The following is a 144,179-nucleotide window of genomic DNA, read 5'->3' as shown; positions in this document are numbered from 1 at the left end:
CTCGAAGCATGAGGTGAAAGAGCGTGTTTGATCAAGGGTGAAGCAGTGTGAGTTTTCCTAGATTTCAAGTGATTTGAGAAACATATTCCGCGTTTTTCCACATTGTCTATAAACAGCAGGAGGCTTGCAAGAGATTGAAACAATGCATCCCAAAACATATTCCACCAGTGAAAACACACATTTCTACAAACACCTTGAAAGAGCAGGCAAAAGAATAGTGGCTGAGTGTTCTTTCAGAGAGAAACATGCATTTCATTCTTCTAGAGTGAGTTTTCAGCCTGGAATTCATATGCATTTTGAACTCTGCAGAATGTAGCTACCTGCTCAGGGGTTCTGTCATAGAAGCACCTTTCCTGCAGGAGCTTATTGCAACATTCATTGTTTGGCTAATTTCTTTAAGGTTGGTTTTGGAAGGTCTTTCAACTTTGGCCAAATACCGCTTCGTAGGAAATTTTTTCACACTGCTGTTTCCAAGTGTCCACAAAGAACTGCTGCTGGAAACGGTACACATGCACATCTCCCATACTGGTCTGCTCATTTCACTACCTGGATTTCGGTTTCCTCCTCCTTCTTTGAAATGACAAGCCTTCATTCAGCATGCTACACACGCCTTGTAGCAGTTTCCGTTTTAAACATGTTGGTGCTCTCAAAACGCTGTGTAACCTGAGTAGAGTGTGTCACTCTCCAGCACTGAATACACAACTTAGAGCTCCTTTCGCCACAGACACGCAAACACATCTTTTTGGGACAGTCCTAATTCAGGTCACTTGGAAATGTAAGGGTTTCATTGAGAACAAGAAGTGAATCATGCTTTTCCACTCTGCAACAGATAGAAATGAGTTTTCCTACATGCCCGTCTGAAATTCACTGCAAAATGGACCTCTTTCCTGCTTTCTTGAATGTTCTCAACGCATTAGGTGAAAGAGCGTGTTTGAGCAAGAGTGATGCAGTGTGCTTCTTCCTGGATTTCAAGTGATTTGGGAAACCTCATCCGCGTTTTTCCACATTGTCTACGAAACAACATGAGGCTTGCAAGAGATTGAAACAATTCATCCCAAAACATATTCCACCAGTGAAAACACACGTTTCTACAAAGGCCTTGAAGAAGCAAGCAAAAGAATAGTGGCTGAGTGATCTTTGCGAGAGAAACATGCATTTCATCCTTCTGGAGTAAATTTTCAGCCTGGAATTCATATGCATTTTGTACTGTGCAGAATGTATCTACCTGCTCGGGGGTTGTGTCATAGAAGCACCTTTCCTGCAGGAGCTTATTGCAACAGTCATCGTTTGGCTAAGTTCTTTAGGGTTGGTTTTGGAAGGTCTTTCAACTTTGGCCCAATCCCGCTTCGTACGAAATTTTTTCACAGCGCTGTTTCCAAGTGTCCACAAAGAGCTGCTGCTGGAAACTGTGCACATGCACATCTCCCATACTGGTGTGCTCGTTTCACTACCTGGATTTTGGTTTCCTCTTCCTTCTTTGAAATGACAAGCCTTCATTCAACATGTACACACACCTTGTAGCAGTTTCAGCTTTAAGCATGTTGGTGTTCTCAAAAGGCTGTGTAACCTGTGTAGAGTGTGTCACTCTCCAGTACTGAATACACAACTTAGAGTTCCTTTCATCACAGACATGCAAAGACATCTTTTTGGGGGAGTCCTATTTAAGATCAGGTGGAAATGTAAGGGTTTCATCGAGAAGATGAAGTCAATCATGCTTTTGCACTCTGCAACCGATAGAAATGACTTTTTGTAGAAGCACGTCTGAATTTCACTGCAAAATGCCCTTCTTTTCTGCTTTCTTGAATGTTCTCGAAGCATTAGGTGAAAGAGCGTGTTTGATCAAGGGTGAAGCAGTGTGAGTTTTCCTAGATTTCAAGTGATTTGAGAAACATATTCCGCGTTTTTCCACATTGTCTATAAACAGCAGGAGGCTTGCAAGAGATTGAAACAATGCATCCCAAAACATATTCCACCAGTGAAAACACACTTTTCTACAAAGACCTTGAAAGAGCAGGCAAAAGAATAGTGCCTGAGTGTTCTTTCAGAGAGAAACATGCATTTCTTTCTTCTAGGGTGAGTTTTCAGCCTGTAATTCATATGCATTTTGAACTCTGCAGAATGTAGCTACCTGCTCGGGGGTTCTGTCATAGAAGCACCTTTCCTGCAGGAGCTTATTGCAACATTCATTGTTTGGCTAATTTCTTTAGGGTTGGTTTTGGAAGGTCTTTCAACTTTGGCCAAATACCGCTTCGTACGAAATTTTTTCACACTGCTGTTTCCAAGTGTCCACAAAGAACTGCTGCTGGAAACGGTACACATGCACATCTCCCATACTGGTCTGCTCGTTTCACTACCTGGATTTCGGTTTCCTCCTCCTTCTTTGAAATGACAAGCCTTCATTCAGCATGCTACACACGCCTTGTAGCAGTTTCCGTTTGAAACATGTTGGTGCTCTCAAAACGCTGTGTAACCTGAGTAGAGTGTGTCACTCTCCAGCACTGAATACACAACTTAGAGCTCCTTTCGCCACAGACACGCAAACACATCTTTTTGGGAAAGTCCTAAATCAGGTCCCTTGGAAATGTAAGGGTTTCATCGAGAACATGAAGTGAATCATGCTTTTCCACTCTGCAACAGATAGAAATGACTTTTCCTACATGCCCGTCTGAAATTCACTGCAAAATGGACCTCCTTCCTGCTTTCTTGAATGTTCTCAACGCATTAGGTGAAAGAGCGTGTTTGAGCAAGAGTGATGCAGTGTGCTTCTTCCTGGATTTCAAGTGATTTGGGAAACCTCATCCGCGTTTTTCCACATTGTCTAAGAAACAACATGAGGCTTGCAAGAGATTGAAACAATGCATCCCAAAACATATTCCACCAGTGAAAACACACGTTTCTACAAAGGCCTTGAAGAAGCAAGCAAAAGAATAGTGGCTGAGTGATCTTTGTGAGAGAAACATGCATTTCATCCTTCTGGAGTAAATTTTCAGCCTGGAATTCATATGCATTTTGTACTGTGCAGAATGTATCTACCTGCTCGGGGGTTGTGTCATAGAAGCACCTTTCCTGCAGGAGCTTATTGCAACAGTCATCGATTGGCTAATTTCTTTAGGGTTGGTTTTGGAAGGTCTTTCAACTTTGGCCAAATTCCGCTTCGTACGAAATTTTTTCACAGCGCTGTTTCCAAGTGTCCACAAAGAGCTGCTGCTGGAAACTGTACACATGCACATCTCCCATACTGGTGTGCTCGTTTCACTACCTGGGTTTAGGTTTCCTCTTCCTTCTTTGAAATGACAAGCCTTCATTCAACATGTTCACACACCTTGTAGCAGTTTCAGCTTTAAGCATGTTTGTGTTCTCAAAAGGCTGTGTAACCTGTGTAGAGTGTGTCACTCTCCAGTACTGAATACACAACTTAGAGTTCCTTTCATCACAGACATGCAAACACATCTTTTTGGGGGAGTCCTATTTAAGATCAGGTGGAAATGTAAGGGTTTCATCGAGAAGATGAAGTCAATCATGCTTTTGCACTCTGCAACCGATAGAAATGACTTTTTGTAGAAGCACGTCTGGATTTCACTGCAAAATGCCCTTCTTTTCTGCTTTCTTGAATGTTCTCGAAGCATTAGGTGAAAGAGCGTGTTTGATCAAGGGTGAAGCAGTGTGAGTTTTCCTAGATTTCAAGTGATTTGAGAAACATATTCCGCGTTTTTCCACATTGTCTATAAACAGCAGGAGGCTTGCAAGAGATTGAAACAATGCATCCCAAAACATATTCCACCAGTGAAAACACACATTTCTACAAAGACCTTGAAAGAGCAGGCAAAAGAATAGTGGCTGAGTTTCTTTCAGAGAGAAACATGCATTTCATTCTTCTAGAGTGAGTTTTCAGCCTGGAATTCATATGCATTTTGAACTCTGCAGAATGTAGCTACCTGCTCGGGGGTTCTGTCAGAGAAGCACCTTTCCTGCAGGAGCTTATTGCAACATTCATTGTTTGGCTAATTTCTTTAGGGTGGGTTTTGGAAGGTCTTTCAACTTTGGCCAAATCCCGCTTCGTACGAAATTTTTTCACACTGCTGTTTCCAAGTGTCCACAAAGAACTGCTGCTGGAAACGGTACACATGCACATCTCCCATACTGGTGTGCTCGTTTCACTACCTGGATTTCGGTTTCCTCCTCCTTCTTTGAAATGACAAGCCTTCATTCAGCATGCTACACACGCCTTGTAGCAGTTTCAGTTTTAAACATGTTGGTGCTCTCAAAACGCTCTGTAACCTGAGTAGAGTGAGTCACTCTCCAGCACTGAATACACAACTTAGAGCTCCTTTCGCCACAGACACGCAAACACATCTTTTTGGGAAAGTCCTAATTCAGGTCACTTGGAAATGTAAGGGTTTCATTGAGAACAAGAAGTGAATCATGCTTTTCCACTCTGCAACAGATAGAAATGAGTTTTCCTACATGCCCGTCTGAAATTCACTGCAAAATGGACCTCTTTCCTGCTTTCTTGAATGTTCTCAACGCATTAGGTGAAAGAGCGTGTTTGAGCAAGAGTGATGCAGTGTGCTTCTTCCTGGATTTCAAGTGATTTGGGAAACCTCATCCGCGTTTTTCCACATTGTCTACGAAACAACATGAGGCTTGCAAGAGATTGAAACAATTCATCCCAAAACATATTCCACCAGTGAAAACACACGTTTCTACAAAGGCCTTGAAGAAGCAAGCAAAAGAATAGTGGCTGAGTGATCTTTGCGAGAGAAACATGCATTTCATCCTTCTGGAGTAAATTTTCAGCCTGGAATTCATATGCATTTTGTACTGTGCAGAATGTATCTACCTGCTCGGGGGTTGTGTCATAGAAGCACCTTTCCTGCAGGAGCTTATTGCAACAGTCATCGTTTGGCTAAGTTCTTTAGGGTTGGTTTTGGAAGGTCTTTCAACTTTGGCCCAATCCCGCTTCGTACGAAATTTTTTCACAGCGCTGTTTCCAAGTGTCCACAAAGAGCTGCTGCTGGAAACTGTGCACATGCACATCTCCCATACTGGTGTGCTCGTTTCACTACCTGGATTTTGGTTTCCTCTTCCTTCTTTGAAATGACAAGCCTTCATTCAACATGTACACACACCTTGTAGCAGTTTCAGCTTTAAGCATGTTGGTGTTCTCAAAAGGCTGTGTAACCTGTGTAGAGTGTGTCACTCTCCAGTACTGAATACACAACTTAGAGTTCCTTTCATCACAGACATGCAAAGACATCTTTTTGGGGGAGTCCTATTTAAGATCAGGTGGAAATGTAAGGGTTTCATCGAGAAGATGAAGTCAATCATGCTTTTGCACTCTGCAACCGATAGAAATGACTTTTTGTAGAAGCACGTCTGAATTTCACTGCAAAATGCCCTTCTTTTCTGCTTTCTTGAATGTTCTCGAAGCATTAGGTGAAAGAGCGTGTTTGATCAAGGGTGAAGCAGTGTGAGTTTTCCTAGATTTCAAGTGATTTGAGAAACATATTCCGCGTTTTTCCACATTGTCTATAAACAGCAGGAGGCTTGCAAGAGATTGAAACAATGCATCCCAAAACATATTCCACCAGTGAAAACACACTTTTCTACAAAGACCTTGAAAGAGCAGGCAAAAGAATAGTGGCTGAGTGTTCTTTCAGAGAGAAACATGCATTTCTTTCTTCTAGGGTGAGTTTTCAGCCTGTAATTCATATGCATTTTGAACTCTGCAGAATGTAGCTACCTGCTCGGGGGTTCTGTCATAGAAGCACCTTTCCTGCAGGAGCTTATTGCAACATTCATTGTTTGGCTAATTTCTTTAGGGTTGGTTTTGGAAGGTCTTTCAACTTTGGCCAAATACCGCTTCGTACGAAATTTTTTCACACTGCTGTTTCCAAGTGTCCACAAAGAACTGCTGCTGGAAACGGTACACATGCACATCTCCCATACTGGTCTGCTCGTTTCACTACCTGGATTTCGGTTTCCTCCTCCTTCTTTGAAATGACAAGCCTTCATTCAGCATGCTACACACGCCTTGTAGCAGTTTCCGTTTGAAACATGTTGGTGCTCTCAAAACGCTGTGTAACCTGAGTAGAGTGTGTCACTCTCCAAAACTGAATACACAACTTAGAGCTCCTTTCGCCACAGACACGCAAACACATCTTTTTGGGAAAGTCCTAATTCAGGTCCCTTGGAAATGTAAGGGTTTCATCGAGAACATGAAGTGAATCATGCTTTTCCACTCTGCAACAGATAGAAATGACTTTTCCTACATGCCCGTCTGAAATTCACTGCAAAATGGACCTCCTTCCTGCTTTCTTGAATGTTCTCAACGCATTAGGTGAAAGAGCGTGTTTGAGCAAGAGTGATGCAGTGTGCTTCTTCCTGGATTTCAAGTGATTTGGGAAACCTCATCCGCGTTTTTCCACATTGTCTAAGAAACAACATGAGGCTTGCAAGAGATTGAAACAATGCATCCCAAAACATATTCCACCAGTGAAAACACACGTTTCTACAAAGGCCTTGAAGAAGCAAGCAAAAGAATAGTGGCTGAGTGATCTTTGTGAGAGAAACATGCATTTCATCCTTCTGGAGTAAATTTTCAGCCTGGAATTCATATGCATTTTGTACTGTGCAGAATGTATCTACCTGCTCGGGGGTTGTGTCATAGAAGCACCTTTCCTGCAGGAGCTTATTGCAACAGTCATCGATTGGCTAATTTCTTTAGGGTTGGTTTTGGAAGGTCTTTCAACTTTGGCCAAATTCCGCTTCGTACGAAATTTTTTCACAGCGCTGTTTCCAAGTGTCCACAAAGAGCTGCTGCTGGAAACTGTACACATGCACATCTCCCATACTGGTGTGCTCGTTTCACTACCTGGGTTTAGGTTTCCTCTTCCTTCTTTGAAATGACAAGCCTTCATTCAACATGTTCACACACCTTGTAGCAGTTTCAGCTTTAAGCATGTTTGTGTTCTCAAAAGGCTGTGTAACCTGTGTAGAGTGTGTCACTCTCCAGTACTGAATACACAACTTAGAGTTCCTTTCATCACAGACATGCAAACACATCTTTTTGGGGGAGTCCTATTTAAGATCAGGTGGAAATGTAAGGGTTTCATCGAGAAGATGAAGTCAATCATGCTTTTGCACTCTGCAACCGATAGAAATGACTTTTTGTAGAAGCACGTCTGGATTTCACTGCAAAATGCCCTTCTTTTCTGCTTTCTTGAATGTTCTCGAAGCATTAGGTGAAAGAGCGTGTTTGATCAAGGGTGAAGCAGTGTGAGTTTTCCTAGATTTCAAGTGATTTGAGAAACATATTCCGCGTTTTTCCACATTGTCTATAAACAGCAGGAGGCTTGCAAGAGATTGAAACAATGCATCCCAAAACATATTCCACCAGTGAAAACACACATTTCTACAAAGACCTTGAAAGAGCAGGCAAAAGAATAGTGCCTGAGTTTCTTTCAGAGAGAAACATGCATTTCATTCTTCTAGAGTGAGTTTTCAGCCTGGAATTCATATGCATTTTGAACTCTGCAGAATGTAGCTACCTGCTCGGGGGTTCTGTCATAGAAGCACCTTTCCTGCAGGAGCTTATTGCAACATTCATTGTTTGGCTAATTTCTTTAGGGTTGGTTTTGGAAGGTCTTTCAACTTTGGCCAAATCCCGCTTCGTACGAAATTTTTTCACACTGCTGTTTCCAAGTGTCCACAAAGAACTGCTGCTGGAAACGGTACAGATGCACATCTCCCATACTGGTCTGCTCGTTTCACTACCTGGATTTCGGTTTCCTCCTCCTTCTTTGAAATGACAAGACTTCATTCAGCATGCTACACACACCTTGTAGCAGTTTCCGTTTTAAACATGTTGGTGCTCTCAAAACGCTGTGTAACCTGAGTAGAGTGTGTCACTCTCCAGCACTGAATACACAACTTAGAGCTCCTTTCGCCACAGACACGCAAACACATCTTTTTGGGAAAGTCCTAATTCAGGTCCCTTGGAAATGTAAGGGTTTCATCGAGAACATGAAGTGAATCATGCTTTTCCACTCTGCAATAGATAGAAATGACTTTTCCTAGATGCCCGTCTGAAATTCACTGCAAAATGGACCTCTTTCCTGCTTTCTTGAATGTTCTCAACGCATTAGGTGAAAGAGCGAGTTTGAGCAAGAGTGATGCAGTGTGCTTCTTCCCGGATTTCAAGTGATTTGGGAAACCTCATCCGCGTTTTTCCACATTGTCTAAGAAACAACATGAGGCTTGCAAGAGATTGAAACAATGCATCCCAAAACATATTCCACCAGTGAAAACACACGTTTCTACAAAGGCCTTGAAGAAGCAAGCAAAAGAATAGTGGCTGAGTGATCTTTGCGAGAGAAACATGCATTTCATCCTTCTGGAGTAAATTTTCAGCCTGGAATTCATATGCATTTTGTGCTGTGCAGAATGTATCTACCTGCTCGGGGGTTGTGTCATAGAAGCACCTTTCCTGCAGGAGCTTATTGCAACAGTCATCGTTTGGCTAAGTTCTTTAGGGTTGGTTTTGGAAGGTCTTTCAACTTTGGCCCAATCCCGCTTCGTACGAAATTTTTTCACACCGCTGTTTCCAAGTGTCCACAAAGAGCTGCTGCTGGAAACTGTACACATGCACATCTCCCATACTGGTGTGCTCGTTTCACTACCTGGATTTTGCTTTCCTCTTCCTTCTTTGAAATGACAAGCCTTCATTCAACATGTACACACACCTTGTAGCAGTTTCAGCTTTAAGCATGTTGGTGTTCTCAAAAGGCTGTGTAACCTGTGTATAGTGTGTCACTCTCCAGTACTGAATACACAACTTAGAGTTCCTTTCATCACAGACATGCAAACACATCTTTTTGGGGAGTCGTATTTAAGATCAGGTGGAAATGTAAGGGTTTCATCGAGAAGATGAAGTCAATCATGCTTTTGCACTCTTCAACCGATAGAAATGACTTTTTGTTGTAGCACGTCTGAATTTCACTGCAAAATGCCCTTCTTTTCTGCTTTCTTGAATGTTCTCGAAGCATTAGGTGAAAGAGCGTGTTTGATCAAGGGTGAAGCAGTGTGAGTTTTCCTAGATTTCAAGTGATTTGAGAAACATATTCCGCGTTTTTCCACATTGTCTATAAACAGCAGGAGGCTTGCAAGAGATTGAAACAATGCATCCCAAAACATATTCCACCAGTGAAAACACACATTTCTACAAAGACCTTGAAAGAGCAGGCAAAAGAATAGTGGCTGAGTGTTCTTTCAGAGAGAAACATGCATTTCATTCTTCTAGAGTGAGTTTTCAGCCTTAATTCATATGCATTTTGAACTCTGCAGAATGTAGCTACCTGCTCGGGGGTTCTGTCATAGAAGCACCTTTCCTGCAGGAGGTTATTGCAACATTCATTGTTTGGCTAATTTCTTTAGGGTTGGTTTTGGAAGGTCTTTCAACTTTGGCCAAATCCCGCTTCGTACGAAATTTTTTCACACTGCTGTTTCCAAGTGTCCACAAAGAACTGCTGCTGGAAACGGTACAGATGCACATCTCCCATACTGGTCTGCTCGTTTCACTACCTGGATTTCGGATTCCTCCTCCTTCTTTGAAATGACAAGCCTTCATTCAGCATGCTACACACGCCTTGTAGCAGTTTCCCTTTGAAACATGTTGGTTCTCTCAAAACGCTGTGTAACCTGAGTAGAGTGTGTCACTCTCCAGCACTGAATACACAACTTAGAGCACCTTTCACCACAGACACGCAAACACATCTTTTTGGGAAAGTCCTAATTCAGGTCACTTGGAAATGTAAGGGTTTCATCGAGAACATGAAGTGAATCATGCTTTTCCACTCTGCAACAGATAGAAATGACTTTTCCTACATGCCCGTCTGAAATTCACTGCAAAATGGACCTCTTTCCTGCTTTCTTGAATGTTCTCAACGCATTAGGTGAAAGAGCGTGTTTGAGCAAGAGTGATGCAGTGTGCTTCTTCCTGGATTTCAAGTGATTTGGGAAACATAATCCGCGTTTTTCCACATTGTCTACGAAACAACATGAGGCTTGCAAGAGATTGAAACAATTCATCCCAAAACATATTCCACCAGTGAAAACACACGTTTCTACAAAGGCCTTGAAGAAGCAAGCAAAAGAATAGTGGCTGTGTGATCTTTGCGAGAGAAACATGCATTTCATCCTTCTGGAGTAAATTTTCAGCCTGGAATTCATATGCATTTTGTACTGTGCAGAATGTATCTACCTGCTCAGGGGTTGTGTCATAGAAGCACCTTTCCTGCAGGAGCTTATTGCAACAGTCATCGTTTGGCTAAGTTCTTTAGGGTTGGTTTTGGAAGGTCTTTCAACTTTGGCCCAATCCTGCTTCGTACGAAATTTTTTCACAGCGCTGTTTCCAAGTGTCCACAAAGAGCTGCTGCTGGAAACTGTGCACATGCACATCTCCCATACTGGTGTGCTCGTTTCACTACCTGGATTTTGGTTTCCTCTTCCTTCTTTGAAATGACAAGCCTTCATTCAACATGTACACACACCTTGTAGCAGTTTCAGCTTTAAGCATGTTGGTGTTCTCAAAAGGCTGTGTAACATGTGTAGAGTGTGTCACTCTCCAGTACTGAATACACAACTTAGAGTTCCTTTCCCCACAGATATGCAAACACATCTTTTTGGGGGAGTCCTATTTAAGATCAGGTGGAAATGTAAGGGTTTCATCGTGAAGATGAAGTCAATCATGCTTTTGCACTCTGCAACCGATAGAAATGAATTTTGTAGAATCACCTCTGAATTTCACTGCAAAATGCCCTTCTTTTCTGCTTTCTTGAATGTTCTCGAAGCATTAGGTGAAAGATCGTGTTTAATCAAGGGTGAAGCAGTGTGAGTTTTCCTAGATTTCAAGTGATTTGAGAAACATATTCCGCGTTTTTCCACATTGTCTATAAACAGCAGGAGGCTTGCAAGAGATTGAAACAATGCATCCCAAAACATATTCCACCAGTGAAAACACACATTTCTACAAAGACCTTGAAAGAGCAGGCAAAAGAATAGTGGCTGAGTGTTCTTTCAGAGAGAAACATGCATTTCATTCTTCTAGAGTGAGTTTTCAGCCTGGAATTCATATGCATTTTGAACTCTGCAGAATGTAGCTACCTGCTCGGGGGTTCTGTCATAGAAGCACATTTCCTGCAGGAGCTTATTGCAACATTCATTGTTTGGCTAATTTCTTTAGGGTTGGTTTTGGAAGGTCTTTCAACTTTGGCCAAATTCCGCTTCGTACGATTTTCTTTCACACTGCTGTTTCCAAGTGTCCACAAAGAGCTGCTGCTGGAAACGGTACACATGCACATCTCCCATACTGGTGTGCTCGTTTCACTACCTGGATTTCGGTTTCCTCCTCCTTCTTTGAAATGACAAGCCTTCATTCAGCATGCTACACACGCCTTGTAGCAGTTTCCGGTTTAAACATGTTGGTGCTCTCAAAACGCTGTGTAACCTGAGTAGAGTGTGTCACTCTCCAGCACTGAATACACAACTTAGAGCTCCTTTCGCCACAGACACGCAAACACATCTTTTTGGGAAAGTCCTAATTCAGGTCACTTGGAAATGTAAGGGTTTCATCGAGAACATGAAGTGAATCATGCTTTTCCACTCTGCAACAGATAGAAATGATTTTTCCTACATGCCCGCCTGAAATTCACTGCAAAATGGACCTCTTTCCTGCTTTCTTGAATGTTCTCAACGCATTAGGTGAAAGACCGTGTTTGAGCAAGAGTGATGCAGTGTGCTTCTTCCTGGATTTCAAGTGATTTGGGAAACCCCATCCGCGTTTCTCCACATTGTCTTAAAAACAACATGAGGCTTGCAAGAGATTGAAACAATGCATCTCAAAACATATTCCACCAGTGAAAACACACGTTTCTACAAAGGCCTTGAAGAAGCAAGCAAAAGAATAGTGGCTGAGTGATCTTTGCGAGGAAACATGCATTTCATCCTTCTGGAGTAAATTTGCAGCCTGGAATTCATCTGCATTTTGTACTGTGCAGAATGTATCTACCTGCTCGGGGGTTGTGTCATAGAAGCACCTTTCCTGCAGGAGCTTATTGCAACAGTCATCGTTTGGCTAAGTTCTTTAGGGTTGGTTTTGGAAGGTCTTTCAACTTTGGCCCAATCCCGCTTCTTACGAAATTTTTTCACAGCGCTGTTTCCAAGTGTCCACAAAGAGCTGCTGCTGGAAACTGTACACATGCACATCTCCCATACTGGTGTGCTCGTTTCACTACCTGGAATTTGGTTTCCTCTTCCTTCTTTGAAATGACAAGCCTTCATTCAACATGTACACACACCTTGTAGCAGTTTCAGCTTTAAGCATGTTGGTGTTCTCAAAAGGCTGTGTAACCTGTGTAGAGTGTGTCACTCTCCAGTACTGAATACACAACTTAGAGTTCCTTTCATCACAGTCATGCAAACACATCTTTTTGGGGGAGTCCTATTTAAGATCAGGTGGAAATGTAAGGGTTTCATCGACAAGATGAAGTCAATCATGCTTTTCACTCTGCAACGGATAGAAATGACTTTTTGTAGAAGCCCTTCTGAATTTCACTGCAAAATGCCCTTCTTTTCTTCTTTCTTGACTGTTCTCGAAGCATTAGGTGAAAGAGCGTGTTTGAATAAGGGTGAAGCAGTGTGAATTTTCCTAGATTTCAAGTGATTTGAGAAACATATTCCGCGTTTTTCCACATTGTCTATAAACAGCAGGAGGCTTGCAAGAGATTGAAACAATGCATCCCAAAACATATTCCACCAGTGAAAACACACATTTCTACAAAGACCTTGAAAGAGCAGGCAAAAGAATAGTGGCTGAGTGTTCTTTCAGAGAGAAACATGCATTTCATTCTTCTAGAGTGAGTTTTCAGCCTGGAATTCATATGCATTTTGAACTCTGCAGAATGTAGCTACCTGCTCGGGGGTTCTGTCAGAGAAGCACCTTTCCTGCAGGAGCTTATTGCAACATTCATTGTTTGGCTAATTTCTTTAGGGTGGGTTTTGGAAGGTCTTTCAACTTTGGCCAAATCCCGCTTCGTACGAAATTTTTTCACACTGCTGTTTCCAAGTGTCCACAAAGAACTGCTGCTGGAAACGGTACACATGCACATCTCCCATACTGGTGTGCTCGTTTCACTACCTGGATTTCGGTTTCCTCCTCCTTCTTTGAAATGACAAGCCTTCATTCAGCATGCTACACACGCCTTGTAGCAGTTTCAGTTTTAAACATGTTGGTGCTCTCAAAACGCTGTGTAACCTGAGTAGAGTGAGTCACTCTCCAGCACTGAATACACAACTTAGAGCTCCTTTCGCCACAGACACGCAAACACATCTTTTTGGGAAAGTCCTAATTCAGGTCACTTGGAAATGTAAGGGTTTCATCGAGAACATGAAGTGAATCATGCTTTTCCACTCTGCAACAGATAGAAATGACTTTTCCTACATGCCCGTCTGAAATTCACTGCAAAATGGACCTCTTATCTGCTTTCTTGAATGTTCTCAACGCATTAGGAGAAAGAGCGTGTTTGAGCAAGAGTGATGCAGTGTGCTTCTTCCTGGGTTTCAAGTGATTTGGGAAACCTCATCCGCGTTTTTCCACATTGTCTAAGAAACAGCATGAGGCTTGCAAGAGATTGAAACAATGCACCCCTAAACATATTCCACCAGTGAAAACACACGTTTCTATAAAGGCCTTGAAGAAGCAAGCAAAAGAATAGTGGCTGAGTGATCTTTGCGAGAGAAACATGCATTTCATCCTTGTGGAGTAAATTTTCAGCCTGGAATTCATATGCATTTTGTATGTGCAGAATGTATCTACCTGCTCGGGGGTTGTGTCATAGAAGCACCTTTCCTGCAGGAGCTTATTGCAACACTCATCGTTTGGCTAAGTTCTTAAGGGTTGGTTTTGGAAGGTCTTTCAACTTTGGCCCAATCCCGCTTCGTACGAAATTTTTTCACAGCGCTGTTTCCAAGAGTCCACAAAGAGCTGCTGCTGGAAACTGTGCACATGCACATCTCCCATACTGGTGTGCTCGTTTCACTACCTGGATTTTGGTTTCCTCTTCCTTCTTTGAAATGACAAGCCTTCATTCAACATGCTGCAAACACCTTGTAGCAGTTTCAGCTTTAAGCATGTTGGTGTTCTCAAAAGGCTGTGTAACCTGTGTAGAGTGTGTCACTCTCCAGTACTGAATACACAACTTAGAGTTCCTTTCATCACAGACATGCAGACACATCTTTTTGGGTAGTCCTATTTAAGATCAGGTGGAAATGTAAGGGTTTCATCGAGAAGATGAAGTCAATCATGCTTTTGCACTTTGCAACCGATAGAAATGACTTTTTGTAGAAGCCCTTCTGAATTTCACTGCAAAATGCCCTTCTTTTCTGCTTTCTTGAATGTTCTCGAAGCATTAGGTGAAAGAGCGTGTTTGTGCAAGGGTGAAGCAGTGTGAGTTTTCCTGGATTTCAAGTGATTTGAGAAACATATTCCGCGTTTTTCCACAGTGTCTATAAAGAGCAGGAGGCTTGCAAGAGATTGAAACAATGCATCCCAAAACATATTCCACCAGTGAAAACACACGTTTCTACAAAGACCTTGAAAGAGCAGGCAAAAGAATAGTGGCTGAGTGTTCTTTCAGAGAGAAACATGCATTTCATTCTTCTAGAGTGAGTTTTCAGCCTGGAATTCATATGCATTTTGAACTCTGCAGAATATAGCTACCTGCTCGGGGGTTCTGTCATAGAAGCACCTTTCCTGCAGGAGCTTATTGCAACATTTATTGTTTGGCTAAGTTCTTTAGGGTTGGTTTTGGAAGGTCTTTCAACTTTGGCCAAATCCCGCTTCGTACGAAATTTTTTCACAGCGCTGTTTCCAAGAGTCCACAAAGAGCTGCTGCTGGAAACTGTACACATGCACATCTCCCATACTGGTGTGCTCGTTTCACTACCTGGATTTTGGTTTCCTCTTCTTTCTTTGAAATGACAAGCCTTCATTCAGCATGTACACACACCTTGTAGCAGTTTCAGCTTTAAGCATGTTGGTGTTCTCAAAACGCTGTGTAACCTGTGTAGAGTGTGTCACTCTCCAGTACTGAATACACAACTTAGAGCTCCTTTCCACACAGACATGCAGACACGTCTCTTTGGGAAAGTCCTATTTAAGATCACTTGGAAATGTAAGGGATTCATCGAGAACATGAAGTCAATCATGCTTTTCCACTCTGTAAAAGATAGAAGTGACTTTTTGTACATGCCCGTCTGAAATTCACTGCAAAATGGACTTCTTATCTGCTTTCTTGAAAGTTCTCAACGCATTAGGAGAAAGAGCATGTTTGTGCAAGGGTGAAGCAGTGTGAGTTTTCCTGGATTTCAAGTTATTTGGGAACATAATACGCGTTTTTCCACATTGTCTAAGAAACAGCAGGAGGCTTGCAAGAGATTGAAACAATGCATCCCATAACATGATCCACCAGTGAAAACACACGTTTCTACAAAGACCTTGAGGGCGCAAGCAAAAGAATAGTGGCTGAGTATTCTTTCAGAGAGAAACATGCATTTCATTCTTCTGGAGTGAGTTTTCAGCCTGGAATTCATATGCATTTTGTACTGTGCAGAATGTAGCTACCTGCTCGGGGGTTCTATCATAGAAGCACCTTTCGTGCAGGAGCTTATTGCAACATTCATTGTTTGGCTAAGTTCTTTAGGGTTGGTTTTGGAAGGTCTTTCAACTTTGGCCAAACCCCGCTTCGTACGATATTTTTTCACACTGCTGCTTCCAAGTGTCCACAAAGAGCTGCTGCTGGAAACTGTACACATGTACATAACCCATACTGGTGTGCTCGTTTCACTACCTGGATTTTGGTTTCCTCTTCCTTCTTTGAAACGACAAGCCTTCATTCAGCATGCTGCACACAACTTGTAGCAGTTACAGTTTTAAGCATGTTGGTGTTCTCAAAATGCTGTGTAACATCTGTAGAGTGTGTCACTCTCCAGCACTGAATACCCAACTTAGAGATCCTTTCGCCATAGACACGCAAACACGTGTTTTTGGGAAAGTACTAATTCAGGTCACTTGGAAATGTAAGGGTTTCATTGAGAACATGAAGTGAATCATGCTTTTCCACTCTGCAACAGATAGAAATGACTTTTCTACATGCCCGTCTGAAATTCACTGCAAAATGGACTTCTTTTCTGCTTTCTTGAATCTTCTCAACGCATCAGGTGAAAGAGCGTTTTGAGCAAGAGTGATGCAGTGTGCTTCCTCCTGGATTTCAAGTGATTTGGGAAACATAATCCGCGTTTTTCCACATTGTCTAAGAAACAAAGTGGGGATTGAAGGGATTGAAACAATGCATCCCAAAACATATTCCACCAGTGAAAACACACGTCTCTAAACAGACCTTGAAGGAGCAAGCAAAAGAATAGTGGCTGAATGATCTTTCAGAGAGAAACATGCATTTCATCCTTCTGGAGTAAATTTTCTGCCAGGAATTCATATGCATTTCGTACTGTGCAGAATGTAGCTACCTGCTCGGGGGTTGTGTCATAGAAGCACCTTTCCTGCAGGAGCTATTACAACATTCATTGTTTGGCTAAGTTCTTTAGGGTTGGTTTTGGAAGGTCTTTCAACTTTGGCCAAATCCCGCTTCGTACGAAATTTTTTCACAGCGCTGTTTCCAAGAGTCCACAAAGAGCTGCTGCTGGAAACTGTACACATGCACATCTCCCATACTGGTGTGCTCGTTTCACTACCTGGATTTTGGTTTCCTCTTCTTTCTTTGAAATGACAAGCCTTCATTCAACATGTACACACACCTTGTAGCAGTTTCAGCTTTAAGCATGTTGGTGTTCTCAAAACGCTGTGTAACCTGTGTAGAGTGTGTCACTCTCCAGTACTGAATACACAACTTAGAGCTCCTTTCCACACAGACATGCAGACACATCTCTTTTTGAAAGTCCTATTTAAGATCACTTGGAAATGTAAGGGTTTCATCGAGAACATGAAGTCAATGATGCTTTTCCACTCTGTAAAAGATAGAAGTGACTTTTTGTACATGCCCGTCTGAAATTCACTGCAAAATGGACTTCTTATCTGCTTTCTTGAATGTTCTCAATGCATTAGGAGAAAGAGCGTGTTTGTGCAAGGGTGAAGCAGTGTGAGTTTTCCTGGGTTTCAAGTTATTTGGGAAACATAATACGCGTTTTTCCACAGTGTCTAAGAAACAGCAGGAGGCTTGCAAGAGATTGAAACAATGCATCCCATAACATGATCCACCAGTGAAAACACACGTTTCTACAAAGACCTTGAGGGCGCAAGCAAAAGAATAGTGGCTGAGTGTTCTTTCAGAGAGAAACATGCATTTCATCCTTCTGGAGTAAATTTGCAGCCTGGAATTCATCTGCATTTTGTACTGTGCAGAATGTATCTACCTGCTCGGGGGTTGTGTCATAGAAGCACCTTTCCTGCAGGAGCTTATTGCAACAGTCATCATTTGGCTAAGTTCTTTAGGGTTGGTTTTGGAAGGTCTTTCAACTTTGGCTCAATCCCGCTTCGTACGAAATTTTTTCACAGCGCTGTTTCCAAGTGTCCACAAAGAGCTGCTGCTGGAAACTGTACACATGCACATCTCCCATACTGGTGTGCTCGTTTCACTACCTGGAATTTGGTTTCCTCTTCCTTCTTTGAAATGACAAGCCTTCATTCAACATGTACACACACCTTGTAGCAGTTTCAGCTTTAAGCATGTTGGTGTTCTCAAAAGGCTGTGTAACCTGTGTAGAGTGTGTCACTCTCCAGTACTGAATACACAACTTAGAGTTCCTTTCATCACAGTCATGCAAACACATCTTTTTGGGGGTGTCCTATTTAAGATCAGGTGGAAATGTAAGGGTTTCATCGACAAGATGAAGTCAATCATGCTTTTCACTCTGCAACGGATAGAAATGACTTTTTGTAGAAGCCCTTCTGAATTTCACTGCAAAATGCCCTTCTTTTCTTCTTTCTTGACTGTTCTCGAAGCATTAGGTGAAAGAGCGTGTTTGAATAAGGGTGAAGCAGTGTGAATTTTCCTAGATTTCAAGTGATTTGAGAAACATATTCCGCGTTTTTCCACATTGTCTATAAACAGCAGGAGGCTTGCAAGAGATTGAAACAATGCATCCCAAAACATATTCCACCAGTGAAAACACACATTTCTACAAAGACCTTGAAAGAGCAGGCAAAAGAATAGTGGCTGAGTGTTCTTTCAGAGAGAAACATGCATTTCATTCTTCTAGAGTGAGTTTTCAGCCTGGAATTCATATGCATTTTGAACTCTGCAGAATGTAGCTACCTGCTCGGGGGTTCTGTCAGAGAAGCACCTTTCCTGCAGGAGCTTATTGCAACATTCATTGTTTGGCTAATTTCTTTAGGGTGGGTTTTGGAAGGTCTTTCAACTTTGGCCAAATCCCGCTTCGTACGAAATTTTTTCACACTGCAGTTTCCAAGTGTCCACAAAGAACTGCTGCTGGAAACGGTACACATGCACATCTCCCATACTGGTGTGCTCGTTTCACTACCTGGATTTCGGTTTCCTCCTCCTTCTTTGAAATGACAAGCCTTCATTCAGCATGCTACACACGCCTTGTAGCAGTTTCAGTTTTAAACATGTTGGTGCTCTCAAAACGCTCTGTAACCTGAGTAGAGTGAGTCACTCTCCAGCACTGAATACACAACTTAGAGCTCCTTTCGCCACAGACACGCAAACACATCTTTTTGGGAAAGTCCTAATTCAGGTCACTTGGAAATGTAAGGGTTTCATCGAGAACATGAAGTGAATCATGCTTTTCCACTCTGCAACAGATAGAAATGACTTTTCCTACATGCCCGCCTGAAATTCCCTGCAAAATGGACCTCTTTCCTGCTTTCTTGAATGTTCTCAACGCATTAGGTGAAAGAGCGTGTTTGAGCAAGAGTGATGCAGTGTGCTTCTTCCTGGATTTCAAGTGATTTGGGAAACCTCATCCGCGTTTTTACACATTGTCTAAGAAACAACATGAGGCTTGCAAGAGATTGAAACAATGCACCCCTAAACATATTCCACCAGTGAAAACACACGTTTCTATAAAGGCCTTGAAGAAGCAAGCAAAAGAATAGTGGCTGAGTGATCTTTGCCAGAGAAACATGCACTTCATCCTTCTGGAGTAAATTTTCAGCCTGGAATTCATATGCATTTTGTACTGTGCAGAATGTATCTACCTGCTCGGGGGTTGTGTAATAGAAGCACCTTTCCTGCAGGAGCTTATTGCAACAGTCATCGTTTGGCTAAGTTCTTTATTGTTGGTATTGGAAGGTCTTTCAACTTTGGCCCAATCCCGCTTCGTACGAAATTTTTTCACAGCGCTGTTTCCAAGTGTCCACAAAGAGCTGATGCTGGAAACTGTGCACATGCACATCTCCCATACTGGTTTGCTCGTTTCACTACCTGGATTTTGGTTTCCTCTTCCTTCTTTGAAATGACAAGCTTTCATTCAACATGTACAAACACCTTGTAGCAGTTTCAGCTTTAAGCATGTTGGTGTTCTCAAAAGGCTGTGTAACCTGTGTAGAGTGTGTCACTCTCCAGTACTGAATACACAACTTAGAGTTCCTTTCATCACAGACATGCAAACCCATCTTTTTGGGGAGTAGTATTTAAGATCAGTTGGAAATGTAAGGGTTTCATCGAGAAGATGAAGTCAATCATGCTTTTGCACTCTGCAACCGATAGAAATGACTTTTTGTAGAAGCACGTCTGAATTTCACTGGAAAATGCCCTTCTTTTCTGCTTTCTTGAATGTTCTCGAAGCATGAGGTGAAAGAGCGTGTTTGATCAAGGGTGAAGCAGTGTGAGTTTTCCTAGATTTCAAGTGATTTGAGAAACATATTCCGCGTTTTTCCACATTGTCTATAAACAGCAGGAGGCTTGCAAGAGATTGAAACAATGCATCCCAAAACATATTCCACCAGTGAAAACACACATTTCTACAAACACCTTGAAAGAGCAGGCAAAAGAATAGTGGCTGAGTGTTCTTTCAGAGAGAAACATGCATTTCATTCTTCTAGAGTGAGTTTTCAGCCTGGAATTCATATGCATTTTGAACTCTGCAGAATGTAGCTACCTGCTCAGGGGTTCTGTCATAGAAGCACCTTTCCTGCAGGAGCTTATTGCAACATTCATTGTTTGGCTAATTTCTTTAAGGTTGGTTTTGGAAGGTCTTTCAACTTTGGCCAAATACCGCTTCGTACGAAATTTTTTCACACTGCTGTTTCCAAGTGTCCACAAAGAACTGCTGCTGGAAACGGTACACATGCACATCTCCCATACTGGTCTGCTCATTTCACTACCTGGATTTCGGTTTCCTCCTCCTTCTTTGAAATGACAAGCCTTCATTCAGCATGCTACACACGCCTTGTAGCAGTTTCCGTTTTAAACATGTTGGTGCTCTCAAAACGCTGTGTAACCTGAGTAGAGTGTGTCACTCTCCAGCACTGAATACACAACTTAGAGCTCCTTTCGCCACAGACACGCAAACACATCTTTTTGGGACAGTCCTAATTCAGGTCACTTGGAAATGTAAGGGTTTCATTGAGAACAAGAAGTGAATCATGCTTTTCCACTCTGCAACAGATAGAAATGAGTTTTCCTACATGCCCGTCTGAAATTCACTGCAAAATGGACCTCTTTCCTGCTTTCTTGAATGTTCTCAACGCATTAGGTGAAAGAGCGTGTTTGAGCAAGAGTGATGCAGTGTGCTTCTTCCTGGATTTCAAGTGATTTGGGAAACCTCATCCGCGTTTTTCCACATTGTCTACGAAACAACATGAGGCTTGCAAGAGATTGAAACAATTCATCCCAAAACATATTCCACCAGTGAAAACACACGTTTCTACAAAGGCCTTGAAGAAGCAAGCAAAAGAATAGTGGCTGAGTGATCTTTGCGAGAGAAACATGCATTTCATCCTTCTGGAGTAAATTTTCAGCCTGGAATTCATATGCATTTTGTACTGTGCAGAATGTATCTACCTGCTCGGGGGTTGTGTCATAGAAGCACCTTTCCTGCAGGAGCTTATTGCAACAGTCATCGTTTGGCTAAGTTCTTTAGGGTTGGTTTTGGAAGGTCTTTCAACTTTGGCCCAATCCCGCTTCGTACGAAATTTTTTCACAGCGCTGTTTCCAAGTGTCCACAAAGAGCTGCTGCTGGAAACTGTGCACATGCACATCTCCCATACTGGTGTGCTCGTTTCACTACCTGGATTTTGGTTTCCTCTTCCTTCTTTGAAATGACAAGCCTTCATTCAACATGTACACACACCTTGTAGCAGTTTCAGCTTTAAGCATGTTGGTGTTCTCAAAAGGCTGTGTAACCTGTGTAGAGTGTGTCACTCTCCAGTACTGAATACACAACTTAGAGTTCCTTTCATCACAGACATGCAAAGACATCTTTTTGGGGGAGTCCTATTTAAGATCAGGTGGAAATGTAAGGGTTTCATCGAGAAGATGAAGTCAATCATGCTTTTGCACTCTGCAACCGATAGAAATGACTTTTTGTAGAAGCACGTCTGAATTTCACTGCAAAATGCCCTTCTTTTCTGCTTTCTTGAATGTTCTCGAAGCATTAGGTGAAAGAGCGTGTTTGATCAAGGGTGAAGCAGTGTGAGTTTTCCTAGATTTCAAGTGATTTGAGAAACATATTCCGCGTTTTTCCACATTGTCTCTAAACAGCAGGAGGCTTGCAAGAGATTGAAACAATGCATCCCAAAACATATTCCACCAGTGAAAACACACTTTTCTACAAAGACCTTGAAAGAGCAGGCAAAAGAATAGTGGCTGAGTGTTCTTTCAGAGAGAAACATGCATTTCTTTCTTCTAGGGTGAGTTTTCAGCCTGTAATTCATATGCATTTTGAACTCTGCAGAATGTAGCTACCTGCTCGGGGGTTCTGTCATAGAAGCACCTTTCCTGCAGGAGCTTATTGCAACATTCATTGTTTGGCTAATTTCTTTAGGGTTGGTTTTGGAAGGTCTTTCAACTTTGGCCAAATACCGCTTCGTACGAAATTTTTTCACACTGCTGTTTCCAAGTGTCCACAAAGAACTGCTGCTGGAAACGGTACACATGCACATCTCCCATACTGGTCTGCTCGTTTCACTACCTGGATTTCGGTTTCCTCCTCCTTCTTTGAAATGACAAGCCTTCATTCAGCATGCTACACACGCCTTGTAGCAGTTTCCGTTTGAAACATGTTGGTGCTCTCAAAACGCTGTGTAACCTGAGTAGAGTGTGTCACTCTCCAGCACTGAATACACAACTTAGAGCTCCTTTCGCCACAGACACGCAAACACATCTTTTTGGGAAAGTCCTAATTCAGGTCCCTTGGAAATGTAAGGGTTTCATCGAGAACATGAAGTGAATCATGCTTTTCCACTCTGCAACAGATAGAAATGACTTTTCCTACATGCCCGTCTGAAATTCACTGCAAAATGGACCTCCTTCCTGCTTTCTTGAATGTTCTCAACGCATTAGGTGAAAGAGCGTGTTTGAGCAAGAGTGATGCAGTGTGCTTCTTCCTGGATTTCAAGTGATTTGGGAAACCTCATCCGCGTTTTTCCACATTGTCTAAGAAACAACATGAGGCTTGCAAGAGATTGAAACAATGCATCCCAAAACATATTCCACCAGTGAAAACACACGTTTCTACAAAGGCCTTGAAGAAGCAAGCAAAAGAATAGTGGCTGAGTGATCTTTGTGAGAGAAACATGCATTTCATCCTTCTGGAGTAAATTTTCAGCCTGGAATTCATATGCATTTTGTACTGTGCAGAATGTATCTACCTGCTCGGGGGTTGTGTCATAGAAGCACCTTTCCTGCAGGAGCTTATTGCAACAGTCATCGATTGGCTAATTTCTTTAGGGTTGGTTTTGGAAGGTCTTTCAACTTTGGCCAAATTCCGCTTCGTACGAAATTTTTTCACAGCGCTGTTTCCAAGTGTCCACAAAGAGCTGCTGCTGGAAACTGTACACATGCACATCTCCCATACTGGTGTGCTCGTTTCACTACCTGGGTTTAGGTTTCCTCTTCCTTCTTTGAAATGACAAGCCTTCATTCAACATGTTCACACACCTTGTAGCAGTTTCAGCTTTAAGCATTTTTGTGTTCTCAAAAGGCTGTGTAACCTGTGTAGAGTGTGTCACTCTCCAGTACTGAATACACAACTTAGAGTTCCTTTCATCACAGACATGCAAACACATCTTTTTGGGGGAGTCCTATTTAAGATCAGATGGAAATGTAAGGGTTTCATCGAGAAGATGAAGTCAATCATGCTTTTGCACTCTGCAACCGATAGAAATGACTTTTTGTAGAAGCACGTCTGGATTTCACTGCAAAATGCCCTTCTTTTCTGCTTTCTTGAATGTTCTCGAAGCATTAGGTGAAAGAGCGTGTTTGATCAAGGGTGAAGCAGTGTGAGTTTTCCTAGATTTCAAGTGATTTGAGAAACATATTCCGCGTTTTTCCACATTGTCTATAAACAGCAGGAGGCTTGCAAGAGATTGAAACAATGCATCCCAAAACATATTCCACCAGTGAAAACACACATTTCTACAAAGACCTTGAAAGAGCAGGCAAAAGAATAGTGCCTGAGTTTCTTTCAGAGAGAAACATGCATTTCATTCTTCTAGAGTGAGTTTTCAGCCTGGAATTCATATGCATTTTGAACTCTGCAGAATGTAGCTACCTGCTCGGGGGTTCTGTCATAGAAGCACCTTTCCTGCAGGAGCTTATTGCAACATTCATTGTTTGGCTAATTTCTTTAGGGTTGGTTTTGGAAGGTCTTTCAACTTTGGCCAAATCCCGCTTCGTACGAAATTTTTTCACACTGCTGTTTCCAAGTGTCCACAAAGAACTGCTGCTGGAAACGGTACAGATGCACATCTCCCATACTGGTCTGCTCGTTTCACTACCTGGATTTCGGTTTCCTCCTCCTTCTTTGAAATGACAAGACTTCATTCAGCATGCTACACACACCTTGTAGCAGTTTCCGTTTTAAACATGTTGGTGCTCTCAAAACGCTGTGTAACCTGAGTAGAGTGTGTCACTCTCCAGCACTGAATACACAACTTAGAGCTCCTTTCGCCACAGACACGCAAACACATCTTTTTGGGAAAGTCCTAATTCAGGTCCCTTGGAAATGTAAGGGTTTCATCGAGAACATGAAGTGAATCATGCTTTTCCACTCTGCAATAGATAGAAATGACTTTTCCTAGATGCCCGTCTGAAATTCACTGCAAAATGGACCTCTTTCCTGCTTTCTTGAATGTTCTCAACGCATTAGGTGAAAGAGCGAGTTTGAGCAAGAGTGATGCAGTGTGCTTCTTCCCGGATTTCAAGTGATTTGGGAAACCTCATCCGCGTTTTTCCACATTGTCTAAGAAACAACATGAGGCTTGCAAGAGATTGAAACAATGCATCCCAAAACATATTCCACCAGTGAAAACACACGTTTCTACAAAGGCCTTGAAGAAGCAAGCAAAAGAATAGTGGCTGAGTGATCTTTGCGAGAGAAACATGCATTTCATCCTTCTGGAGTAAATTTTCAGCCTGGAATTCATATGCATTTTGTGCTGTGCAGAATGTATCTACCTGCTCGGGGGTTGTGTCATAGAAGCACCTTTCCTGCAGGAGCTTATTGCAACAGTCATCGTTTGGCTAAGTTCTTTAGGGTTGGTTTTGGAAGGTCTTTCAACTTTGGCCCAATCCCGCTTCGTACGAAATTTTTTCACACCGCTGTTTCCAAGTGTCCACAAAGAGCTGCTGCTGGAAACTGTACACATGCACATCTCCCATACTGGTGTGCTCGTTTCACTACCTGGATTTTGCTTTCCTCTTCCTTCTTTGAAATGACAAGCCTTCATTCAACATGTACACACACCTTGTAGCAGTTTCAGCTTTAAGCATGTTGGTGTTCTCAAAAGGCTGTGTAACCTGTGTATAGTGTGTCACTCTCCAGTACTGAATACACAACTTAGAGTTCCTTTCATCACAGACATGCAAACACATCTTTTTGGGGAGTCGTATTTAAGATCAGGTGGAAATGTAAGGGTTTCATCGAGAAGATGAAGTCAATCATGCTTTTGCACTCTTCAACCGATAGAAATGACTTTTTGTTGTAGCACGTCTGAATTTCACTGCAAAATGCCCTTCTTTTCTGCTTTCTTGAATGTTCTCGAAGCATTAGGTGAAAGAGCGTGTTTGATCAAGGGTGAAGCAGTGTGAGTTTTCCTAGATTTCAAGTGATTTGAGAAACATATTCCGCGTTTTTCCACATTGTCTATAAACAGCAGGAGGCTTGCAAGAGATTGAAACAATGCATCCCAAAACATATTCCACCAGTGAAAACACACATTTCTACAAAGACCTTGAAAGAGCAGGCAAAAGAATAGTGGCTGAGTGTTCTTTCAGAGAGAAACATGCATTTCATTCTTCTAGAGTGAGTTTTCAGCCTTAATTCATATGCATTTTGAACTCTGCAGAATGTAGCTACCTGCTCGGGGGTTCTGTCATAGAAGCACCTTTCCTGCAGGAGGTTATTGCAACATTCATTGTTTGGCTAATTTCTTTAGGGTTGGTTTTGGAAGGTCTTTCAACTTTGGCCAAATCCCGCTTCGTACGAAATTTTTTCACACTGCTGTTTCCAAGTGTCCACAAAGAACTGCTGCTGGAAACGGTACAGATGCACATCTCCCATACTGGTCTGCTCGTTTCACTACCTGGATTTCGGTTTCCTCCTCCTTCTTTGAAATGACAAGCCTTCATTCAGCATGCTACACACGCCTTGTAGCAGTTTCCCTTTGAAACATGTTGGTTCTCTCAAAACGCTGTGTAACCTGAGTAGAGTGTGTCACTCTCCAGCACTGAATACACAACTTAGAGCACCTTTCACCACAGACACGCAAACACATCTTTTTGGGAAAGTCCTAATTCAGGTCACTTGGAAATGTAAGGGTTTCATCGAGAACATGAAGTGAATCATGCTTTTCCACTCTGCAACAGATAGAAATGACTTTTCCTACATGCCCGTCTGAAATTCACTGCAAAATGGACCTCTTTCCTGCTTTCTTGAATGTTCTCAACGCATTAGGTGAAAGAGCGTGTTTGAGCAAGAGTGATGCAGTGTGCTTCTTCCTGGATTTCAAGTGATTTGGGAAACATAATCCGCGTTTTTCCACATTGTCTACGAAACAACATGAGGCTTGCAAGAGATTGAAACAATTCATCCCAAAACATATTCCACCAGTGAAAACACACGTTTCTACAAAGGCCTTGAAGAAGCAAGCAAAAGAATAGTGGCTGTGTGATCTTTGCGAGAGAAACATGCATTTCATCCTTCTGGAGTAAATTTTCAGCCTGGAATTCATATGCATTTTGTACTGTGCAGAATGTATCTACCTGCTCAGGGGTTGTGTCATAGAAGCACCTTTCCTGCAGGAGCTTATTGCAACAGTCATCGTTTGGCTAAGTTCTTTAGGGTTGGTTTTGGAAGGTCTTTCAACTTTGGCCCAATCCTGCTTCGTACGAAATTTTTTCACAGCGCTGTTTCCAAGTGTCCACAAAGAGCTGCTGCTGGAAACTGTGCACATGCACATCTCCCATACTGGTGTGCTCGTTTCACTACCTGGATTTTGGTTTCCTCTTCCTTCTTTGAAATGACAAGCCTTCATTCAACATGTACACACACCTTGTAGCAGTTTCAGCTTTAAGCATGTTGGTGTTCTCAAAAGGCTGTGTAACATGTGTAGAGTGTGTCACTCTCCAGTACTGAATACACAACTTAGAGTTCCTTTCCCCACAGATATGCAAACACATCTTTTTGGGGGAGTCCTATTTAAGATCAGGTGGAAATGTAAGGGTTTCATCGTGAAGATGAAGTCAATCATGCTTTTGCACTCTGCAACCGATAGAAATGAATTTTGTAGAATCACCTCTGAATTTCACTGCAAAATGCCCTTCTTTTCTGCTTTCTTGAATGTTCTCGAAGCATTAGGTGAAAGATCGTGTTTAATCAAGGGTGAAGCAGTGTGAGTTTTCCTAGATTTCAAGTGATTTGAGAAACATATTCCGCGTTTTTCCACATTGTCTATAAACAGCAGGAGGCTTGCAAGAGATTGAAACAATGCATCCCAAAACATATTCCACCAGTGAAAACACACATTTCTACAAAGACCTTGAAAGAGCAGGCAAAAGAATAGTGGCTGAGTGTTCTTTCAGAGAGAAACATGCATTTCATTCTTCTAGAGTGAGTTTTCAGCCTGGAATTCATATGCATTTTGAACTCTGCAGAATGTAGCTACCTGCTCGGGGGTTCTGTCATAGAAGCACATTTCCTGCAGGAGCTTATTGCAACATTCATTGTTTGGCTAATTTCTTTAGGGTTGGTTTTGGAAGGTCTTTCAACTTTGGCCAAATTCCGCTTCGTACGATTTTCTTTCACACTGCTGTTTCCAAGTGTCCACAAAGAGCTGCTGCTGGAAACGGTACACATGCACATCTCCCATACTGGTGTGCTCGTTTCACTACCTGGATTTCGGTTTCCTCCTCCTTCTTTGAAATGACAAGCCTTCATTCAGCATGCTACACACGCCTTGTAGCAGTTTCCGGTTTAAACATGTTGGTGCTCTCAAAACGCTGTGTAACCTGAGTAGAGTGTGTCACTCTCCAGCACTGAATACACAACTTAGAGCTCCTTTCGCCACAGACACGCAAACACATCTTTTTGGGAAAGTCCTAATTCAGGTCACTTGGAAATGTAAGGGTTTCATCGAGAACATGAAGTGAATCATGCTTTTCCACTCTGCAACAGATAGAAATGATTTTTCCTACATGCCCGCCTGAAATTCACTGCAAAATGGACCTCTTTCCTGCTTTCTTGAATGTTCTCAACGCATTAGGTGAAAGACCGTGTTTGAGCAAGAGTGATGCAGTGTGCTTCTTCCTGGATTTCAAGTGATTTGGGAAACCCCATCCGCGTTTCTCCACATTGTCTTAAAAACAACATGAGGCTTGCAAGAGATTGAAACAATGCATCTCAAAACATATTCCACCAGTGAAAACACACGTTTCTACAAAGGCCTTGAAGAAGCAAGCAAAAGAATAGTGGCTGAGTGATCTTTGCGAGGAAACATGCATTTCATCCTTCTGGAGTAAATTTGCAGCCTGGAATTCATCTGCATTTTGTACTGTGCAGAATGTATCTACCTGCTCGGGGGTTGTGTCATAGAAGCACCTTTCCTGCAGGAGCTTATTGCAACAGTCATCGTTTGGCTAAGTTCTTTAGGGTTGGTTTTGGAAGGTCTTTCAACTTTGGCCCAATCGCGCTTCGTACGAAATTTTTTCCAGGGCTGTTTCCAAGTGTCCACAAAGAGCTGCTGCTGGAAACTGTACACATGCACATCTCCCATACTGGTGTGCTCGTTTCACTACCTGGAATTTGGTTTCCTCTTCCTTCTTTGAAATGACAAGCCTTCATTCAACATGTACACACACCTTGTAGCAGTTTCAGCTTTAAGCATGTTGGTGTTCTCAAAAGGCTGTGTAACCTGTGTAGAGTGTGTCACTCTCCAGTACTGAATACACAACTTAGAGTTCCTTTCATCACAGTCATGCAAACACATCTTTTTGGGGGAGTCCTATTTAAGATCAGGTGGAAATGTAAGGGTTTCATCGACAAGATGAAGTCAATCATGCTTTTCACTCTGCAACGGATAGAAATGACTTTTTGTAGAAGCCCTTCTGAATTTCACTGCAAAATGCCCTTCTTTTCTTCTTTCTTGACTGTTCTCGAAGCATTAGGTGAAAGAGCGTGTTTGAATAAGGGTGAAGCAGTGTGAATTTTCCTAGATTTCAAGTGATTTGAGAAACATATTCCGCGTTTTTCCACATTGTCTATAAACAGCAGGAGGCTTGCAAGAGATTGAAACAATGCATCCCAAAACATATTCCACCAGTGAAAACACACATTTCTACAAAGACCTTGAAAGAGCAGGCAAAAGAATAGTGGCTGAGTGTTCTTTCAGAGAGAAACATGCATTTCATTCTTCTAGAGTGAGTTTTCAGCCTGGAATTCATATGCATTTTGAACTCTGCAGAATGTAGCTACCTGCTCGGGGGTTCTGTCAGAGAAGCACCTTTCCTGCAGGAGCTTATTGCAACATTCATTGTTTGGCTAATTTCTTTAGGGTGGGTTTTGGAAGGTCTTTCAACTTTGGCCAAATCCCGCTTCGTACGAAATTTTTTCACACTGCTGTTTCCAAGTGTCCACAAAGAACTGCTGCTGGAAACGGTACACATGCACATCTCCCATACTGGTGTGCTCGTTTCACTACCTGGATTTCGGTTTCCTCCTCCTTCTTTGAAATGACAAGCCTTCATTCAGCATGCTACACACGCCTTGTAGCAGTTTCAGTTTTAAACATGTTGGTGCTCTCAAAACGCTGTGTAACCTGAGTAGAGTGAGTCACTCTCCAGCACTGAATACACAACTTAGAGCTCCTTTCGCCACAGACACGCAAACACATCTTTTTGGGAAAGTCCTAATTCAGGTCACTTGGAAATGTAAGGGTTTCATCGAGAACATGAAGTGAATCATGCTTTTCCACTCTGCAACAGATAGAAATGACTTTTCCTACATGCCCGTCTGAAATTCACTGCAAAATGGACCTCTTATCTGCTTTCTTGAATGTTCTCAACGCATTAGGAGAAAGAGCGTGTTTGAGCAAGAGTGATGCAGTGTGCTTCTTCCTGGGTTTCAAGTGATTTGGGAAACCTCATCCGCGTTTTTCCACATTGTCTAAGAAACAGCATGAGGCTTGCAAGAGATTGAAACAATGCACCCCTAAACATATTCCACCAGTGAAAACACACGTTTCTATAAAGGCCTTGAAGAAGCAAGCAAAAGAATAGTGGCTGAGTGATCTTTGCGAGAGAAACATGCATTTCATCCTTGTGGAGTAAATTTTCAGCCTGGAATTCATATGCATTTTGTATGTGCAGAATGTATCTACCTGCTCGGGGGTTGTGTCATAGAAGCACCTTTCCTGCAGGAGCTTATTGCAACACTCATCGTTTGGCTAAGTTCTTAAGGGTTGGTTTTGGAAGGTCTTTCAACTTTGGCCCAATCCCGCTTCGTACGAAATTTTTTCACAGCGCTGTTTCCAAGAGTCCACAAAGAGCTGCTGCTGGAAACTGTGCACATGCACATCTCCCATACTGGTGTGCTCGTTTCACTACCTGGATTTTGGTTTCCTCTTCCTTCTTTGAAATGACAAGCCTTCATTCAACATGCTGCAAACACCTTGTAGCAGTTTCAGCTTTAAGCATGTTGGTGTTCTCAAAAGGCTGTGTAACCTGTGTAGAGTGTGTCACTCTCCAGTACTGAATACACAACTTAGAGTTCCTTTCATCACAGACATGCAGACACATCTTTTTGGGTAGTCCTATTTAAGATCAGGTGGAAATGTAAGGGTTTCATCGAGAAGATGAAGTCAATCATGCTTTTGCACTTTGCAACCGATAGAAATGACTTTTTGTAGAAGCCCTTCTGAATTTCACTGCAAAATGCCCTTCTTTTCTGCTTTCTTGAATGTTCTCGAAGCATTAGGTGAAAGAGCGTGTTTGTGCAAGGGTGAAGCAGTGTGAGTTTTCCTGGATTTCAAGTGATTTGAGAAACATATTCCGCGTTTTTCCACAGTGTCTATAAAGAGCAGGAGGCTTGCAAGAGATTGAAACAATGCATCCCAAAACATATTCCACCAGTGAAAACACACGTTTCTACAAAGACCTTGAAAGAGCAGGCAAAAGAATAGTGGCTGAGTGTTCTTTCAGAGAGAAACATGCATTTCATTCTTCTAGAGTGAGTTTTCAGCCTGGAATTCATATGCATTTTGAACTCTGCAGAATATAGCTACCTGCTCGGGGGTTCTGTCATAGAAGCACCTTTCCTGCAGGAGCTTATTGCAACATTTATTGTTTGGCTAAGTTCTTTAGGGTTGGTTTTGGAAGGTCTTTCAACTTTGGCCAAATCCCGCTTCGTACGAAATTTTTTCACAGCGCTGTTTCCAAGAGTCCACAAAGAGCTGCTGCTGGAAACTGTACACATGCACATCTCCCATACTGGTGTGCTCGTTTCACTACCTGGATTTTGGTTTCCTCTTCTTTCTTTGAAATGACAAGCCTTCATTCAGCATGTACACACACCTTGTAGCAGTTTCAGCTTTAAGCATGTTGGTGTTCTCAAAACGCTGTGTAACCTGTGTAGAGTGTGTCACTCTCCAGTACTGAATACACAACTTAGAGCTCCTTTCCACACAGACATGCAGACACGTCTCTTTGGGAAAGTCCTATTTAAGATCACTTGGAAATGTAAGGGATTCATCGAGAACATGAAGTCAATCATGCTTTTCCACTCTGTAAAAGATAGAAGTGACTTTTTGTACATGCCCGTCTGAAATTCACTGCAAAATGGACTTCTTATCTGCTTTCTTGAAAGTTCTCAACGCATTAGGAGAAAGAGCATGTTTGTGCAAGGGTGAAGCAGTGTGAGTTTTCCTGGATTTCAAGTTATTTGGGAACATAATACGCGTTTTTCCACATTGTCTAAGAAACAGCAGGAGGCTTGCAAGAGATTGAAACAATGCATCCCATAACATGATCCACCAGTGAAAACACACGTTTCTACAAAGACCTTGAGGGCGCAAGCAAAAGAATAGTGGCTGAGTATTCTTTCAGAGAGAAACATGCATTTCATTCTTCTGGAGTGAGTTTTCAGCCTGGAATTCATATGCATTTTGTACTGTGCAGAATGTAGCTACCTGCTCGGGGGTTCTATCATAGAAGCACCTTTCGTGCAGGAGCTTATTGCAACATTCATTGTTTGGCTAAGTTCTTTAGGGTTGGTTTTGGAAGGTCTTTCAACTTTGGCCAAACCCCGCTTCGTACGATATTTTTTCACACTGCTGCTTCCAAGTGTCCACAAAGAGCTGCTGCTGGAAACTGTACACATGCACATAACCCATACTGGTGTGCTCGTTTCACTACCTGGATTTTGGTTTCCTCTTCCTTCTTTGAAACGACAAGCCTTCATTCAGCATGCTGCACACAACTTGTAGCAGTTACAGTTTTAAGCATGTTGGTGTTCTCAAAATGCTGTGTAACATCTGTAGAGTGTGTCACTCTCCAGCACTGAATACCCAACTTAGAGATCCTTTCGCCATAGACACGCAAACACGTGTTTTTGGGAAAGTACTAATTCAGGTCACTTGGAAATGTAAGGGTTTCATTGAGAACATGAAGTGAATCATGCTTTTCCACTCTGCAACAGATAGAAATGACTTTTCCTGCATGCCCGTCTGAAATTCACTGCAAAATGGACTTCTTTTCTGCTTTCTTGAATCTTCTCAACGCATCAGGTGAAAGAGCGTTTTGAGCAAGAGTGATGCAGTGTGCTTCCTCCTGGATTTCAAGTGATTTGGGAAACATAATCCGCGTTTTTCCACATTGTCTAAGAAACAAAGTGGGGATTGAAGGGATTGAAACAATGCATCCCAAAACATATTCCACCAGTGAAAACACACGTCTCTAAACAGACCTTGAAGGAGCAAGCAAAAGAATAGTGGCTGAATGATCTTTCAGAGAGAAACATGCATTTCATCCTTCTGGAGTAAATTTTCTGCCAGGAATTCATATGCATTTCGTACTGTGCAGAATGTAGCTACCTGCTCGGGGGTTGTGTCATAGAAGCACCTTTCCTGCAGGAGCTATTACAACATTCATTGTTTGGCTAAGTTCTTTAGGGTTGGTTTTGGAAGGTCTTTCAACTTTGGCCAAATCCCGCTTCGTACGAAATTTTTTCACAGCGCTGTTTCCAAGAGTCCACAAAGAGCTGCTGCTGGAAACTGTACACATGCACATCTCCCATACTGGTGTGCTCGTTTCACTACCTGGATTTTGGTTTCCTCTTCTTTCTTTGAAATGACAAGCCTTCATTCAACATGTACACACACCTTGTAGCAGTTTCAGCTTTAAGCATGTTGGTGTTCTCAAAACGCTGTGTAACCTGTGTAGAGTGTGTCACTCTCCAGTACTGAATACACAACTTAGAGCTCCTTTCCACACAGACATGCAGACACATCTCTTTTTGAAAGTCCTATTTAAGATCACTTGGAAATGTAAGGGTTTCATCGAGAACATGAAGTCAATGATGCTTTTCCACTCTGTAAAAGATAGAAGTGACTTTTTGTACATGCCCGTCTGAAATTCACTGCAAAATGGACTTCTTATCTGCTTTCTTGAATGTTCTCAATGCATTAGGAGAAAGAGCGTGTTTGTGCAAGGGTGAAGCAGTGTGAGTTTTCCTGGGTTTCAAGTTATTTGGGAAACATAATACGCGTTTTTCCACAGTGTCTAAGAAACAGCAGGAGGCTTGCAAGAGATTGAAACAATGCATCCCATAACATGATCCACCAGTGAAAACACACGTTTCTACAAAGACCTTGAGGGCGCAAGCAAAAGAATAGTGGCTGAGTGTTCTTTCAGAGAGAAACATGCATTTCATTCTTCTGGAGTGAGTTTTCAGCCTGGAATTCATATGCATTTTGTACTGTGCAGAATGTAGCTACCTGCTCGGGGGTTCTGTCTAGAAGCACCTTTCGTGCAGGAGCTTATTGCAACATTCATTGTTTGGCTAAGTTCTTTAGGGTTGGTTTTGGAAGGTCTTTCAACTTTGGCCAAACCCCGCTTCGTACGATATTTTTTCACACTGCTGTTTCCAAGTGTACACAAAGAGCTGCTGCTGGAAACTGTACACATGCACATAACCCATACTGGTGTGCTCGTTTCACTACCTGGATTTTGGTTTCCTCTTCCTTCTTTGAAATGACAAGCCTTCATTCAGCATGCTGCACTCAACTTGTAGCAGTTACAGTTTTAAGCATGTGGGTGTTCTCAAAACGCTGTGTAACCTGTGTAGAGTGTGTCACTCTCCAGTACTGAATACACAACTTAGAGCTCCTTTCCACACAGACATGCAGACACATCTCTTTGGGAAAGTCCTATTTAAGATCACTTGGAAATGTAAGGGTTTCATCGAGAACATGAAGTCAATCATGCTTTTCCACTCTGTAAAAGATAGAAGTGACTTTTTGTACATGCCCGTCTGAAATTCACTGCAAAATGGACTTCTTATCTGCTTTCTTGAAAGATCTCAACGCATTAGGAGAAAGAGCATATTTGTGCAAGGGTGAAGCAGTGTGAGTTTTCCTGGATTTCAAGTTATTTGGGAACATAATACGCGTTTTTCCACATTGTCTAAGAAACAGCAGGAGGCTTGCAAGAGATTGAAACAATGCATCCCATAACATGATCCACCAGTGAAAACACACGTTTCTACAAAGACCTTGAGGGCGCAAGCAAAAGAATAGTGGCTGAGTGTTCTTTCAGAGAGAAACATGCATTTCATTCTTCTGGAGTGAGTTTTCAGCCTGGAATTCATATGCATTTTGTACTGTGCAGAATGTAGCTACCTGCTCGGGGGTTCTATCATAGAAGCACCTTTCGTGCAGGAGCTTATTGCAACATTCATTGTTTGGCTAAGTTCTTTAGGGTTGGTTTTGGAAGGTCTTTCAACTTTGGCCAAACCCCGCTTCGTACGATATTTTTTCACACTGCTGCTTCCAAGTGTCCACAAAGAGCTGCTGCTGGAAACTGTACACATGCACATAACCCATACTGGTGTGCTCGTTTCACTACCTGGATTTTGGTTTCCTCTTCCTTCTTTGAAACGACAAGCCTTCATTCAGCATGCTGCACACAACTTGTAGCAGTTACAGTTTTAAGCATGTTGGTGTTCTCAAAATGCTGTGTAACATCTGTAGAGTGTGTCACTCTCCAGCACTGAATACCCAACTTAGAGATCCTTTCGCCATAGACACGCAAACACGTGTTTTTGGGAAAGTACTAATTCAGGTCACTTGGAAATGTAAGGGTTTCATTGAGAACATGAAGTGAATCATGCTTTTCCACTCTGCAACAGATAGAAATGACTTTTCTACATGCCCGTCTGAAATTCACTGCAAAATGGACTTCTTTTCTGCTTTCTTGAATCTTCTCCACGCATCAGGTGAAAGAGCGTTTTGAGCAAGAGTGATGCAGTGTGCTTCCTCCTGGATTTCAAGTGATTTGGGAAACATAATCCGCGTTTTTCCACATTGTCTAAGAAACAAAGTGGGGATTGAAGGGATTGAAACAATGCATCCCAAAACATATTCCACCAGTGAAAACACACGTCTCTAAACAGACCTTGAAGGAGCAAGCATAAGAATAGTGGCTGAATGATCTTTCAGAGAGAAACATGCATTTCATCCTTCTGGAGTAAATTTTCTGCCAGGAATTCATATGCATTTCGTACTGTGCAGAATGTAGCTACCTGCTCGGGGGTTGTGTCATAGAAGCACCTTTCCTGCAGGAGCTATTACAACATTCATTGTTTGCCTAAGTTCTTTAGGGTTGGTTTTGGAAGGTCTTTCAACTTTGGCCAAATCCCGCTTCGTACGAAATTTTTTCACAGCGCTGTTTCCAAGAGTCCACAAAGAGCTGCTGCTGGAAACTGTACACATGCACATCTCCCATACTGGTGTGCTCGTTTCACTACCTGGATTTCGGTTTCCTCCTCCTTCTTTGAAATGACAAGCCTTCATTCAGCATGCTACACACACCTTGTAGCAGTTTCAGTTTTAAACATGTTGGTGCTCTCAAAACGCTGTGTAACCTGAGTAGAGTGTGTCACTCTCCAGCACTGAATACACAACGTAGAGCTCCTTTCGCCACAGACACGCAAACACATCTTTTTGGGAAAGTCCTAATTCAGGTCACTTGGAAATGTAAGGGTTTCTTCGAGAACATGAAGTGAACCATGCGTTTCCACTCTGCAACAGATAGAAATGACTTTTCCTACAAGCCCGTCTGAAATTCACTGCAAAATGGAACTCTTTCCGCTTTCTTGAATGTTCTCAACGCATTAGGTGAAAGAGCGTGTTTGAGCAAGAGTGATGCAGTGTGCTTCTTCCTGGATTTCAAGTGATTTGGGAAACCTCATACGCGTTTTTCCACATTGTCCAAGAAACAACATGAGGCTTGCAAGAGATTGAAACAATGAATCCCAAAACATATTCCACCAGTGAAACCACACGTTTCTACAAAGGCCTTGAAGAAGCAAGCAAAAGAATAGTGGCTGAGTGATCTTTCCGAGAGAAACATGCATTTCATCCTTCTGGAGTAAATTTTCAGCCTGGAATTCATATGCATTTTGTACTGTGCAGAATGTATCTACCTGCTCGGGGGTTGTGTCATAGAAGCAGCTTTCCTGCAGGAGCTTATTGCAACAGTCATCGTTTGGCTAAGTTCTTTAGGGTTGGTTTTGGAAGGTCTTTCAACTTTGGCCAAATCCCGCTTCGTACGAAATTTTTTCACACTGCTGTTTCCAAGTGTCCACAAAGAGCTGCTGCTGGAAACGGTACACATGCACATCTCCCATACGGGTGTGCTCGTTTCACTACCTGGATTTCGGTTTCCTCCTCCTTCTTTGAAATGAGAAGCCTTCATTTAGCATGCTACAGACGCCTTGTAGCAGTTTCAGTTTTAAACATGTTGGTGCTCTCAAAACGCTGTGTAACCTGAGTAGAGTGTGTCACTCTCCAGCACTGAATACAGAACTTAGAGCTCCTTTCGCCACAGACACGCAAACACATCTTTTTGGGAAAGTCCTAATTCAGGTCACTTGGAAATATAAGGGTTTCATCGAGAACATGAAGTGAATCATGCTTTTCCACTCTGCAACAGATAGAAATGACTTTTCCTACATGCCCGTCTGAAATTCACTACAAAATGGACCTCTTTTCTGCTTTCTTGAATGTTCTCAATGCATTAGGTGAAAGAGCGTGTTTGAGCAAGAGTGATGCAGTGTGCTTCTTCCTGGATTTCAAGTGATTTGGGTAACCTCATTCGCGTTTTTGCACATTGTCTAAGAAACAACATGAGGCTGTCAAGAGATTGAAACAATGCATCCCAAAACATATTCCACCATTGAAAACACACGTTTCTACAAAGGCCTTGAAGAAGCATGCAAAAGAATAGTGGCTGAGTGATCTTTCTGAGAGAAACATGCATTTCATCTTTCTGGAGTAAATTTTCAGCCTGGAATTCATATGCATTTTGTACTGTGCAGAATGTATCTACCTGCTCGGGGGTTGTGTCATAGAAGCACCTTTCCTGCAGGAGCTTATTGCAACGGTCATCGTTTGGCTAAGTTCTTTAGGGTTGGTTTTGGAAGGTCTTTCAACTTTGGCCCATTCCTGCTTCGTATGAAATTTTTTCACAGCGTTGTTTCCAAGATTCCACAAAGAGCTACTGCTGAAAACTGTGCACATGCACATCTCCCATACTGGTGTGCTCGTTTCACTACCTGGATTTTGGTTTCCTCTTCCTTCTTTGAAATGACAAGCCTTCATTCAACATGTACACACACCTTGTAGCAGTTCCAGCTTTAAGCATGTTGGTGTTCTCAAAAGGCTGTGTAACCTGTGTAGAGTGTGTCACTCTCCAGTACTGAATACACAACTTAGAGTTCCTTTCACCACAGACATGCAAACACATCTTTTTGGGGGAGTCCTCCTTAAGATCAGGTGGAAATGTAAGGGATTCATCGAGAAGATGAAGTCAATCATGCTTTTGCACTTTGCAACCGATAGAAATGACTTTTTGTAGAAGCCCGTCTGAATTTCACTGCAAAATGCCCTTCTTTTCTGCTTTCTTGAATGTTCTCGAAGCATTAGGTGAAAGAGCGTGTTTGAACAAGGGTGAAGCAGTGTGAGTTTTCCTAGATTTCAAGTGATTTGAGAAACATATTCCGCGTTTTTCCACATTGTCTATAAACAGCAGGAGGCTTGCAAGAGATTGAAACAATGCATCCCAAAACATATTCCACCAGTGAAAACACACATTTCTACAAAGACCTTGAAAGAGCAGGCAAAAGAATAGTGGCTGAGTGTTCTTTCAGAGAGAAACATGCATTTCATTCTTCTAGAGTGAGTTTTCAGCCGGGAATTCATATGCATTTTGAACTGTGCAGAATGTAGCTACCTGCTCAGGGGTTCTGTCATAGAAGCACCTTTCCTGCAGGAGCTTATTGCAACACTCATTGTTTGGCTAATTTCTTTAGGGTTGGTTTTGGAAGGTCTTTCAACTTTGGCCAAATCCCGCTTCGTACGAAATTTTTTCACACTGCTGTTTCCAAGTGTCCACAAAGAGCTGCTGCTGGAAACGGTACACATGCACATCTCCCATACTGGTGTGCTCGTTTCACTACCTGGAAATCGGTTTCCTCCTCCTTCTTTGAAATGACAAGCCTTCATTCAGCATGCTACACACACTTTGTAGCAGTTTCAGTTTTAAACATGTTGGTGCTCTCAAAACGCTGTGTAACCTGAGTAGAGTGTGTCACTCTCCAGCACTGAATACACAACATAGAGCTCCTTTCGCCACAGACACGCAAACACAACTTTTTGGGAAAGTCCTAATTCAGGTCACTTGGAAATGTAAGGGTTTCATCGAGAACATGAAGTGAATCATGCTTTTCCACTCTGCAACAGATAGAAATGACTTTTCCTACATGTCCGTCTGAAATTCACTGCAAAATGGACCTCTTTTCTGCTTTCTTGAATGTTCTCAACGCATTAGGTGAAAGAGCGTGTTTGAGCAAGAGTGATGCAGTGTGCTTCTTCCTGGAGTTCCAGTGATTTGGGAAACCTCATCCGCGTTTTTCCACATTGTCTAAGAAACAACATGAGGCTTGCAAGAGATTGAAACAATGCATCCCAAAACATATTCCACCAGTGAAAACACACATTTCTACAAAGACCTTGAAAGAGCAGGGAAAAGAATAGTGGCTGAGTTTTCTTTCAGAGAGAAACATGCATTACATTCTTCTAGAGTGAGTTTTCAGCCTGTAATTCATATGCATTTTGAACTCTGCAGAATGTAGCTACCTGCTCGGGGGTTGTGTCATAGAAGCACCTTTTCTGCAGGAGCTTATTGCAACATTCATTGTTTGGCTAATTTCTTTAGGCTTGGTTTTGGAAGGTCTTTCAACTTTGGACAAATCCCGCTTCGTACGAAATTTTTTCACACTGCTGTTTCCAAGTGTCCAAAAATTACTGCTGCTGGAAACGGTACACATGCACATCTCCCATACTGGTCTGCTCGTTTCACTACCTGGATTTCGGTTTCCTCCTCCTTCCTTGAAATGACAAGCCTTCATTCAGCATGCTACACACGCCTTGTAGCAGTGTCAGTTTTAAACATGTTGGTGCTCTCAAAACGCTGTGTAACCTGAGTAGAGTGTGTCGCTCTCCAGCACTGAATACACAACTTAGAGCTCCTTTCGCCACAGACACGCAAACACATCTTTTTGGGAAAGTCCTAATTCAGGTCACTTGGAAATGTAAGGGTTTCATCGAGAACATGAAGTGAATCATGCTTTTCCACTCTGCAACAGATAGAAATGACTTTTCTTACATGCCCGTCTGAAATTCACTGCAAAATGGACCTCTTTCCTGCTTTCTTGAATGTTCTCAACGCATTAGGTGAAAGAGCGTGTTTGAGCAAGAGTGAGGCAGTGTGCTTCTTCCTGGATTACAAGTGATTTGGGAAACCTCATCCGCGTTTTTCCACATTGTCTAAGAAACAACATGAGGCTTGCAAGAGATTGAAACAATGCATCCCAAAACATATTCCACCAGTGAAAACACACGTTTCTACAAAGGCCTTGGAGAAGCAAGCAAAAGAATAGTGGCTGAGTGATCTTTGCGAGAGAAACATGCATTTCATCCTTCTGGAGTAAATTTTCAGCCTGGAATTCATATGCATTTTGTACTGTGCAGAATGTATCTACCTGCTCGGGGGTTGTGTCATAGAAGCACCTTTCCTGCAGGAGCTTATTGCAACAGTCATCATTTGGCTAAGTTCTTTAGGGTTGGTTTTGGAAGGTCTTTCAACTTTGGCCAAATCCCGCTTCGTACGAAATTTTTTCACAGCGCTGTTTCCAAGTGTCCACAAAGAGCTGCTGCTGGAAACTGTACACATGCACATCTCCCATACTGGTGTGCTCGTTTCACTACCTGGATTTTGGTTTCCTCTTCCTTCTTTGAAATGACAAGCCTTCATTCAACATGTACAAACACCTTGTAGCAGTTTCAGCTTTAACCATGTTGGTGTTCTCAAAGGGCTGTGTAACCTGTCTAGGGTGTGTCACTCTGCAGTACTGAATACACAACTTAGAGTTCCTTTCATCACAGACATGCAAACACATCTTTTTGGGGGAGTCCTATTTAAGATCAGGTGGAAATGTAAGGGTTTCATCGAGAAGATGAAGTCAATCATGCTTTTGCACTCTGCAACAGATAGAAATGACTTTTTGTAGTAGCACGTCTGAATTTCACTGCAAAATGCCCTTCTTTTCTGCTTTCTTGAATGTTCTCGAAGCATTAGGTGAAAGAGCGTGTTTGATCAAGGGTGAAGCAGTGTGAGTTTTCCTAGATTTCAAGTGATTTGAGAAACATATTCCGCGTTTTTCCACATTGTCTATAAACAGCAGGAGGCTTGCAAGAGATTGAAACAATGCATCCCAAAACATATTCCACCAGTGAAAACACACATTTCTACAAAGACCTTGAAAGAGCAGGCAAAAGAATAGTGGCTAAGTGTTCTTTCAGAGAGAAACATGCATTTCATTCTTCTAGAGTGAGTTTTCAGCCTGGAATTCATATGCATTTTGAACTCTGCAGAATGTAGCTACCTGCTCGGGGGTTCTGTCAGAGAAGCACCTTTCCTGCAGGAGCTTATTGCAACATTCATTGTTTGGCTAATTTCTTTAAGGTTGGTTTTGGAAGGTCTTTCAACTTTGGCCAAATCCCGCTTCTTACGAAATTTTTTCACACTGCTGTTTCCAAGTGTCCACAAAGAACTGCTGCTGAAACGGTACACATGCACATCTCCCATACTGGTCTGCTCGTTTCACTACCTGGATTTCGGTTTCATCCTCCTACTTTGAAATGACAAGCCTTCATTCAGCATGCTACACACGCCTTGTAGCAGTTTCAGTTTTAAACATGTTGGTGCTCTCAAAACTCTGTGTAACCTGAGTAGAGTGTGTCACTCTCCAGCACTGAATACACAACTTAGAGCTCCTTTCGCCACAGACACGCAAACACATCTTTTTGGGAAAGTCCTAATTCAGGTCACTTGGAAATGTAAGGGTTTCATCGAGAACATGAAGTGAATCATGCTTTTCCACTCTGCAAAAGATAGAAATGACTTTTCCTACATGCCCGTCTGAAATTCACTGCAAAATGGACCTCTTTCCTGCTTTCTTGAATGTTCTCAACGCATTAGGTGAAAGAGCGTGTTTGAGCAAGAGTGAGGCAGTGTGCTTCTTCCTGGATTTCAAGTGATTTGGGAAACCTCATCCGCGTTTTTCCACATTGTCTAAGAAACAACATGAGGCTTGCAAGAGATTGAAACAATGCATCCCAAAACATATTCCACCAGTGAAAACACACGTTTCTACAAAGGCCTTGGAGAAGCAAGCAAAAGAATAGTGGCTGAGTGATCTTTCCGAGAGAAACATGCATTTCATCCTTCTGGAGTAAATTTTCAGCCTGGAATTCATATGCATTTTGTACTGTGCAGAATGTATCTACCTGCTCGGGGGTTGTGTCATAGATGCACCTTTCCTGCAGGAGCTTATTGCAACAGTCATCGTTTGGCTAAGTTCTTTAGGGTTGGTTTTGGAAGGTCTTTCAACTTTGGCCCAATCCCGCTTCGTACGAAATTTTTTCACAGCGCTGTTTCCAACTGTCCACAAAGAGCTGCTGCTGGAAACTGTACACATGCACATCTCCCATACTGGTGTGCTCGTTTCACTACCTGGATTTTGGTTTCCTCTTCCTTCTTTGAAATGACAAGCCTTCATTCAACATGTACATACACCTTATAGCAGTGTCAGCTTTAAGCATGTTGGTGTTCTCAAAATGCTGTGTAACATGTGTAGAGTGTGTCACTCTCCAGTACTGAATACACAACTTAGAGTTCCTTTCACCACAGACATGCAAACACATCTTTTTGGGGGAGTCCTCTTTAAGATCAGGTGGAAATGTAAGGGTTTCATCGAGAAGATGAAGTCAATCATGCTTTTGCGCTCTGCAACCGATAGAAATGACTTTTTGTAGAAGCCCGTCTGAATTTCACTGCAAAATGCCCTTCTTTTCTGCTTTCTTGAATGTTCTCGAAGCATTAGGTGAAAGAGCGTGTTTAAAACAAGGGTGAAGCAGTGTGAGATTTCCTAGATTTCAAGTGATTTGAGAAACATATTCCGCGTTTTTCCACATTGTCTATAAACAGCAGGAGGCTTGCAAGAGATTGAAACAATGCATCCCAAAACATATTCCACCAGTGAAAACACACATTTCTACAAAGACCTTGAAAGAGCAGGCAAAAGAATAGTGGCTGAGTGTTCTTTCAGAGAGAAACATGCATTTCATTCTTCTAGAGTGAGTTTTCAGCCTGGAATTCATATGCATTTTGAACTGTGCAGAATGTAGCTACCTGCTCGGGGGTTGTGTCATAGAACCACCTTTCCTGCAGGAGCTTTTTGCAACATTCATTGTTTGGCTAATTTCTTTAGGGTTGCTTCTGGAAGGTCTTTCAACTTTGGCCAAATCCCGCTTCGTACAAAATTTTTTCACACTGCTGTTTCCACGTGTCCAAAAAGAGCTGCTGCTGGAAACTGTACACATGCACATCTCCCATACTGGTGTGCTCGTTTCACTACCTGGATTTCGGTTTCCTCCTCCTTCTTTGAAATGACAAGCCTTGATTCAGCATGCTACACACGGCTTGTAGCAGTTTCCGTTTTAAACATGTTGGTGCTCTCAAAACGCTGTGTAACCTGAGTAGAGTGTGTCACTCTCCAGCACTGAATACACAACTTAGAGCTCCTTTCGCCACAGACACGCAAACACATCTTTTTGGGAAAGTCCTAATTCAGGTCACTTGGAAATGTAAGGGTTTCATCGAGAACATGAAGTGAATCATGCTTTTCCACTCTGCAACAGATAGAAATGACTTTTCCTACATGCCCGCCTGAAATTCACTGCAAAATGGACCTCTTTCCTGCTTTCTTGAATGTTCTCAACGCATTAGGTGAAAGAGCGTGTTTGAGCAAGAGTGATGCAGTGTGCTTCTTCCTGGATTTCAAGTGATTTGGGAAACCCCATCCGCGTTTCTCCACATTGTCTTAAAAACAACATGAGGCTTGCAAGAGATTGAAACAATGCATCCCAAAACATATTCCACCAGTGAAAACACACGTTTCTACAAAGTCCTTGAAGAAGCAAGCAAAAGAATAGTGGCTGAGTGATATTTGCGAGAGAAACATGCATTTCATCCCTCTGGAGTAAATTTTCAGCCTGGAATTCATATGCATTTTGTACTGTGCAGAATGTATCTACCTGCTCAGGGGTTGTGTCATAGAAGCACCTTTCCTGCAGGAGCTTATTGCAACAGTCATCGTTTGGCTAAGTTCTTTAGGGTTGGTTTTGGAAGGTCTTTCAACTTTGGCCCAATCCCGCTTCGTACGAAATTTTTTCACAGCGCTGTTTCCAAGAGTCCACAAAGAGCTGCTGCTGGAAACTGTGCACATGCACATCTCCCATACTGGTGTGCTCGTTTCACTACCTGGATTTTGGTTTCCTCTTCCTTCTTTGAAATGACAAGCCTTCATTCAACATGTACACACACCTTGTAGCAGTTTCAGCTTTAAGCATGTTGGTGTTCTCAAAAGGCTGTGTAACCTGTGTAGAGTGTGTCACTCTCCAGTACTGAATACACAACTTAGAGTTCCTTTCATCACAGACATGCAAACACATCTTTTTGGGTAGTCCTATTTAAGATCAGGTGGAAATGTAAGGGTTTCATCGAGAAGATGAAGTCAATCATGCTTTTGCACTTTGCAACCGAGAGAAATGACTTTTTGTAGAAGCCCTTCTGAATTTCACTGCAAAATGCCCTTCTTTTCTGCTTTCTTGACTGTTCTCGAAGCATTAGGTGAAAGAGCGTGTTTGAACAAGGGTGAAGCAGTGTGAGTTTTCCTAGATTTCAAGTGATTTGAGAAACATATTTCGCGTTTTTCCACATTGTCTATAAAGAGCAGGAGGCTTGCAAGAGATTGAAACAATGCATCCCAAAACATATTCCACCAGTGAAAACACACATTTCTACAAAGACCTTGAAAGAGCAGGCAAAAGAATAGTGGCTGAGTGTTCTTTCAGAGAGAAACATGCATTTCATTCTTCTAGAGTGAGTTTTCAACCTGGAATTCATATGCATTTTGTACTGTGCCTAATGTATCTACCTGCTCGGGGGTTGTGTCATAGAAGCACCTTTCCTGCAGGAGCTTATTGCAACAGTCATCGTTTGGCTAAGTTCTTTAGGGTTGGTTTTGGAAGGTCTTTCAACTTTGGCCCATTCCCGCTTCGTACGAAATTTTTTCACAGCGCTGTTTCCAAGTGTCCACAAAGAGCTGCTGCTGGAAACTGTGCACATGCACATCTCCCATACTGGTGTGCTCGTTTCACTACCTGGATTTTGGTTTCCTCTTCCTTCTTTGAAATGACAAGCCTTCATTCAACATGTACACACACCTTGTAGCAGTTTCAGCTTTAAGCATGTTGGTGTTCTCAAAAGTCTGTGTAACATGTGTAGAGTGTGTCACTCTCCAGTACTGAATACACAACTTAGAGTTCCTTTCCCCACAGACATGCAAACACATCTTTTTGGGGGAGTCCTATTTAAGATCAGGTGGAAATGTAAGGGTTTCATCGAGAAGATGAAGTCAATCATGCTTTTGCACTCTGCAACCGATAGAAATGAATTTTGTAGAATCACCTCTGAATTTCACTGCAAAATGCCCTTCTTTTCTGCTTTCTTGAATGTTCTCGAAGCATTAGGTGAAAGAGCGTGTTTCATCAAGGGTGAAGCAGTGTGAGTTTTCCTAGATTTCAAGTGATTTGAGAAACATATTCCGCGTTTTTCCACATTGTCTATAAACAGCAGGAGGCTTGCAAGAGATTGAAACAATGCATCCCAAAACATATTCCACCAGTGAAAACACACATTTCTACAAAGACCTTGAAAGAGCAGGCAAAAGAATAGTGGCTGAGTGTTCTTTCAGAGCGAAACATGCATTTCATTCTTCTAGAGTGAGTTTTCAGCCTGGAATTCATATGCATTTTGAACTCTGCAGAATGTAGCTACCTGCTCGGGGGTTCTGTGATAGAAGCACCTTTCCTGCAGGAGCTTATTGCAACATTCATTGTTTGGCTAATTTCTTTAGGGTTGGTTTTGGAAGGTCTTTCAACTTTGGCCAAATCCCGCTTCGTACGATTTTTTTTCACACTGCTGTTTCCAAGTGTCCACAAAGAGCTGCTGCTGGAAACGGTACACATGCACATCTCCCATACTGGTGTGCTCGTTTCACTACCTGGATTTCGGTTTCCTCCTCCTTCTTTGAAATGACAAGCCTTCATTCAGCATGCTACACACGCCTTGTAGCAGTTTCCGTTTTAAACATGTTGGTGCTCTCAAAACGCTGTGTAACCTGAGTAGAGTGTGTCACTCTCCAGCACTGAATACACAACTTAGAGCTCCTTTCGCCACAGACACGCAAACACATCTTTTTGGGAAAGTCCTAATTCAGGTCACTTGGAAATGTAAGGGTTTCATCGAGAACATGAAGTGAATCATGCTTTTCCACTCTGCAACAGATAGAAATGACTTTTCCTACATGCCCGCCTGAAATTCACTGCAAAATGGACCTCTTTCCTGCTTTCTTGAATGTTCTCAACGCATTAGGTGAAAGAGCGTGTTTGAGCAAGAGTGATGCAGTGTGCTTCTTCCTGGATTTCAAGTGATTTGGGAAACCCCATCCGCGTTTCTCCATATTGTCTTAAAAACAACATGAGGCTTGCAAGAGATTGAAACAATGCATCCCAAAACATATTCCACCAGTGAAAACACACGTTTCTACAAAGTCCTTGAAGAAGCAAGCAAAAGAATAGTGGCTGAGTGATATTTGCGAGAGAAACATGCATTTCATCCCTCTGGAGTAAATTTTCAGCCTGGAATTCATCTGCATTTTGTACTGTGCAGAATGTATCTACCTGCTCGGGGGTTGTGTCATAGAAGCACCTTTCCTGCAGGAGCTTATTGCAACAGTCATCGTTTGGCTAAGTTCTTTAGGGTTGGTTTTGGAAGGTCTTTCAACTTTGGCCCAATCCCGCTTCGTACGAAATTTTTTCACAGCGCTGTTTCCAAGTGTCCACAAAGAGCTGCTGCTGGAAACTGTACACATGCACATCTCCCATACTGGTGTGCTCGTTTCACTACCTGGATTTTGGTTTCCTCTTCCTTCTTTGAAATGACAAGCCTTCATTCAACATGTACAAACACCTTGTAGCAGTTTCAGCTTTAACCATGTTGGTGTTCTCAAAGGACTGTGTAACCTGTCTAGGGTGTGTCACTCTCCAGTACTGAATACACAACTTAGAGTTCCTTTCATCACAGACATGCAAACACATCTTTTTGAGGGAGTCCTATTTAAGATCAGGTGGAAATGTAAGGGTTTCATCGAGAAGATGAAGTCAATCATGCTTTTGCACTCTGCAACAGATAGAAATGACTTTTTGTAGTAGCACGTCTGAATTTCACTGCAAAATGCCCTTCTTTTCTGCTTTCTTGAATGTTCTCGAAGCATTAGGTAAAAGAGCGTGTTTGATCAAGGGTGAAGCAGTGTGAGTTTTCCTAGATTTCAAGTGATTTGAGAAACATATTCCGCGTTTTTCCACATTGTCTATAAACAGCAGGAGGCTTGCAAGAGATTGAAACAATGCATCCCAAAACCTATTCCACCAGTGAAAACACACATTTCTACAAAGACCTTGAAAGAGCAGGCAAAAGAATAGTGGCTGAGTGTTCTTTCAGAGAGAAACATGCATTTCATTCTTCTAGAGTGAGGTTTCAGCCTGGAATTCATATGCATTTTGAACTCTGCAGAATGTAGCTACCTGCTCGGGGGTTCTGTCAGAGAAGCACCTTTCCTGCAGGAGCTTATTGCAACATTCATTGTTTGGCTAATTTCTTTAGGGTTGGTTTTGGAAGGTCTTTCAACTTTGGCCAAATCCCGCTTCGTACGAAATTTTTTCACACTGCTGTTTCCAAGTGTCCACAAAGAACTGCTGTTGGAAACGGTACACATGCACATCTCCCATACTGGTGTGCTCGTTTCACTACCTGGATTTCGGTTTCCTCCTCCTACTTTGAAATGACAAGCCTTCATTCAGCATGCTACACACGCCTTGTAGCAGTTTCAGTTTTAAACATGTTGGTGCTCTCAAAACGCTGTGTAACCTGAGTAGAGTGAGTCACTCTCCAGCACTGAATACACAACTTAGAGCTCCTTTCGCCACCGACACGCAAACACATCTTTTTGGGAAAGTCCTAATTCAGGTCACTTGGAAATGTAAGGGTTTCATCGAGAACATGAAGTGAATCATGCTTTTCCACTCTGCAAAAGATAGAAATGACTTTTCCTACATGCCCGTCTGAAATTCACTGCAAAATGGACCTCTTTCCTGCTTTCTTGAATGTTCTCAACGCATTAGGTGAAAGAGCGTGTTTGAGCAAGAGTGAGGCAGTGTGCTTCTTCCTGGATTTCAAGTGATTTGGGAAACCTCATCCGCGTTTTTCCACATTGTCTAAGAAACAACATGAGGCTTGCAAGAGATTGAAACAATGCATCCCAAAACATATTCCACCAGTGAAAACACACGTTTCTACAAAGGCCTTGGAGAAGCAAGCAAAAGAATAGTGGCTGAGTGATCTTTCCGAGAGAAACATGCATTTCATCCTTCTGGAGTAAATTTTCAGCCTGGAATTCATATGCATTTTGTACTGTGCAGAATGTATCTACCTGCTCGGGGGTTGTGTCATAGATGCACCTTTCCTGCAGGAGCTTATTGCAACAGTCATCGTTTGGCTAAGTTCTTTAGGGTTGGTTTTGGAAGGTCTTTCAACTTTGGCCCAATCCCGCTTCGTACGAAATTTTTTCACAGCGCTGTTTCCAACTGTCCACAAAGAGCTGCTGCTGGAAACTGTACACATGCACATCTCCCATACTGGTGTGCTCGTTTCACTACCTGGATTTTGGTTTCCTCTTCCTTCTTTGAAATGACAAGCCTTCATTCAACATGTACACACACCTTATAGCAGTGTCAGCTTTAAGCATGTTGGTGTTCTCAAAATGCTGTGTAACATGTGTAGAGTGTGTCACTCTCCAGTACTGAATACACAACTTAGAGTTCCTTTCACCACAGACATGCAAACACATCTTTTTGGGGGAGTCCTCTTTAAGATCAGGTGGAAATGTAAGGGTTTCATCGAGAAGATGAAGTCAATCATGCTTTTGCGCTCTGCAACCGATAGAAATGACTTTTTGTAGAAGCCCGTCTGAATTTCACTGCAAAATGCCCTTCTTTTCTGCTTTCTTGAATGTTCTCGAAGCATTAGGTGAAAGAGCGTGTTTAAAACAAGGGTGAAGCAGTGTGAGATTTCCTAGATTTCAAGTGATTTGAGAAACATATTCCGCGTTTTTCCACATTGTCTATAAACAGCAGGAGGCTTGCAAGAGATTGAAACAATGCATCCCAAAACATATTCCACCAGTGAAAACACACATTTCTACAAAGACCTTGAAAGAGCAGGCAAAAGAATAGTGGCTGAGTGTTCTTTCAGAGAGAAACATGCATTTCATTCTTCTAGAGTGAGTTTTCAGCCTGGAATTCATATGCATTTTGAACTGTGCAGAATGTAGCTACCTGCTCGGGGGTTGTGTCATAGAACCACCTTTCCTGCAGGAGCTTTTTGCAACATTCATTGTTTGGCTAATTTCTTTAGGGTTGCTTCTGGAAGGTCTTTCAACTTTGGCCAAATCCCGCTTCGTACAAAATTTTTTCACACTGCTGTTTCCACGTGTCCAAAAAGAGCTGCTGCTGGAAACTGTACACATGCACATCTCCCATACTGGTGTGCTCGTTTCACTACCTGGATTTCGGTTTCCTCCTCCTTCTTTGAAATGACAAGCCTTCATTCAGCATGCTACACACGCCCAGTAGCAGTTTCCGTTTTAAACATGTTGGTGCTCTCAAAACGCTGTGTAACCTGAGTAGAGTGTGTCACTCTCCAGCACTGAATACACAACTTAGAGCTCCTTTCGCCACAGACACGCAAACACATCTTTTTGGGAAAGTCCTAATTCAGGTCACTTGGAAATGTAAGGGTTTCATCGAGAACATGAAGTGAATCATGCTTTTCCACTCTGCAACAGATAGAAATGACTTTTCCTACATGCCCGCCTGAAATTCACTGCAAAATGGACCTCTTTCCTGCTTTCTTGAATGTTCTCAACGCATTAGGTGAAAGAGCGTGTTTGAGCAAGAGTGATGCAGTGTGCTTCTTCCTGGATTTCAAGTGATTTGGGAAACCCCATCCGCGTTTCTCCACATTGTCTTAAAAACAACATGAGGCTTGCAAGAGATTGAAACAATGCATCCCAAAACATATTCCACCAGTGAAAACACACGTTTCTACAAAGTCCTTGAAGAAGCAAGCAAAAGAATAGTGGCTGAGTGATATTTGCGAGAGAAACATGCATTTCATCCCTCTGGAGTAAATTTTCAGCCTGGAATTCATATGCATTTTGTACTGTGCAGAATGTATCTACCTGCTCGGGGGTTGTGTCATAGAAGCACCTTTCCTGCAGGAGCTTATTGCAACAGTCATCGTTTGGCTAAGTTCTTTAGGGTTGGTTTTGGAAGGTCTTTCAACTTTGGCCCAATCCCGCTTCGTACGAAATTTTTTCACAGCGCTGTTTCCAACTGTCCACAAAGAGCTGCTGCTGGAAACTGTACACATGCACATCTCCCATACTGGTGTGCTCGTTTCACTACCTGGATTTTGGTTTCCTCTTCCTTCTTTGAAATGACAAGCCTTCATTCAACATGTACACACACCTTATAGCAGTGTCAGCTTTAAGCATGTTGGTGTTCTCAAAATGCTGTGTAACATGTGTAGAGTGTGTCACTCTCCAGTACTGAATACACAACTTAGAGTTCCTTTCACCACAGACATGCAAACACATCTTTTTGGGGGAGTCCTCTTTAAGATCAGGTGGAAATGTAAGGGTTTCATCGAGAAGATGAAGTCAATCATGCTTTTGCGCTCTGCAACCGATAGAAATGACTTTTTGTAGAAGCCCGTCTGAATTTCACTGCAAAATGCCCTTCTTTTCTGCTTTCTTGAATGTTCTCGAAGCATTAGGTGAAAGAGCGTGTTTAAAACAAGGGTGAAGCAGTGTGAGATTTCCTAGATTTCAAGTGATTTGAGAAACATATTCCGCGTTTTTCCACATTGTCTATAAACAGCAGGAGGCTTGCAAGAGATTGAAACAATGCATCCCAAAACATATTCCACCAGTGAAAACACACATTTCTACAAAGACCTTGAAAGAGCAGGCAAAAGAATAGTGGCTGAGTGTTCTTTCAGAGAGAAACATGCATTTCATTCTTCTAGAGTGAGTTTTCAGCCTGGAATTCATATGCATTTTGAACTGTGCAGAATGTAGCTACCTGCTCGGGGGTTGTGTCATAGAACCACCTTTCCTGCAGGAGCTTTTTGCAACATTCATTGTTTGGCTAATTTCTTTAGGGTTGCTTCTGGAAGGTCTTTCAACTTTGGCCCATTCCCGCTTCGTACGAAATTTTTTCACAGCGCTGTTTCCAAGTGTCCACAAAGAGCTGCTGCTGGAAACTGTGCACATGCACATCTCCCATACTGGTGTGCTCGTTTCACTACCTGGATTTTGGTTTCCTCTTCCTTCTTTGAAATGACAAGCCTTCATTCAACATGTACACACACCTTGTAGCAGTTTCAGCTTTAAGCATGTTGGTGTTCTCAAAAGGCTGTGTAACATGTGTAGAGTGTGTCACTCTCCAGTACTGAATACACAACTTAGAGTTCCTTTCCCCACAGACATGCAAACACATCTTTTTGGGGGAGTCCTATTTAAGATCAGGTGGAAATGTAAGGGTTTCATCGAGAAGATGAAGTCAATCATGCTTTTGCACTCTGCAACCGATAGAAATGAATTTTGTAGAATCACCTCTGAATTTCACTGCAAAATGCCCTTCTTTTCTGCTTTCTTGAATGTTCTCGAAGCATTAGGTGAAAGAGCGTGTTTCATCAAGGGTGAAGCAGTGTGAGTTTTCCTAGATTTCAAGTGATTTGAGAAACATATTCCGCGTTTTTCCACATTGTCTATAAACAGCAGGAGGCTTGCAAGAGATTGAAACAATGCATCCCAAAACATATTCCACCAGTGAAAACACACATTTCTACAAAGACCTTGAAAGAGCAGGCAAAAGAATAGTGGCTGAGTGTTCTTTCAGAGCGAAACATGCATTTCATTCTTCTAGAGTGAGTTTTCAGCCTGGAATTCATATGCATTTTGAACTCTGCAGAATGTAGCTACCTGCTCGGGGGTTCTGTCAGAGAAGCACCTTTCCTGCAGGAGCTTATTGCAACATTCATTGTTTGGCTAATTTCTTTAGGGTTGGTTTTGGAAGGTCTTTCAACTTTGGCCAAATCCCGCTTCGTACGATTTTTTTTCACACTGCTGTTTCCAAGTGTCCACAAAGAGCTGCTGCTGGAAACGGTACACATGCACATCTCCCATACTGGTGTGCTCGTTTCACTACCTGGATTTCGGTTTCCTCCTCCTTCTTTGAAATGACAAGCCTTCATTCAGCATGCTACACACGCGTTGTAGCAGTTTCCGTTTGAAACATGTTGGTGCTCTCAAAACGCTGTGTAACCTGAGTAGAGTGTGTCACTCTCCAGCACTGAATACACAACTTAGAGCTCCTTTCGCCACCGACACGCAAACACATCTTTTTGGGAAAGTCCTAATTCAGGTCACTTGGAAATGTAAGGGTTTCATCGAGAACATGAAGTGAATCATGCTTTTCCACTCTGCAACAGATAGAAATGACTTTTCCTACATGCCCGCCTGAAATTCACTGCAAAATGGACCTCTTTCCTGCTTTCTTGAATGTTCTCAACGCATTAGGTGAAAGAGCGTGTTTGAGCAAGAGTGATGCAGTGTGCTTCTTCCTGGATTTCAAGTGATTTGGGAAACCCCATCCGCGTTTCTCCATATTGTCTTAAAAACAACATGAGGCTTGCAAGAGATTGAAACAATGCATCCCAAAACATATTCCACCAGTGAAAACACACGTTTCTACAAAGTCCTTGAAGAAGCAAGCAAAAGAATAGTGGCTGAGTGATATTTGCGAGAGAAACATGCATTTCATCCCTCTGGAGTAAATTTTCAGCCTGGAATTCATCTGCATTTTGTACTGTGCAGAATGTATCTACCTGCTCGGGGGTTGTGTCATAGAAGCACCTTTCCTGCAGGAGCTTATTGCAACAGTCATCGTTTGGCTAAGTTCTTTAGGGTTGGTTTTGGAAGGTCTTTCAACTTTGGCCCAATCCCGTTTCGTACGAAATTTTTTCACAGCGCTGTTTCCAAGTGTCCACAAAGAGCTGCTGCTGGAAACTGTACACATGCACATCTCCCATACTGGTGTGCTCGTTTCACTACCTGGATTTTGGTTTCCTCTTCCTTCTTTGAAATGACAAGCCTTCATTCAACATGTACAAACACCTTGTAGCAGTTTCAGCTTTAACCATGTTGGTGTTCTCAAAGGACTGTGTAACCTGTCTAGGGTGTGTCACTCTCCAGTACTGAATACACAACTTAGAGTTCCTTTCATCACAGACATGCAAACACATCTTTTTGAGGGAGTCCTATTTAAGATCAGGTGGAAATGTAAGGGTTTCATCGAGAAGATGAAGTCAATCATGCTTTTGCACTCTGCAACAGATAGAAATGACTTTTTGTAGTAGCACGTCTGAATTTCACTGCAAAATGCCCTTCTTTTCTGCTTTCTTGAATGTTCTCGAAGCATTAGGTAAAAGAGCGTGTTTGATCAAGGGTGAAGCAGTGTGAGTTTTCCTAGATTTCAAGTGATTTGAGAAACATATTCCGCGTTTTTCCACATTGTCTATAAACAGCAGGAGGCTTGCAAGAGATTGAAACAATGCATCCCAAAACATATTCCACCAGTGAAAACACACATTTCTACAAAGACCTTGAAAGAGCAGGCAAAAGAATAGTGGCTGAGTGTTCTTTCAGAGAGAAACATGCATTTCATTCTTCTAGAGTGAGTTTTCAGCCTGGAATTCATATGCATTTTGAACTCTGCAGAATGTAGCTACCTGCTCGGGGGTTCTGTCAGAGAAGCACCTTTCCTGCAGGAGCTTATTGCAACATTCATTGTTTGGCTAATTTCTTTAGGGTTGGTTTTGGAAGGTCTTTCAACTTTGGCCAAATCCCGCTTCGTACGAAATTTTTTCACACTGGTGTTTCCAAGTGTCCACAAAGAACTGCTGCTGGAAACGGTACACATGCACATCTCCCATACTGGTCTGCTCGTTTCACTACCTGGATTTCCGTTTCCTCCTCCTACTTTGAAATGACAAGCCTTCATTCAGCATGCTACACACGCCTTGTAGCAGTTTCAGTTTTAAACATGTTGGTGCTCTCAAAACGCTGTGGAACCTGAGTAGAGTGAGTCACTCTCCAGCACTGAATACACAACTTAGAGCTCCTTTCGCCACAGACACGCAAACACATCTTTTTGGGAAAGTCCTAATTCAGGTCACTTGGAAATGTAAGGGTTTCATCGAGAACATGAAGTGAATCATGCTTTTCCACTCTGCAACAGATAGAAATGACTTTTCCTACATGCCCGCCTGAAATTCACTGCAAAATGGACCTCTTTCCTGCTTTCTTGAATGTTCTCAACGCATTAGGTGAAAGAGCGTGTTTGAGCAAGAGTGATGCAGTGTGCTTCTTCCTGGATTTCAAGTGATTTGGGAAACCCCATCCGCGTTTCTCCATATTGTCTTAAAAACAACATGAGGCTTGCAAGAGATTGAAACAATGCATCCCAAAACATATTCCACCAGTGAAAACACACGTTTCTACAAAGTCCTTGAAGAAGCAAGCAAAAGAATAGTGGCTGAGTGATATTTGCGAGAGAAACATGCATTTCATCCCTCTGGAGTAAATTTTCAGCCTGGAATTCATCTGCATTTTGTACTGTGCAGAATGTATCTACCTGCTCGGGGGTTGTGTCATAGAAGCACCTTTCCTGCAGGAGCTTATTGCAACAGTCATCGTTTGGCTAAGTTCTTTAGGGTTGGTTTTGGAAGGTCTTTCAACTTTGGCCCAATCCCGCTTCGTACGAAATTTTTTCACAGCGCTGTTTCCAAGTGTCCACAAAGAGCTGCTGCTGGAAACTGTACACATGCACATCTCCCATACTGGTGTGCTCGTTTCACTACCTGGATTTTGGTTTCCTCTTCCTTCTTTGAAATGACAAGCCTTCATTCAACATGTACAAACACCTTGTAGCAGTTTCAGCTTTAACCATGTTGGTGTTCTCAAAGGACTGTGTAACCTGTCTAGGGTGTGTCACTCTCCAGTACTGAATACACAACTTAGAGTTCCTTTCCCCACAGACATGCAAACACATCTTTTTGGGGGAGTCCTATTTAAGATCAGGTGGAAATGTAAGGGTTTCATCGAGAAGATGAAGTCAATCATGCTTTTGCACTCTGCAACAGATAGAAATGACTTTTTGTAGTAGCACGTCTGAATTTCACTGCAAAATGCCCTTCTTTTCTGCTTTCTAGAATGTTCTCGAAGCATTAGGTAAAAGAGCGTGTTTGATCAAGGGTGAAGCAGTGTGAGTTTTCCTAGATTTCAAGTGATTTGAGAAACATATTCCGCGTTTTTCCACATTGTCTATAAACAGCAGGAGGCTTGCAAGAGATTGAAACAATGCATCCCAAAACATATTCCACCAGTGAAAACACACATTTCTACAAAGACCTTGAAAGAGCAGGCAAAAGAATAGTGGCTGAGTGTACTTTCAGAGAGAAACATGCATTTCATTCTTCTAGAGTGAGTTTTCAGCCTGGAATTCATATGCATTTTGAACTCTGCAGAATGTAGCTACCTGCTCGGGGGTTCTGTCATAGAAGCACCTTTCCTGCAGGAGCTTATTGCAACATTCATTGTTTGGCTAATTTCTTTAGGGTTGGTTTTGGAAGGTCTTTCAACTTTGGCCAAATCCCGCTTCGTACGAAATTTTTTCACACTGCTGTTTCCAAGTGTCCACAAAGAACTGCTGCTGGAAACGGTACACATGCACATCTCCCATACTGGTCTGCTCGTTTCACTACCTGGATTTCCGTTTCCTCCTCCTACTTTGAAATGACAAGCCTTCATTCAGCATGCTACACACGCCTTGTAGCAGTTTCAGTTTTAAACATGTTGGTGCTCTCAAAACGCTGTGTAACCTGAGTAGAGTGAGTCACTCTCCAGCACTGAATACACAACTTAGAGCTCCTTTCGCCACAGACACGCAAACACATCTTTTTGGGAAAGTCCTAATTCAGGTCACTTGGAAATGTAAGGGTTTCATCGAGAACATGAAGTGAATCATGCTTATCCACTCTGCAACAGATAGAAATGACTTTTTCTACATACCCGTCTGAAATTCACTGCAAAATGGACATCTTTCCTGCTTTCTTGAATGTTCTCAACGCATTAGGTGAAAGAGCGTGTTTGAGCAAAAGTGAGGCAGTGTGCTTCTTCCTGGATTTCAAGTGTTTTGGGAAACCTCATCCGCGTTTTTTCACATTGTCTAAGAAACAACATGAGGCTTGCAAGAGATTGAAACAATGCATCCCAAAACATATTCCACCAGTGAAAACACACGTTTCTACAAAGGCCTTGGAGAAGCAAGCAAAAGAATAGTGGCTGAGTGATCTTTGCGAGAGAAACATGCATTTCATCCTTCTGGAGTAAATTTTCAGCCTGGAATTTATATGCATTTTGTACTGTGCAGAATGTATCTACCTGCTCGGGGGTTGTGTCATAGAAGCACCTTTCCTGCAGGAGCTTATTGCAACACTCATCGTTTGGCTAAGTTCTTTAGGGTTGGTTTTGGAAGGTCTTTCAACTTTGGCCCAATCCCGCTTCGTACGAAATTTTTTCACAGCGCTGTTTCCAAGTGTCCACAAAGAGCTGCTGCTGGAAACTGTACACATGCACATCTCCCATACTGGTGTGCTCGTTTCACTACCTGGATTTTGGTTTCCTCTTCCTTCTTTGAAATGACACACCTTCATTCAACATGTACAAACACCTTGTAGCAGTTTCAGCTTTAACCATGTTGGTGTTCTCAAAGGGCTGTGTAACCTGTCTAGGGTGTGTCACTCTCCAGTACTGAATACACAACTTAGAGTTCCTTTCATCACAGACATGCAAACGCATCTTTTTGGGGGAGTCCTATTTAAGATCAGGTGGAAATGTAAGGGTTTCATCGAGAAGATGAAGTCAATCATGCTTTTGCACTCTGCAACAGATAGAAATGACTTTTTGTAGTAGCACGTCTGAATTTCACTGCAAAATGCCCTTCTTTTCTGCTTTCTTGAATGTTCTCGAAGCATTAGGTGAAAGAGCGTGTTTGAACAAGGGTGAAGCAGTGTGAGTTTTCCTAGATTTCAAGTGATTTGAGAAACATATTCCGCGTTTTTCCACATTGTCTATAAACAGCAGGAGGCTTGCAAGAGATTGAAACAATGCATCCCAAAACATATTCCACCAGTGAAAACACACATTTCTACAAAGACCTTGAAAGAGCAGGCAAAAGAATAGTGCCTGAGTGTTCTTTCAGAGAGAAACATGCATTTCATTCTTCTAGAGTGAGTTTTCAGCCTGGAATTCATATGCATTTTGAACTCTGCAGAATGTAGCTACCTCGTCGGGGGTTCTGTCAGAGAAGCACCTTTCCTGCAGGAGCTTATTGCAACATTCATTGTTTGGCTAATTTCTTTAGGGTTGGTTTTGGAAGGTCTTTCAACTTTGGCCAAATCCCGCTTCGTACGAAATTTTTTCACACTGCTGTTTCCAAGTGTCCACAAAGAACTGCTGCTGGAAACGGTACACATGCACATCTCCCATACTGGTGTGCTCGTTTCACTACCTGGATTTCCGTTTCCTCCTCCTTCTTTGAAATGACAAGCCTTCATTCAGCATGCTACACACGCCTTGTAGCAGTTTCCGTTTAAACATGTTGGTGCTCTCAAAACGCTGTGTAACCTGAGTAGAGTGTGTCACTCTCCAGCACTGAATACACAACTTAGAGCTCCTTTCGCCACAGACACGCAAACACATCTTTTTGGGAAAGTCCTAATTCAGGTCACTTGGAAATGTAAGGGTTTCATCGAGAACATGAGGTTAATCATGCTTTTCCACTCTGCAACAGATAGAAATGACTTTTCCTACATGCCCGCCTGAAATTCACTGCAAAATGGACCTCTTTCCTGCTTTCTTGAATGTTCTCAACGCATTAGGTGAAAGAGCGTGTTTGAGCAAGAGTGATGCACTGTGCTTCTTCCTGGATTTCAAGTGTTTTGGGATACCTCATCCGCGTTTTTTCACATTGTCTAAGAAACAACATGAGCCTTGCAAGGGATTGAAACAATGCATCCCAAAACATATTCCACCAGTGAAAACACACATTTCTACAAAGACCTTGAAAGAGCAGGCAAAAGAATAGTGGCTGAGTGTTCTTTCAGAGAGAAACATGCATTTCATTCTTCTAGAGTGAGTTTTCAGCCTGGAATTCATATGCATTTTGAACTCTGCAGAATGTAGCTACCTGCTCGGGGGTTCTGTCAGAGAAGCACCTTTCCTGCAGGAGCTTATTGCAACATTCATTGTTTGGCTAATTTCTTTAGGGTTGGTTTTGGAAGGTCTTTCAACTTTGGCCAAATCCCGCTTCGTACGAAATTTTTTCACACTGCTGTTTCCAAGTGTCCACAAAGAACTGCTGCTGGAAACGGTACACATGCACATCTCCCATACTGGTCTGCTCGTTTCACTACCTGGATTTCGGTTTCCTCCTCCTACTTTGAAATGACAAGCCTTCATTCAGCATGCTACACACGCCTTGTAGCAGTTTCAGTTTTAAACATGTTGGTGCTCTCAAAACGCTGTGTAACCTGAGTAGAGTGAGTCACTCTCCAGCACTGAATACACAACTTAGAGCTCCTTTCGCCACAGACACGCAAACACATCTTTTTGGGAAAGTCCTAATTCAGGTCACTTGGAAATGTAAGGGTTTCATCGAGAACAGAAAGTGAATCATGCTTTTCCACTCTGGAACAGATAGAAATGACTTTTCCTACATGCCCGTCTGAAATTCACTGCAAAATGGACATCTTTCCTGCTTTCTTGAATGTTCTCAACGCATTAGGTGAAAGAGCGTGTTTGAGCAAGAGTGAGGCAGTGTGCTTCTTCCTGGATTTCAAGTGATTTGGGAAACCTCATCCGCGTTTTTCCACATTGTCTAAGAAACAACATGAAGCTTGCAAGAGATTGAAACAATGCATCTCAAAACATATTCCACCCCTGAAAACACACGTTTCTACAAAGGCCTTGGAGAGGCAAGCAAAAGAATAGTGGCTGAGTGATCTTTGCGAGAGAAACATGCATTTCATCCTTCTGGAGTAAATTTTCAGCCTGGAATTCATCTGCATTTTGTACTGTGCAGAATGTATCTACCTGCTCGGGGGTTGTGTCATAGAAGCACCTTTCCTGCAGGAGCTTATTGCAACAGTCATCGTTTGGCTAAGTTCTTTAGGGTTGGTTTTGGAAGGTCTTTCAACTTTGGCCCAATCCCGCTTCGTACGAAATTTTTTCACAGCGCTGTTTCCAAGTGTCCACAAAGAGCTGCTGCTGGAAACTGTACACATGCACATCTCCCATACTGGTGTGCTCGTTTCACTACCTGGATTTTGGTTTCCTCTTCCTTCTTTGAAATGACAAGCCTTCATTCAACATGTACACACACCTTGTAGCAGTTTCAGCTTTAAGCATGTTGGTGTTATCAAAAGGCTGTGTAACCTGTGTAGAGTGTGTCACTCTCCAGTACTGAATACACAACTTAGAGTTCCTTTCATCACAGTCATGCAAACACATCTTTTTGGGGGAGTCCTATTTAAGATCAGGTGGAAATGTTAGGGTTTCATCGACAAGATGAAGTCAATCATGCTTTTCACTCTGCAACCGATAGAAATGACTTTTTGTAGAAGCCCTTCTGAATTTCACTGCAAAATGCCCTTCTTTTCTTCTTTCTTGACTGTTCTCGAAGCATTAGGTGAAAGAGCGTGTTTGAACAAGGGTGAAGCAGTGTGAGTTTTCCTAGATTTCAAGTGATTTGAGAAACATATTCCGCGTTTTTCCACATTGTCTATAAACAGCAGGAGGCTTGCAAGAGATTGAAACAATGCATCCCAAAACATATTCCACCAGTGAAAACACACATTTCTACAAAGACCTTGAAAGAGCAGGCAAAAGAATAGTGGCTGAGTGTTCTTTCAGAGAGAAACATGCATTTCATTCTTCTAGAGTGAGTTTTCAGCCTGGAATTCATATGCATTTTGAACTCTGCAGAATGTAGCTACCTGCTCAGGGGTTCTGTCAGAGAAGCACCTTTCCTGCAGGAGCTTATTGCAACATTCATTGTTTGGCTAATTTCTTTAGGGTTGGTTTTGGAAGGTCTTTCAACTTTGGCCAAATCCCGCTTCGTACGAAATTTTTTCACACTGCTGTTTCCAAGTGTCCACAAAGAGCTGCTGCTGGAAACGGTACACATGCACATCTCCCATACTGGTCTGCTCATTTCACTACCTGGATTTCGGTTTCCTCCTCCTACTTTGAAATGACAAGCCTTCATTCAGCATGCTACACACGCCTTGTAGCAGTTTCAGTTTTAAACATGTTAGTGCTCTCAAAAGGCTGTGTAACCTGAGTAGAGTGAGTCACTCTCCAGCACTGAATACACAACTTAGAGCTCCTTTCGCCACAGACACGCAAACACATCTTTTTGGGAAAGTCCTAATTCAGGTCACTTGGAAATTTAAGGGTTTCATCGAGAACATGAAGTGAATCATGCTTTTCCACTCTGGAACAGATAGAAATGACTTTTCCTACATGCCCGTCTGAAATTCACTGCAAAATGGACATCTTTCCTGCTTTCTTGAATGTTCTCAACGCATTAGGTGAAAGAGTGTGTTTGAGCAAGAGTGAGGCAGTGTGCTTCTTCCTGGATTTCAAGTGATTTGGGAAACCTCATCCGCGTTTTTCCACATTGTCTAAGAAACAACATGAAGCTTGCAAGAGATTGAAACAATGCATCCCAAAACATATTCCACCCCTGAAAACACACGTTTCTACAAAGGCCTTGGAGAAGCAAGCAAAAGAATAGTGGCTGAGTGATCTTTGCGAGAGAAACATGCATTACATCCTTCTGGAGTAAATTTTCAGCCTGGAATTCATATGCATTTTGTACTGTGCAGAATGTATCTACCTGCTCGGGGGTTGTGTCATAGAAGCACCTTTCCTGCAGGAGCTTATTGCAACAGTCATCGTTTGGCTAAGTTCTTTAGGGTTGGTTTTGGAAGGTCTTTCAACTTTGGCCCAATCCCGCTTCGTACGAAATTTTTTCACAGCGCTGTTTCCAAGTGTCCACAAAGAGCTGCTGCTGGAAACTGTACACATGCACATCTCCCATACTAGTGTGCTCGTTTCACTATCTGGATTTTGGTTTCCTCTTCCTTCTTTGAAATGACAAGCCTTCATTCAACATGTACAAACACCTTGTAGCAGTTTCAGCTTTAACCATGTTGGTGTTCTCAAAGGGCTGTGTAACCTGTTTAGGGTGTGTCACTCTCCAGTACTGAATACACAACTTAGAGTTACTTTCATCACAGTCATGCAAACACATCTTTTTGGGGGATTCCTATTTAAGATCAGGTGGAAATGTAAGGGTTTCATCGACAGGATGAAGTCAATCATGCTTTTCACTCTGCAACCGATAGAAATGACTTTTTGTAGTAGCACGTCTGAATTTCACTGCAAAATGCCCTTCTTTTCTGCTTTCTTGAATGTTCTCGAAGCATTAGGTGAAAGAGCGTGTTTGATCAAGGGTGAAGCAGTGTGAGTTTTCCTAGATTTCAAGTGATTTGAGAAACATATTCCGCGTTTTTCCACATTGTCTATAAACAGCAGGAGGCTTGCAAGAGATTGAAACAATGCATCCCAAAACATATTCCACCAGTGAAAACACACATTTCTACAAAGACCTTGAAAGAGCAGGCAAAAGAATAGTGGCTGAGTGTTCTTTCAGAGAGAAACATGCATTTCATTCTTCTAGAGTGAGTTTTCAGCCTGGAATTCATATGCATTTTGAACTCTGCAGAATGTAGCTACCTGCTCGGGGGTTCTGTCATAGAAGCACCTTTCCTGCAGGAGCTTATTGCAACATTCATTGTTTGGCTAATTTCTTTAGGGTTGGTTTTGGAAGGTCTTTAAACTTTGGCCAAATCCCACTTCGTACGAAATTTTTTCACACTGCTGTTTCCAAGTGTCCACAAAGAACTGCTGCTGGAAACGGTACACATGCACATCTCCCATACTGGTGTGCTCGTTTCACTACCTGGATTTCCGTTTCCTCCTCCTTCTTTGAAATGACAAGCCTTCATTCAGCATGCTACACACGCCTTGTAGCACTTTCCGTTTAAACATGTTGGTGCTCTCAAAACGCTGTGTAACCTGAGTAGAGTGTGTCACTCTCCAGCACTGAATACACAACTTAGAGCTCCTTTCGCCACAGACACGCAAACACATCTTTTTGGGAAAGTCCTAATTCAGGTCACTTGGATATGTAAGGGTTTCATCGAGAACATGAGGTTAATCATGCTTTTCCACTCTGCAACAATAGAAATGACTTTTCCTACATGCCCGTCTGAAATTCACTGCAAAATGACCCTCTTTCCTGCTTTCTTGAATGTTCTCAACGCATTAGGTGAAAGAGCGTGTTTGAGCAAGAGTGATGCAGTGTGCTTCTTCCTGGATTTCAAGTGATTTGGGAAACCTCATCCGCGTTTTTCCACATTGTCTAAGAAACAACATGAGGCTTGCAAGAGATTGAAACAATGCATCCCAAAACATATTCCACCAGTGAAAACACACGTTTCTATAAAGGCCTTGAAGAAGCAAGCAAAAGAATAGTGGCTGAGTGATCTTTGCGAGAGAAACATGCATTTCATCCTTCTGGAGTAAATTTTCAGCTTGGAATTCATCTGCATTTTGTACTGTGCAGAATGTATCTACCTGCTCGGGGGTTGTGTCATAGAAGCACCTTTCCTGCAGGAGCTTATTGCAACAGTCATCGTTTGGCTAAGTTCTTTAGGGTTGGTTTTGGAAGGTCTTTCAACTTTGGCCCAATCCCGCTTCGTACGAAATTTTTTCACAGCGCTGTTTCCAAGTGTCCACAAAGAGCTGCTGCTGGAAACTGTACACATGCACATCTCCCATACTGGTGTGCTCGTTTCACTACCTGGATTTTGGTTTCCTCTTCCTTCTTTGAAATGACAAGCCTTCATTCAACATGTACAAACACCTTGTAGCAGTTTCAGCTTTAAGCATGTTGGTGTTCTCAAAGGGCAGTGTAACCTGTGTAGAGTGTGTCACTCTCCAGTACTGAATACACAACTTAGAGTTCCTTTCATCACAGACATGCAAACACATCTTTTTGGGGGAGTCCTATTTAAGATCAGTTGGAAATGTAAGGGTTTCATCGAGAAGATGAAGTCAATCATGCTTTTGCACTCTGCAACAGATAGAAATGACTTTTTGTAGTAGCACGTCTGAATTTCACTGCAAAATGCCCTTCTTTTCTGCTTTCTTGAATGTTCTCGAAGCATTAGGTGAAAGAGCGTGTTTGATCAAGGGTGAAGCAGTGTGAGTTTTCCTAGATTTCAAGTGATTTGAGAAACATATTCCGCGTTTTTCCACATTGTCTATAAACAGCAGGAGGCTTGCAAGAGATTGAAACAATGCATCCCAAAACATATTCCACCAGTGAAAACACACATTTCTACAAAGACCTTGAAAGAGCAGGCAAAAGAATAGTGGCTGAGTGTTCTTTCAGAGAGAAACATGCATTTCATTCTTCTAGAGTGAGTTTTCAGCCTGGAATTCATATGCATTTTGAACTCTGCAGAATGTAGCTACCTGCTCGGGGGTTCTGTCAGAGAAGCACCTTTCCTGCAGGAGCTTATTGCAACATTCATTTTTTGGCTAATTTCTTTAAGGTTGGTTTTGGAAGGTCTTTCAACTTTGGCCAAATCCCGCTTCGTACGAAATTTTTTCACACTGCTGTTTCCAAGTGTCCACAAAGAACTGCTGCTGGAAACGGTACACATGCATATCTCCCATACTGGTCTGCTCGTTTCACTACCTGGATTTCGGTTTCCTCCTCCTACTTTGAAATGACAAGCCTTCATTCAGCATGCTACACACGCCTTGTAGCAGTTTCAGTTTTAAACATGTTGGTGCTCTCAAAACTCTGTGTAACCTGAGTAGAGTGTGTCACTCTCCAGCACTGAATACACAACTTAGAGCTCCTTTCGCCACAGACACGCAAACACATCTTTTTGGGAAAGTCCTAATTCAGGTCACTTGGAAATGTAAGGGTTTCATCGAGAACATGAAGTGAATCACGCTTTTCCACTCTGCAAAAGATAGAAATGACTTTTCCTACATGCCCGTTTGAAATTCACTGCGAAATGGACCTCTTTCCTGCTTTCTTGAATGTTCTCAACGCATTAGGTGAAAGAGCGTGTTTGAGCAAGAGTGAGGCAGTGTGCTTCTTCCTGGATTTCAAGTGATTTGGGAAACCTCATCCGCGTTTTTCCACATTGTCTAAGAAACAACATGAGGCTTGCAAGAGATTAAAACAATGCATCCCAAAACATATTCCACCAGTGAAAACACACGTTTCTATAAAGGCCTTGAAGAAGCAAGCAAAAGAATAGTGGCTGAGTGATCTTTCCGAGAGAAACATGCATTTCATCCTTCTGGAGTAAATTTTCAGCCTGGAATTCATATGCATTTTGTACTGTGCAGAATGTATCTACTGCTCGGGGGTTGTGTCATAGAAGCACCTTTCCTGCAGGAGCTTATTGCAACAGTCATCGTTTGGCTAAGTTCTTTAGGGTTGGTTTTGGAAGGTCTTTCAACTTTGGCCCAATCCCGCTTCGTACGAAATTTTTTCACAGCGCTGTTTCCAACTGTCCACAAAGAGCTGCTGCTGGAAACTGTACACATGCACATCTCCCATACTGGTGTGCTCGTTTCACTACCTGGATTTTGGTTTCCTCTTCCTTCTTTGAAATGACAAGCCTTCATTCAACATGTACAAACACCTTGTAGCAGTTTCAGCTTTAACCATGTTGGTGTTCTCAAAGGGCTGTGTAACCTGTCTAGGGTGTGTCACTCTCCAGTACTGAATACACAACTTAGAGTTCCTTTCATCACAGACATGCAAACACATCTTTTTGGGGGAGTCCTATTTAAGATCAGGTGGAAATGTAAGGGTTTCATCGAGAAGATGAAGTCAATCATGCTTTTGCACTCTGCAACAGATAGAAATGACTTTTTGTAGTAGCACGTCTGAATTTCACTGCAAAATGCCCTTCTTTTCTGCTTTCTTGAATGTTCTCGAAGCATTAGGTGAAAGAGCGTGTTTGATCAAGGGTGAAGCAGTGTGAGTTTTCCTAGATTTCAAGTGATTTGAGAAACATATTCCGCGTTTTTCCACATTGTCTATAAACAGCAGGAGGCTTGCAAGAGATTGAAACAATGCATCCCAAAACATATTCCACCAGTGAAAACACACATTTCTACAAAGACCTTGAAAGAGCAGGCAAAAGAATAGTGGCTGAGTGTTCTTTCAGAGAGAAACATGCATTTCATTCTTCTAGAGTGAGTTTTCAGCCTGGAATTCATATGCATTTTGAACTCTGCAGAATGTAGCTACCTGCTCGGGGGTTCTGTCATAGAAGCACCTTTCCTGCAGGAGCTTATTGCAACATTCATTGTTTGGCTAATTTCTTTAGGGTTGGTTTTGGAAGGTCTTTCAACTTTGGCCAAATCCCGCTTCGTACGAAATTTTTTCACACTGCTGTTTCCAAGTGTCCACAAAGAACTGCTGCTGGAAACGGTACACATGCACATCTCCCATACTGGTGTGCTCGTTTCACTACCTGGATTTCCGTTTCCTCCTCCTTCTTTGAAATGACAAGCCTTCATTCAGCATGCTACACACGCCTTGTAGCATTTTCCGTTTTAAACATGTTGGTGCTCTCAAAACGCTGTGTAACCTGAGTAGAGTGTGTCACTCTCCAGCACTGAATACACAACTTAGAGCTCCTTTCGCCACAGACACGCAAACACATCTTTTTGGGAAAGTCCTAATTCAGGTCACTTGGATATGTAAGGGTTTCATCGAGAACATGAGGTTAATCATGCTTTTCCACTCTGCAACAGATAGAAATGACTTTTCCTACATGCCCGCCTGAAATTCACTGCAAAATGGACCTCTTTCCTGCTTTCTTGAATGTTCTCAACGCATTAGGTGAAAGAGCGTGTTTGAGCAAGAGTGATGCAGTGTGCTTCTTCCTGGATTTCAAGTGATTTGGGAAACCCCATCCGCATTTCTCCATATTGTCTTAAAAACAACATGAGGCTTGCAAGAGATTGAAACAATGCATCCCAAAACATATTCCACCAGTGAAAACACACGTTTCTACAAAGTCCTTGAAGAAGCAAGCAAAAGAATAGTGGCTGAGTGATATTTGCGAGAGAAACATGCATTTCATCCCTCTGGAGTAAATTTTCAGCCTGGAATTCATCTGCATTTTGTACTGTGCAGAATGTATCTACCTGCTCGGGGGTTGTGTCATAGAAGCACCTTTCCTGCAGGAGCTTATTGCAACAGTCATTGTTTGGCTAAGTTCTTTAGGGTTGGTTTTGGAAGGTCTTTCAACTTTGGCCCAATCCCGTTTCGTACGAAATTTTTTCACAGCGCTGTTTCCAAGTGTCCACAAAGAGCTGCTGCTGGAAACTGTACACATGCACATCTCCCATACTGGTGTGCTCGTTTCACTACCTGGATTTTGGTTTCCTCTTCCTTCTTTGAAATGACAAGCCTTCATTCAACATGTACAAACACCTTGTAGCAGTTTCAGCTTTAACCATGTTGGTGTTCTCAAAGGACTGTGTAACCTGTCTAGGGTGTGTCACTCTCCAGTACTGAATACACAACTTAGAGTTCCTTTCATCACAGACATGCAAACACATCTTTTTGAGGGAGTCCTATTTAAGATCAGGTGGAAATGTAAGGGTTTCATCGAGAAGATGAAGTCAATCATGCTTTTGCACTCTGCAACAGATAGAAATGACTTTTTGTAGTAGCACGTCTGAATTTCACTGCAAAATGCCCTTCTTTTCTGCTTTCTTGAATGTTCTCGAAGCATTAGGTAAAAGAGCGTGTTTGATCAAGGGTGAAGCAGTGTGAGTTTTCCTAGATTTCAAGTGATTTGAGAAACATATTCCGCGTTTTTCCACATTGTCTATAAACAGCAGGAGGCTTGCAAGAGATTGAAACAATGCATCCCAAAACATATTCCACCAGTGAAAACACACATTTCTACAAAGACCTTGAAAGAGCAGGCAAAAGAATAGTGGCTGAGTGTTCTTTCAGAGAGAAACATGCATTTCATTCTTCTAGAGTGAGTTTTCAGCCTGGAATTCATATGCATTTTGAACTCTGCAGAATGTAGCTACCTGCTCGGGGGTTCTGTCAGAGAAGCACCTTTCCTGCAGGAGCTTATTGCAACATTCATTGTTTGGCTAATTTCTTTAGGGTTGGTTTTGGAAGGTCTTTCAACTTTGGCCAAATCCCGCTTCGTACGAAATTTTTTCACACTGGTGTTTCCAAGTGTCCACAAAGAACTGCTGCTGGAAACGGTACACATGCACATCTCCCATACTGGTCTGCTCGTTTCACTACCTGGATTTCCGTTTCCTCCTCCTACTTTGAAATGACAAGCCTTCATTCAGCATGCTACACACGCCTTGTAGCAGTTTCAGTTTTAAACATGTTGGTGCTCTCAAAACGCTGTGTAACCTGAGTAGAGTGAGTCACTCTCCAGCACTGAATACACAACTTAGAGCTCCTTTCGCCACAGACACGCAAACACATCTTTTTGGGAAAGTCCTAATTCAGGTCACTTGGAAATGTAAGGGTTTCATCGAGAACATGAAGTGAATCATGCTTTTCCACTCTGCAACAGATAGAAATGACTTTTCCTACATGCCCGCCTGAAATTCACTGCAAAATGGACCTCTTTCCTGCTTTCTTGAATGTTCTCAACGCATTAGGTGAAAGAGCGTGTTTGAGCAAGAGTGATGCAGTGTGCTTCTTCCTGGATTTCAAGTGATTTGGGAAACCCCATCCGCGTTTCTCCATATTGTCTTAAAAACAACATGAGGCTTGCAAGAGATTGAAACAATGCATCCCAAAACATATTCCACCAGTGAAAACACACGTTTCTACAAAGTCCTTGAAGAAGCAAGCAAAAGAATAGTGGCTGAGTGATATTTGCGAGAGAAACATGCATTTCATCCCTCTGGAGTAAATTTTCAGCCTGGAATTCATCTGCATTTTGTACTGTGCAGAATGTATCTACCTGCTCGGGGGTTGTGTCATAGAAGCACCTTTCCTGCAGGAGCTTATTGCAACAATCATCGTTTGGCTAAGTTCTTTAGGGTTGGTTTTGGAAGGTCTTTCAACTTTGGCCCAATCCCGCTTCGTACGAAATTTTTTCACAGCGCTGTTTCCAAGTGTCCACAAAGAGCTGCTGCTGGAAACTGTACACATGCACATCTCCCATACTGGTGTGCTCGTTTCACTACCTGGATTTTGGTTTCCTCTTCCTTCTTTGAAATGACAAGCCTTCATTCAACATGTACAAACACCTTGTAGCAGTTTCAGCTTTAACCATGTTGGTGTTCTCAAAGGACTGTGTAACCTGTCTAGGGTGTGTCACTCTCCAGTACTGAATACACAACTTAGAGTTCCTTTCCCCACAGACATGCAAACACATCTTTTTGGGGGAGTCCTATTTAAGATCAGGTGGAAATGTAAGGGTTTCATCGAGAAGATGAAGTCAATCATGCTTTTGCACTCTGCAACAGATAGAAATGACTTTTTGTAGTAGCACGTCTGAATTTCACTGCAAAATGCCCTTCTTTTCTGCTTTCTTGAATGTTCTCGAAGCATTAGGTAAAAGAGCGTGTTTGATCAAGGGTGAAGCAGTGTGAGTTTTCCTAGATTTCAAGTGATTTGAGAAACATATTCCGCGTTTTTCCACATTGTCTATAAACAGCAGGAGGCTTGCAAGAGATTGAAACAATGCATCCCAAAACATATTCCACCAGTGAAAACACACATTTCTACAAAGACCTTGAAAGAGCAGGCAAAAGAATAGTGGCTGAGTGTTCTTTCAGAGAGAAACATGCATTTCATTCTTCTAGAGTGAGTTTTCAGCCTGGAATTCATATGCATTTTGAACTCTGCAGAATGTAGCTACCTGCTGGGGGGTTCTGTCATAGAAGCACCTTTCCTGCAGGAGCTTATTGCAACATTCATTGTTTGGCTAATTTCTTTAGGGTTGGTTTTGGAAGGTCTTTCAACTTTGGCCAAATCCCGCTTCGTACGAAATTTTTTCACACTGCTGTTTCCAAGTGTCCACAAAGAACTGCTGCTGGAAACGGTACACATGCACATCTCCCATACTGGTCTGCTCGTTTCACTACCTGGATTTCCGTTTCCTCCTCCTACTTTGAAATGACAACCCTTCATTCAGCATGCTACACACGCCTTGTAGCAGTTTCAGTTTTAAACATGTTGGTGCTCTCAAAACTCTGTGTAACCTGAGTAGAGTGTGTCACTCTCCAGCACTGAATACACAACTTAGAGCTCCTTTCGCCACAGACACGCAAACACATCTTTTTGGGAAAGTCCTAATTCAGGTCACTTGGATATGTAAGGGTTTCATCGAGAACATGAGGTTAATCATGCTTTTCCACTCTGCAACAGATAGAAATGACTTTTCCTACATGCCCGCCTGAAATTCACTGCAAAATGGACCTCTTTCCTGCTTTCTTGAATGTTCTCAACGCATTAGGTGAAAGAGCGTGTTTGAGCAAGAGTGATGCAGTGTGCTTCTTCCTGGATTTCAAGTGATTTGGGAAACCCCATCCGCGTTTCTCCATATTGTCTTAAAAACAACATGAGGCTTGCAAGAGATTGAAACAATGCATCCCAAAACATATTCCACCAGTGAAAACACACGTTTCTACAAAGTCCTTGAAGAAGCAAGCAAAAGAATAGTGGCTGAGTGATATTTGCGAGAGAAACATGCATTTCATCCCTCTGGAGTAAATTTTCAGCCTGGAATTCATCTGCATTTTGTACTGTGCAGAATGTATCTACCTGCTCGGGGGTTGTGTCATAGAAGCACCTTTCCTGCAGGAGCTTATTGCAACAGTCATTGTTTGGCTAAGTTCTTTAGGGTTGGTTTTGGAAGGTCTTTCAACTTTGGCCCAATCCCGTTTCGTACGAAATTTTTTCACAGCGCTGTTTCCAAGTGTCCACAAAGAGCTGCTGCTGGAAACTGTACACATGCACATCTCCCATACTGGTGTGCTCGTTTCACTACCTGGATTTTGGTTTCCTCTTCCTTCTTTGAAATGACAAGCCTTCATTCAACATGTACAAACACCTTGTAGCAGTTTCAGCTTTAACCATGTTGGTGTTCTCAAAGGACTGTGTAACCTGTCTAGGGTGTGTCACTCTCCAGTACTGAATACACAACTTAGAGTTCCTTTCATCACAGACATGCAAACACATCTTTTTGAGGGAGTCCTATTTAAGATCAGGTGGAAATGTAAGGGTTTCATCGAGAAGATGAAGTCAATCATGCTTTTGCACTCTGCAACAGATAGAAATGACTTTTTGTAGTAGCACGTCTGAATTTCACTGCAAAATGCCCTTCTTTTCTGCTTTCTTGAATGTTCTCGAAGCATTAGGTAAAAGAGCGTGTTTGATCAAGGGTGAAGCAGTGTGAGTTTTCCTAGATTTCAAGTGATTTGAGAAACATATTCCGCGTTTTTCCACATTGTCTATAAACAGCAGGAGGCTTGCAAGAGATTGAAACAATGCATCCCAAAACATATTCCACCAGTGAAAACACACATTTCTACAAAGACCTTGAAAGAGCAGGCAAAAGAATAGTGGCTGAGTGTTCTTTCAGAGAGAAACATGCATTTCATTCTTCTAGAGTGAGTTTTCAGCCTGGAATTCATATGCATTTTGAACTCTGCAGAATGTAGCTACCTGCTCGGGGGTTCTGTCAGAGAAGCACCTTTCCTGCAGGAGCTTATTGCAACATTCATTGTTTGGCTAATTTCTTTAGGGTTGGTTTTGGAAGGTCTTTCAACTTTGGCCAAATCCCGCTTCGTACGAAATTTTTTCACACTGGTGTTTCCAAGTGTCCACAAAGAACTGCTGCTGGAAACGGTACACATGCACATCTCCCATACTGGTCTGCTCGTTTCACTACCTGGATTTCCGTTTCCTCCTCCTACTTTGAAATGACAAGCCTTCATTCAGCATGCTACACACGCCTTGTAGCAGTTTCAGTTTTAAACATGTTGGTGCTCTCAAAACGCTGTGTAACCTGAGTAGAGTGAGTCACTCTCCAGCACTGAATACACAACTTAGAGCTCCTTTCGCCACAGACACGCAAACACATCTTTTTGGGAAAGTCCTAATTCAGGTCACTTGGAAATGTAAGGGTTTCATCGAGAACATGAAGTGAATCATGCTTTTCCACTCTGCAACAGATAGAAATGACTTTTCCTACATGCCCGCCTGAAATTCACTGCAAAATGGACCTCTTTCCTGCTTTCTTGAATGTTCTCAACGCATTAGGTGAAAGAGCGTGTTTGAGCAAGAGTGATGCAGTGTGCTTCTTCCTGGATTTCAAGTGATTTGGGAAACCCCATCCGCGTTTCTCCATATTGTCTTAAAAACAACATGAGGCTTGCAAGAGATTGAAACAATGCATCCCAAAACATATTCCACCAGTGAAAACACACGTTTCTACAAAGTCCTTGAAGAAGCAAGCAAAAGAATAGTGGCTGAGTGATATTTGCGAGAGAAACATGCATTTCATCCCTCTGGAGTAAATTTTCAGCCTGGAATTCATCTGCATTTTGTACTGTGCAGAATGTATCTACCTGCTCGGGGGTTGTGTCATAGAAGCACCTTTCCTGCAGGAGCTTATTGCAACAATCATCGTTTGGCTAAGTTCTTTAGGGTTGGTTTTGGAAGGTCTTTCAACTTTGGCCCAATCCCGCTTCGTACGAAATTTTTTCACAGCGCTGTTTCCAAGTGTCCACAAAGAGCTGCTGCTGGAAACTGTACACATGCACATCTCCCATACTGGTGTGCTCGTTTCACTACCTGGATTTTGGTTTCCTCTTCCTTCTTTGAAATGACAAGCCTTCATTCAACATGTACAAACACCTTGTAGCAGTTTCAGCTTTAACCATGTTGGTGTTCTCAAAGGACTGTGTAACCTGTCTAGGGTGTGTCACTCTCCAGTACTGAATACACAACTTAGAGTTCCTTTCCCCACAGACATGCAAACACATCTTTTTGGGGGAGTCCTATTTAAGATCAGGTGGAAATGTAAGGGTTTCATCGAGAAGATGAAGTCAATCATGCTTTTGCACTCTGCAACAGATAGAAATGACTTTTTGTAGTAGCACGTCTGAATTTCACTGCAAAATGCCCTTCTTTTCTGCTTTCTTGAATGTTCTCGAAGCATTAGGTAAAAGAGCGTGTTTGATCAAGGGTGAAGCAGTGTGAGTTTTCCTAGATTTCAAGTGATTTGAGAAACATATTCCGCGTTTTTCCACATTGTCTATAAACAGCAGGAGGCTTGCAAGAGATTGAAACAATGCATCCCAAAACATATTCCACCAGTGAAAACACACATTTCTACAAAGACCTTGAAAGAGCAGGCAAAAGAATAGTGGCTGAGTGTTCTTTCAGAGAGAAACATGCATTTCATTCTTCTAGAGTGAGTTTTCAGCCTGGAATTCATATGCATTTTGAACTCTGCAGAATGTAGCTACCTGCTGGGGGGTTCTGTCATAGAAGCACCTTTCCTGCAGGAGCTTATTGCAACATTCATTGTTTGGCTAATTTCTTTAGGGTTGGTTTTGGAAGGTCTTTCAACTTTGGCCAAATCCCGCTTCGTACGAAATTTTTTCACACTGCTGTTTCCAAGTGTCCACAAAGAACTGCTGCTGGAAACGGTACACATGCACATCTCCCATACTGGTCTGCTCGTTTCACTACCTGGATTTCCGTTTCCTCCTCCTACTTTGAAATGACAACCCTTCATTCAGCATGCTACACACGCCTTGTAGCAGTTTCAGTTTTAAACATGTTGGTGCTCTCAAAACTCTGTGTAACCTGAGTAGAGTGTGTCACTCTCCAGCACTGAATACACAACTTAGAGCTCCTTTCGCCACAGACACGCAAACACATCTTTTTGGGAAAGTCCTAATTCAGGTCACTTGGAAATGTAAGGGTTTCATCGAGAACATGAAGTGAATCACGCTTTTCCACTCTGCAAAAGATAGAAATGACTTTTCCTACATGCCCGTTTGAAATTCACTGCAAAATGGACCTCTTTCCTGCTTTCTTGAATGTTCTCAACGCATTAGGTGAAAGAGCGTGTTTGAGCAAGAGTGAGGCAGTGTGCTTCTTCCTGGATTTCAAGTGATTTGGGAAACCTCATCCGCGTTTTTCCACATTGTCTAAGAAACAACATGAGGCTTGCAAGAGATTAAATCAATGCATCCCAAAACATATTCCACCAGTGAAAACACACGTTTCTATAAAGGCCTTGAAGAAGCAAGCAAAAGAATAGTGGCTGAGTGATCTTTCCGAGAGAAACATGCATTTCATCCTTCTGGAGTAAATTTTCAGCCTGGAATTCATATGCATTTTGTACTGTGCAGAATGTATCTACCTGCTCGGGGGTTGTGTCATAGAAGCACCTTTCCTGCAGGAGCTTATTGCAACAGTCATCGTTTGGCTAAGTTCTTTAGGGTTGGTTTTGGAAGGTCTTTCAACTTTGGCCCAATCCCGCTTCGTACGAAATTTTTTCACAGCGCTGTTTCCAAGTGTCCACAAAGAGCTGCTGCTGGAAACTGTACACATGCACATCTCCCATACTGGTGTGCTCGTTTCACTACCTGGATTTTGGTTTCCTCTTCCTTCTTTGAAATGACAAGCCTTCATTCAACATGTACAAACACCTTGTAGCAGTTTCAGCTTTAACCATGTTGGTGTTCTCAAAGGGCTGTGTAACCTGTCTAGGGTGTGTCACTCTCCAGTACTGAATACACAACTTAGAGTTCCTTTCATCACAGACATGCAAACACATCTTTTTGGGGGAGTCCTATTTAAGATCAGTTGGAAATGTAAGGGTTTCATCGAGAAGATGAAGTCAATCATGCTTTTGCACTCTGCAACAGATAGAAATGACTTTTTGTAGTAGCACGTCTGAATTTCACTGCAAAATGCCCTTCTTTTCTGCTTTCTTGAATGTTCTCGAAGCATTAGGTGAAAGAGCGTGTTTGATCAAGGGTGAAGCAGTGTGAGTTTTCCTAGATTTCAAGTGATTTGAGAAACATATTCCGCGTTTTTCCACATTGTCTATAAACAGCAGGAGGCTTGCAAGAGATTGAAACAATGCATCCCAAAACATATTCCACCAGTGAAAACACACATTTCTACAAAGACCTTGAAAGAGCAGGCAAAAGAATAGTGGCTGAGTGTTCTTTCAGAGAGAAACATGCATTTCATTCTTCTAGAGTGAGTTTTCAGCCTGGAATTCATATGCATTTTGAACTCTGCAGAATGTAGCTACCTGCTCGGGGGTTCTGTCATAGAAGCACCTTTCCTGCAGGAGCTTATTGCAACATTCATTGTTTGGCTAATTTCTTTAGGGTTGGTTTTGGAAGGTCTTTCAACTTTGGCCAAATCCCGCTTCGTACGAAATTTTTTCACACTGCTGTTTCCAAGTGTCCACAAAGAACTGCTGCTGGAAACGGTACACATGCACATCTCCCATACTGGTGTGCTCGTTTCACTACCTGGATTTCCGTTTCCTCCTCCTTCTTTGAAATGACAAGCCTTCATTCAGCATGCTACACACGCCTTGTAGCATTTTCAGTTTTAAACATGTTGGTGCTCTCAAAACGCTGTGTATCCTGAGTAGAGTGTGTCACTCTCCAGCACTGAATACACAACTTAGAGCTCCTTTCGCCACAGACACGCAAACACATCTTTTTGGGAAAGTCCTAATTCAGGTCACTTGGAAATGTAAGGGTTTCATCGAGAACATGAGGTTAATCATGCTTTTCCACTCTGCAACAGATAGAAATGACTTTTCCTACATGCCCGTCTGAAATTCACTGCAAAATGACCCTCTTTCCTGCTTTCTTGAATGTTCTCAACGCATTAGGTGAAAGAGCGTGTTTGAGCAAGAGTGATGCAGTGTGCTTCTTCCTGGATTTCAAGTGATTTGGGAAACCTCATCCGCGTTTTTCCACATTGTCTAAGAAACAACATGAGGATTGCAAGAGATTGAAACAATGCATCCCAAAACATATTCCACCAGTGAAAACACACGTTTCTATAAAGGCCTTGAAGAAGCAAGCAAAAGAATAGTGGCTGAGTGATCTTTGCGAGAGAAACATGCATTTCATCCTTCTGGAGTAAATTTTCAGCTTGGAATTCATCTGCATTTTGTACTGTGCAGAATGTATCTACCTGCTCGGGGGTTGTGTCATAGAAGCACCTTTCCTGCAGGAGCTTATTGCAACAGTCATCGTTTGGCTAAGTTCTTTAGGGTTGGTTTTGGAAGGTCTTTCAACTTTGGCCCAATCATGCTTCGTACGAAATTTTTTCACAGCGCTGTTTCCAACTGTCCACAAAGAGCTGCTGCTGGAAACTGTACACATGCACATCTCCCATACTGGTGTGCTCGTTTCACTACCTGGATTTTGGTTTCCTCTTCCTTCTTTGAAATGACAAGCCTTCATTCAACATGTACAAACACCTTGTAGCAGTTTCAGCTTTAACCATGTTGGTGTTCTCAAAGGGCTGTGTAACCTGTCTAGGGTGTGTCACTCTCCAGTACTGAATACATAACTTAGAGTTCCTTTCATCACAGACATGCAAACACATCTTTTTGGGGGAGTCCTATTTAAGATCAGGTGGAAATGTAAGGGTTTCATCGAGAAGATGAAGTCAATCATGCTTTTGCACTCTGCAACAGATAGAAATGACTTTTTGTAGTAGCACGTCTGAATTTCACTGCAAAATGCCCTTCTTTTCTGCTTTCTTGAATGTTCTCGAAGCATTAGGTGAAAGAGCGTGTTTGATCAAGGGTGAAGCAGTGTGAGTTTTCCTAGATTTCAAGTGATTTGAGAAACATATTCCGCGTTTTTCCACATTGTCTATAAACAGCAGGAGGCTTGCAAGAGATTGAAACAATGCATCCCAAAACATATTCCACCAGTGAAAACACACATTTCTACAAAGACCTTGAAAGAGCAGGCAAAAGAATAGTGGCTGAGTGTTCTTTCAGAGAGAAACATGCATTTCATTCTTCTAGAGTGAGTTTTCAGCCTGGAATTCATATGCATTTTGAACTCTGCAGAATGTAGCTACCTGCTCGGGGGTTCTGTCAGAGAAGCACCTTTCCTCCAGGAGCTTATTGCAACATTCATTGTTTGGCTAATTTCTTTAGGGTTGGTTTTGGAAGGTCTTTCAACTTTGGCCCAATCCCGCTTCGTACGAAATTTTTTCACAGCGCTGTTTCCAAGTGTCCACAAAGAGCTGCTGCTGGAAACTGTACACATGCACATCTCCCATACTGGTGTGCTCGTTTCACTACCTGGATTTTGGTTTCCTCTTCCTTCTTTGAAATGACAAGCCTTCATTCAACATGTACAAACACCTTGTAGCAGTTTCAGCTTTAAGCATGTTGGTGTTCTCAAAGGGCTGTGTAACCTGTGTAGAGTGTGTCACTCTCCAGTACTGAATACACAACTTAGAGTTCCTTTCCCCACAGACATGCAAACACATCTTTTTGGGGGAGTCCTATTTAAGATCAGGTGGAAATGTAAGGGTTTCATCGAGAAGATGAAGTCAATCATGCTTTTGCACTCTGCAACCGATAGAAATGAATTTTGTAGAAGCACCTCTGAATTTCACTGCCAAATGCCCTTCTTTTCTGCTTTCTTGAATGTTCTCGAAGCATTAGGTGAAAGATCGTGTTTGATCAAGGGTGAAGCAGTGTGAGTTTTCCTAGATTTCAAGTAATTTGAGAAACATATTCCGCGTTTTTCCACATTGTCTATAAACAGCAGGAGGCTTGCAAGAGATTGAAACAATGCATCCCAAAACATATTCCACCAGTGAAAACACACATTTCTACAAAGACCTTGAAAGAGCAGGCAAAAGAATAGTGGCTGAGTGTTCTTTCAGAGCGAAACATGCATTTCATTCTTCTAGAGTGAGTTTTCAGCCTGGAATTCATATGCATTTTGAACTCTGCAGAATGTAGCTACCTGCTCGGGGGTTCTGTCATAGAAGCACCTTTCCTGCAGGAGCTTATTGCAACATTCATTGTTTGGCTAATTTCTTTAGGGTTGGTTTTGGAAGGTCTTCCAACTTTGGCCAAATCCCGCTTCGTACGAAATTTTTTCACACTGCTGTTTCCAAGTGTCCACAAAGAGCTGCTGCTGGAAACGGTACACAAGCACATCTCCCATACTGGTGTGCTCGTTTCACTACCTGGATTTCGGTTTCCTCCTCCTTCTTTGAAATGAAAAGCCTTCATTCAGCATGCTACACACGCCTTGTAGCAGTTTCCGTTTTAAACATGTTGGTGCTCTCAAAACGCTGTGTAACCTGAGTAGAGTGTGTCACTCTCCAGCACTGAATACACAACTTAGAGCTCCTTTCGCCACAGACACGCAAACACATCTTTTTGGGAAAGTCCTAATTCAGGTCACTTGGAAATGTAAGGGTTTCATCGAGAACATGAAGTGAATCATGCTTTTCCACTCTGCAACAGATAGAAATGACTTTTCCTACATGCCCGCCTGAAATTCACTGCAAAATGGACCTCTTTCCTGCTTTCTTGAATGTTCTCAACGCATTAGGTGAAAGAGCGTGTTTGAGCAAGAGTGATGCAGTGTGCTTCTTCCTGGATTTCAAGTGATTTGGGAAACCCCATCCGCGTTTTTCCACATTGTCTTAAAAACAACATGAGGCTTGCAAGAGATTGAAACAATGCATCCCAAAACATATTCCACCAGTGAAAACACACGTTTCTACAAAGGCCTTGAAAGAGCAGACAAAAGAATAGTGGCTGAGTGTTCTTTCAGAGCGAAACATGCATTTCATTCTTCTAGAGTGAGTTTTCAGCCTGTAATTCATATGCATTTTGAACTCTGCAGAATGTAGCTACCTGCTCGGGGGTTCTGTCATACAAGCACCTTTCCTGCAGGAGCTTATTGCAACATTCATTGTTTGGCTAATTTCTTTAGGGTTGGTTTTGGAAGGTCTTTCAACTTTGGCCCAATCCCGCTTCGTACGAAATTTTTTCACACTGCTGTTTCCAAGTGTCCACAAAGAGCTGCTACTGGAAACTGTACACATGCACATCTCCCATACTGGTGTGCTCGTTTCACTACCTGTATTTTGTTTTCCTCTTCATTCTTTGAAATGACAAGCCTTCATTCAACATGTACACACACCTTGTAGCAGTTTCAGCTTTAAGCATGTTGGTGTTCTCAAAAGGCTGTGTAACCTGTGTAGAGTGTGTCACTCTCCAGTACTGAATACACAACTTAGAGTTCCTTTCATCACAGTCATGCAAACACATCTTTTTGGGGGAGTCCTATTTAAGATCAGGTGGAAATGTAAGGGTTTCATCGAGAAGATGAAGTCAATCATGCTTTTCACTCTGCAACCGATAGAAATGACTTTTTGTAGAAGCCCTTCTGAATTTCACTGCAAAATGCCCTTCTTTTCTTCTTTCTTGACTGTTCTCGAAGCATTAGGTGAAAGAGCGTGTTTGAACAAGGGTGAAGCAGTGTGAGTTTTCCTAGATTTCAAGTGATTTGAGAAACATATTCCGCGTTTTTCCACATTGTCTATAAACAGCAAGAGGCTTGCAAGAGATTGAAACAATGCATCCCAAAACATATTCCACCAGTGAAAACACACATTTCTACAAAGACTTTGAAAGAGCAGGCAAAAGAATAGTGGCTGAGTGTTCTTTCAGAGAGAAACATGCATTTCATTCTTCTAGAGTGAGTTTTCAGCCTGGAATTCATATGAATTTTGAACTCTGCAGAATGTAGCTACCTGCTCGGGGGTTCTGACAGAGAAGAACCTTTCCTGCAGGAGCTTATTGCAACATTCATTGTTTGGCTAATTTCTTTAGGGTTGGTTTTGGAAGGTCTTTCAACTTTGGCCAAATCCCGCTTCTTACGAAATTTTTTCACACTGCTGTTTCCAAGTGTCCACAAAGAACTGCTGCTGGAAACGGTACACATGCACATCTCCCATACTGGTCTGCTCGTTTCACTACCTGGATTTCGGTTTCCTCCTCCTACTTTGAAATGACAAGCCTTCATTCAGCATGCTACACACGCCTTTTAGCAGTTTCAGTTTTAAACATGTTGGTGCTCTCAAAACGCTGTGTAACCTGAGTAGAGTGAGTCACTCTCCAGCACTGAATACACAACTTAGAGCTCCTTTCGCCACAGACACGCAAACACATCTTTTTGGGAAAGTCCTAATTCAGGTCACTTGGAAATGTAAGGGTTTCATCGAGAACATGAAGTGAATCATGCTTTTCCACTCTGCAACAGATAGAAATGACTTTTCCTACATGCCCGTCTGAAATTCACTGCAAAATGGACCTCTTTCCTGCTTTCTTGAATGTTCTCAACGCATTAGGTGAAAGAGCATGTTTGAGCAAGAGTGAGGCAGTGTGCTTCTTCCTGGATTTCAAGTGTTTTGGGAAACCTCATCCGCGTTTTTCCACATTGTCTAAGAAACAACATGAGGCTTGCAAGAGATTGAAACAATGCATCCCAAATATATTCCACCAGTGAAAACACACGTTTCTACAAAGGCCTTGGAGAAGCAAGCAAAAGAATAGTGGCTGAGTGATCTTTCCGAGAGAAACATGCATTTCATCCTTCTGGAGTAAATTTTCAGCCTGGAATTCATCTGCATTTTGTACTGTGCAGAATGTATCTACCTGCTCGGGGGTTGTGTCATAGAAGCACCTTTCCTGCAGGAATTTATTGCAACAGTCATCGTTTGGCTAAGTTCTTTAGGGTTGGTTTTGGAAGGTCTTTCAACTTTGGCCCAATCCCGCTTCCTACGAAATTTTTTCACAGCGCTGTTTCCAACTGTCCAGAAAGAGCTGCTGCTGGAAACTGTACACATGCACATCTCCCATACTGGTGTGCTCGTTTCACTACCTGGATTTTGGTTTCCTCTTCCTTCTTTGAAATGACAAGCCTTCATTCAACATGTACAAACACCTTGTAGCAGTTTCAGCTTTAAGCATGTTGGTGTTCTCAAAGGGCTGTGTAACCTGTGTAGAGTGTGTCACTCTCCAGTACTGAATACACAACTTAGAGTTCCTTTCATCACAGACATGCAAACACATCTTTTTGGGGGAGTCCTATTTAAGATCAGGTGGAAATGTAAGGGTTTCATCGAGAAGATGAAGTCAATCATGCTTTTGCACTCTGCAACAGATAGAAATGACTTTTTGTAGTAGCACATCTGAATTTCACTGCAAAATGCCCTTCTTTTCTGCTTTCTTGAATGTTCTCGAAGCATTAGGTGAAAGAGCGTGTTTGATCAAGGGTGAAGCAGTGTGAGTTTTCCTAGATTTCAAGTGATTTGAGAAACATATTCCGCGTTTTTCCACATTGTCTATAAACAGCAGGAGGCTTGCAAGAGATTGAAACAATGCATCCCAAAACATATTCCACCAGTGAAAACACACATTTCTACAAAGACCTTGAAAGAGCAGGCAAAAGAATAGTGCCTGAGTGTTCTTTCAGAGAGAAACATGCATTTCATTCTTCTAGAGTGAGTTTTCAGCCTGGAATTCATATGCATTTTGAACTCTGCAGAATGTAGCTACCTGCTCGGGGGTTCTGTCAGAGAAGCACCTTTCCTGCAGGAGCTTATTGCAACATTCATTGTTTGGCTAATTTCTTTAAGGTTGGTTTTGGAAGGTTTTTCAACTTTGGCCAAATCCCGCTTCGTACGAAATTTTTTCACACTGCTGTTTCCAAGTGTCCACAAAGAACTGCTGCTGGAAACGGTACACATGCACATCTCCCATACTGTTCTGCTCGTGTCACTACCTGCATTTCGGTTTCCTCCTCCTACTTTGAAATGACAAGCCTTCATTCAGCATGCTACACACGCCTTGTAGCAGTTTCCGTTTTAAACATGTTGGTGCTCTCAAAACGCTGTGTAACCTGAGTAGAGTGTGTCACTCTCCAGCACTGAATACACAACTTAGAGCTCCTTTCGCCACAGACACGCAAACACATCTTTTTGGGAAAGTCCTAATTCAGGTCACTTGGAAATTTAAGGGTTTCATCGAGAACATGAAGTGAATCATGCTTTTCCACTCTGCAAAAGATAGAAATGACTTTTCCTACATGCCCGTCTGAAATTCACTGCAAAATGGACCTCTTTCCTGCTTTCTTGAATGTTCTCAACGCCTTAGGTGAAAGAGCGTGTTTGAGCAAGAGTGATGCAGTGTGCTTCTTCCTGGATTTCAAGTGATTTGGGAAACCTCATCCGCGTTTTTCCACATTGTCTAAGAAACAACATGAGGCTTGCAAGAGATTGAAACAATGCATCCCAAAACATATTCCACCAGTGAAAACACACGTTTCTATAAAGGCCTTAAAGAAGCAAGCAAAAGAATAGTGGCTGAGTGATCTTTGAGAGAGAAACATGCATTTCATCCTTCTGGAGTAAATTTTCAGCCTGGAATTCATCTGCATTTTGTACTGTGCAGAATGTATCTACCTGCTCGGGGGTTGTGTCATAGAAGCACCTTTCCTGCAGGAGCTTATTGCAACAGTCATCGTTTGGCTAAGTTCTTTAGGGTTGGTTTTGGAAGGTCTTTCAACTTTGGCCCATTCCTGCTTCGTACGAAATTTTTTCACAGCGCTGTTTCCAAGTGTCCACAAAGAGCTGTTGCTGGAAACTGTACACATGCACATCTCCCATACTGGTGTGCTCGTTTCACTACCTGGATTTTGGTTTCCTCTTCCTTCTTTGAAATGACAAGCCTTCATTCAACATGTACAAACACCTTGTAGCAGTTTCAGCTTTAAGCATGTTGGTGTTCTCAAAGGGCTGTGTAACCTGTGTAGAGTGTGTCACTCTCCAGTACTGAATACACAACTTAGAGTTCCTTTCATCACAGACATGCAAACACATCTTTTTGGGGGAGTCCTATTTAAGATCAGGTGGAAATGTAAGGGTTTCATCGAGAAGATGAAGTCAATCATGCTTTTGCACTCTGCAACAGATAGAAATGACTTTTTGTAGTAGCACGTCTGAATTTCACTGCAAAATGCCCTTCTTTTCTGCTTTCTTGAATGTTCTCGAAGCATTAGGTGAAAGAGCGTGTTTGATCAAGGGTGAAGCAGTGTGAGTTTTCCTAGATTTCAAGTGATTTGAGAAACATATTCCGCGTTTTTCCACATTGTCTATAAACAGCAGGAGGCTTGCAAGAGATTGAAACAATGCATCCCAAAATATATTCCACCAGTGAAAACACACATTTCTACAAAGACCTTGAAAGAGCAGGCAAAAGAATAGTGGCTGAGTGTTCTTTCAGAGAGAAACATGCATTTCATTCTTCTAGAGTGAGTTTTCAGCCTGGAATTCATATGCATTTTAAACTCTGCAGAATGTAGCTACCTGCTCGGGGGTTCTGTCAGAGAAGCAACTTTCCTGCAGGAGCTTATTGCAACATTCATTGTTTGGCTAATTTCTTTAAGGTTGGTTTTGGAAGGTCTTTCAACTTTGGCCAAATCCCGCTTCGTACGAAATTTTTTCACACTGCTGTTTCCAAGTGTCCACAAAGAACTGCTGCTGGAAACGGTACACATGCACATCTCCCATACTGGTCTGCTCGTTTCACTACCTGGATTTCGGTTTCCTCCTCCTACTTTGAAATGACAAGCCTTCATTCAGCATGCTACACACGCCTTGTAGCAGTTTCCGTTTTAAACATGTTGGTGCTCTCAAAACGCTGTGTAACCTGAGTAGAGTGTGTCACTCTCCAGCACTGAATACACAACTTAGAGCTCCTTTCGCCACAGACACGCAAACACATCTTTTTGGGAAAGTCCTAATTCAGGTCACTTGGAAATTTAAGGGTTTCATCGAGAACATGAAGTGAATCATGCTTTTCCACTCTGCAAAAGATAGAAATGACTTTTCCTACATGCCCGTCTGAAATTCACTGCAAAATGGACCTCTTTCCTGCTTTCTTGAATGTTCTCAACGCCTTAGGTGAAAGAGCGTGTTTGAGCAAGAGTGATGCAGTGTGCTTCTTCCTGGATTTCAAGTGATTTGGGAAACCTCATCCGCGTTTTTCCACATTGTCTAAGAAACAACGTGAGGCTTGCAAGAGATTGAAACAATGCATCCCAAAACATATTCCACCAGTGAAAACACACGTTTCTATAAAGGCCTTAAAGAAGCAAGCAAAAGAATAGTGGCTGAGTGATCTTTGAGAGAGAAACATGCATTTCATCCTTCTGGAGTAAATTTTCAGCCTGGAATTCATCTGCATTTTGTACTGTGCAGAATGTATCTACCTGCTCGGGGGTTGTGTCATAGAAGCACCTTTCCTGCAGGAGCTTATTGCAACAGTCATCGTTTGGCTAAGTTCTTTAGGGTTGGTTTTGGAAGGTCTTTCAACTTTGGCCCATTCCTGCTTCGTACGAAATTTTTTCACAGCGCTGTTTCCAAGTGTCCACAAAGAGCTGTTGCTGGAAACTGTACACATGCACATCTCCCATACTGGTGTGCTCGTTTCACTACCTGGATTTTGGTTTCCTCTTCCTTCTTTGAAATGACAAGCCTTCATTCAACATGTACAAACACCTTGTAGCAGTTTCAGCTTTAAGCATGTTGGTGTTCTCAAAGGGCTGTGTAACCTGTGTAGAGTGTGTCACTCTCCAGTACTGAATACACAACTTAGAGTTCCTTTCATCACAGACATGCAAACACATCTTTTTGGGGGAGTCCTATTTAAGATCAGGTGGAAATGTAAGGGTTTCATCGAGAAGATGAAGTCAATCATGCTTTTGCACTCTGCAACAGATAGAAATGACTTTTTGTAGTAGCACGTCTGAATTTCACTGCAAAATGCCCTTCTTTTCTGCTTTCTTGAATGTTCTCGAAGCATTAGGTGAAAGAGCGTGTTTGATCAAGGGTGAAGCAGTGTGAGTTTTCCTAGATTTCAAGTGATTTGAGAAACATATTCCGCGTTTTTCCACATTGTCTATAAACAGCAGGAGGCTTGCAAGAGATTGAAACAATGCATCCCAAAATATATTCCACCAGTGAAAACACACATTTCTACAAAGACCTTCAAAGAGCAGGCAAAAGAATAGTGGCTGAGTGTTCTTTCAGAGAGAAACATGCATTTCATTCTTCTAGAGTGAGTTTTCAGCCTGGAATTCATATGCATTTTAAACTCTGCAGAATGTAGCTACCTGCTCGGGGGTTCTGTCAGAGAAGCAACTTTCCTGCAGGAGCTTATTGCAACATTCATTGTTTGGCTAATTTCTTTAAGGTTGGTTTTGGAAGGTCTTTCAACTTTGGCCAAATCCCGCTTCGTACGAAATTTTTTCACACTGCTGTTTCCAAGTGTCCACAAAGAACTGCTGCTGGAAACGGTACACATGCACATCTCCCATACTGGTCTGCTCGTTTCACTACCTGGATTTCGGTTTCCTCCTCCTTCTTTGAAATGACAAGCCTTCATTCAGCATGCTACACACGCCTTGTAGCAGTTTCAGTTTTAAACATGTTGGTGCTCTCAAAACGCTGTGTAACCTGAGTAGAGTGTGTCACTCTCCAGCACTGAATACACAACTTAGAGCTCCTTTCGCCACAGACACGCAAACACATCTTTTTGGGAAAGTCCTAATTCAGGTCACTTGGAAATGTAAGGGTTTCATCGAGAACATGAAGTGAATCATGCTTTGCCACTCTGCAACAGATAGAAATGACTTTTCCTACATGCCCGTCTGAAATTCACTGCAAAATGGACCTCTTTCCTGCTTTCTTGAATGTTCTCAGCGCATTAGGTGAAAGAGCGTGTTTGAGCAAGAGTGATGCAGTGTGCTTCTTCCTGGATTTCAAGTGATTTGGGAAACCTCATCCACGTTTTTCCACATTGTCTAAGAAACAACGTGAGGCTTGCAAGAGATTGAAACAATGCATCCCAAAACATATTCCACCAGTGAAAACACACGTTTCTATAAAGGCCTTGAAGAAGCAAGCAAAAGAATAGTGGCTGAGTGATCTTTGCGAGAGAAACATGCATTTCATCCTTCTGGAGTAAATTTTCAGCCTGGAATTCATATGCATTTTGTACTGTGCAGAATGTATCTACCTGCTCGGGGGTTGTGTCATAGAAGCACCTTTCCTGCAGGAGCTTATTGCAACAGTCATCGTTTGGCTAAGTTCTTTAGGGTTGGTTTTGGAAGGTCTTTCAACTTTGGCCCAATCCCGCTTCGTACGAAATTTTTTCACAGCGCTGTTTCCAAGTGTCCACAAAGAGCTGCTGCTGGAAACTGTACACATGCACATCTCCCATACTGGTGTGCTCGTTTCACTACCTGGATTTTGGTTTCCTCTTCCTTCTTTGAAATGACAAGCCTTCATTCAACATGTACAAACACCTTGTAGCAGTTTCAGCTTTAAGCATGTTGGTGTTCTCAAAGGGCTGTGTAACCTGTGTAGAGTGTGTCACTCTCCAGTACTGAATACACAACTTAGAGTTCCTTTCATCACAGACATGCAAACACATCTTTTTGGGGGAGTCCTATTTAAGATCAGGTGGAAATGTAAGGGTTTCATCGAGAAGATGAAGTCAATCATGCTTTTGCACTCTGCAACAGATAGAAATGACTTTTTGTAGTAGCACGTCTGAATTTCACTGCAAAATGCCCTTCTTTTCTGCTTTCTTGAATGTTCTCGAAGCATTAGGTGAAAGAGCGTGTTTGATCAAGGGTGAAGCAGTGTGAGTTTTCCTAGATTTCAAGTGATTTGAGAAACATATTCCGCGTTTTTCCACATTGTCTATAAACAGCAGGAGGCTTGCAAGAGATTGAAACAATGCATCCCAAAACCTATTCCACCAGTGAAAACACACATTTCTACAAAGACCTTGAAAGAGCAGGCAAAAGAATAGTGGCTGAGTGTTCTTTCAGAGAGAAACATGCATTTCATTCTTCTAGAGTGAGTTTTCAGCCTGGAATGCATATGCATTTTAAACTCTGCAGAATGTAGCTACCTGCTCGGGGGTTCTGTCAGAGAAGCACCTTTCCTGCAGGAGCTTATTGCAACATTCATTGTTTGGCTAATTTCTTTAAGGTTGGTTTTGGAAGGTCTTTCAACTTTGGCCAAATTCCGCTTCGTACGAAATTTTTTCACACTGCTGTTTCCAAGTGTCCACAAAGAACTGCTGCTAGAAACGGTACACATGCACATCTCCCATACTGGTCTGCTCATTTCACTACCTGGATTTCGGTTTCCTCCTCCTTCTTTGAAATGACAAGCCTTCATTCAGCATGCTACACAGGCCTTGTAGCAGTTTCAGTTTTAAACATGTTGGTGCTCTCAAAACGCTGTGTAACCTGAGTAGAGTGTGTCACTCTCCAGCACTGAATACACAACTTAGAGCTCCTTTCGCCACAGACACGCAAACACATCTTTTTGGGAAAGTCCTAATTTAGGTCACTTGGAAATGTAAGGGTTTCATCGAGAACATGCAGTGAATCATGCTTTTCCACTCTGCAAAAGATAGAAATGACTTTTCCTACATGCCCGTCTGAAATTCACTGCAAAATGGACCTCTTTCCTGCTTTCTTGAATGTTCTCAACACATTAGGTGAAAGAGCGTGTTTGAGCAAGTGTGAGGCAGTGTGCTTCTTCCTGGATTTCAAGTGATTTGGGAAACCTCATCCGCGTTTTTCCACATTGTCTAAGAAACAACGTGAGGCTTGCAAGAGATTGAAACAATGCATCCCAAAACATATTCCACCAGTGAAAACACACGTTTCTATAAAGGCCTTGAAGAAGCAAGCAAAAGAATAGTGGCTGAGTGATCTTTGCGAGAGAAACATGCATTTCATCCTTCTGGAGTAAATTTTCAGCCTGGAATTCATATGCATTTTGTACTGTGCAGAATGTATCTACCTGCTCGGGGGTTGTGTCATAGAAGCACCTTTCCTGCAGGAGCTTATTGCAACAGTCATCGTTTGGCTAAGTTCTTTAGGGTTGGTTTTGGAAGGTCTTTCAACTTTGGCCCAATCCCGCTTCGTACGAAATTTTTTCACAGCGCTGTTTCCAAGTGTCCACAAAGAGCTGCTGCTGGAAACTGTACACATGCACATCTCCCATACTGGTGTGCTCGTTTCACTACCTGGATTTTGGTTTCCTCTTCCTTCTTTGAAATGACAAGCCTTCATTCAACATGTACAAACACCTTGTAGCAGTTTCAGCTTTAAGCATGTTGGTGTTCTCAAAGGGCTGTGTAACCTGTGTAGAGTGTGTCACTCTCCAGTACTGAATACACAACTTAGAGTTCCTTTCATCACAGACATGCAAACACATCTTTTTGGGGGAGTCCTATTTAAGATCAGGTGGAAAAGTAAGGGTTTCATCGAGAAGATGAAGTCAATCATGCTTTTGCACTCTGCAACAGATAGAAATGACTTTTTGTAGTAGCACGTCTGAATTTCACTGCAAAATGCCCTTCTTTTCTGCTTTCTTGAATGTTCTCGAAGCATTAGGTGAAAGAGCGTGTTTGATCAAGGGTGAAGCAGTGTGAGTTTTCCTAGATTTCAAGTGATTTGAGAAACATATTCCGCGTTTTTCCACATTGTCTATAAACAGCAGGAGGCTTGCAAGAGATTGAAACAATGCATCCCAAAACCTATTCCACCAGTGAAAACACACATTTCTACAAAGACCTTGAAAGAGCAGGCAAAAGAATAGTGCCTGAGTGTTCTTTCAGAGAGAAACATGCATTTCATTCTTCTAGAGTGAGTTTTCAGCCTGGAATTCATATGCATTTTGAACTCTGCAGAATGTAGCTACCTGCTCGGGGGTTCTGTCAGAGAAGCACCTTTCCTGCAGGAGCTTATTGCAACATTCATTGTTTGGCTAATTTCTTTAAGGTTGGTTTTGGAAGGTCTTTCAACTTTGGCCAAATCCCGCTTCGTACGAAATTTTTTCACACTGCTGTTTCCAAGTGTCCACAAAGAACTGCTGCTGGAAACGGTACACATGCACATCTCCCATACTGGTCTGCTCGTTTCACTACCTGGATTTCGGTTTCCTCCTCCTACTTTGAAATAACAAGCCTTCATTCAGCATGCTACACACGCCTTGTAGCAGTTTCCGTTTTAAACATGTTGGTGCTCTCAAAACGCTGTGTAACCTGACTAGAGTGTGTCACTCTCCAGCACTGAATACACAACTTAGAGCTCCTTTCGCCACAGACACGCAAACACATCTTTTTGGGAAAGTCCTAATTCAGGTCACTTGGAAATGTAAGGGTTTCATCGAGAACATGAAGTGAATCATTCTTTTCCACTCTGCAAAAGATAGAAATGACTTTTCCTACATGCCCGTCTGAAATTCACTGCAAAATGGACCTCTTTCCTGCTTTCTTGAATGTTCTCAACGCATTAGGTGAAAGAGCGTGTTTGAGCAAGAGTGAGGCAGTGTGCTTCTTCCTGGATTTCAAGTGATTTGGGAAACCTCATCCGCGTTTTTCCACATTGTCTAAGAAACAACATGAGGCTTGCAAGAGATTGAAACAATGCACCCCTAAACATATTCCACCAGTGAAAACACACGTTTCTATAAAGGCCTTGAAGAAGCAAGCAAAAGAATAGTGGCTGAGTGATCTTTCCGAGAGAAACATGCATTTCATCCTTCTGGAGTAAATTTTCAGCCTGGAATTCATATGCATTTTGTACTGTGCAGAATGTATCTACCTGCTCGGGGGTTGTGTCATAGAAGCACCTTTCCTGCAGGAGCTTATTGCAACAGTCATCGTTTGGCTAAGTTCTTTAGGGTTGGTTTTGGAAGGTCTTTCAACTTTGGCCCAATCCCGCTTCGTACGAAATTTTTTCACAGCGCTGTTTCCAACTGTCCACAAAGAGCTGCTGCTGGAAACTGTACACATGCACATCTCCCATACTGGTGTGCTCGTTTCACTACCTGGATTTTGGTTTCCTCTTCCTTCTTTGAAATGACAAGCCTTCATTCAACATGTACAAACACCTTGTAGCAGTTTCAGCTTTAAGCATGTTGGTGTTCTCAAAGGGCTGTGTAACCTGTGTAGAGTGTGTCACTCTCCAGTACTGAATACACAACTTAGAGTTCCTTTCATCACAGACATGCAAACACATCTTTTTGGGGGAGTCCTATTTAAGATCAGGTGGAAATGTAAGGGTTTCATCGAGAAGATGAAGTCAATCATGCTTTTGCACTCTGCAACAGATAGAAATGACTTTTTGTAGTAGCACGTCTGAATTTCACTGCAAAATGCCCTTCTTTTCTGCTTTCTTGAATGTTCTCGAAGCATTAGGTGAAAGAGCGTGTTTGATCAAGGGTGAAGCAGTGTGAGTTTTCCTAGATTTCAAGTGATTTGAGAAACATATTCCGCGTTTTTCCACATTGTCTATAAACAGCAGGAGGCTTGCAAGAGATTGAAACAATGCATCCCAAAACATATTCCACCAGTGAAAACACACATTTCTACAAAGACCTTGAAAGAGCAGGCAAAAGAATAGTGCCTGAGTGTTCTTTCAGAGAGAAACATGCATTTCATTCTTCTAGAGTGAGTTTTCAGCCTGGAATTCATATGCATTTTGAACTCTGCAGAATGTAGCTACCTGCTCGGGGGTTCTGTCATAGAAGCACCTTTCCTGCAGGAGCTTATTGCAACATTCATTGTTTGGCTAATTTCTTTAAGGTTGGTTTTGGAAGGTCTTTCAACTTTGGCCAAATCCCGCTTCGTACAAAATTTTTTCACACTGCTGTTTCCAAGTGTCCACAAAGAACTGCTGCTGGAAACTGTACACATGCACATCTCCCATACTGGTGTACTCGTTTCACAACCTGGATTTCGGTTTCCTCCTCCTACTTTGAAATGACAAGCCTTCATTCAGCATGCTACACACGCCTTGTAGCAGTTTCCGTTTTAAACATGTTGGTGCTCTCAAAACGCTGTGTAACCTGAGTAGAGTGTGTCACTCTCCAGCACTGAATACACAACTTAGAGCTGCTTTCGCCACAGACACGTAAACACATCTTTTTGGGAAAGTCCTAATTCAGGTCACTTGGAAATGTAAGGGTTTCATCGAGAACATGGAGTGAATCATGCTTTTCCACTCTGCAAAAGATAGAAATGACTTTTCCTACATGCCCGTCTGAAATTCACTGCAAAATGGACCTCTTTCCTGCTTTCTTGAATGTTCTCAACGCATTAGGTGAAAGAGTGTGTTTGAGCAAGAGTGATGCAGTGTCCTTCTTCCTGGATTTCAAGTGATTTGGGAAACCTCATCCGCGTTTTTCCACATTGTCTAAGAAACAACATGAGGCTTGCAAGACATTGAAACAATGCATCCCAAAACATATTCCACCAGTGAAAACACACGTTTCTATAAAGGCCTTGAAGAAGCAAGCAAAAGAATAGTGGCTGAGTGATCTTTGCGAGAGAAACATGCATTTCATCCTTCTGGAGTAAATTTTCAGCCTGGAATTCATATGCATTTTGTACTGTGCAGAATGTATCTACCTGCTCGGGGGTTGTGTCATAGAAGCACCTTTCCTGCAGGAGCTTATTGCAACAGTCATCGTTTGGCTAAGTTCTTTAGGGTTGGTTTTGGAAGGTCTTTCAACTTTGGCCCAATCCCGCTTCGTACGAAATTTTTTCACAGCGCTGTTTCCAAGTGTCCACAAAGAGCTGCTGCTGGAAACTGTACACATGCACATCTCCCATACTGGTGTGCTCGTTTCACAACCTGGAATTTGGTTCCTCTCCCTTCTTTGAAATGACAAGCCTTCATTCAACATGTACACACACCTTGTAGCAGTTTCAGCTTTAACCATGTTGGTGTTCTCAAAAGGCTGTGTAACCTGAGTAGAGTGTGTCACTCTCCAGCACTGAATACACAACTTAGAGCTCCTTTCGCCACAGACACGCAAACACATCTTTTTGGGAAAGTCCTAATTCAGGTCACTTGGAAATGTAAGGGTTTCATCGAGAACATGAAGTGAATCATGCTTTTCCACTCTGCAACAGATAGAAATGACTTTTCCTACATGCCCGTCTGAAATTCACTGCAAAATGACCCTCTTTCCTGCTTTCTTGAATGTTCTCAACGCATTAGGTGAAAGAGCGTGTTTGAGCAAGAGTGATGCAGTGTGCTTCTTCCTGGATTTCAAGTGATTTGGGAAACCTCATCCGCGTTTTTCCACATTGTCTAAGAAACAACATGAGGCTTGCAAGACATTGAAACAATGCACCCCTAAACATATTCCACCAGTGAAAACACACGTTTCTATAAAGGCCTTGAAGAAGCAAGCAAAAGAATAGTGGCTGAGTGATCTTTGCGAGAGAAACATGCATTTCATCCTTCTGGAGTAAATTTTCAGCCTCGAATTCATATGCATTTTGTACTGTGCAGAATGTATCTACCTGCTCGGGGGTTGTGTCATAGAAGCACCTTTCCTGCAGGAGCTTATTGCAAGAGTCATCGTTTGGCTAAGTTCTTTAGGGTTGGTTTTGGAAGGTCTTTCAACTTTGGCCCATTCCCGCTTCGTACGAAATTTTTTCACAGCGCTGTTTCCAAGTGTCCACAAAGAGCTGCTGCTGGAAACTGTACACATACACATCTCCCATACTGGTGTGCTTGTTTCAATACCTGGATTTTGGTTTCCTCTTCCTTCTTTGAAATGACAAGCCTTCATTCAACATGTACACACACCTTGTAGCAGTTTCAGCTTTAAGCATGTTGGTGTTCTCAAAGGGCTGTGTAACCTGTGTAGAGTGTGTCACTCTCCAGTACTGAATACACAACTTAGAGTTCCTTTCATCACAGACATGCAAACACATCTTTTTGGGGGAGTCCTATTTAAGATCAGGTGGAAATGTAAGGGTTTCATCGAGAAGATGAAGTCAATCATGCTTTTGCACTCTGCAACAGATAGAAATGACGTTTTGTAGTAGCACGTCTGAATTTCACTGCAAAATGCCCTTCTTTTCTGCTTTCTTGAATGTTCTCGAAGCATTAGGTGAAAGAGCGTGTTTGATCAAGGGTGAAGCAGTGTGAGTTTTCCTAGATTTCAAGTGATTTGAGAAACATATTCCGCGTTTTTCCACATTGTCTATAAACAGCAGGAGGCTTGCAAGAGATTGAAACAATGCATCCCAAAACATATTCCACCAGTGAAAACACACATTTCTACAAAGACCTTGAAAGAGCAGGCAAAAGAATAGTGCCTGAGTGTTCTTTCAGAGAGAAACATGCATTTCATTCTTCTAGAGTGAGTTTTCAGCCTGGAATTCATATGCATTTTGAACTGTGCAGAATGTAGCTACCTGCTCGGAGGTTCTGTCAGAGAAGCACCTTTCATGCAGGAGCTTATTGCAACATTCATTGTTTGGCTAATTTCTTTAAGGTTGGTTTTGGAAGGTCTTTCAACTTTGGCCTAATCCCGCTTCGTACGAAATTTTTTCACACTGTTGTTTCCAAGTGTCCACAAAGAACTGCTGCTGGAAACGGTACAAATGCACATCTCCCATACTGGTGTGCTCGTTTCACTACCTGGATTTCAGTTTCCTCCTCCTACTTTGAAATGACAAGCCTTCATTCAGCATGCTACACACGCCTTGTAGCAGTTTCCGTTTTAAACATGTTGGTGCTCTCAAAACGCTGTGTAACCTGAGTAGAGTGTGTCACTCTCCAGCACTGAATACACAACTTAGAGCTGCTTTCGCCACAGACACGTAAACACATCTTTTTGGGAAAGTCCTAATTCAGGTCACTTGGAAATGTAAGGGTTTCATCGAGAACATGGAGTGAATCATGCTTTTCCACTCTGCAAAAGATAGAAATGACTTTTCCTACATGCCCGTCTGAAATTCACTGCAAAATGGACCTCTTTCCTGCTTTCTTGAATGTTCTCAACGCATTAGGTGAAAGAGTGTGTTTGAGCAAGAGTGATGCAGTGTCCTTCTTCCTGGATTTCAAGTGATTTGGGAAACCTCATCCGCGTTTTTCCACATTGTCTAAGAAACAACATGAGGCTTGCAAGACATTGAAACAATGCATCCCAAAACATATTCCACCAGTGAAAACACACGTTTCTATAAAGGCCTTGAAGAAGCAAGCAAAAGAATAGTGGCTGAGTGATCTTTGCGAGAGAAACATGCATTTCATCCTTCTGGAGTAAATTTTCAGCCTGGAATTCATATGCATTTTGTACTGTGCAGAATGTATCTACCTGCTCGGGGGTTGTGTCATAGAAGCACCTTTCCTGCAGGAGCTTATTGCAACAGTCATCGTTTGGCTAAGTTCTTTAGGGTTGGTTTTGGAAGGTCTTTCAACTTTGGCCCAATCCCGCTTCGTACGAAATTTTTTCACAGCGCTGTTTCCAAGTGTCCACAAAGAGCTGCTGCTGGAAACTGTACACATGCACATCTCCCATACTGGTGTGCTCGTTTCACAACCTGGAATTTGGTTCCTCTCCCTTCTTTGAAATGACAAGCCTTCATTCAACATGTACACACACCTTGTAGCAGTTTCAGCTTTAACCATGTTGGTGTTCTCAAAAGGCTGTGTAACCTGAGTAGAGTGTGTCACTCTCCAGCACTGAATACACAACTTAGAGCTCCTTTCGCCACAGACACGCAAACACATCTTTTTGGGAAAGTCCTAATTCAGGTCACTTGGAAATGTAAGGGTTTCATCGAGAACATGAAGTGAATCATGCTTTTCCACTCTGCAACAGATAGAAATGACTTTTCCTACATGCCCGTCTGAAATTCACTGCAAAATGACCCTCTTTCCTGCTTTCTTGAATGTTCTCAACGCATTAGGTGAAAGAGCGTGTTTGAGCAAGAGTGATGCAGTGTGCTTCTTCCTGGATTTCAAGTGATTTGGGAAACCTCATCCGCGTTTTTCCACATTGTCTAAGAAACAACATGAGGCTTGCAAGACATTGAAACAATGCACCCCTAAACATATTCCACCAGTGAAAACACACGTTTCTATAAAGGCCTTGAAGAAGCAAGCAAAAGAATAGTGGCTGAGTGATCTTTGCGAGAGAAACATGCATTTCATCCTTCTGGAGTAAATTTTCAGCCTCGAATTCATATGCATTTTGTACTGTGCAGAATGTATCTACCTGCTCGGGGGTTGTGTCATAGAAGCACCTTTCCTGCAGGAGCTTATTGCAAGAGTCATCGTTTGGCTAAGTTCTTTAGGGTTGGTTTTGGAAGGTCTTTCAACTTTGGCCCATTCCCGCTTCGTACGAAATTTTTTCACAGCGCTGTTTCCAAGTGTCCACAAAGAGCTGCTGCTGGAAACTGTACACATACACATCTCCCATACTGGTGTGCTTGTTTCAATACCTGGATTTTGGTTTCCTCTTCCTTCTTTGAAATGACAAGCCTTCATTCAACATGTACACACACCTTGTAGCAGTTTCAGCTTTAAGCATGTTGGTGTTCTCAAAGGGCTGTGTAACCTGTGTAGAGTGTGTCACTCTCCAGTACTGAATACACAACTTAGAGTTCCTTTCATCACAGACATGCAAACACATCTTTTTGGGGGAGTCCTATTTAAGATCAGGTGGAAATGTAAGGGTTTCATCGAGAAGATGAAGTCAATCATGCTTTTGCACTCTGCAACAGATAGAAATGACGTTTTGTAGTAGCACGTCTGAATTTCACTGCAAAATGCCCTTCTTTTCTGCTTTCTTGAATGTTCTCGAAGCATTAGGTGAAAGAGCGTGTTTGATCAAGGGTGAAGCAGTGTGAGTTTTCCTAGATTTCAAGTGATTTGAGAAACATATTCCGCGTTTTTCCACATTGTCTATAAACAGCAGGAGGCTTGCAAGAGATTGAAACAATGCATCCCAAAACCTATTCCACCAGTGAAAACACACATTTCTACAAAGACCTTGAAAGAGCAGGCAAAAGAATAGTGCCTGAGTGTTCTTTCAGAGAGAAACATGCATTTCATTCTTCTAGAGTGAGTTTTCAGCCTGGAATTCATATGCATTTTAAACTCTGCAGAATGTAGCTACCTGCTCGGAGGTTCTGTCAGAGAAGCACCTTTCATGCAGGAGCTTATTGCAACATTCATTGTTTGGCTAATTTCTTTAAGGTTGGTTTTGGAAGGTCTTTCAACTTTGGCCAAATCCCGCTTCGTACGAAATTTTTTCACACTGTTGTTTCCAAGTGTCCACAAAGAACTGCTGCTAGAAACGGTACAAATGCACATCTCCCATACTGGTGTGCTCGTTTCACTACCTGGATTTCGGTTTCCTCCTCCTACTTTGAAATGACAAGCCTTCATTCAGCATGCTACACACGCCTTGTAGCAGTTTCAGTTTTAAACATGTTGGTGCTCTCAAAACGCTGTGTAACCTGAGTAGAGTGTGTCACTCTCCAGCACTGAATACACAACTTAGAGCTCCTTTCGCCACAGACACGCAAACACATCTTTTTGGGAAAGTCCTAATTCAGGTCACTTGGAAATTTAAGGGTTTCATCGAGAACATGAAGTGAATCATGCTTTTCCACTCTGCAAAAGATAGAAATGACATTTCCTACATGCCCGTCTGAAATTCACTGCAAAATGGACCTCTTTCCTGCTTTCTTGAATGTTCTCAACGCATTAGGTGAAAGAGCGTGTTTGAGCAAGAGTGAGGCAGTGTGCTTCTTCCTGGATTTCAAGTGATTTGGGAAACCTCATCCGCGTTTTTCCACATTGTCTAAGAAACAACGTGAGGCTTGCAAGAGATTGAAACAATGCATCCCAAAACATATTCCACCAGTGAAAACACACGTTTCTATAAAGGCCTTGAAGAAGCAAGCAAAAGAATAGTGGCTGAGTGATCTTTGCAAGAGAAACATGCATTTCATCCTTCTGGAGTATATTTTCAGCCTGGAATTCATCTGCATTTTGTACTGTGCAGAATGTATCTACCTGCTCGGGGGTTGTGTCATAGAAGCACCTTTCCTGCAGGAGCTTATTGCAACAGTCATCGTTTGGCTAAGTTCTTTAGGGTTGGTTTTGGAAGGTCTTTCAACTTTGGCCCAATCGCGCTTCGTACGAAATTTTTTCCAGGGCTGTTTCCAAGTGTCCACAAAGAGCTGCTGCTGGAAACTGTACACATGCACATCTCCCATACTGGTGTTCTCGTTTCACTACCTGGATTTTGGTTTCCTCTTCCTTCTTTGAAATGACAAGCCTTCATTCAACATGTACAAACACCTTGTAGCAGTTTCAGCTTTAAGCATGTTGGTGTTCTCAAAGGGCTGTGTAACCTGTGTAGAGTGTGTCACTCTCCAGTACTGAATACACAACTTAGAGTTCCTTTCATCACAGACATGCAAACACATCTTTTTGGGGGAGTCCTATTTAAGATCAGGTGGAAATGTAAGGGTTTCATCGAGAAGATGAAGTCAATCATGCTTTTGCACTCTGCAACAGATAGAAATGACTTTTTGTAGTAGCACGTCTGAATTTCACTGCAAAATGCCCTTCTTTTCTGCTTTCTTGAATGTTCTCGAAGCATTAGGTGAAAGAGCGTGTTTGATCAAGGGTGAAGCAGTGTGAGTTTTCCTAGATTTCAAGTGATTTGAGAAACATATTCCGCGTTTTTCCACATTGTCTATAAACAGCAGGAGGCTTGCAAGAGATTGAAACAATGCATCCCAAAACATATTCCACCAGTGAAAACACACATTTCTACAAAGACCTTGAAAGAGCAGGCAAAAGAATAGTGCCTGAGTGTTCTTTCAGAGAGAAACATGCATTTCATTCTTCTAGAGTGAGTTTTCAGCCTGGAATTCATATGCATTTTGAACTCTGCAGAATGTAGCTACCTGCTCGGGGGTTCTGTCAGAGAAGCACCTTTCCTGCAGGAGCTTATTGCAACATTCATTGTTTGGCTAATTTCTTTAAGGTTGGTTTTGGAAGGTCTTTCAACTTTGGCCAAATCCCGCTTCGTACGAAATTTTTTCACACTGCTGTTTCCAAGTGTCCACAAAGAACTGGTGCTGGAAACGGTACACATGCACATCTCCCATACTGGTCTGCTCATTTCACTACCTGGATTTCGGTTTCCTCCTCCTACTTTGAAATGACAAGCCTTCATTCAGCATGCTACACACGCCTTGTCGCAGTTTCCGTTTTAAACATGTTGGTGCTCTCAAAACGCTGTGTAACCTGAGTAGAGTGTGTCACTCTCCAGCACTGAATACACAACTTAGAGCTCCTTTCGCCACAGACACGCAAACACATCTTTTTGGGAAAGTCCTAATTCAGGTCACTTGGAAATGTAAGGGTTTCATCGAGAACATGAAGTGAATCATGCTTTTCCACTCTGCAAAAGATAGAAATGACTTTTCCTACATGCCCGTCTGAAATTCACTGCAAAATGGACCTCTTTCCTGCTTTCTTGAATGTTCTCAACGCATTAGGTGAAAGAGCGTGTTTGAGCAAGAGTGAGGCAGTGTGCTTCTTCCTGGATTTCAAGTGATTTGGGAAACCTCATCCGCGTTTTTCCACATTGTCTAAGAAACAACATGAGGCTTGCAAGAGATTGAAACAATGCACCCCTAAACATATTCCACCAGTGAAAACACACGTTTCTATAAAGGCCTTGAAGAAGCAAGCAAAAGAATAGTGGCTGAGTGATCTTTGCGAGAGAAACATGCATTTCATCCTTCTGGAGTAAATTTTCAGCCTGGAATTCATATGCATTTTGTACTGTGCAGAATGTATCTACCTGCTCGGGGGTTGTGTCATAGAAGCACCTTTCCTGCAGGAGCTTATTGCAACAGTCATCGTTTGGCTAAGTTCTTTAGGGTTGGTTTTGGAAGGTCTTTCAACTTTGGCCCAATCCCGCTTCGTACGAAATTTTTTCACAGCGCTGTTTCCAAGTGTCCACAAAGAGCTGCTGCTGGAAACTGTACACATGCACATCTCCCATACTGGTGTGCTTGTTTCACTACCTGGATTTTGGTTTCTTCTTCCTTCTTTGAAATGACAAGCCTTCATTCAACATGTACAAACACCTTGTAGCAGTTTCAGCTTTAAGCATGTTGGTGTTCTCAAAGGGCTGTGTAACCTGTGTAGAGTGTGTCACTCTCCAGTACTGAATACACAACTTAGAGTTCCTTTCATCACAGACATGCAAACACATCTTTTTGGGGGAGTCCTATTTAAGATCAGGTGGAAATGTAAGGGTTTCATCGAGAAGATGAAGTCAATCATGCTTTTGCACTCTGCAACAGATAGAAATGACTTTTTGTAGTAGCACGTCTGAATTTCACTGCAAAATGCCCTTCTTTTCTGCTTTCTTGAATGTTCTCGAAGCATTAGGTGAAAGAGCGTGTTTGATCAAAGGTGAAGCAGTGTGAGTTTTCCTAGATTTCAAGTGATTTGAGAAACATATTCCGCGTTTTTCCACATTGTCTATAAACAGCAGGAGGCTTGCAAGAGATTGAAACAATGCATCCCAAAACATATTCCACCAGTGAAAACACACATTTCTACAAAGACCTTGAAAGAGCAGGCAAAAGAATAGTGCCTGAGTGTTCTTTCAGAGAGAAACATGCATTTCATTCTTCTAGAGTGAGTTTTTAGCCTGGAATTCATATGCATTTTGAACTCTGCAGAATGTAGCTACCTGCTCGGGGGTTCTGTCATAGAAGCACCTTTCCTGCAGGAGCTTATTGCAACATTCATTGTTTGGCTAATTTCTTTAAGGTTGGTTTTGGAAGGTCTTTCATCTTTGGCCAAATCCCGCTTCGTAGAAATTTTTTCACACTGCTGTTTCCAAGTGTCCACAAAGAACTGCTGCTGGAAACTGTACACATGCACATCTCCCATACTGGTGTGCTCGTTTCACTACCTGGATTTCGGTTTCCTCCTCCTACTTTGAAATGACAAGCCTTCATTCAGCATGCTACACACGCCTTGTAGCAGTTTCCGTTTTAAACATGTTGGTGCTCTCAAAACGCTGTGTAACCTGAGTAGAGTGTGTCACTCTCCAGCACTGAATACACAACTTAGAGCTCCTTTCGCCACAGACACGCAAACACATCTTTTTGGGAAAGTCCTAATTCAGGTCACTTGGAAATGTAAGGGTTTCATCGAGAACATGAAGTGAATCATGCTTTTCCACTCTGCAAAAGATAGAAATGACTTTTCCTACATGCCCGTCTGAAATTCACTGCAAAATGGACCTCTTTCCTGCTTTCTTGAATGTTCTCAACGCATTAGGTGAAAGAGCGTGTTTGAGCAAGAGTGAGGCAGTGTGCTTCTTCCTGGATTTCAAGTGATTTGGGAAACCTCATCCGCGTTTTTCCACATTGTCTAAGAAACAACATGAGGCTTGCAAGAGATTGAAACAATGCACCCCTAAACATATTCCACCAGTGAAAACACACGTTTCTATAAAGGCCTTGAAGAAGCAAGCAAAAGAATAGTGGCTGAGTGATCTTTGCGAGAGAAACATGCATTTCATCCTTCTGGAGTAAATTTTCAGCCTGGAATTCATATGCATTTTGTACTGTGCAGAATGTATCTACCTGCTCGGGGTTTGTGTCATCAAGCAACTTTCCTGCAGGAGCTTATTGCAACAGTCATCGTTTGGCTAAGTTCTTTAGGGTTGGTTTTGGAAGGTCTTTCAACTTTGGCCCAATCCCGCTTTGTACGAAATTTTTTCACAGCGCTGTTTCCAAGTGTCCACAAAGAGCTGCTGCTGGAAACTGTACACATGCACATCTCCCATACTGGTGTGCTCGTTTCACTACCTGGGTTTTGGTTTGCTCTTCCTTCTTTGAAATGACAAGCCTTCATTCAACATGTACACACACCTTGTAGCAGTTTCAGCTTTAAGCATGTTGGTGTTCTCAAAAGGCTGTGTAACCTGTGTAGAGTGTGTCACTCTCCAGTACTGAATACACAACTTAGAGTTCCTTTCATCACAGACATGCCAACACATCTTTTTGGGGGAGTCCTATTTAAGATCAGGTGGAAATGTAAGGGTTTCATCGAGAAGATGAAGTCAATCATGCTTTTGCACTCTGCAACCGATAGAAATGACTTTTTGTAGAAGCACGTCTGAATTTCACTGCAAAATGCCCTTCTTTTCTGCTTTCTTGAATGTTCTCGAAGCATTAGGTGAAAGAGCGTGTTTGATCAAGGGTGAAGCAGTGTGAGTTTTCCTAGATTTCAAGTGATTTGAGAAACATATTCCGCGTTTTTCCACATTGTCTATAAACAGCAGGAGGCTTGCAAGAGATTGAAACAATGCATCCCAAAACATATTCCACCAGTGAAAACACACATTTCTACAAAGACCTTGAAAGAGCAGGCAAAAGAATAGTGGCTGAGTGTTCTTTCAGAGAGAAACATGCATTTCATTCTTCTAGAGTGAGTTTTCAGCCTGGAATTCATATGCATTTTGAACTCTGCAGAATGTAGCTACCTGCTCGGGGGTTCTGTCATAGAAGCACCTTTCCTGCAGGAGCTTATTGCAACATTCATTGTTGGCTAATTTCTTTAGGGTTGGTTTTGGAAGGTCTTTCAACTTTGGCCAAATCGCGCTTCGTACGAAATTTTTTCACACTGCTGTTTCCAAGTGTCCACAAAGAACTGCTGCTGGAAACGGTACAGATGCACATCTCCCATACTGTTCTGCTCGTTTCACTACCTGGATTTCGGTTTCCTCCTCCTTCTTTGAAATGACAAGCCTTCATTCAGCATGCTACACACGCCTTGTAGCAGTTTCCGTTTGAAACATGTTGGTGCTCTCAAAACGCTGTGTAACCTGAGTAGAGTGTGTCACTCTCCAGCACTGAATACACAACTTAGAGCTCCTTTCGCCACAGACACGCAAACACATCTTTTTGGGAAAGTCCTAATTCAGGTCACTTGGAAATGTAAGGGTTTCATCGAGAACATGAAGTGAATCATGCTTTTCCACTCTGCAACAGATAGAAATGACTTTTCCTACATGCCCGTCTGAAATTCACTGCAAAATGGACCTCTTTCCTGCTTTCTTGAATGTTCTCAACGAATTAGGTGAAAGAGCGTGTTTGAGCAAGAGTGAGGCAGTGTGCTTCTTCCTGGATTTCAAGTGATTTGGGAAACCTCATCCGCGTTTTTCCACATTGTCTAAGAAACAACGTGAGGCTTGCAAGAGATTGAAACAATGCATCCCAAAACATATTCCACCAGTGAAAACACACGTTTCTATAAAGGCCTTGAAGAAGCAAGCAAAAGAATAGTGGCTGAGTGATCTTTGCAAGAGAAACATGCATTTCATCCTTCTGGAGTAAATTTTCAGCCTGGAATTCATCTGCATTTTGTACTGTGCAGAATGTATCTACCTGCTCTGGGGTTGTGTCATAGAAGCACCTTTCCTGCAGGAGCTTATTGCAACAGTCATCGTTTGGCTAAGTTCTTTAGGGTTGGTTTTGGAAGGTCTTTCAACTTTGGCCCAATCCCGCTTCGTACGAAATTTTTTCCAGGGCTGTTTCCAAGTGTCCACAAAGAGCTGCTGCTGGAAACTGTACACATGCACATCTCCCATACTGGTGTTCTCGTTTCACTACCTGGATTTTGGTTTCCTCTTCCTTCTTTGAAATGACAAGCCTTCATTCAACATGTACAAACACCTTGTAGCAGTTTCAGCTTTAAGCATGTTGGTGTTCTCAAAGGGCTGTGTAACCTGTGTAGAGTGTGTCACTCTCCAGTACTGAATACACAACTTAGAGTTCCTTTCATCACAGACATGCAAACACATCTTTTTGGGGGAGTCCTATTTAAGATCAGGTGGAAATGTAAGGGTTTCATCGAGAAGATGAAGTCAATCATGCTTTTGCACTCTGCAACAGATAGAAATGACTTTTTGTAGTAGCACGTCTGAATTTCACTGCAAAATGCCCTTCTTTTCTGCTTTCTTGAATGTTCTCGAAGCATTAGGTGAAAGAGCGTGTTTGATCAAGGGTGAAGCAGTGTGAGTTTTCCTAGATTTCAAGTGATTTGAGAAACATATTCCGCGTTTTTCCACATTGTCTATAAACAGCAGGAGGCTTGCAAGAGATTGAAACAATGCATCCCAAAACATATTCCACCAGTGATAACACACATTTCTACAAAGACCTTGAAAGAGCAGGCAAAAGAATAGTGCCTGAGTGTTCTTTCAGAGAGAAACATGCATTTCATTCTTCTAGAGTGAGTTTTCAGCCTGGAATTCATATGCATTTTGAACTGTGCAGAATGTAGCTACCTGCTCGGGGGTTCTGTCAGAGAAGCACCTTTCCTGCAGGCGCTTATTGCAACATTCATTGTTTGGCTAATTTCTTTAAGGTTGGTTTTGGAAGGTCTTTCAACTTTGGCCAAATCCCGCTTCGTACGAAATTTTTTCACACTGCTGTTTCCAAGTGTCCACAAAGAACTGGTGCTGGAAACGGTACACATGCACATCACCCATACTGGTCTGCTCATTTCACTACCTGGATTTCGGTTTCCTCCTCCTACTTTGAAATGACAAGCCTTCATTCAGCATGCTACACACGCCTTGTAGCAGTTTCCGTTTTAAACATGTTGGTGCTCTCAAAACGCTGTGTAACCTGAGTAGAGTGTGTCACTCTCCAGCACTGAATACACAACTTAGAGCTCCTTTCGCCACAGACACGCAAACACATCTTTTTGGGAAAGTCCTAATTCAGGTCACTTGGAAATGTAAGGGTTTCATCGAGAACATGAAGTGAATCATGCTTTTCCACTCTGCAAAAGATAGAAATGACTTTTCCTACATGCCCGTCTGAAATTCACTGCAAAATGGACCTCTTTCCTGCTTTCTTGAATGTTCTCAACGCATTAGGTGAAAGAGCGTGTTTGAGCAAGAGTGAGGCAGTGTGCTTCTTCCTGGATTTCAAGTGATTTGGGAAACCTCATCCGCGTTTTTCCACATTGTCTAAGAAACAACATGAGGCTTGCAAGAGATTGAAACAATGCACCCCTAAACATATTCCACCAGTGAAAACACACGTTTCTATAAAGGCCTTGAAGAAGCAAGCTAAAGAATAATGGCTGAGTGATCTTTGCGAGAGAAACATGCATTTCATCCTTCTGGAGTAAATTTTCAGCCTGGAATTCATATGCATTTTGTACTGTGCAGAATGTATCTACCTGCTCGGGGGTTGTGTCATAGAAGCACCTTTCCTGCAGGAGCTTATTGCAACAGTCATCGTTTGGCTAAGTTCTTTAGGGTTGGTTTTGGAAGGTCTTTCAACTTTGGCCCAATCCCGCTTCGTACGAAATTTTTTCACAGCGCTGTTTCCAAGTGTCCACAAAGAGCTGCTGCTGGAAACTGTACACATGCACATCTCCCATACTGGTGTGCTTGTTTCACTACCTGGATTTTGGTTTCTTCTTCCTTCTTTGAAATGACAAGCCTTCATTCAACATGTACAAACACCTTGTAGCAGTTTCAGCTTTAAGCATGTTGGTGTTCTCAAAGGGCTGTGTAACCTGTGTAGAGTGTGTCACTCTCCAGTACTGAATACACAACTTAGAGTTCCTTTCATCACAGACATGCAAACACATCTTTTTGGGGGAGTCCTATTTAAGATCAGGTGGAAATGTAAGGGTTTCATCGAGAAGATGAAGTCAATCATGCTTTTGCACTCTGCAACAGATAGAAATGACTTTTTGTAGTAGCACGTCTGAATTTCACTGCAAAATGCCCTTCTTTTCTGCTTTCTTGAATGTTCTCGAAGCATTAGGTGAAAGAGCGTGTTTGATCAAGGGTGAAGCAGTGTGAGTTTTCCTAGATTTCAAGTGATTTGAGAAACATATTCCGCGTTTTTCCACATTGTCTATAAACAGCAGGAGGCTTGCAAGAGATTGAAACAATGCATCCCAAAACATATTCCACCAGTGAAAACACACATTTCTACAAAGACCTTGAAAGAGCAGGCAAAAGAATAGTGCCTGAGTGTTCTTTCAGAGAGAAACATGCATTTCATTCTTCTAGAGTGAGTTTTTAGCCTGGAATTCATATGCATTTTGAACTCTGCAGAATGTAGCTACCTGCTCGGGGGTTCTGTCATAGAAGCACCTTTCCTGCAGGAGCTTATTGCAACATTCATTGTTTGGCTAATTTCTTTAAGGTTGGTTTTGGAAGGTCTTTCATCTTTGGCCAAATCCCGCTTCGTACGAAATTTTTTCACACTGCTGTTTCCAAGTGTCCACAAAGAACTGCTGCTGGAAACTGTACACATGCACATCTCCCATACTGGTGTGCTCGTTTCACTACCTGGATTTCGGTTTCCTCCTCCTACTTTGAAATGACAAGCCTTCATTCAGCATGCTACACACGCCTTGTAGCAGTTTCCGTTTTAAACATGTTGGTGCTCTCAAAACGCTGTGTAACCTGAGTAGAGTGTGTCACTCTCCAGCACTGAATACACAACTTAGAGCTCGTTTCGCCACAGACACGTAAACACATCTTTTTGGGAAAGTCCTAATTCAAGTCACTTGGAAATGTAAGGGTTTCATCGAGAACATGGAGTGAATCATGCTTTTCCACTCTGCAAAAGATAGAAATGACTTTTCCTACATGCCCGTCTGAAATTCACTGCAAAATGGACCTCTTTCCTGCTTTCTTGAATGTTCTCAACGCATTAGGTGAAAGAGTGTGTTTGAGCAAGAGTGATGCAGTGTCCTTCTTCCTGGATTTCAAGTGATTTGGGAAACCTCATCCGCGTTTTTCCACATTGTCTAAGAAACAACATGAGGCTTGCAAGAGATTGAAACAATGCATCCCAAAACATATTCCACCAGTGAAAACACACGTTTCTATAAAGGCCTTGAAGAAGCAAGCAAAAGAATAGTGGCTGAGTGACCTTTGCGAGAGAAACATGCATTTCATCCTTCTGGAGTAAATTTTCAGCCTGGAATTCATATGCATTTTGTACTGTGCAGAATGTATCTACCTGCTCGGGGTTTGTGTCATCAAGCAACTTTCCTGCAGGAGCTTATTGCAACAGTCATCGTTTGGCTAAGTTCTTTAGGGTTGGTTTTGGAAGGTCTTTCAACTTTGGCCCAATCCCGCTTTGTACGAAATTTTTTCACAGCGCTGTTTCCAAGTGTCCACAAAGAGCTGCTGCTGGAAACTGTACACATGCACATCTCCCATACTGGTGTGCTCGTTTCACTACCTGGGTTTTGGTTTGCTCTTCCTTCTTTGAAATGACAAGCCTTCATTCAACATGTACACACACCTTGTAGCAGTTTCAGCTTTAAGCATGTTGGTGTTCTCAAAAGGCTGTGTAACCTGTGTAGAGTGTGTCACTCTCCAGTACTGAATACACAACTTAGAGTTCCTTTCATCACAGACATGCCAACACATCTTTTTGGGGGAGTCCTATTTAAGATCAGGTGGAAATGTAAGGGTTTCATCGAGAAGATGAAGTCAATCATGCTTTTGCACTCTGCAACCGATAGAAATGACTTTTTGTAGAAGCACGTCTGAATTTCACTGCAAAATGCCCTTCTTTTCTGCTTTCTTGAATGTTCTCGAAGCATTAGGTGAAAGAGCGTGTTTGATCAAGGGTGAAGCAGTGTGAGTTTTCCTAGATTTCAAGTGATTTGAGAAACATATTCCGCGTTTTTCCACATTGTCTATAAACAGCAGGAGGCTTGCAAGAGATTGAAACAATGCATCCCAAAACATATTCCACCAGTGAAAACACACATTTCTACAAAGACCTTGAAAGAGCAGGCAAAAGAATAGTGGCTGAGTGTTCTTTCAGAGAGAAACATGCATTTCATTCTTCTAGAGTGAGTTTTCAGCCTGGAATTCATATGCATTTTGAACTCTGCAGAATGTAGCTACCTGCTCGGGGGTTCTGTCATAGAAGCACCTTTCCTGCAGGAGCTTATTGCAACATTCATTGTTGGCTAATTTCTTTAGGGTTGGTTTTGGAAGGTCTTTCAACTTTGGCCAAATCGCGCTTCGTACGAAATTTTTTCACACTGCTGTTTCCAAGTGTCCACAAAGAACTGCTGCTGGAAACGGTACAGATGCACATCTCCCATACTGGTCTGCTCGTTTCACTACCTGGATTTCGGTTTCCTCCTCCTTCTTTGAAATGACAAGCCTTCATTCAGCATGCTACACACGCCTTGTAGCAGTTTCCGTTTGAAACATGTTGGTGCTCTCAAAACGCTGTGTAACCTGAGTAGAGTGTGTCACTCTCCAGCACTGAATACACAACTTAGAGCTCCTTTCGCCACAGACACGCAAACACATCTTTTTGGGAAAGTCCTAATTCAGGTCACTTGGAAATGTAAGGGTTTCATCGAGAACATGAAGTGAATCATGCTTTTCCACTCTGCAACAGATAGAAATGACTTTTCCTACATGCCCGTCTGAAATTCACTGCAAAATGGACCTCTTTCCTGCTTTCTTGAATGTTCTCAACGAATTAGGTGAAAGAGCGTGTTTGAGCAAGAGTGATGCAGTGTGCTTCTTCCTGGATTTCAAGTGATTTGGGAAACCTCATCCGCGTTTTTCCACATTGTCTAAGAAACAACATGAGGCTTGCAAGACATTGAAACAATGCATCCCAAAACATATTCCACCAGTGAAAACACACGTTTCTACAAAGGCCTTGAAGAAGCAAGCAAAAGAATAGTGGCTGAGTGATCTTTGCAAGAGAAACATGCATTTCATCCTTCTGGAGTAAATTTTCAGCCTGGAATTCATATGCATTTTGTACTGTGCAGAATGTATCTACCTGCTCGGGGGTTGTGTTATAGAAGCACCTTTCCTGCAGGAGCTTATTGCAACAGTCATCGTTTGGCTAAGTTCTTTAGGGTTGGTTTTGGAAGGTCTTTCAACTTTGGCCCAATCCCGCTTCGTACGAAATTTTTTCACAGCGCTGTTTCCAAGTGTCCACAAAGAACTGCTGCTGGAAACGGTACACATGCACATTTCCCATACTGGTCTGCTCGTTTCACTACCTGGATTTTGGTTTCCTCTTCCTTCTTTGAAATGACAAGCCTTCATTCAGCATGCTACACACGCCTTGTAGCAGTTTCAGTTTTAAACATGTTGGTGCTCTCAAAACGCTGTGTAACCTGAGTAGAGTGTGTCACTCTCCAGCACTGAATACACAACTTAGAGCTCCTTTCGCCACAGACACGCAAACACATCTTTTTGGGAAAGTCCTAATTCAGGTCACTTGGAAATGTAAGGGTTTCATCGAGAACATGAAGTGAATCATGCTTTTCCACTCTGAACAGATAGAAATGACTTTCCCTACATGCCCGTCTGAAATTCACTGCAAAATGGACCTCTTTCCTGCTTTCTTGAATGTTCTCAACGCATTAGGTGAAGAGCGTGTTTGAGCAAGAGTGATGCAGTGTGCTTCTTCCTGGATTTCAAGTGATTTGGGAAACCTCATCCGCGTTTTTCCACATTGTCTACGAAACAGCATGAGGCTTGCAAGAGATTGAAACAATGCATCCCAAAACATATTCCACCAGTGAAAACACACGTTTCTACAAAGGCCTTGAAGAAGCAAGCAAAAGAATAGTGGCTGAGTGATCTTTGCGAGAGAAACATGCATTTCATCCTTCTGGAGTAAATTTTCAGCCTGGAATTCATATGCATTTTGTACTGTGCAGAATGTATCTACCTGCTCGGGGGTTGTGTTATAGAAGCACCTTTCCTGCAGGAGCTTATTGCAACAGTCATCGTTTGGCTAAGTTCTTTAGGGTTGGTTTTGGAAGGTCTTTCAACTTTGGCCCAATCCCGCTTCGTACGAAATTTTTTCCAGGGCTGTTTCCAAGTGTCCACAAAGAGCTGCTGCTGGAAACTGTGCACATGCACATCTCCCATACTGGTGTGCTCGTTTCACTACCTGGATTTTGGTTTCCTCTTCCTTCTTTGAAATGACAAGCCTTCATTCAACATGTACACACACCTTGTAGCAGTTTCAGCTTTAAGCATGTTGGTGTTCTCAAAAGGCTGTGTAACCTGTGTAGAGTGTGTCACTCTCCAGTACTGAATACACATCTTAGAGTTCCTTTCATCACAGACATGCAAACACATCTTTTTGGGGGAGTCCTATTTAAGATCAGGAGGAAATGTAAGGGTTTCGTCGAGAAGATGAAGTCAATCATGCTTTTGCACTCTGCAACCGATAGAAATGACTTTTTGTAGAAGCCCGTCTGAATTTCACTGCAAAATGCCCTTCTTTTCTGCTTTCTTGAATGTTCTCCAAGCATTAGGTGAAAGAGCGTGTTTGATCAAGGGTGAAGCAGTGTGAGTTTTCCTAGATTTCAAGTGATTTGGGAAACCTCATCCGCGTTTTTCCACATTGTCTATAAACAGCAGGAGGCTTGCAAGAGATTGAAACAATGCATCCCAAAACATATTCCACCAGTGAAAACACACATTTCTACAAAGACCTTGAAAGAGCAGGCAAAAGAATAGTGCCTGAGTGTTCTTTCAGAGAGAAACATGCATTTCTTTCTTCTAGAGTGAGTTTTCAGTCTGGAATTCATATGCATTTTGTACTGTGCAGAATGTATCTACCTGCTCGGGGGTTGTGTCATAGAAGCACCTTTCCTGCAGGACCTTATTGCAACAGTCATCGTTTCGCTAAGGTCTTTAGGGTTGGTTTTGGAAGGTCTTTCAACTTTGGCCCATTCCCGCTTCGTACGAAATTTTTTCACAGCGCTGTTTCCAAGTGTCCACAAAGAGCTGCTGCTGGAAACTGTGCACATGCACATCTCCCATACTGGTGTGCTCGTTTCACTACCTGGGTTTAGGTTTCCTCTTCCTTCTTTGAAATGACAAGCCTTCATTCAACATGTACACACACCTTGTAGCAGTTTCAGCTTTAAGCATGTTGGTGTTCTAAAAAGGCTGTGTAACCTGTGTAGAGTGTGTCACTCTCCAGTACTGAATACACAACTTAGAGTTCCTTTCATCACAGACATGCAAACACATCTTTTTGGGGGAGTCCTATTTAAGATCAGGTGGAAATGTCAGGGTTTCATCGAGAAGATGAAGTCAATCATGCTTTTGCACTCTGCAACCGATAGAAATGACTTTTTGTAGAAGCACGTCTGAATTTCACTGCAAAATGCCCTTCTTTTCTGCTTTCTTGAATGTTCTCGAAGCATTAGGTGAAAGAGCGTGTTTGATCAAGGGTGAAGCAGTGTGAGTTTTCCTAGATTTCAAGTGATTTGAGAAACATATTCCGCGTTTTTCCACATTGTCTATAAACAGCAGGAGGCTTGCAAGAGATTGAAACAATGCATCCCAAAACATATTCCACCAGTGAAAACACACATTTCTACCAAGACCTTGAACGAGCAGGCAAAAGAATAGTGGCTGAGTGTTCTTTCAGAGAGAAACATGCATTTCATTCTTCTAGAGTGAGTTTTGAGCCTGTAATTCATATGCATTTTGAACTCTGCAGAATGTAGCTACCTGCTCGGGGGTTCTGTCATAGAAGCACCTTTCCTGCAGGAGCTTATTGCAACATTCATTGTTTGGCTAATTTATTTAGGGTTGGTTTTGGAAGGTCTTTCAACTTTGGCCAAATCCCGCTTCGTACGAAATTTTTTCACACTGCTGTTTCGAAGTGTCCACAAAGAACTGCTGCTGGAAACGATACACATGCACATCTCCCATACTGGTCTGCTCGTTTCACTACCTGGATTTCAGTTTCCTCCTCCTTCTTTGAAATGACAAGCCTTCATTCAGCATGCTACACACGCCTTGTAGCAGTTTCCGTTTGAAACATGTTGGTGCTCTCAAAACGCTGTGTAACCTGAGTAGAGTGTGTCACTCTCCAGCACTGAATACACAACTTAGAGCTCCTTTCGCCACAGACACGCAAACACATCTTTTTGGGAAAGTCCTAATTCAGGTCACTTGGAAATGTAAGGGTTTCATCGAGAACATGAAGTGAATCATGCTTTTCCACTCTGAACAGATAGAAATGACTTTCCCTACATGCCCGTCTGAAATTCACTGCAAAATGGACCTCTTTCCTGCTTTCTTGAATGTTCTCAACGCATTAGGTGAAGAGCGTGTTTGAGCAAGAGTGATGCAGTGTGCTTCTTCCTGGATTTCAAGTGATTTGGGAAACCTCATCCGCGTTTTTCCACATTGTCTACGAAACAGCATGAGGCTTGCAAGAGATTGAAACAATGCATCCCAAAACATATTCCACCAGTGAAAACACACGTTTCTACAAAGGCCTTGAAGAAGCAAGCAAAAGAATAGTGGCTGAGTGATCTTTGCGAGAGAAACATGCATTTCATCCTTCTGGAGTAAATTTTCAGCCTGGAATTCATATGCATTTTGTACTGTGCAGAATGTATCTACCTGCTCGGGGGTTGTGTTATAGAAGCACCTTTCCTGCAGGAGCTTATTGCAACAGTCATCGTTTGGCTAAGTTCTTTAGGGTTGGTTTTGGAAGGTCTTTCAACTTTGGCCCAATCCCGCTTCGTACGAAATTTTTTCCAGGGCTGTTTCCAAGTGTCCCCAAAGAGCTGCTGCTGGAAACTGTGCACATGCACATCTCCCATACTGGTGTGCTCGTTTCACTACCTGGATTTTGGTTTCCTCTTCCTTCTTTGAAATGACAAGCCTTCATTCAACATGTACACACACCTTGTAGCAGTTTCAGCTTTAAGCATGTTGGTGTTCTCAAAAGGCTGTGTAACCTGTGTAGAGTGTGTCACTCTCCAGTACTGAATACACATCTTAGAGTTCCTTTCATCACAGACATGCAAACACATCTTTTTGGGGGAGTCCTATTTAAGATCAGGAGGAAATGTAAGGGTTTCGTCGAGAAGATGAAGTCAATCATGCTTTTGCACTCTGCAACCGATAGAAATGACTTTTTGTAGAAGCCCGTCTGAATTTCACTGCAAAATGCCCTTCTTTTCTGCTTTGTTGAATGTTCTCCAAGCATTAGGTGAAAGAGCGTGTTTGATCAAGGGTGAAGCAGTGTGAGTTTTCCTAGATTTCAAGTGATTTGGGAAACCTCATCCGCGTTTTTCCACATTGTCTATAAACAGCAGGAGGCTTGCAAGAGATTGAAACAATGCATCCCAAAACATATTCCACCAGTGAAAACACACATTTCTACAAAGACCTTGAAAGAGCAGGCAAAAGAATAGTGCCTGAGTGTTCTTTCAGAGAGAAACATGCATTTCTTTCTTCTAGAGTGAGTTTTCAGTCTGGAATTCATATGCATTTTGTACTGTGCAGAATGTATCTACCTGCTCGGGGGTTGTGTCATAGAAGCACCTTTCCTGCAGGACCTTATTGCAACAGTCATCGTTTCGCTAAGGTCTTTAGGGTTGGTTTTGGAAGGTCTTTCAACTTTGGCCCATTCCCGCTTCGTACGAAATTTTTTCACAGCGCTGTTTCCAAGTGTCCACAAAGAGCTGCTGCTGGAAACTGTGCACATGCACATCTCCCATACTGGTGTGCTCGTTTCACTACCTGGGTTTAGGTTTCCTCTTCCTTCTTTGAAATGACAAGCCTTCATTCAACATGTACACACACCTTGTAGCAGTTTCAGCTTTAAGCATGTTGGTGTTCTAAAAAGGCTGTGTAACCTGTGTAGAGTGTGTCACTCTCCAGTACTGAATACACAACTTAGAGTTCCTTTCATCACAGACATGCAAACACATCTTTTTGGGGGAGTCCTATTTAAGATCAGGTGGAAATGTCAGGGTTTCATCGAGAAGATGAAGTCAATCATGCTTTTGCACTCTGCAACCGATAGAAATGACTTTTTGTAGAAGCACGTCTGAATTTCACTGCAAAATGCCCTTCTTTTCTGCTTTCTTGAATGTTCTCGAAGCATTAGGTGAAAGAGCGTGTTTGATCAAGGGTGAAGCAGTGTGAGTTTTCCTAGATTTCAAGTGATTTGAGAAACATATTCCGCGTTTTTCCACATTGTCTATAAACAGCAGGAGGCTTGCAAGAGATTGAAACAATGCATCCCAAAACATATTCCACCAGTGAAAACACACATTTCTACCAAGACCTTGAACGAGCAGGCAAAAGAATAGTGGCTGAGTGTTCTTTCAGAGAGAAACATGCATTTCATTCTTCTAGAGTGAGTTTTGAGCCTGTAATTCATATGCATTTTGAACTCTGCAGAATGTAGCTACCTGCTCGGGGGTTCTGTCATAGAAGCACCTTTCCTGCAGGAGCTTATTGCAACATTCATTGTTTGGCTAATTTATTTAGGGTTGGTTTTGGAAGGTCTTTCAACTTTGGCCAAATCCCGCTTCGTACGAAATTTTTTCACACTGCTGTTTCGAAGTGTCCACAAAGAACTGCTGCTGGAAACGATACACATGCACATCTCCCATACTGGTCTGCTCGTTTCACTACCTGGATTTCAGTTTCCTCCTCCTTCTTTGAAATGACAAGCCTTCATTCAGCATGCTACACACGCCTTGTAGCAGTTTCCGTTTGAAACATGTTGGTGCTCTCAAAACGCTGTGTAACCTGAGTAGAGTGTGTCACTCTCCAGCACTGAATACACAACTTAGAGCTCCTTTCGCCACAGACACGCAAACACATCTTTTTGGGAAAGTCCTAATTCAGGTCACTTGGAAATGTAAGGGTTTCATCGAGAACATGAAGTGAATCATGCTTTTCCACTCTGCAACAGATAGAAATGACTTCTCCTACATGCCCGTCTGAAATTCACTGCAAAATGGACCTCTTTCCTGCTTTCTTGAATGTTCTCAAAGCATTAGGTGAAAGAGCGTGTTTGAGCAAGAGTGATGCAGTGTGCTTCTTCCTGGATTTCAAGTGATTTGGGAAACCTCATCCGCGTTTTTCCACATTGTCTACGAAACAACATGAGGCTTGCAAGAGATTGAAACAATGCATCCCAAAACATATTCCACCAGTGAAAACACACGTTTCTACAAAGGCCTTGAAGAAGCAAGCAAAAGAATAGTGGCTGAGTGATCTTTGCGAGAGAAACATGCATTTCATCCTTCTGGAGTAAATTTTCAGCCTGGAATTCATATGCATTTTGTACTGTGCAGAATGTATCTACCTGCTCGGGGGTTGTGTCATAGAAGCACCTTTCTTGCAGGAGCTTATTGCAACAGTCATCGTTTGGCTAAGTTCTTTAGGGTTGGTTTTGGAAGGTCTTTCAACTTTGGCCAAATCCCGCTTCGTACGAAATTTTTTCACAGCGCTGTTTCCAAGTGTCCACAAAGAGCTGCTGCTCGAAACTGTGCACATGCACATCTCCCATACTGGTGTGCTCGTTTCACTACCTGGGTTTTGGTTTCCTCTTCCTTCTTTGAAATGACAAGCCTTCATTCAACATGTACACACACCTTGTAGCAGTTTCAGCTTTAAGCATGTTGGTGTTCTCAAAAGCTGTGTAACCTGTGTAGAGTGTGTCACTCTCCAGTACTGAATACACAACTTAGAGTTCCTTTCATCACAGACATGCAAACACATCTTTTTGGGGGAGTCCTATTTAAGATCAGTTGGAAATGTAAGGGTTTCATCGAGAAGATGAAGTCAATCATGCTTTTGCACTCTGCAACCGATAGAAATGACTTTTTGTACAAGCACGTCTGAATTTCACTGCAAAATGCCCTTCTTTTCTGCTTTCTTGAATGTTCTTGAAGCATTAGGTGAAAGAGCGTGTTTGATCAAGGGTGAAGCAGTGTGAGTTTTCCTAGATTTCAAGTGATTTGAGAAACATATTCCGCGTTTTTCCACATTGTCTATAAACAGCAGGAGGCTTGCAAGAGATTGAAACAATGCATCACAAAACATATTCCACCAGTGAAAACACACATTTCTACAAAGACCTTGAAAGAGCAGGCAAAAGAATAGTGCCTGAGTGTTCTTTCAGAGAGAAACATGCATTTCATTCTTCTAGAGTGAGTTTTGAGCCTGTAATTCATATGCATTTTGAACTCTGCAGAATGTAGCTACCTGCTCGGGGGTTCTGTCATAGAAGCACCTTTCCTGCAGGAGCTTATTGCAACATTCATTGTTTGGCTAATTTATTTAGGGTTGGTTTTGGAAGGTCTTCCAACTTTGGCCAAATCCCGCTTCGTACGAAATTTTTTCACACTGCTGTTTCCAAGTGTCCACAAAGAACTGCTGCTGGAAACGGTACACATGCACATCTCCCATACTGGTCTGCTCGTTTCACTACCTGGATTTCGGTTTCCTCCTCCTTCTTTGAAATGACAAGCCTTCATTCAGCATGCTACACACGCCTTGTAGCAGTTTCCGTTTTAAACATGTTGGTGCTCTCAAAACGCTGTGTATGCTGAGTAGAGTGTGTCACTCTCCAGCACTGAATACACAACTTAGAGCTCCTTTCGCCACAGACACGCAAACACATCTTTTTGGGAAAGTCCTAATTCAAGTCACTTGGAAATGTAAGGGTTTCATCGAGAACATGAAGTGAATCATGCTTTTCCACTCTGCAACAGATAGAAATGACTTTTCCTACATGCCCGTCTGAAATTCACTGCAAAATGGACCTCTTTCGTGTTTTCTTGAATGTTCTCAACGCATTAAGTGAAAGAGCGTGTTTGAGCAAGAGTGATGCAGTGTGCTTCTTCCTGGATTTCAAGTGATTTGGGAAACCTCATCCGCGTTTTTCCACATTGTCTAAGAAACAACATGAGGGTTGCAAGAGATTGAAACAATGCATCCCAAAACATATTCCACCAGTGAAAACACACGTTTCTACAAAGGCCTTGAAGAAGCAAGCAAAAGAATAGTGGCTGAGTGATCTTTTTGAGAGAAACATGCATTTCATCCTTCTGGAGTAAATTTTCAGCCTGGAATTCATATGCATTTTGTACTGTGCAGAATGTATCTACCTGCTCGGGGGTTGTGTCATAGAAGCACCTTTCCTGCAGGAGCTTATTGCAACAGTCATCGTTTGGCTAAGGTCTTTAGGGTTGGAAGGTCTTTCAACTTTGGCCCAATCCCGCTTCGTACGAAATTTTTTCACAGCGCTGTTTCCAAGTGTCCACAAAGAGCTGCTGCTGGAAACTGTACACATGCACATCTCCCATACTGGTGTGCTCGTTTCACTACCTGGGTTTTGGTTTCCTCTTCCTTCTTTGAAATGACAAGCCTTCATTCAACATGTACACACACCTTGTAGAAGTTTCAGCTTTAAGCATGTTGGTGTTCTCAAAAGGCTGTGTAACCTGTGTAGAGTGTGTCACTCTCCAGTACTGAATACACAACTTAGAGTTCCTTTCATCACAGACATGCAAACACATCTTTTTGGGGGAGTCCTATTTAAGATCAGATGGAAATGTAAGGGTTTCATCGAGAATATGAAGTCAATCATTCTTTTGCACTCTGCAACCGATAGAAATGACTTTTTGTAGAAGGACGTCTGAATTTCACTGCAAAATGCCCTTCTTTTCTGCTTTCTTGAATGTTCTCGAAGCATTAGGTGAAAGAGCGTGTTTGATCAAGGGTGAAGCAGTGTGAGTTTTCCTAGATTTCAAGTGATTTGAGAAACATATTCCGCGTTTTTTCACATTGTCTATAAACAGCAGGAGGCTTGCAAGAGATTGAAACAATGCATCCCAAAACATATTCCACCAGTGAAAACACACATTTCTACAAAGACCTTGAAAGAGCAGGCAAAAGAATAGTGGCTGAGTGTTCTTTCAGAGAGAAACATGCATTTCATTCTTCTAGAGTGAGTTTTGAGCCTGTAATTCATATGCATTTTGAACTCTGCAGAATGTAGCTACCTGCTCGGGGGTTCTGTCATAGAAGCACCTTTCCTGCAGGAGCTTATTGCAACATTCATTGTTTGGCTAATTTATTTAGGGTTGGTTTTGGAAGGTCTTTCAACTTTGGCCAAATCCCGCTTCGTACGAAATTTTTTCACACTGCTGTTTCGAAGTGTCCACAAAGAACTGCTGCTGGAAACGATACCCATGCACATCTCCCATACTGGTCTGCTCGTTTCACTACCTGGATTTCAGTTTCCTCCTCCTTCTTTGAAATGACAAGCCTTCGTTCAGCATGCTACACACGCCTTGTAGCAGTTTCCGTTTGAAACATGTTGGTGCTCTCAAAACGCTGTGTAACCTGAGTAGAGTGTGTCACTCTCCAGCACTGAATACACAACTTAGAGCTCCTTTCGCCACAGACACGCAAACACATCTTTTTGGGAAAGTCCTAATTCAGGTCACTTGGAAATGTAAGGGTTTCATCGAGAACATGAAGTGAATCATGCTTTTCCACTCTGCAACAGATAGAAATGACTTCTCCTACATGCCCGTCTGAAATTCACTGCAAAATGGACCTCTTTCCTGCTTTCTTGAATGTTCTCAACGCATTAGGTGAAAGAGCGTGTTTGAGCAAGAGTGATGCAGTGTGCTTCTTCCTGGATTTCAAGTGATTTGGGAAACCTCATCCGCGTTTTTCCACATTGTCTACGAAACAACATGAGGCTTGCAAGAGATTGAAACAATGCATCCCAAAACATATTCCACCAGTGAAAACACACGTTTCTACAAAGGCCTTGAAGAAGCAAGCAAAAGAATAGTGGCTGAGTGATCTTTGCGAGAGAAACATGCATTTCATCCTTCTGGAGTAAATTTTCAGCCTGGAATTCATATGCATTTTGTACTGTGCAGAATGTATCTACCTGCTCGGGGGTTGTGTCATAGAAGCACCTTTCTTGCAGGAGCTTATTGCAACAGTCATCGTTTGGCTAAGTTCTTTAGGGTTGGTTTTGGAAGGTCTTTCAACTTTGGCCCAATCCCGCTTCGTACGAAATTTTTTCACAGCGCTGTTTCCAAGTGTCCACAAAGAGCTGCTGCTCGAAACTGTGCACATGCACATCTCCCATACTGGTGTGCTCGTTTCACTACCTGGGTTTTGGTTTCCTCTTCCTTCTTTGAAATGACAAGCCTTCATTCAACATGTACACACACCTTGTAGCAGTTTCAGCTTTAAGCATGTTGGTGTTCTCAAAAGGCTGTGTAACATGTGTAGAGTGTGTCACTCTCCAGTACTGAATACACAACTTAGAGTTCCTTTCATCACAGACATGCAAACACATCTTTTTGGGGGAGTCCTATTTAAGATCAGTTGGAAATGTAAGGGTTTCATCGAGAAGATGAAGTCAATCATGCTTTTGCACTCTGCAACCGATAGAAATGACTTTTTGTACAAGCACGTCTGAATTTCACTGCAAAATGCCCTTCTTTTCTGCTTTCTTGAATGTTCTCGAAGCATTAGGTGAAAGAGCGTGTTTGATCAAGGGTGAAGCAGTGTGAGTTTTCCTAGATTTCAAGTGATTTAGGAAACATATTCCGCGTTTTTCCACATTGTCTATAATTAGCAGGAGGCTTGCAAGAGACTGAAACAATGCATCCCAAAACATATTCCACCAGTGAAAACACACATTTCTACAAAGACCTTGAAAGAGCAGGCAAAAGAATAGTGGCTGAGTGTTCTTTCAGAGAGAAACATGCATTTCATCTTCTAGAGTGAGTTTTCATCCTGTAATTCATATGCATTTTGAACTCTGCAGAATGTAGCTACCTGCTCGGGGGTTCTGTCATAGAAGCACCTTTCCTGCAGGAGCTTATTGCAACATTCATTGTTTGGCTAATTTCTTTAGGGTTGGTTTTGGAAGGTCTTTCAACTTTGGCCAAATCCCGCTTCGTACGAAATTTTTTCACACTGCTGTTTCCAAGTGTCCACAAAGAACTGCTGCTGGAAACGGTACACATGCACATCTCCCATACTGGTCTGCTCGTTTCACTACCTGGATTTCGGTTTCCTCCTCCTTCTTTGAAATGACAAGCCTTCATTCAGCATGCTACACACGCCTTGTAGCAGTTTCCGTTTGAAACATGTTGGTGCTCTCAAAACGCTGTGTAACCTGAGTAGAGTGTGTCACTCTCCAGCACTGAATACACAACTTAGAGCTCCTTTCGCCACAGACACGCAAACACATCTTTTTGGGAAAGTCCTAATTCAAGTCACTTGGAAATGTAAGGGTTTCATCGAGAACATGAAGTGAATCATGCTTTTCCACTCTGCAACAGATAGAAATGACTTTTCCTACATGCCCGTCTGAAATTCACTGCAAAATGGACCTCTTTCCTGTTTTCTTGAATGTTCTCAACGCATTAGGTGAAAGAGCGTGTTTGAGCAAGAGTGATGCAGTGTGCTTCTTCCTGGATTTCAAGTGATTTGGGAAACCTCATCCGCGTTTTTCCACATTGTCTAAGAAACAACATGAGGCTTGCAAGAGATTGAAACAATGAATCCCAAAACATATTCCACCAGTGAAAACACAAGTTTCTACAAAGGCCTTGAAGAAGCAAGCAAAAGAATAGTGGCTGAGTGATCTTTGCGAGAGACACATGCATTTCATCCTTCTGGAGTAAATTTTCAGCCTGGAATTCATATGCATTTTGTACTGTGCAGAATGTATCTACCTGCTCAGGGGTTGTGTCATAGAAGCACCTTTCCTGCAGGAGCTTATTGCAACAGTCATCGTTTGGCTAAGTTCTTTAGGGTTGGTTTTGGAAGGTCTTTCAACTTTGGCCCAATCCCGCTTCGTACGAAATTTTTTCACAGCGCTGTTTCCAAGTGTCCACAAAGAGCTGCTGCTGGAAACTGTGCACATGCACATCTCCCATACTGGTGTGCTCGTTTCACTACCTGGATTTTGGTTTCCTCTTCCTTCTTTGAAATGACAAGCCTTCATTCAACATGTACACACACCTTGTAGCAGTTTCAGCTTTAAGCATGTTGGTGTTCTCAAAAGGCTGTGTAACCTGTGTAGAGTGTGTCACTCTCCAGTACTGAATACACAACTTAGAGTTCCTTTCATCACAGACATGCAAACACATCTTTTTGGGGGAGTCCTATTTAAGATCAGGTGGAAATGTAAGGGTTTCATCGAGAAGATGAAGTCAATCATGCTTTTGCACTCTGCAACCGATAGAAATGACTTTTTGTAGAAGCACGTCTGAATTTCACTGCAAAATGCCCTTCTTTTCTGCTTTCTTGAATGTTCTCGAAGCATTAGGTGAAAGAGCGTGTTTGATCAAGGGTGAAGCAGTGTGAGTTTTCCTAGATTTCAAGTGATTTGAGAAACATATTCCGCGTTTTTCCACATTGTCTATAAACAGCAGGAGGCTTGCAAGAGATTGAAACAATGCATTCCAAAACATATTCCACCAGTGAAAACACACTTTTCTACAAAGACCTTGAAAGAGCAGGCAAAAGAATAGTGGCTGAGTGTTCTTTCAGAGAGAAACATGCATTTCTTTCTTCTAGGGTGAGTTTTCAGCCTGTAATTCATATGCATTTTGAACTCTGCAGAATGTAGCTACCTGCTCGGGGGTTCTGTCATAGAAGCACCTTTCCTGCAGGAGCTTATTGCAACATTCATTGTTTGGCTAATTTCTTTAGGGTTGGTTTTGGAAGGTCTTTCAACTTTGGCCAAATACCGCTTCGTACGAAATTTTTTCACACTGCTGTTTCCAAGTGTCCACAAAGAACTGCTGCTGGAAACGGTACACATGAACATCTCCCATACTCGTCTGCTCGTTTCACTACCTGGATTTCGGTTTCCTCCTCCTTCTTTGAAATGACAAGCCTTCATTCAGCATGCTACACACGCCTTGTAGCAGTTTCCGTTTTAAACATGTTGGTGATCTCAAAACGCTGTGTAACCTGAGTAGAGTGTGTCACTCTCCAGCACTGAATACACAACTTAGAGCTCCTTTCGCCACAGACACGCAAACACATCTTTTTGGGAAAGTCCTAATTCAGGTCCCTTGGAAATGTAAGGGTTTCATCGAGAACATGAAGTGAATCATGCTTTTCCACTCTGCAACAGATAGAAATGACTTTTCCTACATGCCCGTCTGAAATTCACTGCAAAATGCACCTCATTCCTGCTTTCTTGAATGTTCTCAACGCATTAGGTGAAAGAGCTTGTTTGAGCAAGAGTGATGCAGTGTGCTTCTTCCTGGATTTCAAGTGATTTGGGAAACCTCATCCGCGTTTTTCCACATTGTCTACGAAACAGCAGGAGGCTTGCAAGAGATTGAACAATGCATCCCAAAACATATTCCACCAGTGAAAACACACGTTTGTACAAAGGCCTTGAAGAAGCAAGCAAAAGAATAGTGGCTGTGTGATCTTTGCGAGAGAAACATGCATTTCATCCTTCTGGAGTAAATTTTCAGCCTGGAATTCATATGCATTTTGTACTGTGCAGAATGTATCTACCTGCTCGGGGGTTGTGTCATAGAAGCACCTTTCCTGCAGGAGCTTATTGCAACAGTCATCGTTTGGCTATGTTCTTTAGGGTTGGTTTTGGAAGGTCTTTCAACTTTGGCCCAATCCCGCTTCGTACGAAATTTTTTCACAGCGCTGTTTCCAAGTGTCCACAAAGAGCTGCTGCTGGAAACTGTGCACATGCACATCTCCCATACTGGTGTGCTCGTTTCACTACCTGGATTTTGGTTTCCTCTTCCTTCTTTGAAATGACAAGCCTTCATTCAACATGTACACACACCTTGTAGCAGTTTCAGCTTTAAGCATGTTGGTGTTCTCAAAAGGCTGTGTAACCTGTGTAGAGTGTGTCACTCTCCAGTACTGAATACACAACTTAGAGTTCCTTTCATCACAGACATGCAAACACATCTTTTTGGGGGAGTCCTATTTAAGATCAGGTGGAAATGTAAGGGTTTCATCGAGAAGATGAAGTCAATCATGCTTTTGCACTCTGCAACCGATAGAAATGACTTTTTGTAGAAGCACGTCTGAATTTCACTGCAAAATGCCCTTCTTTTCTGCTTTCTTGAATGTTCTCGAAGCATTAGGTGAAAGAGCGTGTTTGATCAAGGGTGAAGCAGTGTGAGTTTTCCTAGATTTCAAGTGATTTGAGAAACATATTCCGCGTTTTTCCACATTGTCTATAAACAGCAGGAGGCTTGCAAGAGATTGAAACAATGCATCCCAAAACATATTCCACCAGTGAAAACACACATTTCTACAAAGACCTTGAAAGAGCAGGCAAAAGAATAGTGGCTGAGTGTTCTTTCAGAGAGAAACATGCATTTCATCTTCTAGAGTGAGTTTTCATCCTGTAATTCATATGCATTTTGAACTCTGCAGAATGTAGCTACCTGCTCGGGGGTTCTGTCATAGAAGCACCTTTCCTGCAGGAGCTTATTGCAACATTCATTGTTTGGCTAATTTCTTTAGGGTTGGTTTTGGAAGGTCTTTCAACTTTGGCCAAATCCCGCTTCGTACGAAATTTTTTCACACTGCTGTTTCCAAGTGTCCACAAAGAACTGCTGCTGGAAACGGTACACATGCACATCTCCCATACTGGTCTGCTCGTTTCACTACCTGGATTTCGGTTTCCTCCTCCTTCTTTGAAATGACAAGCCTTCATTCAGCATGCTACACACGCCTTGTAGCAGTTTCCGTTTGAAACATGTTGGTGCTCTCAAAACGCTGTGTAACCTGAGTAGAGTGTGTCACTCTCCAGCACTGAATACACAACTTAGAGCTCCTTTCGCCACAGACACGCAAACACATCTTTTTGGGAAAGTCCTAATTCAAGTCACTTGGAAATGTAAGGGTTTCATCGAGAACATGAAGTGAATCATGCTTTTCCACTCTGCAACAGATAGAAATGACTTTTCCTACATGCCCGTCTGAAATTCACTGCAAAATGGACCTCTTTCCTGTTTTCTTGAATGTTCTCAACGCATTAGGTGAAAGAGCGTGTTTGAGCAAGAGTGATGCAGTGTGCTTCTTCCTGGATTTCAAGTGATTTGGGAAACCTCATCCGCGTTTTTCCACATTGTCTAAGAAACAACATGAGGCTTGCAAGAGATTGAAACAATGCATCCCAAAACATATTCACCAGTGAAAACACACGTTTCTACAAAGGCCTTGAAGAAGCAAGCAAAAGAATAGTGGCTGAGTGATCTTTGCGAGAGAAACATGCATTTCATCCTTCTGGAGTAAATTTTCAGCCTGGAATTCATATGCATTTTGTACTGTGGAGAATGTATCTACCTGCTCAGGGGTTGTGTCATAGAAGCACCTTTCCTGCAGGAGCTTATTGCAACAGTCATCGTTTGGCTAAGTTCTTTAGGGTTGGTTTTGGAAGGTCTTTCAACTTTGGCCCAATCCCGCTTCGTACGAAATTTTTTCACAGCGCTGTTTCCAAGTGTCCACAAAGAGCTGCTGCTGGAAACTGTGCACATGCACATCTCCCATACTGGTGTGTTCGTTTCACTACCTGGATTTTGGTTTCCTCTTCCTTCTTTGAAATGACAAGCCTTCATTCAACATGTACACACACCTTGTAGCAGTTTCAGCTTTAAGCATGTTGGTGTTCTCAAAAGGCTGTGTAACCTGTGTAGAGTGTGTCACTCTCCAGTACTGAATACACAACTTAGAGTTCCTTTCATCACAGACATGCAAACACATCTTTTTGGGGAGTCCTATTTAAGATCAGATGGAAATGTAAGGGTTTCATCGAGAAGATGAAGTCAATCATGCTTTTGCACTCTGCAACCGATAGAAATGACTTTTTGTACAAGCACGTCTGAATTTCACTGCAAAATGCCCTTCTTTTCTGCTTTCTTGAATGTTCTTGAAGCATTAGGTGAAAGAGCGTGTTTGATCAAGGGTGAAGCAGTGTGAGTTTTCCTAGATTTCAAGTGATTTGAGAAACATATTCCGCGTTTTTCCACATTGTCTAAATTAGCAGGAGGCTTGCAAGAGATTGAAACAATGCATCCCAAAACATATTCCACCAGTGAAAACACACATTTCTACAAAGACCTTGAAAGAGCAGGCAAAAGAATAGTGGTTGAGTTTCTTTCAGAGAGAAACATGCATTTCATTCTTCTAGAGTGAGTTTTCAGCCTGTATTTCATATGCATTTTGAACTCTGCAGAATGTAGCTACCTGCTCGGGGGTTCTGTCATAGAAGCACCTTTCCTGCAGGAGCTTATTGCAACATTCATTGTTTGGCTAATTTCTTTAGGGTTGGTTTTGGAAGATCTTTCAACTTTGGCCAAATCCCGCTCGTACGAAATTTTTTCACAGCGCTGTTTCCAAGTGTCCACAAAGAACTGCTGCTGGAAACGGTACACATGCACATCTCCCATACTGGTCTGCTCGTTTCACTACCTGGATTTCGGTTTCCTCCTCCTTCTTTGAAATGACAAGCCTTCATTCAGCATGCTACACACGCCTTGTAGCAGTTTCCGTTTTAAACATGTTGGTGCTCTCAAAACGCTGTGTAACCTGAGTAGAGTGTGTCACTCTCCAGCACTGAATACACAACTTAGAGCTCCTTTCGCCACAGACACGCAAACACATCTTTTTGGGAAATTCCTAATTCAGGTCACTTGGAAATGTTAGGGTTTCATCGAGAACATGAAGTGAATCATGCTTTTCCACTCTGCAACAGATAGAAATGACTTTTCCTACATGCCCGTCTGAAATTCACTGCAAAATGGACCTCTTTTCTGCATTTTTGAATGTTCTCAACGCATTAGGTGAAAGAGCGTGTTTGAGCAAGAGTGATGCAGTGTGCTTCTTCCTGGATTTCAAGTGATTTGGGAAACCTCATCCGCGTTTTTCCACATTGTCTACGAAACAACATGAGGCTTGCAAGAGATTGAAACAATGCATCCCAAAACATATTCCACCAGTGAAAACACACGTTTCTACAAAGGCCTTGAAGAAGCAAGCAAAAGAATAGTGGCTGAGTGATCTTTGTGAGAGAAATATGCATTTCATCCTTCTGGAGTAAATTTTCAGCCTGGAATTTATATGCATTTTGTACTGTGCAGAATGTATCTACCTGCTCGGGGGTTGTGTCATAGAAGCACCTTTCCTGCAGGAGCTTATTGCAACAGTCATCGATTGGCTAATTTCTTTAGGGTTGGTTTTGGAAGGTCTTTCAACTTTGGCCCAATCCCGCTTCGTACGAAATTTTTTCACAGCGCTGTTTCCAAGTGTCCACAAAGAGCTGCTGCTGGAAACTGTACACATGCACATCTCCCATACTGGTGTGCTCGTTTCACTACCTGGGTTTTGGTTTCCTCTTCCTTCTTTGAAATGACAAGCCTTCATTCAACATGTACACACACCTTGTAGCAGTTTCAGCTTTAAGCATGTTGGTGTTCTCAAAAGGCTGTGTAACCTGTGTAGAGTGTGTCACTCTCCAGTACTGAATACACAACTTAGAGTTCCTTTCATCACAGACATGCAAACACATCTTTTTGGGGAGTCCTATTTAAGATCAGGTGGAAATGTAAGGGTTTCATCGAGAAGATGAAGTCAATCATGCTTTTGCACTCTGCAACCGATAGAAATGACTTTTTGTAGAAGCACGTCTGGATTTCACTGCAAAATGCCCTTCTTTTCTGCTTTCTTGAATGTTCTCGAAGCATTAGGTGAAAGAGCGTGTTTGATCAAGGGTGAAGCAGTGTGAGTTTTCCTAGATTTCAAGTGATTTGAGAAACATATTCCGCGTTTTTCCACATTGTCTATAAACAGCAGGAGGCTTGCAAGAGATTGAAACAATGCATCCCAAAACATATTCCACCAGTGAAAACACACATTTCTACAAAGACCTTGAAAGAGCAGGCAAAAGAATAGTGGCTGAGTTTCTTTCAGAGAGAAACATGCATTTCATTCTTCTAGAGTGAGTTTTCAGCCTGGAATTCATATGCATTTTGAACTCTGCAGAATGTAGCTACCTGCTCGGGGGTTCTGTCATAGAAGCACCTTTCCTGCAGGAGCTTATTGCAACATTCATTGTTTGGCTAATTTCTTTAGGGTTGGTTTTGGAAGGTCTTTCAACTTTGGCCAAATCCCGCTTCGTACGAAATTTTTTCACACTGCTGTTTCCAAGTGTCCACAAAGAACTGCTGCTGGAAACGGTACAGATGCACATCTCCCATACTAGTCTGCTCGTTTCACTACCTGGATTTCGGTTTCCTCCTCCTTCTTTGAAATGACAAGCCTTCATTCAGCATGCTACACACGCCTTGTAGCAGTTTCCGTTTTAAACATGTTGGTGCTCTCAAAACGCTGTGTAACCTGAGTAGAGTGAGTCACTCTCCAGCACTGAATACACAACTTAGAGCTCCTTTCGCCACAGACACGCAAACACATCTTTTTGGGAAAGTCCTAATTCAGGTCACTTGGAAATGTAAGGGTTTCATCGAGAACATGAAGTGAATCATGCTTTTCCACTCTGCAACAGATAGAAATGACTTTTCCTAGATGCCCGTCTGAAATTCACTGCAAAATGGACCTCTTTCCTGCTTTCTTGAATGTTCTCAACGCATTAGGTGAAAGAGCGAGTTTGAGCAAGAGTGATGCAGTGTGCTTCTTCCCGGATTTCAAGTGATTTGGGAAACCTCATCCGCGTTTTTCCACATTGTCTAAGAAACAACATGAGGCTTGCAAGAGATTGAAACAATGCATCCCAAAACATATTGCACCAGTGAAAACACACATTTCTAAAAACACCTTGAAAGAGCAGGCAAAAGAATAGTGGCTGAGTGTTCTTTCAGAGAGAAACATGCATTTTTTCTTCTAGGGTGAGTTTTCAGCCTGTAATTCATATGCATTTTGAACTCTGCAGAATGTAGCTACCTGCTCAGGGGTTCTGTCATAGAAGCACCTTTCCTGCAGGAGCTTATTGCAACATTCATTGTTTGGCTAATTTCTTTAGGGTTGGTTTTGGAAGGTCTTTCAACTTTGGCCAAATACCGCTTCGTACGAAATTTTTTGACACTGCTGTTTCCAAGTGTCCACAAAGAACTGCTGCTGGAAACGGTACACATGCACATCTCCCATACTGGTCTGCTCATTTCACTACCTGGATTTCGGTTTCCTCCTCCTTCTTTGAAATGACAAGCCTTCATTCAGCATGCTACACACGCCTTGTAGCAGTTTCCGTTTGAAACATGTTGGTGCTCTCAAAACGCTGTGTAACCTGAGTAGAGTGTGTCACTCTCCAGCACTGAATACACAACTTAGAGCTCCTTTCGCCACAGACACGCAAACACATCTTTTTGGGAAAGTCCTAATTCAGGTCCCTTGGAAATGTAAGGGTTTCATCGAGAACATGAAGTGAATCATGCTTTTCCACTCTGCAACAGATAGAAATGACTTTTCCTACATGCCCGTCTGAAATTCACTGCAAAATGGACCTCCTTCCTGCTTTCTTGAATGTTCTCAACGCATTAGGTGAAAGAGCGTGTTTGAGCAAGAGTGATGCAGTGTGCTTCTTCCTGGATTTCAAGTGATTTGGGAAACCTCATCCGCGTTTTTCCACATTGTCTAAGAAACAACATGAGGCTTGCAAGAGATTGAAACAATGCATCCCAAAACATATTCCACCAGTGAAAACACACGTTTCTACAAAGGCCTTGAAGAAGCAAGCAAAAGAATAGTGGCTGAGTGATCTTTGCCAGAGAAACATGCACTTCATCCTTCTGGAGTAAATTTTCAGCCTGGAATTCATATGCATTTTGTACTGTGCAGAATGTATCTACCTGCTCGGGGGTTGTGTCATAGAAGCACCTTTCCTGCAGGAGCTTATTGCAACAGTCATCGTTTGGCTAAGTTCTTTATTGTTGGTATTGGAAGGTCTTTCAACTTTGGCCCAATCCCGCTTCGTACGAAATTTTTTCACAGCGCTGTTTCCAAGTGTCCACAAAGAGCTGATGCTGGAAACTGTGCACATGCACATCTCCCATACTGGTTTGCTCGTTTCACTACCTGGATTTTGGTTTCCTCTTCCTTCTTTGAAATGACAAGCTTTCATTCAACATGTACACACACCTTGTAGCAGTTTCAGCTTTAAGCATGTTGGTGTTCTCAAAAGTCTGTGTAACCTGTGTAGAGTGTGTCACTCTCCAGTACTGAATACACAACTTAGAGTTCCTTTCATCACAGACATGCAAACACATCTTTTTGGGGAGTAGTATTTAAGATCAGGTGGAAATGTAAGGGTTTCATCGAGAAGATGAAGTCAATCATGCTTTTGCACTCTGCAACCGATAGAAATGACTTTTTGTAGAAGCACGTCTGAATTTCACTGGAAAATGCCCTTCTTTTCTGCTTTCTTGAATGTTCTCGAAGCATTAGGTGAAAGAGCGTGTTTGATCAAGGGTGAAGCAGTGTGAGTTTTCCTAGATTTCAAGTGATTTGAGAAACATATTCCGCGTTTTTCCACATTGTCTATAAACAGCAGGAGGCTTGCAAGAGATTGAAACAATGCATCCCAAAACATATTCCACCAGTGAAAACACACATTTCTAAAAACACCTTGAAAGAGCAGGCAAAAGAATAGTGGCTGAGTGTTCTTTCAGAGAGAAACATGCATTTCATTCTTCTAGAGTGAGTTTTCAGCCTGGAATTCATATGCATTTTGAACTCTGCAGAATGTAGCTACCTGCTCAGGGGTTCTGTCATAGAAGCACCTTTCCTGCAGGAGGTTATTGCAACATTCATTGTTTGGCTAATTTCTTTAGGGTTGGTTTTGGAAGGTCTTTCAACTTTGGCCAAATCCCGCTTCGTACGAAATTTTTTCACACTGCTGTTTCCAAGTGTCCACAAAGAACTGGTGCTGGAAACGGTACACATGCACATCTCCCATACTGGTCTGCTCATTTCACTACCTGGATTTCGGTTTCCTCCTCCTACTTTGAAATGACAAGCCTTCATTCAGCATGCTACACACGCCTTGTAGCAGTTTCAGTTTTAAACATGTTGGTGCTCTCAAAACGCTGTGTAACCTGAGTAGAGTGTGTCACTCTCCAGCACTGAATACACAACTTAGATCTCCTTTCGCCACAGACACGCAAACACATCTTTTTGGGAAAGTCCTAATTCAGGTCCCTTGGAAATGTAAGGGTTTCATCGAGAACATGAAGTGAATCATGCTTTTCCACTCTGCAACAGATAGAAATGACTTTTCCTAGATGCCCGTCTGAAATTCACTGCAAAATGGACCTCTTTCCTGCTTTCTTGAATGTTCTCAACGCATTAGGTGAAAGAGCGAGTTTGAGCAAGAGTGATGCAGTGTGCTTCTTCCCGGATTTCAAGTGATTTGGGAAACCTCATCCGCGTTTTTCCACATTGTCTAAGAAACAACATGAGGCTTGCAAGAGATTGAAACAATGCATCCCAAAACATAATCCACCAGTGAAAACACACGTTTCTACAAAGGCCTTGAAGAAGCAAGCAAAAGAATAGTGGCTGAGTGATCTCTGCCAGAGAAACATGCACTTCATCCTTCTGAAGTAAATTTTCAGCCTGGAATTCATATGCATTTTGTACTGTGCAGAATGTATCTACCTGCTCGGGGGTTGTGTCATAGAAGCACCTTTCCTGCAGGAGCTTATTGCAACAGTCATCGTTTGGCTAAGTTCTTTAGGGTTGGTTTTGGAAGGTCGTTCAACTTTGGACCAATCCCGCTTCGTACGAAATTTTTTCACAGCGCTGTTTCCAAGTGTCCACAAAGAGCTGCTGCTGGAAACTGTGCACATGCACATCTCCCATACTGGTGTGCTCGTTTCACTACCTGGGTTTTGGTTTCCTCTACCTTCTTTGAAATGACAAGCCTTCATTCAACATGTACACACACCTTGTAGCAGTTTCAGCTTTAAGCATGTTGGTGTTCTCAAAAGGCTGTGTTACCTGTGTAGAGTGCGTCACTCTCCAGTACTGAATACACAACTTAGAGTTCCTTTCATCACAGACATGCAAACACATCTTTTTGGGGGAGTCCTATTTAAGATCAGGTGGAAATGTAAGGGTTTCATCGAGAATATGAAGTCAATCATTCTTTTGCACTCTGCAACCGATAGAAATGACTTTTTGTAGAAGCACGTCTGAATTTCACTGCAAAATGCCCTTCTTTTCTGCTTTCTTGAAAGTTCTCGAAGCATTAGGTGAAAGAGCGTGTTTGAGCAAGGGTGAAGCAGTGTGAGTTTTCCTAGATTTCAAGTGATTTGAGAAACATATTCCGCGTTTTTCCACATTGTCTATAAACAGCAGGAGGCTTGCAAGAGATTGAAACAATGCATCCCAAAACATATTCCACCAGTGAAAACACACATTTCTACAAAGACCTTGAAAGAGCAGGCAAAAGAATAGTGGCTGAGTGTTCTTTCAGAGAGAAACATGCATTTCATTCTTCTAGAGTGAGTTTTCAGCCTGTAATTCATATGCATTTTGAACTCTGCAGAATGTAGCTACCTGCTCGGGGGTTCTGTCATAGAAGCACCTTTCCTGCAGGAGCTTATTGCAACATTCATTGTTTGGCTAATTTCTTTAGGGTTGGTTTTGGAAGGTCTTTCAACTTTGGCCAAATCCCGCTTCGTACGAAATTTTTTCACACTGCTGTTTCCAAGTGTCCACAAAGAACTGCTGCTGGAAACGGTACACATGCACATCTCCCATACTGGTCTGCTCGTTTCACTACCTGGATTTCGGTTTCCTCCTCCTTCTTTGAAATGACAAGCCTTCATTCAGCATGCTACACATGCCTTGTAGCAGTTTCCGTTTTAAACATGTTGGTGCTCTCATAACGCTGTGTAACCTGAGTAGAGTGTGTCACTCTCCAGCACTGAATACACAACTTAGAGCTCCTTTCGCCACAGACACGCAAACACATCTTTTTGGGAAAGTCCTAATTCAGGTCACTTGGAAATGTAAGGGTTTCATCGAGAACATGAAGTGAATCATGCTTTTCCACTCTGCAACAGATAGAAATGACTTTTCCTAGATGCCCGTCTGAAATTCACTGCAAAATGGACCTCTTTCCTGCTTTCTTGAATGTTCTCAACTCATTAGGTGAAAGAGCGAGTTTGAGCAAGAGTGATGCAGTGTGCTTCTTCCCGGATTTCAAGTGATTTGGGAAACCTCATCCGCGTTTTTCCACATTGTCTAAGAAACAACATGAGGCTTGCAAGAGATTGAAACAATGCATCCCAAAACATATTCCACCAGTGAAAACACACGTTTCTACAAAGGCCTTGAAGAAGCAAGCAAAAGAATAGTGGCTGAGTGATCTTTGCCAGAGAAACATGCACTTCATCCTTCTGGAGTAAATTTTCAGCCTGGAATTCATATGCATTTTGTACTGTGCAGAATGTATCTACCTGCTCGGGGGTTGTGTCATAGAAGCACCTTTCCTGCAGGAGCTTATTGCAACAGTCATCGTTTGGCTAAGTTCTTTATTGTTGGTATTGGAAGGTCTTTCAACTTTGGCCCAATCCCGCTTCGTACGAAATTTTTTCACAGCGCTGTTTCCAAGTGTCCACAAAGAGCTGCTGCTGGAAACTGTGCACATGCACATCTCCCATACTGGTGTGCTCGTTTCACTACCTGGATTTTGGTTTCCTCTTCCTTCTTTGAAATGACAAGCCTTCATTCAGCATGCTACACACGCCTTGTAGCAGTTTCCCTTTGAAACATGTTGGTTCTCTCAAAACGCTGTGTAACCTGAGTAGAGTGTGTCACTCTCCAGCACTGAATACACAACTTAGAGCACCTTTCACCACAGACACGCAAACACATCTTTTTCGGAAAGTCCTAATTCAGGTCACTTGGAAATGTAAGGGTTTCATCGAGAACATGAAGTGAATCATGCTTTTCCACTCTGCAACAGATAGAAATGACTTTTCCTACATGCCCGTCTGAAATTCACTGCAAAATGGACCTCTTTCCTGCTTTCTTGAATGTTCTCAACGCATTACGTGAAAGAGCGTGTTTGAGCAAGAGTGATGCAGTGTGCTTCTTCCCGGATTTCAAGTGATTTGGGAAACCTCATCCGCGTTTTTCCACATTGTCTAAGAAACAACATGACGCTTGCAAGAGATTGAAACAATGCATCCCAAAACATATTCCACCAGTGAAAACACACGTTTCTACAAAGGCCTTGAAGAAGCAAGCAAAAGAATAGTGGCTGAGTGATCTTTGCGAGAGAAACATGCATTTCATCCTTCTGGAGTAAATTTTCAGCCTGGAATTCATATGCATTTTGTGCTGTGCAGAATGTATCTACCTGCTCGGGGGTTGTGTCATAGAAGCACCTTTCCTGCAGGAGCTTATTGCAACAGTCATCGTTTGGCTAAGTTCTTTAGGGTTGGTTTTGGAAGGTCTTTCAACTTTGGCCCAATCCCGCTTCGTACGAAATTTTTTCACACCGCTGTTTCCAAGTGTCCACAAAGAGCTGCTGCTGGAAACTGTACACATGCACATCTCCCATACTGGTGTGCTCGTTTCACTACCTGGATTTTGCTTTCCTCTTCCTTCTTTGAAATGACAAGCCTTCATTCAACATGTACACACACCTTGTAGCAGTTTCAGCTTTAAGCATGTTGGTGTTCTCAAAAGGCTGTGTAACCTGTGTAGAGTGTGTCACTCTCCAGTACTGAATACACAACTTAGAGTTCCTTTCATCACAGACATGCAAACACATCTTTTTGGGGAGTCGTATTTAAGATCAGGTGGAAATGTAAGGGTTTCATCGAGAAGATGAAGTCAATCATGCTTTTGCACTCTTCAACCGATAGAAATGACTTTTTGTTGTAGCACGTCTGAATTTCACTGCAAAATGCCCTTCTTTTCTGCTTTCTTGAATGTTCTCGAAGCATTAGGTGAAAGAGCGTGTTTGATCAAGGGTGAAGCAGTGTGAGTTTTCCTAGATTTCAAGTGATTTGAGAAACATATTCCGCGTTTTTCCACATTGTCTATATACAGCAGGAGGCTTGCAAGAGATTGAAACAATGCATCCCAAAACATATTCCACCAGTGAAAACACACATTTCTACAAAGACCTTGAAAGAGCAGGCAAAAGAATAGTGGCTGAGTGTTCTTTCAGAGAGAAACATGCATTTCATTCTTCTAGAGTGAGTTTTCAGCCTTAATTCATATGCATTTTGAACTCTGCAGAATGTAGCTACCTGCTCGGGGGTTCTGTCATAGAAGCACCTTTCCTGCAGGAGGTTATTGCAACATTCATTGTTTGGCCAATTTCTTTAGGGTTGGTTTTGGAAGGTCTTTCAACTTTGGCCAAATCCCGCTTCGTACGAAATTTTTTCACACTGCTGTTTCCAAGTGTCCACAAAGAACTGCTGCTGGAAACGGTACAGATGCACATCTCCCATACTGGTCTGCTCGTTTCACTACCTGGATTTCGGTTTCCTCCTCCTTCTTTGAAATGACAAGCCTTCATTCAGCATGCTACACACGCCTTGTAGCAGTTTCCCTTTGAAACATGTTGGTTCTCTCAAAACGCTGTGTAACCTGAGTAGAGTGTGTCACTCTCCAGCACTGAATACACAACTTAGAGCTCCTTTCGCCACAGACACGCAAACACATCTTTTTGGGAAAGTCCTAATTCAGGTCACTTGGAAATGTAAGGGTTTCATCGAGAACATGAAGTGAATCATGCTTTTCCACTCTGCAACAGATAGAAATGACTTTTCCTACATGCCCGTCTGAAATTCACTGCAAAATGGACCTCTTTCCTGCTTTCTTGAATGTTCTCAACGCATTAGGTGAAAGAGCGTGTTTGAGCAAGAGTGATGCAGTGTGCTTCTTCCTGGATTTCAAGTGATTTGTGAAACCTCATCCGCGTTTTTCCACATTGTCTACGAAACAACATGAGGCTTGCAAGAGATTGAAACAATTCATCCCAAAACATATTCCACCAGTGAAAACACACGTTTCTACAAAGGCCTTGAAGAAGCAAGCAAAAGAATAGTGGCTGTGTGATCTTTGCGAGAGAAACATGCATTTCATCCTTCTGGAGTAAATTTTCAGCCTGGAATTCATATGCATTTTGTACTGTGCAGAATGTATCTACCTGCTCAGGGGTTGTGTCATAGAAGCACCTTTCCTGCAGGAGCTTATTGCAACAGTCATCGTTTGGCTAAGTTCTTTAGGGTTGGTTTTGGAAGGTCTTTCAACTTTGGCCCAATCCCGCTTCGTACGAAATTTTTTCACAGCGCTGTTTCCAAGTGTCCACAAAGAGCTGCTGCTGGAAACTGTACACATGCACATCTCCCATACTGGTGTGCTCGTTTCACTACCTGGGTTTTGGTTTCCTCTTCCTTCTTTGAAATGACAAGCCTTCATTCAACATGTACACACACCTTGTAGCAGTTTCAGCTTTAAGCATGTTGGTGTTCTCAAAAGGCTGTGTAACCTGTGTAGAGTGTGTCACTCTCCAGTACTGAATACACAACTTAGAGTTCCTTTCATCACAGACATGCAAACACATCTTTTTGGGGGAGTCCTATTTAAGATCAGGTGGAAATGTAAGGGTTTCATCGAGAAGATGAAGTCAATCATGCTTTTGCACTCTGCAACCGATAGAAATGAATTTTGTAGAATCACCTCTGAATTTCACTGCAAAATGCCCTTCTTTTCTGCTTTCTTGAATGTTCTCGAAGCATTAGGTGAAAGATCGTGTTTAATCAAGGGTGAAGCAGTGTGAGTTTTCCTAGATTTCAAGTGATTTGAGAAACATATTCCGCGTTTTTCCACATTGTCTATAAACAGCAGGAGGCTTGCAAGAGATTGAAACAATGCATCCCAAAACATATTCCACCAGTGAAAACACACATTTCTACAAAGACCTTGAAAGAGCAGGCAAAAGAATAGTGGCTGAGTGTTCTTTCAGAGAGAAACATGCATTTCATTCTTCTAGAGTGAGTTTTCAGCCTGGAATTCATATGCATTTTGAACTCTGCAGAATGTAGCTACCTGCTCGGGGGTTCTGTCATAGAAGCACCTTTCCTGCAGGAGCTTATTGCAACATTCATTGTTTGGCTAATTTCTTTAGGGTTGGTTTTGGAAGGTCTTTCAACTTTGGCCAAATTCCGCTTCGTACGATTTTCTTTCACACTGCTGTTTCCAAGTGTCCACAAAGAGCTGCTGCTGGAAACGGTACACATGCACATCTCCCATACTGGTGTGCTCGTTTCACTACCTGGATTTCGGTTTCCTCCTCCTTCTTTGAAATGACAAGCCTTCATTCAGCATGCTACACACGCCTTGTAGCAGTTTCCGGTTTAAACATGTTGGTGCTCTCAAAACGCTGTGTAACCTGAGTAGAGTGTGTCACTCTCCAGCACTGAATACACAACTTAGAGCTCCTTTCGCCACAGACACGCAAACACATCTTTTTGGGAAAGTCCTAATTCAGGTCACTTGGAAATGTAAGGGTTTCATCGAGAACATGAAGTGAATCATGCTTTTCCACTCTGCAACAGATAGAAATGACTTTTCCTACATGCCCGCCTGAAATTCACTGCAAAATGGACCTCTTTCCTGCTTTCTTGAATGTTCTCAACGCATTAGGTGAAAGAGCGTGTTTGAGCAAGAGTGATGCAGTGTGCTTCTTCCTGGATTTCAAGTGATTTGGGAAACCCCATCCGCGTTTCTCCACATTGTCTTAAAAACAACATGAGGCTTGCAAGAGATTGAAACAATGCATCTCAAAACATATTCCACCAGTGAAAACACACGTTTCTACAAAGGCCTTGAAGAAGCAAGCAAAAGAATAGTGGCTGAGTGATCTTTGCGAGGAAACATGCATTTCATCCTTCTGGAGTAAATTTGCAGCCTGGAATTCATCTGCATTTTGTACTGTGCAGAATGTATCTACCTGCTCGGGGGTTGTGTCATAGAAGCACCTTACCTGCAGGAGCTTATTGCAACAGTCATCGTTTGGCTAAGTTCTTTAGGGTTGGTTTTGGAAGGTCTTTCAACTTTGGCCCAATCCCGCTTCGTACGAAATTTTTTCACAGCGCTGTTTCCAAGTGTCCACAAAGAGCTGCTGCTGGAAATTGTACACATGCACATCTCCCATACTGGTGTGCTCGTTTCACTACCTGGAATTTGGTTTCCTCTTCCTTCTTTGAAATGACAAGCCTTCATTCAACATGTACACACACCTTGTAGCAGTTTCAGCTTTAAGCATGTTGGTGTTCTCAAAAGGCTGTGTAACCTGTGTAGAGTGTGTCACTCTCCAGTACTGAATACACAACTTACAGTTCCTTTCATCACAGTCATGCAAACACATCTTTTTCGGGGAGTCCTATTTAAGATCAGGTGGAAATGTAAGGGTTTCATCGACAAGATGAAGTCAATCATGCTTTTCACTCTGCAACGGATAGAAATGACTTTTTGTAGAAGCCCTTCTGAATTTCACTGCAAAATGCCCTTCTTTTCTTCTTTCTTGACTGTTCTCGAAGCATTAGGTGAAAGAGCGTGTTTGAACAAGGGTGAAGCAGTGTGAGTTTTCCTAGATTTCAAGTGATTTGAGAAACATATTCCGCGTTTTTCCACATTGTCTATAAACAGCAGGAGGCTTGCAAGAGATTGAAACAATGCATCCCAAAACATATTCCACCAGTGAAAACACACATTTCTACAAAGACCTTGAAAGAGCAGGCAAAACAATAGTGGCTGAGTGTTCTTTCAGAGAGAAACATGCATTTCATTCTTCTAGAGTGAGTTTTCAGCCTGGAATTCATATGCATTTTGAACTCTGCAGAATGTAGCTACCTGCTCGGGGGTTCTGTCAGAGAAGCACCTTTCCTGCAGGAGCTTATTGCAACATTCATTGTTTGGCTAATTTCTTTAGGGTGGGTTTTGGATGGTCTTTCAACTTTGGCCAAATCCCGCTTCGTACGAAATTTTTTCACACTGCTGTTTCCAAGTGTCCACAAAGAACTGCTGCTGGAAACGGTACACATGCACATCTCCCATACTGGTGTGCTCGTTTCACTACCTGGATTTCGGTTTCCTCCTCCTTCTTTGAAATGACAAGCCTTCATTCAGCATGCTACACACGCCTTGTAGCAGTTTCAGTTTTAAACATGTTGGTGCTCTCAAAACGCTGTGTAACCTGAGTCGAGTGAGTCACTCTCCAGCACTGAATACACAACTTAGAGCTCCTTTCGCCACAGACACGCAAACACATCTTTTTGGGAAAGTCCTAATTCAGGTCACTTGGAAATGTAAGGGTTTCATCGAGAACATGAAGTGAATCATGCTTTTCCACTCTGCAACAGATAGAAATGACTTTTCCTACATGCCCGCCTGAAATTCACTGCAAAATGGACCTCTTTCCTGCTTTCTTGAATGTTCTCAACGCATTAGGTGAAAGAGCGTGTTTGAGCAAGAGTGATGCAGTGTGGTTCTTCCTGGATTTCAAGTGATTTGGGAAACCTCATCCGCGTTTTTCCACATTGTCTAAGAAACAACATGAGGCTTGCAAGAGATTGAAACAATGCACCCCTAAACATATTCCACCAGTGAAAACACACGTTTCTATAAAGGCCTTGAAGAAGCAAGCAAAAGAATAGTGGCTGAGTGATCTTTGCGAGAGAAACATGCATTTCATCCTTGTGGAGTAAATTTTCAGCCTGGAATTCATATGCATTTTGTATGTGCAGAATGTATCTACCTGCTCGGGGGTTGTGTCATAGAAGCACCTTTCCTGCAGGAGCTTATTGCAACACTCATCGTTTGGCTAAGTTCTTTAGGGTTGGTTTTGGAAGGTCTTTCAACTTTGGCCCAATCCCGCTTCGTACGAAATTTTTTCACAGCGCTGTTTCCAAGAGTCCACAAAGAGCTGCTGCTGGAAACTGTGCACATGCACATCTCCCATACTGGTGTGCTCGTTTCACTACCTGGATTTTGGTTTCCTCTTCCTTCTTTGAAATGACAAGCCTTCATTCAACATGTACACACACCTTGTAGCAGTTTCAGCTTTAAGCATGTTGGTGTTCTCAAAAGGCTGTGTAACCTGTGTAGAGTGTGTCACTCTCCAGTACTGAATACACAACTTAGAGTTCCTTTCATCACAGACATGCAAACACATCTTTTTGGGTAGTCCTATTTAAGATCAGGTGGAAATGTAAGGGTTTCATCGAGAAGATGAAGTCAATCATGCTTTTGCACTTTGCAACCGATAGAAATGACTTTTTGTAGAAGCCCTTCTGAATTTCACTGCAAAATGCCCTTCTTTTCTGCTTTCTTGAATGTTCTCGAAGCATTAGGTGAAAGAGCGTGTTTGAACAAGGGTGAAGCAGTGTGAGTTTTCCTAGATTTCAAGTGATTTGAGAAACATATTCCGCGTTTTTCCACATTGTCTATAAAGAGCAGGAGGCTTGCAAGAGATTGAAACAATGCATCCCAAAACATATTCCACCAGTGAAAACACACATTTCTACAAAGACCTTGAAAGAGCAGGCAAAAGAATAGTGGCTGAGTGTTCTTTCAGAGAGAAACATGCATTTCATTCTTCTAGAGTGAGTTTTCAGCCTGGAATTCATATGCATTTTGAACTCTGCAGAATGTAGCTACCTGCTCGGGGGTTCTGTCATAGAAGCACCTTTCCTGCAGGAGCTTATTGCAACATTTATTGTTTGGCTAATTTCTTTAGGGTTTGTTTTGGAAGGTCTTTCAACTTTGGCCAAATCCCGCTTCGTACGAAATTTTTTCACACTGCTGTTTCCAAGTGTCCACAAAGAACTGCTGCTGGAAACGGTACACATGCACATCTCCCATACTGGTGTGCTCGTTTCACTACCTGGATTTCCGTTTCCTCCTCCTTCTTTGAAATGACAAGCCTTCATTCAGCATGCTACACACGCCTTGTAGCAGTTTCCGTTTTAAACATGTTGGTGCTCTCAAAACGCTGTGTAACCTGAGTAGAGTGTGTCTCTCTCCAGCACTGAATACACAACTTAGAGCTCCTTTCGCCACAGACACGCAAACACATCTTTTTGGGAAAGTCCTAATTCAGGTCACTTGGAAATGTAAGGGTTTCATCGAGAACATGAAGTGAATCATGCTTTTCCACTCTGCAACAGATAGAAATGACTTTTCCTACATGCCCGTCTGAAATTCACTGCAAAATGGACCTCTTTCCTGCTTTCTTGAATGTTCTCAACGCATTAGGTGAAAGAGCGTGTTTGAGCAAGAGTGATGCAGTGTGCTTCTTCCAGGAGTTCAAGTGATTTTTGGAAACCTCATCCGCGTTTTTCCACATTGTCTAAGAAACAACATGAGGCTTGCAAGAGATTGAAACAATGCATCTCAAAACATATTCCACCAGTGAAAACACACGTTTCTACAAAGGCCTTGAAGAAGCAAGCAAAAGAATAGTGGCTGAGTGATCTTTGCGAGGAAACATGCATTTCATCCTTCTGGAGTAAATTTGCAGCCTGGAATTCATCTGCATTTTGTACTGTGCAGAATGTATCTACCTGCTCTGGGGTTGTGTCATAGAAGCACCTTTCCTGCAGGAGCTTATTGCAACAGTCATCGTTTGGCTAAGTTCTTTAGGGTTGGTTTTGGAAGGTCTTTCAACTTTGGCCCAATCCCGCTTCGTACGAAATTTTTTCACAGCGCTGTTTCCAAGTGTCCACAAAGAGCTGCTGCTGGAAACTGTACACATGCACATCTCCCATACTGGTGTGCTCGTTTCACTACCTGGATTTTGGTTTCCTCTTCCTTCTTTGAAATGACAAGCCTTCATTCAACATGTACAAACACCTTGTAGCAGTTTCAGCTTTAACCATGTTGGTGTTCTCAAAGGACTGTGTAACCTGTCTAGGGTGTGTCACTCTCCAGTACTGAATACACAACTTAGAGTTCCTTTCATCACAGACATGCAAACACATCTTTTTGGGGGAGTCCTATTTAAGATCAGGTGGAAATGTAAGGGTTTCATCGAGAAGATGAAGTCAATCATGCTTTTGCACTCTGCAACAGATAGAAATGACTTTTTGTAGTAGCACGTCTGAATTTCACTGCAAAATGCCCTTCTTTTCTGCTTTCTTGAATGTTCTCGAAGCATTAGGTGAAAGAGCGTGTTTGATCAAGGGTGAAGCAGTGTGAGTTTTCCTAGATTTCAAGTGATTTGAGAAACATATTCCGCGTTTTTCCACATTGTCTATAAACAGCAGGAGGCTTGCAAGAGATTGAAACAATGCATCCCAAAACATATTCCACCAGAGAAAACACACATTTCTACAAAGACCTTGAAAGAGCAGGCAAAAGAATAGTGGCTGAGTGTTCTTTCAGAGGGAAACATGCATTTCATTCTTCTAGAGTGAGTTTTCAGCCTGGAATTCATATGCATTTTGAACTCTGCAGAATGTAGCTACCTGCTCGGTGGTTCTGTCATAGAAGCACCTTTCCTGCAGGAGCTTATTGCAACATTCATTGTTTGGCTAATTTCTTTAGGGTTGGTTTTGGAAGGTCTTTCAACTTTGGCGAAATCCCGCTTCGTACGAAATTTTTTCACACTGCTGTTTCCAAGTGTCCACAAAGAACTGCTGCTGGAAACGGTACACATGCACATCTCCCATACTGGTGTGCTCGTTTCACTACCTGGATTTCCGTTTCCTCCTCCTTCTTTGAAATGACAAGCCTTCATTCAGCATGATACACACGCCTTGTAGCAGTTTCCGTTTTAAACATGTTGGTGCTCTCAAAACGCTGTGTAACCTGAGTAGAGTGTGCCACTCTCCAGCACTGAATACACAACTTAGAGCTCCTTTCGCCACAGACACGCAAACACATCTTTTTGGGAAAGTCCTAATTCAGGTCACTTGGAAATGTAAGGGTTTCATTGAGAACATGAGGTTAATCATGCTTTTCCACTCTGCAACAGATAGAAATGACTTTTCCTACATGCCCGTCTGAAATTCACTGCAAAATGGACCTCTTTCCTGCTTTCTTGAATGTTCTCAACGCATTAGGTGAAAGAGCGTGTTTGAGCAAGAGTGATGCAGTGTGCTTCTTCCTGGATTTCAAGTGATTTGGGAAACCTCATCCGCGTTTTTCCACATTGTCTAAGAAACAACATGAGGCTTGCAAGAGATTGAAACAATGCACCCCTAAACATATTCCACCAGTGAAAACACACGTTTCTATAAAGGCCTTGAAGAAGCAAGCAAAAGAATAGTGGCTGAGTGATCTTTGCGAGAGAAACATGCATTTCATCCTTCTGGAGTAAATTTTCAGCCTGGAATTCATCTGCATTTTGTACTGTGCAGAATGTATCTACCTGCTCGGGGGTTGTGTCATAGAAGCACCTTTCCTGCAGGAGCTTATTGCAACAGTCATCGTTTGGCTAAGTTCTTTAGGGTTGGTTTTGGAAGGTCTTTCAACTTTGGCCCAATCCCGCTTCGTACGAAATTTTTTCACAGCGCTGTTTCCAAGTGTCCACAAAGAGCTGCTGCTGGAAACTGTACACATGCACATCTCCCATACTGGTGTGCTCGTTTCACTACCTGGAATTTGGTTTCCTCTTCCTTCTTTGAAATGACAAGCCTTCATTCAACATGTACACACACCTTGTAGCAGTTTCAGCTTTAAGCATGTTGGTGTTCTCAAAAGGCTGTGTAACCTGTCTAGGGTGTGTCACTCTCCAGTACTGAATACACAACTTAGAGTTCCTTTCATCACAGACATGCAAACACATCTTTTTGGGGGAGTCCTATTTAAGATCAGGTGGAAATGTAAGGGTTTCATCGAGAAGATGAAGTCAATCATGCTTTTGCACTCTGCAACAGATAGAAATGACTTTTTGTAGTAGCACGTCTGAATTTCACTGCAAAATGCCCTTCTTTTCTGCTTTCTTGAATGTTCTCGAAGCATTAGGTGAAAGAGCGTGTTTGATCAAGGGTGAAGCAGTGTGAGTTTTCCTAGATTTCAAGTGATTTGAGAAACATATTCCGCGTTTTTCCACATTGTCTATAAAGAGCAGGAGGCTTGCAAGAGATTGAAACAATGCATCCCAAAACATATTCCACCAGTGAAAACACACGTTTCTACAAAGGCCTTGAAGAAGCAAGCAAAAGAATAGTGGCTGAGTGATCTTTTTGAGAGAAACATGCATTTCATCCTTCTAGAGTAAATTTTCAGCCTGGAATTCATATGCATTTTGTACTGTGCAGAATGTATCTACCTGCTCGGGGGTTGTGTCATAGAAGCACCTTTCCTGCAGGAGCTTATTGCAACAGTCATCGTTTGGCTAAGTTCTTTAGGGTTGGTTTTGTAAGGTCTTTCAACTTTGGCCCAATCCCTCTTCGTACGAAATTTTTTCACAGCGCTGTTTCCAAGTGTCCACAAAGAGCTGCTGCTGGAAACTGTGCACATGCACATTTCCCATACTGGTGTGCTCGTTTCACTACCTGGGTTTAGGTTTCCTCTTCCTTCTTTGAAATGACAAGCCTTCATTCAACATGTACACACACCTTGTTGCACTTTCAGCTTTAAGCATGTTGGTGCTCTCAAAAGGCTGTGTAACCTGTGTAGCGTGTGTCACTCTCCAGTACTGAATACACAACTTAGAGTTCCTTTCATCACAGACATGCAAACACATCTTTTTGGGGGAGTCCTATTTAAGATCAGATGGAAATGTAAGGGTTTCATCGAGAAGATGAAGTCAATCATGCTTTTGCACTCTGCAACCGATAGAAATGACTTTTTGTAGAAGCACGTCTGAATTTCACTGCAAAATGCCCTTCTTTTCTGCTCTCTTGAATGTTCTCGAAGCATTAGGTGAAAGAGCGTGTTTGATCAAGGGTGAAGCAGTGTGAGTTTTCCTAGATTTCAAGTGATTTGAGAAACATATTCCGCGTTTTTCCACATTGTCTATAAACAGCAGGAGGCTTGCAAGAGATTGAAACAATGCATCCCAAAACCTATTCCACCAGTGAAAACACACATTTCTACAAAGACCTTGAAAGAGCAGGCAAAAGAATAGTGGCTGAGTGTTCTTTCAGAGAGAAACATGCATTTCATTCTTTTAGAGTGAGTTTTCAGCCTGTAATTCATATGCATTTTGAACTCTGCAGAATGTAGCTACCTGCTCGGGGGTTCTGTCATAGAAGCACCTTTCCTGCAGGAGCTTATTGCAACATTCATTGTTTGGCTAATTTCTTTAGGGTTGGTTTTGGAAGGTCTTTCAACTTTGGCCAAATCCCGCTTCGTACGAAATTTTTTCACACTGCTGTTTCCAAGTGTCCACAAAGAACTGCTGCTGGAAACGGTACAGATGCACATCTCCCATACTGGTCTGCTCGTTTCACTACCTGGATTTCGGTTTCCTCCTCCTTCTTTGAAATGACAAGCCTTCATTCAGCATGCTACACACGCCTTGTAGCAGTTTCCGTTTGAAACATGTTGGTGCTCTCAAAACGCTGTGTAACCTGAGTAGAGTGTGTCACTCTCCAGCACTGAATACACAACTTAGAGCTCCTTTCGCCACAGACACGCAAACACATCTTTTTGGGAAAGTCCTAATTCAGGTCACTTGGAAATGTAAGGGTTTCATCGAGAACATGAAGTGAATCATGCTTTTCCACTCTGCAACAGATAGAAATGACTTTTCCTACATGCCCGCCTGAAATTCACTGCAAAATGGACCTCTTTCCTGCTTTCTTGAATGTTCTCAACGCATTAGGTGAAAGAGCGTGTTTGAGCAAGAGTGATGCAGTGTGCTTCTTCCTGGATTTCAAGTGATTTGGGAAACCCCATCCGCGTTTTTCCACATTGTCTTAAAAACAACATGAGGCTTGCAAGAGATTGAAACAATGCATCCCAAAACATATTCCACCAGTGAAAACACACGTTTCTACAAAGTCCTTGAAGAAGCAAGCAAAAGAATAGTGGCTGAGTGATATTTGCTAGAAAAACATGCACTTCATCCCTCTGGAGTAAATTTTCAGCCTGGAATTCATATGCATTTTGTACTGTGCAGAATGTATCTACCTGCTCGGGGGTTGTGTCATAGAAGCACCTTTCCTGCAGGAGCTTATTGCAACAGTCATCGTTTGGCTAAGTTCTTTAGGGTTGGTTTTGGAAGGTCTTTCAACTTTGGCCCAATCCCGCTTCGTACGAAATTTTTTCACAGCGCTGTTTCCAAGAGTCCACAAAGAGCTGCTGCTGGAAACTGTGCACATGCACATCTCCCATACTGGTGTGCTCGTTTCACTACCTGGAATTTGGTTTCCTCTTCCTTCTTTGAAATGACAAGCCTTCATTCAACATGTACACACACCTTGTAGCAGTTTCAGCTTTAAGCATGTTGGTGTTCTCAAAAGGCTGTGTAACCTGTGTAGAGTGTGTCACTCTCCAGTACTGAATACACAACTTAGAGTTCCTTTCATCACAGACATGCAAACACATCTTTTTGGGTAGTCCTATATAAGATCAGGTGGAAATGTAAGGGTTTCATCGAGAAGATGAAGTCAATCATGCTTTTGCACTTTGCAACCGATAGAAATGACTTTTTGTAGAAGCCCTTCTGAATTTCACTGCAAAATGCCCTTCTTTTCTGCTTTCTTGAATGTTCTCGAAGCATTAGGTGAAAGAGCGTGTTTGATCAAGGGTGAAGCAGTGTGAGTTTTCCTAGATTTCAAGTGATTTGAGAAACATATTCCGCGTTTTTCCACATTGTCTATAAACAGCAGGAGGCTTGCAAGAGATTGAAACAATGCATCCCAAAACATATTCCACCAGTGAAAACACACGTTTCTATAAAGGCCTTGAAGAAGCAAGCAAAAGAATAGTGGCTGAGTGATCTTTGCGAGAGAAACATGCATTTCATCCTTCTGGAGTAAATTTTCAGCCTGGAATTCATATGCATTTTGTACTGTGCAGAATGTATCTACCTGCTCGGGGGTTGTGTCATAGAAGCACCTTTCCTGCAGGAGCTTATTGCAACAGTCATCGTTTGGCTAAGTTCTTTAGGGTTGGTTTTGGAAGGTCTTTCAACTTTGGCCCAATCCCGCTTCGTACGAAATTTTTTCACAGCGCTGTTTCCAAGTGTCCACAAAGAGCTGCTGCTGGAAACTGTACACATGCACATCTCCCATAC

The sequence above is a fragment of the Miniopterus schreibersii genome (genome assembly GCF_964146895.1).
Source record: "Miniopterus schreibersii genome assembly, chromosome: 2".
Classification (NCBI taxonomy): domain Eukaryota; kingdom Metazoa; phylum Chordata; class Mammalia; order Chiroptera; family Miniopteridae; genus Miniopterus; species Miniopterus schreibersii.
Note: the sequence above shows the minus strand (reverse complement) of the source record.